A 144,179-nucleotide genomic window follows, 5' to 3' on the forward strand; every position below is an offset into this window, starting at 1 on the left:
GCCAATTCTGTATATGCACATTTACACACACACTAAAATTATTTGTAACCCTCAACATCAAACTCACTGCACTTTCGTGGTCATGGGAGGCGTGTGTAGAGTGGAGAAAATAAGTCATCCAATGGCTGAGCACATTCCCTGCTGAGACTGAGCTCTGCTTTCTTGTTTCAGCTCATACTGAGAACAAGTGTCCTTTTTGTGGTCTAGGTGGTGTCATGGTTTCCGCAATTTTGTTTTTTTGTTGGTGATTCACTGATTCAAATGGCCCCCGAGTGCAGTTCTGAAGTGCTGTCTAGTGCTCCTTGATCTCAGTAGGCTTTTCTTGATCTATCAAATAACCGTCCAAGTACAAGCAGTCAGGGTAGTGAGTTTCGTGATGCCTGGAGCTCAGGCTCCTCCAGGATTGCCCCTTTAATCTGTGCCCTCTTCTCCACTCCCATGGCCACTGCCTTAGTTCAGGACTTCATCTTCTCTTGTTTGGCTATCGTTATGGCTTTCATTCTGGTGTCATTGCTTCTCCCCTCATCCATTTTTAATGAAGTAATTTTCAGATCTTAAACTTTCATGTGTTTTCTTTCCTAAAATTGTTTTTCTTATGAATATGCCTGGTTTGCTCCTTTTTCTTTCCCACCTATCCTTTCACTGCTTTCTCCTACTTCACAAAAACCCCCACTAATCTCTAACCCTCCTTAAACTTTTACTGTGGTGCAATAGGCACAACTTGAGAGCGCACAGCTCCGGAGGGAAAGTGCTATGCAGTCAATGCAGCGCTGATGAGCAATATGAAAGGGCTGGCGGCATATTTTACCCAATGTTGCTTCAAGTGTGATCATCCATGGATGGGTAACATCAGCATTTCCTGGGAGCTTGTTAAGCAAGCAAATTTTCAGTTCCACCCCAGATCCGCTAGTCAGAATCTCTGCAGGGTGGGATCAAGAAATCTGTATTAACAAGCTTCCAAGACACCCTTTAAAAAAATTTTTTTATTGCTTTTAGAGAGAGAGGGGAAGAGAAACATCAATTCCTTATTCTACTTATTCATGCATCACTGGTGGATTCTTGTATGTGCCCTGACTGGGGATCAAACCTGCAACCATGGTGTATTAGGACCAACTGGGCTACCCGGTCAGGGCCAAGTGACTCTTAATTGTTCTAAATTCTTAAAATTTAAAAGCATCAACTGGTAAAGAAACTCTAAGCAAGGTTCCATATCATGTGTATATCTTAGAATTAAGGGGTAAGATGGGCCATAGCTGGTTTGGCTCAGCAGTCAGAGCCTTGGCCCTTGGACTGAAGGGTCTCGGGTTCAATTCTGGCCAAGGGCACATAACTCCATTACAGGTTGGTCTTGCTCAGTCGGGGCATGTGTGGGAGGCAGCCAATCGATGTCTCTCTCACATCGATGTTTCTCTCCCTCTCTTCCACTTTCTCTGAAAAGCAATGGAAAAAATATCGAGTGAGGATAAAAAAAAAAAAAAAAAGTAAAATGGTTGGCACAGGCACATATATTAACATTTTTATTTGAAATAAAAAAGACTTTTTCTGACAGAAAGGAAGTTTGACTGAAGCTTACTGGTTTGTCCATGAACAATGGCCTTGTCATTTCATTTATATTCCCGCAAATTGAATGAGCTATATCTATATTCAAAGGTTTTATACACACACACACACAGAGTCTACAAGAGCTTTGCGTGTGGTTATGCAGTTTAAAGGCCACGTGGAGGCTGAAACTTAGTTGTGCAGTTTCTTGGGGTAAATAGGGGCTGAAATACAGCTACATGCTGTCCACTCGTCAGGCCTGCTCCTCAGCCACGAGGGGCACCTTTTTCTTTGCACAAGGGTACTGTGGGGAAGCAGGGTTTGCCATCCCCAAATATACCTTTTTGGGTTATTATTTTAAGCTGGGGGTTATTTATTTTTTTAATCCTCACCTGAGGACATTTTTTCCATTGCTTTTCAGAAAGAGAGAGAGAGGGAGAGAGAGAAACATCAATGTGAGAGAGACACATTGATTGGTTGCCCCTAGCAGGGCCAGGGATTGAGCCTGCAATCGCGGTACATGCCCTTGGCCAGAATCGAACCCAGGACCCTTCAGTCCAAGGGCTCATGCTCTAACCAGGAAGCCAAACTGGCTGGGGCTAAGCTAGTTATTATTATTTAAAAAATATATATCTTTATTGATTTCAGAGAGAGGAAAGGAGGGGGAGAGAGAGAGAAACATCAATGATGAGAGAGTCATTGATAGGCTGCCTCCTACATGACCCCTACTGGGGATCGAGCCCGCAGCCCATGCATGTGCCCTGACCAGGAATCGAACCCCGATCGCCTGGATCCTAGGTCAATGCTCAACCGCTGAGCCACGCCCGGCCGGGCTAAGCTAGTTATCTTTAAGAAACAAAAGCCTCAGAAAAAAAATCCCCTGACCTTCTCCTCTTAACTGCCTAAAATAATTTTTTAATTTAATTTTATTTTTCTATAAGAATTTAGAGAGTCTCCTCCTTTCTCTGTGGTTCTTTCTTTGGGCCTTCACTTATGTATCCCATTATACCCCTATTCTGAGACAGCTTTCCTTTCACCTTCTTCCTCATTTCTTGCCTAAATGTCCTCAAGCTTATTCTCTTCTCTTGAAGGTTTTACCACTTCACTGCTGGGACAATGACAACACTTTCTGGCCTAACTAAATACACCAACTCACACCTCACTTGCCTAACTTCAGAGCAAGCTATGGAAGTCTTATTTCCATCCCCCACAAACCCAGAGTACTAGGAAGGATGCCTCAAAGATAGGCACTGCCACCTGGTGGCCTACTGCTAAAGAGACCTGGCAACACCATCCTGTTCTTAGCAGCTGGCCTGAAGGTGGACTCACAAAAGCACTAGACTGTGGGTGAAACCCACAGGGTTAGCTTCCTCTTCTTTGGTAATAGCATTTTCTCTGGCCAAAAATATATCTCTGTATCTACTACTCTCAAAATTCTTTTCATCTTTCAGATTCCAGCATAATGTCACTTTTTCCATGATCCCTTTTCTGATTTTCCAAGTTAGAGTATCTAACTTTTCTAAAATATTAGTGTCAGTTCAGGAGTTTTTCATTGCCTATTCCAAACTATTTCTCAGCTCCTTTGAAGTACATGCCATTAGAATATAATCATCTGATTTCCTGAGTTACTTTTCCTCATTCCCGGGAAATTTTTAAAACCTGACTCATTTTCTTAGTTATACCACTCATACTGTTATAATTTTTGGTGACTTTGTCATCCATGGAAACAATTCGTCCTATATGCTGGCCTCTCAGTTTCTGTCCACTCATTTCCAACCATCTTGTTTTCCAGTCCACCTCAGTAATTATTCCCATGGTGACACCCTCACCCTGGTCATTAATAATAAATGCACTCCTTCTAAAACCTCTACTTCTTGCATCTCACACTCATCATCACCTCATTTCCAACAATTTGATAGAAGTAGGATCTCTAAGCTATTAATGTTATAAATTTTTCACTATCACCCTTCTTCAGTTTTTACTTTCCATACCGCCCCACTTAAACTCTAAGCACTCATTTGCATCAACTTGCAACTCCCTGGCATTTCTTCCACTCTTGTATTCCTTGGTAAAACCCACCTCTACTTACTCTATACTCACTAACTATATAACTAAATAAACATAGCTGGAGAAAAACCCACAAATGTGCTAATCGGTCACATTAAATTTAGAAGATAATCTCAAGTGGGCTCTCAGTACTGTTCTGCAAAGCTCTATTTTCCCAAACCTGTCCATCCCCTATTTCTAAGAAAACAATTTCACACCTTTTCCTCTCTTAAAATTTCCAAGATCTCTCTCCCTTTTCACTCTTAGCTGACAATCTCATTTCTTACTATATTGAAAACCTAGAGAGAGAAATTTCTCATCTTTCCTACTTCTAATTTGACTATGAGTATCTACAAACTCATGTTCCCTCCTGATGAAATGGATAACTTGTCTCCTGCTCCCAACTCAAAGCCAGCCCCCTCCACTAGAGAGCTCGATCTCTTTCCCTTTCACCTTTCTCAAGAATTTTGTCCTACAAATTACTGCAAGAGTATATGTCATAAGCAAAATACATAGAAGTTCATGGCCCAGCAAAGAAAGAAAAGGAGCAGAATGAGTTTGAAGAAAGAAGTTCTAGGTGATTGGGGGGAAGGGGAAAAAATTCGTTAGAAATTTGTTTAGGGTCCAGTTGATTTATGTATTTTTGTTGTCACTTAATTTGTAATTTTTGTTTCAGAAGCAAATATTCATGTTGTATAAATTTCTGATTATGCTTGATGTAGAGACTGATGGGGAAAGTATGATGGGTTTTGATTTTTATATCAAATGATCAAGCATGGAGAAATATCTTTTAGAAGTGCTAAAATAAATGTTCCTACTGTATATTTAAAATACCAAAAAAAAAAAGAAAAAGAATTTTGTCCTAAAGTATCTCCTTTATATCATTAAAATGTCTCTTTCTGTCAAATCCATACCATAATGTCTTTACAAGACTTCTCCTTAAAGACAAATTCAGAAAAGTGGATAGTTGCATGGCAAGACTCTAGAAAAGTATCTTACAACACTTATAAGATTCTATTTCTTAAGCAGAGTGGAAGGTATGAAGCTGTTCATTTTAAGAATTTTAAGAATTCTTGCCTTAGATCTAGAGACACAGAAGCATGGAACAGACTGATGAATCTCAGAGCGAAGGTGGGGTGGGTTGTGAGAGTTTAACCTAAGAACTTATATGCATAACTCATGGACACAGACAATAGTGTGGTGAAGGCCTAGGGGGAGGGGACCAATGGGGTTAAAAAGGGACACTGTAATACTTTCAACAATAAAGATAAATTTAAAAAAAAGATACAACCTGGAAGACCAAAAAAAAGAAAAAGAATTCTTGCCTTTTTCACAAAAATGGTGCTGAAAGCAAAGAAGGAAGCCCGTTGCCTTTCCTAAAGTTGAAGCCAAAGCAAAGGCTTTGAAGGTTAAGCAAGCAGTGCTGAAAGGCGTCCACATGCTGAGGCTCCCAAGGCAGGCCACAATCCTCGAATGAACGTCCCCATGAGAAACAAGCTTGACTACTATGCCATCATCAAATTTGCCCTGAGCACCAAGTCAGCCATGAAGAAGACAGAAGGCAACACACTTGTACTCATTGTGGATATCTAGACCAACCACCACCACCTCAAAAAGGCTGCGAAGCTCTATGACAGCCCTGGCCTGTGCACTGTCCCGTCCACCGAGAGGCCACAGGTTCTATTTCCAGTCAGGGCACATACCCAGGTTGTGGGCTCGAACCCTGGTTGTGTGAGTATGGGAGACAACGTTTCTCTCTCTCCCTCCCTTTTCCCTTCCTCTTTCTTAGAGTTGGTGGAAGCATATCCTTGGGTGAGAATTTAAAAACAAAATCCCAGCTGGGCGTGGCTCAGCAGTTGAGCATTGACCTAGGATCCAGGAGATCACGGTTCAATTCCTGGTCAGGGCACACGCCCGGGTTGCAGGCTCGATACCCAGTCAGGGGTGTGCAGAAGGCAGCCGATCAATGACGACTCTCTCATCACTGATGTTTCTATATCTCCCTCTCTCCTTTCTTCTCTCTGAAATCAATAAAGATGTATTTAAAAATAAATAAAAACAACAAAATAAAAACCTGTGAAGTTGATGTGCTAATGTCAACATCCTGATCAAGCGTGATGGAGGGAAGGAGGCATATGTTCATCTGGCTCCTGACTATAATGCTTTGGATGTTGCCAACAAAATTGGGATAATCTAAACTGAGTCCAGCTGGCTAATTTTAAATGTAAATTTTTCACCATAAAAATTCTTATGATACATATATTCCTTCATAAAAATGAAAAAAAAAAAATTCTTCTCTTGGTCTTATTTAAGTCCCTCTAAAGATGAGCACCCCATATCTGTGCTCTCTAAAGTAAAATTCCTGCCCGGCCAGGCGTGGCACAGTGGTTGAGCATAGACCTAGGATCCAGGAGATCCGGGTTTGATTCCTGGTCAAGGCACATGCCCAGGTTGTGGGCTTGATCCCCAGTTGGGGGCATGTAGGAGGCAGCTGATCAATGACTCTCTCATCATTGATGTCTCTACCTCTCTCCTGCTCCCTTTCTCTCTCTGAAATCAATAAAGATATATTTAAAAAAAATAAAAATAAAAAAATAAAGTAAAATTCCTTGGTGCACTCTCCTTCTTGGGAGCACCCCAGTACCTTTCCCTTCCCCCTCTTCTCCCCTTCCAGGTGGTATCTTTGCCCTTCTCTCTCCTAAGTTCCAAGGGCCCCTCTTTTGCCTCTGTAACTTGTTTCCTTAGCCCATTTCTTCTACGGCTCACTTTTACTATCTCTGTAACTTTCTAAATAAACTTTCTCTTATAATTTGAAAAAAAGAAGAAAAAGTAAAATTCCTCCAATTCCTTAAACCATTCTCTATTAAACTTTCTCCAGTTAAGCTTTTGTACCACCTGGTCTATCTGAACTACTCCTGTCAAGGTCATCAACAAACTTCATCTTTCCAAATGCAATGATCAATTCTCTATTCCTTTTTTATTCCACCACTCAAAAACATATGATAAAACTGATCACTCCCTCCTTGTGCAAATAAATTTCTTCCCTTGGTTTTTGATATACGAATCTGTTTATCTCACTGCATTTTCTCAGCATGTCTAAATGCTGAGTGTCCCCAAGGATCAATCCTTAAAACTCTTTTCTATATATACTCACTCCCTGGGCTCTTCTCCAGGCTCATGGCTTTAAATACCATCTCGGTCTCCAATTTGGACCTGGTCTCTAAACTGCAGACTTGGATGTCTCCACACTGAGATTAATAGGAATCTCAGACTCAGGAGCACTCTAGGCTCCTGGTCCACTCCTCCATAATTTGTTTTTCCTCCTCAACTGCATAAGCCCAAAACAGAGAAACTAGTATCAATTTCTGTATTAACTTCAAGTCCCATGCCCGATTCATTAGCAAGTCCTGCCTGCTGAATCTGACTGCTTCTCCTAACCTTGTTACTACCACCTTTGCCCAAGTCACCATTATCTCTACCAATACAATAGCTAGTAACTGCTCTCTCTGCGTCTACCTTTATCCCCACACAGTTTCTTCAACCAACAGGAACGGTGTTCTCCTAAATATATAAATCTGCTCTTATTTCTTCTCTGGTTAAAACCCTTTCAGTGGCCTTCCATCATATATAGAAAACAATGCAAACATCTCATCATGGAATACTAGGCCTTACATGACCCTGCTCTGGGCTGCCCTCCCAACCTCATTTCCTACCACTCTTTTTTTTTTTTAAGTATATCTTTATTGATTTCAGAGAGAGGAAAGAGAGGGAGAGAGAGAGAAACATCAGTGATGAGTCATTGATCAGCTGCCTCCTGCAACCCGGCCCTGACCAGGAATCGAACCCCGATCGCCTGGATCCTAGCTCGACGCTCAACGGCTGAGCCACGCCCAGCCGGGCCCTACAACTCTTCTTAATGCACCACACTCCTTCCTTGCTGTTGTTGGAACAGTCTGTCAGCAAAACACAGCCTACCATTTGTTTTATATTGTTGTGTGTTTGTTTTAACTTTTTGAGATAATTACAGATTCACATGTAGTTATAAGAAATAATGTAGCCTGGCTGGGCGTGGCTCAGGGTTGAGTGTTGACGTAGGATCCAGGAGATCGGGATTCGATTCCTGGCCAGGGCACATGCCCGGGTTGCGGGCTCAATCAATGACTCTCTCATCATTGATGTTTCTATCTCTCTCTCTCTCCCCCCTCCCTTCCTCTCTCTGAAATCAATAAAGATATATTAAAAAGAAAGAAAAAGAAATAATGCAGAAATATTACATATGCATATAAATAATATAGAGATTCCCACATACTCTTCACCTAGCTTTCCACTATGTTGCACAACATAGCACAATATCACAAGAAAATTGATCAATAAATCTGCTCATCTTATTTTAATTTTACCAGTTTTATATGCACTCATTTGTATGTTTAGTTTTATGCAATTTTATCCTATGTGTAGATTTATTCATATGACCACCATCACAGTCAAGATATGAAACAGTTCTATCAGAAGGATCCTTCCCCAAAAACCCAAAAAACCTGGATCCCTTGCATATCCCTTTTATAGCCAGTCATGTCTCCCGTAATCCCAACCAGTGGCAATCATTAATCTTTTCTCTATCTCTATAACTTTGTCATTAAAAAAAGTTATATAGCCCTGGCCGGTGTGGCTCAGTCGGGTGAGCATAGTCCCATGCACCAAAAGGTCACTGATTCAATTCCCAGTGGGTCAGGGCACACTCCTGGTTTGGGGTCCATCCCCAGTGGGGAGGGGGGGTGCAGGAGGCAGCTGATGGCTGTTTCTCTCTCTCTCCCTCTCTCTCTTTTTTAAAATATATCTTTATTGATTTCAGAGATAGGAAAGGAGAGGGGGAGAGAGAGACAGAAACATCAATGATGAGAGAGTCATTGATCGAGCCCGCAACCCGGGCATGTGCCCTGACCCGGAATCGAACCCCGATCTCCTGGATCCTAGGTCGACACTCAACCGCTGAGCCACGCCTGGCCAGGGCTCCCTCTCTCTTTCCCTCTCTCTAAAATCAGTAAAAAAACTATTAGAAAAAAGTGTTATGTAAATGGGATCTATCTTAGCTTGGGCTACTGCAACAGAATGCCACAGACTGCGTGACTTAAACAGTTAGTTCTCACAGTTCTGAGGGCTGGAAGCCCAAGGTCAAGGTGCCAGCGTGGCTGGGTTTGGTGAAGGCCCTCCTCCTGGTTTACAGCCAGCCATTTTCTTATTGTATCTTTACAAGGTGGAGAGAGAGCAACCTAGTGCTCTGGCTTCTTCTTATAGAGGCACTAATCTCATTCATTAGGGTCCCACCCTCATGACTTAATTACTCCCCAAAGGTCCCACCTCCAAATGCTATAACATGGGTGATTAGATTTAGATATATGAATTTGGGGGGACACAAACACTTAGTCCATAACAAGAATATATAATACATAACCTTCTGAGATTGTCTTTTTTCACTCAGCTTAATTCCCTTGAGATCCATCCAAGTTGTATGTATTGATAGTTTGTTCCTTTTTATTGCTAATATTCGATGGTGTGAATGTACTATAGTTTGTTTTACCATTCATCCATTAAAGGACAACTGGGTTGTTTCTAGTTAGTTCTTTGCTATGACAAAGCTGCTGTGGCCCTGGCCCAGTAGCTCAGTTGGTTAGAGCATTGTCCCAATATACCAAGGTTGTAGGTTTGCTCCCTGGTCAGGGCACATACAAGAATCAACTAATGAGTGCATAAATAAGTGGAACAACAAATCAATATTTCTCTCTTCCCCACAAAATCAATCTATATATATATATATTTAAAGCTGCTATGAACCCTCAAGTATGGGGTTTTGTATGATTATGTTTTTATTTTCCTGGGAGTACAATTGCTGAACCATACGGTAAGTACATGATTTATAAGAAACTGTCATATTCTTTACCAGAGTGACCGTACCATTTTACATTTCACCATTAATGTATGAATGATTCAGTTTCTCTGCATCTTTGCCAGCAAATGGTGTTATCATTATTTTTCATTTTAGGCATTCTGGTAGGTATGTAGTTATATCTTATTGTGGCTTCATTTTGCATTTCCCTGGTAGCTAATGATATTAAGAATCTTCTCATGTGCTTACTTGTCATCTGTGTATCTTCCCCTGTGAAATGTCTGCTCATGTTTTTGCCCATTTTTTAACTACTGAGATTATAATAACAGTTTTATTGAGATATAACTCACATACTATACAATTCACCATTTAAAGTGTGCAATTTAGAGGTTTTTCTTTTAGTATATTCACAGAGTTGTGCAATCACCACCTCAATCAATTGTGGAACAATTTTATACCGTACCCATTAGCAGTCACTCTCCAATTTCTCCCAAACTCCCAGCCTTAGGCAACCAATAATATTTTTTATCTCATCTGAGGATTTGTTCTTACTGATTTCAGAGAGAGAGGAAGGGGGGAGGGGGGGAAAAGAGAGAGAGATACCATATGGACCACAAAGCCAAAAATATTTATTATGTGGATCTTCACAGAAGAGTTTGTTGACTACCTGCTCTAATCTGATAAGCCTCAGGGCCTCTGTGTTGTTCCCCTTGTCTGAAACACTCTTGCCTCAGATCTTCTCATGGCTGGGTTCTTATTCTGGTTTCTGCTCATACTCACCTGAGAGAGGCCTTCTCTGACTACATTATTTAGAACATTCAACCCTCCTCCAAATTCTACCATTTGTGTGCTTACCTTGCTTTATTTTTCTTCATAGAATTTATCACTTCTTTTGCTAGATTCTAAGATCCATGAGGGTACTCCCTGGTGCCAATAGAGCCTGTCTTATAATAGCACTCAAGAAATATTTGAATGAATAAATGTGTCATAGAGAATTAGTATATCTTTCCAGATAAAATAATCCTATTTATTACCCCATAAGTTATTATATTAGAGCAACAATACTTGAATAAAAGAATATGTCTGCCTGGCTGGCATGGCTCAGTGGTTGAGCATCAACCTAGGACCCAGGAGATTGTGGTTCAATTCCTGGTCAGGGCACATGCCCGGGTTGTGGGCTCAATCCCCAGTAAGGAGTATGCAGGAGGCAGCTGATTAGTGACTCTCTCTCATCACTGATGTTTCTATTCCTCTTTCTCCCTCTCCCTTCCTCTCTCTGAAATCAATAAAAATATATTTTTAAAAAACACACCACAATATATCTGATTCCCATCATGATTTATATAAGTGATATTTATGTGTCATTTACCTCAATGGTATTCCCTAACATATCAAACTGAAGAGTTTTATAGGGCTAGAGAGCAAGAATGATTGAAAGAATTTAGATTTAGCCCTAGTCAGTTTGTTTCAGTGGTTAGAGCATTGACCTGAGGATTGAAGGGTCCTGGGTTTGATTCTGGCCACAGGCACATACCTTGGCTGTAGGCTCAATCCCTGGCCCCAGTTGGGGCAAGTGGGGGAGGCAACCAATGGATATATCCCTCTCACATTGATGTTTCTCTCTCTCTCCCCCACTCTCTGGAAAGCAATGGAAAAAATATCCTCCGGTGAGGATTAAAAAAATAAAAAATAATTTTTTTTAAAGTATTTAAATTTATTTTTCTAGCTCTGTATTCATTTCTGCTCTCTTGAACCTGACCTGAAATTCAATGGGTGGATCATAACATAGTTTATCTATTTCACACTATAATTGACTGCTCCTGATCCCTTGAGTTCTGAACCTCTTGATCTGTTTACTAGGGGAACAATGTAGAACAGAGGAAAGAGAACTTTGTTCATATGTCAGCTCTAGCACTCACTAGTAGTGTGACCTTAAAAATATCTCAAAATCTTAAACCCTGATTTCAAATATCTGCCTCACAATGTATGTAAATAATAATAAATTCCCAATTATTTAACATCTTCTATATGCCAATGAGATGATAAAAATTAGATATATTGGTCTCTGCACCAATTTCCTGGTCAGAGCTCCTAAAACCCTTATAGTTTCCTAAGTGATAAGAACACTAGGAGCATCTATTGTTCTAACATTTGTCTTTGACCCCATTCCTGAGTTAAGGGTTCCTAAAACCCTTGTTAATTCCTAAGTGATGAGAGCACTAGGACCATTTTTTGTTCTAATAAGCTGTCTCTGGGTGGGCTCCTGGATGGGGGCTGGTCACCAGAAAGACCAAGCCATGATTATCAGAAACTTGGAATTTTCAGCCCTGCCACCCATTCTCCAGAGAAGAAAGAGGAGTTGGATACAAAGTTAATAACTGATCATGCCTACATGAGGAAGCATCCATAAAATCACAATAGTATAGGGTTCAGAGAACTTCCAGTCTGACAAACAAATGACAGGGTGACGTATCTCAACTCCATGGGGACAGAAGCTCCTTCCAGACTTCACCCTGTGTATCTCTTCACCTGGCTGTTCATCTGTACCCTTTATCATATCCTTTAATAAACTGGTACACAAAAGTAAGTGTTTCCCAGAGTTCTGTGAGCCTCTCCAGCAAATTAAGAGAACCCAAGGAGGGGGTCATTGGAACCTCCAATCTTTAGCTGGTGGGTCAGAAAGAAGCAAAGGTGGTAACATGGACTTGTGACTGGCATCTGAAGCATGCACACATGGCAGGGGATGGGGTTTAGGGGGTGGAGGGGAAGCAGTCTTGTGGGACTGAGCCCTTGACCTATGAGATCTCACACTACCTCTGAGTGGATAGTGTCAGAATTGAATTCCATTGTAGAACACTCAGCTGGTGTCACACAGAATTGCTTGGTGTGGGGAAAAACCTCCACACTTTTGGTGACGAGAAGTAAAGTGTTTTGTGTTAGTAAAGGAGGCTCAGAGGAAAGAAACACAATGGGGAAGCACTGGGTTTTTCCCTACACAGGAAAGAAAAAATTGAGTTTTTCCCTTTACATCAAATACTTTGCTAAGCGCTGAGAATATAGAGGTAGGCAAAAGTAGGTTTACAGTGGTTTGTATGGAAAATACTACAATAATTAATAAAAGAATAATCTGTTTCATGTACTCACAACTAAACCTACTTTTGCCCACCCCCCGTATATTATCTAATTTAATTGTTACAATAATTGGCAAAGATAGATGTCATCCAAAAAGCTAACTATAGTGTCTGGTTAATAGGCATGAAATGGGACAAATTTTCATAGCCATTTGTATGTGGCTATGTCAAAATAGCCCATCAAAAGTAAATTCACTGTTTTTGATGCCAGTAACGACAGCAACAACCATCGTAAACTTTACTTATCCTTAATTCCCACCAAAAGTCAGGGTACTCTGTCCTTTAACTTCTGTATTATTGGGATGTTTCACAGGCTTTTAAAATAAAAACAATGTTGCCTTAGCCGGTTTGGCTCAGTGGTTAGAGCATCGGCCCTTGGACTGAAGGGTTCCAGGTTTGATTCCAGCCAAGGGCACGTACTTTGGTTGCAGGCTCAATTCTTTGGCCCTGGTTGCGGTGTGAGCGGGAGGCAGTCAATCAATGTCTCTCTCTCACATCGCTGTTTCTCTCTCTCTCTCTCCCTTCCACTCTCTCTGAAAAGTAATGGAAAAAATATCCTCAGGTGAGGATTAAAAATAAACAAACAAACTAACAAACAAACATGCTATATGATATCTTAATAATGACAAGGTTGTCATGATTAGGGAGCTCACAAATAACAGAAGTAGACTATCCTGCGATTTTTGAAGTGAAAAACAAAATAACTCCTAGTCTTAATAGTCAAATCTAATTGTTAAATAAAAATGCACCGGGGGAGCTTGGTGGCAAGCTAGGGTAGGTAGAGAGCACAGTGGCTTTGCTTGATTGGTACAGGAGTGAACACATTTTAAAAAAGATCACTCTGACTAATTTGTTTCCTATCTTGCTCTTTCTGTGCTTCCTCTGTCTCTCCACATAGTCTTCACAATTATCATGTAAAGGTAACATCTTTAAAAATGGGTTGACCTTTTAGATTTTCCAAAAGATGCATCTTTTGCATTTTGGAAAATGTGCTAAGGAAGAGCAATTTTACCCCCTGCTCTTCCCCCAGCTCTGCTTCCCTTAGCATGGACCATTAAAAAGTTTAGGAAAAAATCTGGCAGTCTGAGATGCCAGCCATTGACGACACCAGTGAATTCTCAAAGAACAAGCTTATTAAAGTTTTTCTCGATGTGATCATGGTGGTAAACGTTTGACTTCAGGCAATACGTGATTTAGTTAGCAGATGATGCCTGCCCTACCCCTATCTCATTCCAAAAGTTCATATATTACTTAAAAATACCTTTCTGTGGATCACAGTGTTTTGCGAGTTATGTGACTCATACCCTAGACTCTGCTCTATGAGAACAGTTGTTGTGCACATTCATGTATCACTTGATCGTACTCTTCACACTTATATGCTATGGCTCTTTTCAAGGAGATTCTCTCAAGACCCCTTGTGTATAATTTAACTGAGGCCTACCTGTAGTTACAATGCTGAAAATGGTTATTTTGTCATTCTCATCATTCTTGATAATATAACAGCACTAACTGCCACAAATGGCAAATACTAATTGAATGAGAATAGAAGTGTGGGAAAGTACACAGTCTTGGCTGCAGTAGTCTCTCCCACCACCATTTACGTCACACATTATCAAGACAACAAAAGTTTAGGGAGATGATAGGTATTGTGATTATTAATATAACCATGACAAAACAATTTAATTTCAATCTGACAGATTCTTAATACTCACATCCTGTTTGCTGCTCTCCATCTTTCTGATATACTAAGAATTGCCTCTCCCTCCAATTCCTCTTCAATGCACTGCTGCCTGTAAATTGCAATTAGCTAGTTATTTATTTGCTCTACTTAAGCTCCTTAAGAGGCTGTGACTTAGCCCCCTAACCAATGGGCACACCAATAAATACTTGTGGAAGAAGGTAAAACCTCATATAATTCTAATGTCTTGGATTAACTCAATTCTGGGGTCTTCAGCTAAGCTCTCTCCACTTGTTCAGCAGCCAGTGCAAATAATTTCATCAAGTTAAGGGTTGAGAGAAAAGAAGAGCGAGCTGAGTATGTTGAAAACAGAACTTCTACATTGAGTCATTGCTCTGTCATCAACCAGCACAGTCTCCCCTTCAGCAAAATGCGCAGGGACTGGATTAGGTGATCCTGCCGTCATAAAATTCTGTGCCTTAATGTGGCTTATTTTGCCATCTAAAATTTAAAACGTTTGCAATAAGCCACCCCCGCATAGCTTCACCTGCGCCTACACCGCTTCAGCGGACGGCAGCGGAGGGGGACTCACGACCCCGCTTGGCCAGCTGTCGCGCCCGAGCCTGCGTCCTCCGCTGCCGGCAGCCGGGTGGGCTGCACCTGTCCCCTTTCCTCTGTCTGCACTTCTTGTCCTTAAGATCCTCCTCGTTTGGGAAAAAACAAACTTCAAACTTCAGAAATAAAGAACCGAATGAGTTCAGCGCTGAATGAAGGAATGATTCCTAACTTCCTAAGAAAGCTCCAGTGTTCACCTGGCAAAAGCCTAAAGGCCAGTCCCACGGTCACCTCGCTGAGGCTCCCGGAGGACGCCCGTCGGGGCGGCACAGCTCCCCCGGGGCCGGCACAGCTCCCCCGGGGCCGGCTCAGCTCCCCGAGGGCCGGCTCAGCTCCCCCGGGGCCGGCACAGCTCCCCCGGGGCCGGCACAGCTCCCGCGGCTCCCTCCCCTCCTCCGCGCCCACTTCGCGGCCGCACCCCTTCCCCTCCCCCCCTTGAACACGCCGTCTCCTCCCCATTCCGGATTCCGCCGTTAGACTCATCACCGTCTGGCATTTTATTACATATCTATGCATTTTCTCGCCTGCCCCTTCCCTAGGAAGCTCCAGGAAGGTGGGGCCGTTGTCCTCCCGTGGGACCCCCGGCACCCGGAGCGGGGCCTGGACGCAGTGGGTGCCCGGGGACAGATGCTCCCTCTGACGCCCGAGGCTACGCGCTGGCTCCGGAGCCGCAGGGCCCCGCGGCCTCCGCCAGGCGCGGCGCCCAGTCACCGCCCACCTCCACCCGAGCTCGGCCCGCGGGCCCGGGCAGCCGCGGGGGGCCCCGCCGCCCCCGCCGCGCGTCCCGGGGCCACCCACACCTCTGCGCCGGCTCCGGCCGCCCCGGCGGGGAGACAGCGACGGCGCCACCGCGCTTCGGCCGGCCCGCTGAGCAGCCGTTAAGCCCGCGCTGCGCCGAAAAGCCGAGGATTCCGTTTCCAACGATCCGTTGACCTGGCAGGAAAACGTGACTCGGTTTATCCGGCGCCCTCGGCCCGCAGCACGCACGCGCCCGCGCGGTGGGAGCGAGGGTGCGCTCGCGAGTCCCGCCCCCGCCCCGCGCGGCCCCGCGTCGCGCTCCCAACCGACCGCGGGGCCCCCCTCCCAGCCGGGCCGCCCTGGCCGTCCTCGGGCGGAAAGAGCGGGGAACCTTTCCTGGGGAAACCGTCCTGAGCCCCCCCGCCGTCCCTGACGTTAAGGGGGTGTTGGCTCTGCCTTAGCAGATGCCGCGCCTCCGCACAGCCCCCCGCGTTAGTGCTCCAGGTGTCGCTGCGGGGGGCGCCGGGGTCGGGCGGGGAGCCCCGGGCATCCCTGGCGTCCTTTAGCCCCGGTAGCTCCTGCCTGGTGAAAACCCCGGCCTTGCCCTCCCCGCCCCGGAGAGGACTCTAGTTTGGGGGTGGGGGTAATAAAGGTGGCCCGGTGCCGCCCGCCGGCGCCGTCCAGGGGCGAGGGGGCCCCGGCCGGCGGAACACAGAGGTGTTTTGATGAGATTGTTCTCTGAGCCTAACGGTTTGGGGCCCGCCGTGAGAGCCTGGCCTTTGGTAAAGGGTTGAGTCAGCAGTGACGAGGTTTTTTTACAAAGTCTACGCTGCGCTTCTCAAAAGAACATCCCGGTGAACAACACACACGGAGAGGTGTGTAACCGAGACGGTCGTCAGCAAGCTCCGAATGAAAACCACGTGAGATTCCACTGGACCCACCAGAAGGGATAAAATGAAGGAGGAAAGAGAGATGCCAAACTCGGGAGGAGGCGTGGAGCATCCTGAGGTCTCATGTGCTGTTAAAGGGAGTGTAAACTGATAAATTGGTGCAATCGCTTTGGAAAACTATTTAGCAATATTTATTAGAACATATGCCTACCCTATGACCCAACAATTCCACTCCTAGGTACATACTCGATTGAAATGCATACACATATACCTCAAAAAATAGGTACTGGGAGGTTCCTCTCAGCGGTATTCGTAATAGCTCCAGACTGGAAACAATCCAAATGTTCATTAAGAGAAGACTGGGTAAGTGTGTATATTCACACAATGGGATGCAATACAACGAGAGGGAACGTAGCACCGCGACATGCAGCTATATGGATGGATTTCACAAAACTGAAAGAAACCAGGTGCAAAAAACATATGGGGCGCTTTCCATCCGGGGAGCACACCTTCGACTTTCCCGTCCCCCCTTCCCCCGCCCCCAGGTGTGTTACCTTTGCCTTTCCCTCTCTCAAGCTCCAAAGGCCCTTCTTTAGCTTCTGTAACTTGTGTCCTGAGCCTATGCTGGCTCACTTCTACTACCTCTACAACCTTCTAAAAAAACTTTCTTTTATTATCTAAAAAAGAAGAGGACATATTGAATGATTCCATTTCTATAAAGGTCAAAAACAGGCAAACAATCTATGGTGTCATAAGCCTAGGTTGTGGTTACCCTTTGGGGTGTTGTGACTGGGAAGGGACATTAGGGCTTCTGGGGCATGTCTTGTGAGTTGATCTGGGTGCTGTTAGCTTTGTAAAAACAATCATCCAATTGAACATTTTTCTATATATCTTTCACTTTAAGAAGTTAAAAAAAAAAAAAAAAAAGCCTGAAGTTTTAATTTGTCTGAATTCCCCACTATTCAACATACATTCACTTTATAATCATGATATGTAAGGCCCTGGTAGGCATTATGGAGTCCTCAAAAGATGTTTTTTGCTTTCAAGAGTTTGCAATTGAGGATGTGGCACAAAGTTATTGCTTGGGCATAGTCTTTGATACTATGCTAATTGTTAGGGAAGTCCAAAATAATTACTTTGGAAAAAAGTTGGGGAAAAGTATATGCATCTAGGGAGAATTTCTGAGTTAGAAGGGATCTTACTTATTTTTAGAAGGGATCTTAAGATCCTCATACTTACTTATGGGCAAGGGCCAGGGTGATCAACTCTCTCAGTTTCCCAGAACTGAGGGGTTTCCCGGGACAGGTGACTTTTAGTGCTAAATCTAAGATAATACTGGGAAACCTGGGATGGGGGGTCACTCTAGCAGGGGCTGATCCTGACACAGCTTTGAGCTTGTCCAAGTATCTAACATAATGTCTTACATATAGAAGATGCTCAGTAAGCTCAATGAATATTTGTTGAAATGAAATAGGGGAAAATAATAACAGAAGTAAGGGCACCTATTCAAGGGATTTCACTTGCATTAGGGGTGGGCAGAGATCTGTGGGAAATGTGGGTTAGGACCAAGTTGAGGAGGACCGTGAATGCCAGGCTGAATAGTTTGGGTTATATTTTACTGACAATTGGTAGCCATGGAATGCTTTTGAATAAAAGGTGTGACATGAAATTTAAAAAGTGCTTTATTAAATCTGGGGAACAAGTTGGTATAAGTAGAGTATACAAGCTGAAGTCCAGCTAAAAGTCCAGAAAAAAAGTTAAATAATAGACTTTTAGAATTGTAAGGGAACTAAGAGGTTCATTAATCTAATGCTTTTCTTATTATATGTTCCTTTTAGAAACTGTTTCTTCCAGGTTTCTTCTCCTTTCTTAAATGTTAATATTTATTTGTAATACTAATTTTAGTTAGCAGAAAACGAAGGCCCGGTGGTAACGTCACTTGTTCAAGGTTACTCAGCAGGACTGGGCAAGGAGCTAAGTTTCTTCCCTGTAAGGGCAGTGACCTTGTACTTCTTCAGTGGTTTCATAGCCCTGCCACACTGGAACAGAGCGTTCACTAAGAAAGGAAAGGACAAGGTAGTATTTTTCTTGAAGTTAAATTTACCCAGTTTTTATTTATTTACTTATTTTGTTAATCCTCACCCAAGGATATTTTTAGAGAGAGTTGGAAGGGAGGGAGAGGGAGAGAGAGACACACATCCATTGGTTGCTTCCTGCACACACTCTGACCAGGGCCAGGGATCAAACCTGCAACCCAGGTGGGTGCCCTTGGCTGGGAATCGAACCCAATACCCTTCGGTGCATGGGCAGACTCTCTAACCATGGAGCCACACCAGCCAGTTTTTAAATTCTGAGAGTATAACCTTCCCACCTTTTTAGGTGTTACAAATGTTAATTCTTTTATGAAATGATGGTTATGGTAGACAGTAGCTGGTAATGTCCTTAATGTGACAATATAAAAAGTTCTCTGTTCCCTCTTATGCCCCTATTGGTTTATAAAATGAAAATGTCTGAAACAGACTTTTGCTTCATTCTTGTGTTGCTTCTGGCTTAGAATCCTTTTTTCCTACTTATTACCATGGAAATTTAAAAAAATCTAGATACAGAAACACTTGTGATGGATATGGCCAACAAACATTCTATCTCCTTTTTATATACCTTCCTATACTGCAAAGACTGGAATCCCCAAAACTGTATTTTTCAGATTTCCTTGCAGCTAGTATTCTAGTTGTAAATTTTGATTTATCAGTAATTTGCACACTGAAGGGACTTGAAAAGTAGAAGTGAGGCAGGGGCCATCTCCTGGAGGCTTTGGCTGTTGCTGGCCAGCATGATCATGGGATGCTGAGTTTTTCTGCAACAGTGTTCCAGCATCCCTTCAGATGGCCACTGAAGGCTGTGGAGGCAGCATTAGCAACAGCAGCTTCCTGATTCCTGGATCACAACTAGGTCACTATGTTTTGTGTGTGTGTGGTGTGTGCTTTTGGTTTTGTTTTGTTTTTTTAAAGGTCTCAAATGCCTCAAATTTTATTAAGATGCTCATACACACATTTTCTACTAAAAATTGAAATATTGCATCAAAAAATTTGTTACAGCTCAAATTTTCCTTAAGTTATCTATGCTGGTGCATAATGACCTTAAAATTACTAGCAAGAAAAAAAAAGTACAATAATGTTTACAGCTAAATCAACTCCATGCCATAATTCTCTAGGATATCAGCAAGATCTCCATGAAATAGGCCATAATGACAGCTAATTCTAAATCTTCTGGCTCTTTCTTCAAACTCACATTTCCTCTCCTCTGGGCCTTTTTTAAGCAGAGACTGGGTGCAGTATCTAACAAGTTGTAAGGTCCTTAGCAGCCTCTCTTTCCAGACAGATGCCACTGTCTTCACTCCATGTCGCCTCCTGTAGAGCAGGCCTTGACCCAGCCCCAGTCCAAGCCCCTGTGACTTTTTTTCCTCATCCTGCAGTTGGGGTGAAGGTTTTGGTGGAAGGGAACGGAATTTGGGACTAGGGTTCAGAGTCAAGTTGCTAAGGTTGTTTGCTAGTACTTCTGAGACAGCTTGAGTGCCAGCTGAATTTTCTTCACAGGGCTGTTTTATTTTTTTCAAATATGTTTTTATTGATTTTTAGAGCGACAAGAAGGGAGAGCGAGAAGAGAGGTAGAAACATGGATCGGCCCAGCTCACGTGGCTCAGTGGCTGACCAAGTGGTCACGGTTGGATTCCAGGTCAGGGCACATGCCTGGGTTGCGGGTTTGATCCCCAGTAGGGGTCGTGAAGGAGGCAGCTGATCAATGACTTTCTCTCATCATTAATGTTTCTATCTCTCTCTCTCTCCCTTCCTCTCTGAAATCAATAAAAAAATAAAAGAAAAATATATTTAAAAAAAAAGAAACATGATCAGCTGCCTCCTGCACACCCCCTACTGGAAACAGAGCCCAAAACCCAGGCGTGTTCCCTGACTGGGAATCAAACCAGCAACCTCTTGGTGCATGGGTCATGCTAAAACATTGAGCTACACCAGCTGGGCTAAAGATATGTTTATTGCTATTAGGGGGAGGGGAGGGAGAGACATTGATATGAGAGAGAAATGTATACCAGCTGCCTTCCATGCACACCCCAACCAGGGGTCAAACCCACAACCTAGGTATGTGCCCTGACCGGGGATTGAACCCATAACCTTTTGGTGTAGGGGACAATGCTCCAACCAACTAAGCCACACCGGCCGGGGCTAGGGCACTGTGTTCTTAAACTCAACAGTTTCAGCAACACAGTCTTCCTTCCTCCCCTTTCTCAAGCTTTCGTGGTAAGAGTTTAGTAGTCATTCTCGGAGTCATTTCTGAGATACAGCAGAGAACCTGCTCCTCCAGCCCTTCAAAGGATTTTTTTTAAGGATCTATGTCTCCATATTAAGGCATTTTCTGCTTAAAATAAAGTGGTTTGTTTACTTCAACAAACCCTGACAGAGGGAATACCTGACTGGGCAATACTAAGTACATTGTCCATCCTACACCTCTACCAGTCCTACTATACCTCTACCTTGTACCCTTTTCCTCTTCTTTTCAGAAATGCCAAACGCAGTATAACCTGGTGGTTTCATCCTTGGTCTTTTGAGGCCTTGTAGCTGTTCCTGGGGTCTCTAGAAAGAAACTTAAAAAAATATATATTGATATTATTGATTTTAGAGAGTAAGAGGGAGAGAGAAAGAAAGAAAGATTGGTTCATTGTTCCACTTATTTATGCATTCATTGGTTGATTCTTGTATGTGCCCTGACCCAGGATCGAACCTGCAACCTTGGCATATTGGGACGACAGTCTAACCGACTGAGTTACCCCACCAGGTCAGAAACTTTTCTTTAAACATTTTTTACTATTATTTATTTTTAAAATAAGTTTTTATTGACTTTTAGAGAGAGAGTAAGAGGGAGAGAGAAACAGCCATCGGCTGCCTCCCGCATGCCCCACTTTACTAGGAATAGAGCCCGAAACCTGGGTATGGGCCCTGACAGGGAAATGAACCCATGACCTCTCCATACATGGCATGATGCTCAACCAACTGAGCCACACTGGCCAGGGCAGGGTCAGAAACTTTTGATTACAGGTTCCACTAGGGTGTGGAGGGTAGGGGAAGGAAGGAGCAGCTAGGCTCCAGGAGAGTGAGGATTTTTTCTGAGGTCCAAGATTCTACCTACTATCTGTGTTTCATGTTCTCACCAATGAAGATGCCACTGGTTTATTATGCCATGTAAGAAAGGTCCAAACCTGTAAAGAATTTTTATAAGAGTTTATTTGAGCCAAACTAGCTACATATGCTGGGGAGCAAAATCAAAAAACAGAACCAAGAATGACAGTTGTGCAACTTCCTTTACATATCTGAAATTAAGGAGGGAACATAGAGGTGGGAAAAACAAGGCAGGGATTGGATTACAGGAAATTAATGAGATTATGTGCTCTCTTTTGGATGGTTATGGTTTATTTCAAAGGTGTATTAACCTAGATGCACAGATACAATGGACAGGGCTTGCTTAAGGCAAAGGTAAACCTTTTTGAAAAAGTTATATGCCTGGGCATGACTACCCACCATGACCTGGCCAGTTAGGAATTTATGATCAGATCACCCAGTGAGGTTACTTTCCATAGAGCCCCTTTTTACATCCACAATTTTTACATGCTGGAGGGCTTGGATATGTGGTTAGGAACAATGACAGTTGTGGGTTTTTTTGTCTCCCTTAGACTTGGTGCTGGGCTCTAAGTTCCCTCAGAGACAATTTCTGCTTTGGCTTATGGGGCATCATCTAAGGGAAAGTGACAGTGCTGTCAGTGCATGAGTTGTTAACCTAAAGATCATTTTGTATGTTTCTACATAAGTCATATAACATTAGGAATGTGGGTGAATGGGGTTCTATGGAAAGTAACCTCACCAGGTGATCTAATCATAAATACCTAACTGGACAGGTAATGGTGGATAGTCACGCCCAGGCATATAACTTCTTTAGTAAAAGGCTTATCTTTGTCTTAAGCAAGCCCTGTGCATCTAAGTTAACACACCTTTGAAATGCCTCTTTGCATATCTTTTCTTCTAAAGCATGACCTCCCTTGAGAACACATAATCTGAACTATGCCGTAATCAGATTTCTCTGTGACCACCCTTAAGAAAGCACATAATCTTAACCTGTAATCCAATGCCTTGCTTTCTCCCACCTCTGTAATCTTCCTTATAGTTCCCTCTTTAACCTCAAATGCATAAAAGAAATGTATCCTCCAGAGCACTTGAGATCTTGCTCCACAGTATATGTTGTCAATTTGGCTCAGATAAACTCTTGTAAAAATTCTCTACAGGTTTGGACATTTCTTATATTGACAGTAACAAAATGCACTTTTCTCTCATGAACACAATTGAAAAAAAAATTTTTTTTTTTTAATCCTCCCTCGAGGATATGTCTTTTACTGGTTTGAGAGAGAGGGAAAGGGAAGGAGAGAGAGAGAGAAACAGCAATCGTTGCCTCCCCTATGTGCCTACACCAGGGAAGGAAACCGAAACCTAGGTATGTGCCCTGACCAGGAATCAAACCAGCAAACTTTTGGTGCATGGGACAACCCTCCAACCAACGGAGCCACACTAGCCAGGACTGAAAATTTTCTTAACACCTCCCCTCTCCCTTTGGCATAAGCAACATATACCTTATTTTGCTAGAATTATTTATAGCCTCATACTAATTTTCCTATGGTACCTTCATTACTGCTAAGATAGCTGCCTCCCGTTCCTCCTCTTATTTCTAAACTATTGTCATAATGATACTGAAGAGCCAGTATGATACACTCACTTGTAAATTATTTGGCCTAGAAAATCCAAGAAAATCATAAAAAGATGAGAGAGCTTCTGATAAACAGATGGTATCTGTTACTAAATCTTGACAAATAGCCCTTGCAGGTTCCTGCAGTAGGGATAGTTATACTAGTGGGAAGTCCTTGCACTGTTCCCTCAGTTTCAGAGCACAGTTTTTACACCATGTCAAAGCATTGCTGAAATCGAGCTATAAGAAAAAAAGGTGTCCTGGCAGGTAGGTCAGTTTTAGAGCATCATCCCGTTACGCCAAGGTTTCAGGTTCCATCCCTGGTCAGGGCAGGTATAAGAATCAACCAACGAATTTGTAAATAAGTGGAACAACAAAACAATGTTTCTCTCTGTCTCTCCCTCTCACTGTAAGGTCAATAAATAAAACAACAATACAACAAAGAAAAAATCTGGACTCAGAAAAAAGTGTATGTTTGTGCTGGGGAGCAAGTGATTCCATAATTTATAGAATAGATGGTATCTGTCAACACTCAACTATGAAGTCCTTCCTACCCTTAAATCTCAGATTGTAGGTTAAAGACTTTGTTTTCCATTCACTATTTGTGGAGGACATCATTTCACCTAATCCCATCTGTCTTTCCAATCTTTCTACGGAGGCAGGTTGGCGGGGAACCTGCTTTGCACTCGAGAAGCTTCAGGTGGTAGGTGAAAATGGTAGCATTTGCACAGGCAGCTGGGCGGCTTCGCAGGTGGGCCGGGCAGCTCATCTCCATCTCAATTTACAGCTGGACGAACTCCGGCGGTGAGTGTAAAACATTGTTCCAGGATCCTAAAACTGGCGCAGGAAAGGTCTGACACGTTTAGAATCTGTTCAGCCTGCTTTATAAAAGGCTTCTCGTTCTGGCGTGGCTCCAGTCGCCTTCTATGCATGGGACGCTGCCAGGCACCAGAAATACGCCGAATAAGACACACTCTCCACTCAAGGCATGCGTGTGACTAATGCCTTTCCTTCAGACAAACCTTCACAGCTGGCTCCACCTCCACCCACCCTCCCCGCATGGCTTCGTGAGGATGCGGCGGTCCAGGGTCGCGCCTCGCTTCCCACCCGCGGGCCTCGGCCTCCCCGCCACTCCCCAGCGGCAGGGTCAAGCCCCCGCCCTTCCCCTTCCCCCGCCATTCACTCTTTTAGGTAACGTGAGTGAGTGGGAAGTCGGGGCCCAAAGGCTCCTAAGAATTTAGTTTTCACGCACATTCCGGAGAGCCAGGGCACACGCAGCCTTGGCCGAGGAAACAGGAAAGCATCGATCCCGTGCAGGAAATGACCTTCTCTGAGGGCAACCGAGGGGCCGCGGGTTTTCCTTTCTCCCGCTTTCTCTCCGCAGCTCACTTCCGGAGTCCAGGCCAGTCGGTCCTTCGCCGCAATAACAGAGCCGGGCGGCCTCTTCCCAGCCCCACCCTGGACGCCGCCGCCAGACAGCCAATAGGCCCTGCTCCTCAGTGGACATTTTCTAGGCTCGTTTCGCAGCGGGGCAGATCTCAACCAATCAGTAGTTGGGGTAGGAGGTACCAAAATAATCCCCACTTCCTCCCCAAGTAGCCGCCCCCCGCGTCGCGTCACCCTGATGGATTACTTAGGTAGCCAATCAACAAGCAACCTTGGGCCCAGCCTACCTTAAACCCAATCAATTAAAATAAAGAAGGGGAATCGGGGCGGAGAATGGAAAACTTGCCCTTCTTTTGGAAACGGTTCGAAGAGGTGCGTCCGGACCTCGCGAACTGACAATTTTTTCACGAGCGATCACTGCGTACTGTGTATCTCAAACGCCCCGTTCCGTCCCCCTTCGACCCCACCCTAAGATGAGCCCCACCCCTCACATATCCTCTCCTCCGCAATTTAGTGGAACACATCCCCACCCTGATCCTCCGGGAGAGAACGAAACCCCAGTGCCCGGTGCTTTCCACGCTCCTCCGGGCGCGGGTGCAGTGGGGAAGGAGAGACCCTGCAGCCCCGGGCGCCAGTCTTTCCATTCAGTGCGTCTCTCCTCCCTTCCCCACGTTCCCGGGTCGGGGCAGACACGGGAGTGGGCGGAGCCGACTGCCTGCTCCGCCGCGGGAGCCGCCAAAGCTTCTTAAGGTGGAACGGAACTGTTAGACGGCTGGGCCTCAAAACAGCTGGGCTGTGACGTCCTCCTGCTTCTCAGCCTCGCTTCCCATAGTTTCTCATCTCAGCCCCTAGTCTTAGTTTTCTTTTTAGCAAGAATTAACAGGTTAGGTAGACAATATAAAGTTAAGTTAATAAAACTTAAAATAATACACAATTATGTAAAGAAAATACAAACGGTGGAGAGAACTTTCCCCTTAATCCCTTCTGCTGTGTTCTATTCTGAGATTGCCTTTTAAAGTAGCAGGTAGGATTTTTCTGATGTGCAAATGTGAGCTCGAATCTTGTCTGGCAGCTTTCTAAATAAATCATGCTGTAGGTTCCGTTTATTCTCTCCTTACTAGATCTAACTGCAGCCATGAAGGAAGCAAGGATCTTGTACCAGTGGCTGAGGGGACCTCCTATCCTTTTATCACAGGGCCCCTCTAGCTGGCAGAGTGGAGGTGGTATGTTTCCTGGGCTTGCAGTCTTGTCTCTGGTTCAGTCTTCTCATTTGTAAAGTGGGCATAATAATACCTACCTTCTAGGTTTAGTGTGACTAAGCAGAAGACATAAATGAAAACACGTTGTAATCTGAAAGGTGCAAACAAAAGACGTATTTATAGATAATATTATAAATAGCACATAATAATAGTAAAGATTTACATCATCCATACTATATTCCAGCACTTTTAAAAACTATTTATTTTGTAAAACTTCAGACACATACAAAAGAAGAGAGAACAGTATTAAAAAATAACAACCATGCTGTAATAAGCAACAATGGGGCAATCTTTTATCATCTATATCTCCCCCCCCATCACTTTATTGTTTTGAAGCTAATTTCAGGCATTTCATGATTAAATACTTCCATATACATTTTTAAAAGATGAAGATTCTTAAATAATAACACAATTCATTAGCACATTTAAAATATAACTGTAATTCCTTGATACCACCACAGTCAGGATTGAAATTTCACCAACTGCTTCATAGTATCTGTTGCAGCTGCTTTATTCAAATCAGGATTTGCCCCAAATGTCCACATACTGTATTTGATGGATATGTTTCTTGACCTATACATATTGCATTTGGTTAATATAGGTTTCAAGCCTCTTTCAGTCTCTAGGTTCCCCTTTCCTCGTGTACTTATTTAAATGCATTACATGCATGAAGTCACATGGTCTTTCCACAACACTATGAAATAGGTACTGTTATTATTCCCATTTTACTGATTAGATACTGAGTAACAGAGCAGTTTAATGATTTAAGTTCTCAGTTACTGCGTGCTAAAGCTGAGATTTAAATACAGGAATCTTATCCACTATACTATGTTTCATATAATACACAGGTCTTTAATGCTTCCAAATGTGTATTGTGCCATGTTAGCCACCAATATTATGAAGAAGCACTTTGCTCAAGGTCAACTAATAAGAAGAATTACATATGTTCTATTATGCAGAAGGGTGGATCCTTACCTTTTTATTCTTTAAAAAAAATTTTTTAGTGATTTGAGAGAGAGATTTGTTGTTCCACTTACTTATGTATTCATTGGTTGATTCTTGTATGTGCCCTGACTGGGGATGGAACCTGCAACCTTGGCACATCGGGATGTGGGCTCTAACCAATTGAGCTACTGTGTCAGGGCCTGTTTCTATTTTTTACAGTTACAAATAATGCTGCAACAAATACCTTGTATATATCAAATAATTTCTTGAGATTTTACTTTTTCTAAATTTCCAGAAAAAAATAGTCTAATCCTTCCCTAGTTTTTCCATTTTTAGTACTTTTACTTCTTTACCCCTGCCCCCCAAATTCCATATACACAAATAAAATGTCAAAAAAGTTTGAAAAAAGAAACATAATACAGTATCTAACACATAGCAAGAAACATTTGATGCCAAATTATCTGTATGTAGGGGAATGAGTTAATGTTTCAAAGTGGGGTATCTGGATATTGGAAGGGTGGGGAGAAAGAAAAGGCTCCACAGGCCTTCTCTTCCTTTAAGTTTAAGGATGACTTTTAATTCTGACAGCTCTGGAGAATGGAATAGCAATTAAGAGCTGGGTCTTTAGAGTCCTTTGGATTTGTTAAGTCCTGACTTTGCAACTTACTAATCATGTGAACTTAGAGTCAATATCTCTTAGTCATAGTTTTCTCACCTATAAAACAGGTATAATAATAGTGCCTTATGGGACTTCTAGAAGAATTAAATGTGGTAACACATGCAGAGTGCTAAGCTCAATGCCTGGCACATTGTAAATATAAGGTAATTTTATACATGTATAATTTATTTATTTATTTTTTATAATATATCTTTATTGATTTCAGAGAGAGGAAAGGAGAGGGAGAGAGAAAGATAGAAACATCAATGATGAGAGAACCATTGATCGAGCCCGCAACCCAGGCATGTGCCCTGACCAGGAACCAAACCCCGATCACCTGGATCCCAGGTCCACGCTCAACCGCTGAGCCACGCCCGGCCGGGCTATACATGTATAATTTAAATAAAATACAGTGTCATATATTTAGTCAGAGGACAAAAGACTAATATCTAAATGTGAAATGAAGTTATCAAGCTATAATCTTGAGTATGCAGTCTTTTTTTAGAGCGATTCAAATATTTCATGGATATTTTTGCTTTCATATTATTACATTTAAAATTTATCTTTATTGTTGAAATTATTACAAATGTCCCCACCCCCATTGACTCCTTCCACCCAGCTCCTGTTACGTGATAGAAAGTAGAGTAGATTTAGAAAACTTTAATAGTCCAGAGCATGAAATATATAAGAATCTGCATGTAAATAATATAACTCCAGGAGGAAAAGTGGAGGTAGATTCCCTGGTATGGCATTTTCTATCGTTGGGTGGGCATTATTCTGTAAGGGGCAGAGAATAAGAACACTCTGCACTCTGTGACCAGGATAAGATATGTTATAGGATTTTCAAGCAAACTGAACAGTCATATTTTGTATTCTGTACAACTTAAAAAGCAACGCTTATTGGGTAGGCAAGGTGAGATGAGGATCAGCGTCCTCTCTTTGGTGACCAAGATTCCAGAGAACAAGGACTTTGCACAAATTTATAAAGCTAGACTTTTTTATGTTTAGCTCAGAGTTTTCTCAGTTACAGGCTCATTTATCCCTTTATACACTCACTCATTCAACTATTCAACAAGCACTCACTGAGCCCCAGGATGAGATCAGGGTAACATGTTAACTTCACCCTAATCCCCTAACCGTTTATAAACTACCTGGGGGGAAAGAGAAGCCCATCGAAGGCATTCCTGAGACAAGCGGAGCTGCGCGTCTGCACAGGGAACGCGGCAGAATGAGAAAAGGCCCGCGAACCAGAGTTAGTGTCCGCCTGGGACTGACACGCGCGAGGGGCGAACGAGGGAGTCTCGGGGCGTCGCCTCGGGTGCACGGCGAGGGGCTGCGCGGAGCGAGGTGTCCAGGGGGCGGCTGGAGGAGCGCGGGGGGCGCTCGTCTCCGGGGCTGTGGGCGGCGGCGCCCCCCGGGGCCGGGGCGCAGCGGCGCCGCGCTCCCCCGCAGCGCCCCCGGGCGGCGCCGCCCGCTCCTCCTTAACGCGCGCGGGAGGCGGCGGCGGCGGCGGCCCGGCGGGCGGGGGAGGGGGAGGGGCCGGGAGCGCGGCGCGGAGCCGGGGAGGAGCCGGGGCCTGCAGCGGAGCCGAGCCGAGCCCGAGCCCGAGCCGAGCCCTGGCACTGTCCGTCCGCCTTCTGGCTCCCCGAGAGCCCCGACTGGCCGGAGCCCGAGAGGTGGCAGCGCGGGGAGCCCCACGCGCGAAGTGAGCGGCCCGGACCGGACGGGGCTGGAGGAGGCGCTGCCGCCACAGTAGCCAGTGACGGGGGTGCGGAGCCGCGGCCTCCCGGACCCTGCTGCCCAGGCCCGCCCGGGGAGAGCGGGGAGTGCGAAACCCCACCCTCCGGGGCACCCCAGGAGCGGAGGCGGGACGGGCACGGCGCGCCGCTCTCCCCGTGGAAGCGAAGACCCTCACGATCCGCGCGGGGGAAGGAAGGAGCCCTCCCAGGGCACGAGCCGCTCCTCCTGGAGGCGAGGAAAGCCCGGCCCGGCCCGGCAGAGGCTCCAGAAGGAGAAGGGGCGATCCCCGCGGAGGAAGCGGAGCGGACCGCCCCGCGCGCCTCGCCCCTCCAGCCACACTCTCAGCACTTCGGGACTTTCGAGGCAAAGAGAAAGGGGGCAAACCTATGGCATAGGCACCCTCCATCCTCGCCGGTACTCACAGAAGCAGAGGACCCTCCAGGGAAAGAAGAGGAATCGGCTTTCAGCCTTTCGGGAGAGGGGAAGGACTCCCCCCAACTTCCCCGCACCTAGACAGTGGAACAGGGCAGAGCCCCTCAGCCCCGGTCTCTAGCCGACCCGAGGAGCCCTCCACTCCTGAAAGATCCAGTTGGGGGGGGAGGGGAACTCCCCCAAGGGGGAGGAGACAACTCCTGGCTGGGAGAGGCTCCTCCCCTCCTCCCCAGCGTGACAGGCAGGGTGTGGGGGGTGTGCCACCTTCCCCAGGTAGGACCTCCTTCTCCTCCCCCGCCCCCTCCCTCCGCTCCTCATCCTCAGGGGACCCAGGTCTCCCCCCCAGCTTGGGAGGCTCAGCCAAGCCCAGGAAGAGCCACTGAGGATGAGACGGTTCATCTGCCTTTGAAGAGGGGGATCCCTCCAACCCCAAACTCCAGTACCAGGTGGTTCCTTCCCTTTGCTGGGGGAACCTTGGAGACAGGTTAGTGCGCTCTTTCATCTTCTCTCCGTCATCTTTAGGCACTAGCGGGTGTAGGGGTCTGAGATGGTGGCTCTTGGGTTTCATTACTAGGGAAGGTAGAGTGATAACTCAGAGAAATGTGTTCTGAAGCAACTCCTGGATTCGAACCCACACCTTGATGCAGAGGCTCTGAGAAGTGGGTTTCTTAGTATTTGGGCTCTAAAGGGATGGGATTCCTCTGAGGTCCCTAAGGAAGTGTATTTTTCCATGCTGACAGCAAAGGACTGTCAGAAAACACCTGCATTTTCCAAATCCATCCATACGGTGTAACAATGATGGACACATCCCAACCAAACTCCCATACCACCCTTCATCCTTGGGGCCATCTTGCCTGGACAGTGGACCCTCTCACCTGGAGAGGGGGCCCTCACTAAAGTCAAGGTGGCATTTTGTGGCCTGGCCTTGCTTAGGCCTTCCACTGGTATTACATTTTCTTATCTGTAACCCTAGGTCAGCTTTATGTCTGCCAGAACCCTCTCCCACCACTGTGATTACTGCCCCCTTGACCAAAAAAACAATCTGTCCCCACTCACTGTACCTCAGATACCAAGAAGCCTCCTGTCCTGATATTCCCATTCCTGGCTGGAAGCATGCCTCTGTCAATAAAATCCAAAGGGAAAATGGGAACTCCACATGCCCTGAGACGAGAAGAAAGGGCACAGGGGGATGCCAACTCCTGGACTGAAGTTGTTCCCTAATGCTGACCCTGTATCACTGCCCCAGTTCCCTATCCAATTCCTTTGGATAGTTCCTCAGGAAAAATCAGATCCTACACAAGAAGAGAACAGTGTTCTGCCCAGCCTCCTTCTAGTCTTCCATCTAAATAAGTTTGCCACCAGGGAGATGTGACCTCTGAGGAGCTGAGTTCCCTTTCCTAAAAGCACCTAAGAGTCTCATCTTCTCCCTTCTTACTTCTTGTTCAGTTCTGGGTCTCTGGAACCTTGTATTTAAGTTTTCCTTTGTAAAATAGGAGTAGGAATCATCAAAGTCCAGAATCTTTAGAAAATGCAGGGAAAAGGTGCCAGGAAATCCTTCTAGCTAAGCCCAGGCTGGTGGTGTTTAGTAGAGCTCTGCCTTTCAACCTGGGATCACTAATTGGGTGCCTGCCTTCCTGCCTTGCCATTAGGAAATATCTTCTGTAAAGGATATTATACCCTACAGCAAGGCCAGGTTTGATCTGTTTGAGTTTTTATGTTTCTTCTTTCTCTCTTTGTCTGGGCCATGGATGAGCTGTCCTATGTCCCTAAGTACATCCACTTGGTCCTGGAATCTACCTGTTAGTAGTGGTATAGGAGTATAGGAGACAGAGCTGCTATCCAGGTTTTTGTGGCTGTGCTTTAAAATGATGTGCATATGTTTCTTAATCTCTGTCTTTGTTTCAAGTGGATATGTTTCTGGAGACAGGTACATGTGTGCTTTTCAGACCAAGCCTCCAATGACCTAGAATTGTATGTTTCCGGTAGGCCTCTAAAAGCAGGTGCCCCTGTGCAAGGACCTGGGGAGGGTCCTGGTAAGGATGCCCAGCCCGGAGGAAGGGCTTTGCCTCTTCTGGCCAGCGGGAGCCCTCCTGAATGGCTGCATGAAAGTCATCCCAGGCAGCAGGATGCCCCAGTCTCAGGCTGGGACCACTTCTCATAGAACTAATAAGAGAGCTTTGTTTCTTGTATCTCCGGTCTCCAAAGCATGAGGATCTTTGGCTCTTAACCCTAGAACTACTTTCCTGACTTCTGAAAAGAGACAACTCTGGTGTAACAGCAGTTTATTTCTTACAAAGTACTTTACCAGATGCTGGAATGCAACTTGTTGAATGGCTCAGAGTGAATAGCATCCCAACACCTCCAGGTGTACCACCACCACACAGCTTTGCTGGCCCTTCTTGCTCTGTTTCCCAGTTCTCCTTGACTCTGGAATCAGTCAGAAGCAATGGCTCTGGGGCTGAATTAACTGTGATTTAGAGAGTGCTATTTTCCAGATCATATCTTATGAGCAGACCAAGTTCCCCTTGAAAAATAAGAGATGGTATTCCCCCATTCCTTCATCCTTGGAGTCTCCTCAGACCTGGTATTGGTCAGTACTGGCATGATACTATCCCCAAAGGAAAAGCTCTTGTTTCTGACATCCTGAAAACGATTGCAAACTCAGTGCAGGCTTTGCAGTGTAAGCCATCACAGGCTTTCTGCCTCCAGTCTCACCTCTCTGATCTGTCAGTTTTCTAATTTTTAATTTCTAATATTCTCTTTTCCCCTATTCAAAAATAATAATAGCTATACTTACTAAATGCTTTAAGAATATTAAGATAACCCTCTCAACAGCCCTATGTAGGTACAGTTATCATCTTTTATTTATAGGTGAAGAAACTACAACACACAGAGGTTAAGTAATTTGCTTGAGGTTGCAGTAGGTAGTGGAGCCAGGACTGAAACCCAGGCAGCGCGACTGGTAATTGGTAATGTGGTTAACCTAGCCATTGCTCTATTAGTTTTGGCATTATGTACAAAGCAGGAAATTATCACTCCTTAATACCTGACCTTGGCGCCATACAAAGAACAATTATTGGCCCTGCAGATAAAATGGGAAGAAAATTGTGCCTATAATTTTGGATCGTACATGTCTCATCCAGGATCAGCCTTCCACTCCAAAAGAATGTCTTTCTGTTTTGCTCTGCCTTTCTCCCAGTACTGTAGTCTTCATTAGGCGTCCTGTGGATGTGATGGAGCCTGCCCTTTGGCTGCCTTTCCTAGTTTCTATGGGTATTTCCTTTCAGTCTTCCAGCATGCAGAGAAGAATGTGGCCTGACTCAGGTTCTGCCCAAGCCCAGTGGCACGAGGCCCACCTGCAGAGAGAGGTCTGGGTAACTAGGTTGGCTGGACTGAGAAATGGAAGTACCTCTTGTTTGCCTTTCTAATAATAGCCCTGAACATTAGCCTCATGCCATTATTTTGGGGAGCGTGGAATGTGTGGCAGCCACGAGCTCATTAAGCTTCATTCACTTCCCTCCAGGAACGAAGCTTTGGCAGTGTTTATGATTTCATCCCTTTTATTAACAGGGGAAACTGAGGCATCAAGACTTCAGGAAGCAAGGGGTGGTTAGGGCAGGGAGCAAGGGGTGGTTAGGGACATTTACTGAGTCAATGTCAAGGTTGGGAATGGAACATAGGAACCTCAACCTCTGAGCTTTTTCACACTGGGCTGCCCTTCAAGAATGGGGAAGTGACAGGAGTGGGGAAGTGGGATGGATTGAAGGAGAATGGTGCTGAAAGATCAGAAGGACCTTTTGCTGCAAGCTTCTTGTAGCTGGGAAGACTGGAATATATTTTGAGTGCTGGGGCATATCTGGAGGGCTGACTGGGCAGGTTCTGGAGAAAGGTTAAATTTAACCTCCGTGTCCTAACCTGGTGCTGGGGTAAGGATAGAGAAGGGCAGAGAACAACTAGCAAAAGGCTGAGAGTGCCTCCCTTTTCGGAAGTCACAGTGATCGGCATGTGCCAAATGGGTTCTGTAAGCCCTCTTAGCACTTTAAGTCTACTCTCATGCTCCTATCCAATGTTGGGTGAGTTTCAAATGAAATATCCACTAACGGCTTCTGTGCTCTTAAGATGAGATTTCCTAGGAATCTTTAGCAGGAGATCATAGGGAGTAGGGTAAAACTTCTTTACAGACCTACCCTTCTGGTCATTGAGAAACTGCCCATTGTCATATTATTGTCCAGCTGGGATAACCCGGCTATGGGACCAGGTTACAGCCTCTACTCCAGAGGCTGGGGTGCTTTGACTTAATATAGTGCTAGGAGGTCTGAGATGGCCTGGAATGATTTGACATTCCTGTTAGCTCCTAAGTTTCCATGGTGGCGGGATGCAAAGGAGGGTGGGTGGTGGGAGAGAAGATAGGATGGATAAAAGGAAAACCCTTTTATGAAGCTATTTATAAATCTGACCCCCCCTTTTTCCTATCAAGCAATTCTTGGGCTGCAATTGGGTCTCTGGCTCCCCAGGCCCCTGAGGGACTAAGGTGTTTCCTTCATCCTGTGGAGTGGGTGTGTTGCTGGTGACGAGCTCAGGGCAGGGTACTGGTGTGTATGTGCAAAGATTTCGTAGGTGGAGACCTTGGGGGAGACGGAGATGAGCATGAATGTTGACCCTTAGGAGAAAGGGGTAAGTGTCAAGGGGAGAAGAGTGACTGACCAGAAGAGTGACTGATAGCCTGAAAGATGTGTTGGAGTCGGGAAAGGGGGAGGCGGCCATAGCTGGGACTGATTGTGTGGATTTGTGTATAGTTGTGTGCATATGCTTGTGCACAGTATCTGTGCGTGGATTTAGAAATTACATGCATAATATGTTTCTGTCCAGGATTCTGAAATCTGAGATGTGCTAGAGAAATTCCCTGGTGAGACTGTCCGCAGGGATAGGAGGAAGAAATACTAGTTGGACTCTGGAAGCTGTGCAGGCACAAACCTGTTAGGCAGCAAGTGCTTAGGGGTTGCTGGCATCAGCTCTAGGGGAGTGCCAAATGGCTACCAAGCGGTTCCTGCCAGCCTTTCTAGACCCCGCATTACAGATGTCACCCATCGTTCTTCTCCTTCCCCCACCAAGACGTCACTCTAGCTGCACCTCTCCACCAGTAAGAGCGCCCAGGCTGTGTGGGTGGCGGCAGGGCGTGCAAACATCAGGCGTGGGCGGTTTGGCAGCGCCAGGAGTTTGCATGGAGGTGCAGCGAGAGTGCGTGCCTGGCTGGGAAGGAAGGGGAGAGGAGGAGGAGGGCGGGAGAAGGGGAGCCAGCTCTTAGCCCCAGAGCGGCTATTTTTAGCCAGGCTATCTGATTGTTACGGGTGCGCACTCAGCTGGGTGTCTCCCTGGCTCAGTGAAGCCCAGCAGGCTGAGAGGTGGGAGGTCCTTGTTGATGACTTCTTCCTGGTGGAGGTGTCTGTGGGCAGGAGCTTGCAAAGGGGTAGCTTTCTAGGTGTGAGGGCAGCTGTGCTCCGGATCTGTTACCTCTCTGTGTGTGACTTTGTGCTCTGTTGGTAATGTATGCTGTATAGCTAATTGTGATCTCTGTTTATGTGTCTGTCTCCCATCTGTTCTTTTCTGGTAGTTATGTGTAATTTATGCTTGGTATATATCTAATATGCCTCACATGCACATGTATGTGGGCTAAAGAGGGCGAGTGCTCAAAATATCTAATGTGAAACATCTTTAAAGTGTTGGTGTGTGCTTCGTTAGTGTATGTTTCTGTTTAGACTGTTTTTCTTCACTTGCTCACTGTGCTCTCTGTAGATGTATGTAAATTGTAACAAGTGTCACAAAACTGAAGAATAGACTTTGGCAGATGTTTCCTGCTAAGTGTATTTTAAAAAATTATTTCTACATGCTTTTAAAATATGTTGTAGGGCTTTCAATAAGGAGAATAGACGGAATAGCTCAGTTGGGTGGGTGGTTTGATCTCACTTTTAGTTCTGCGTAAAGGCAGAGACCTCTTGGCCATGTTCCACATTAAGATGTAGAATAAGCACCAGTCTGTCGTCTGGTAGATGATTGGTGGCAGATCCATTTGGGGGCTCTAGGGCCATGTGGAGGGCTGTCTCATAGACAAGCCTACTAAGGGAATTATAGAAGAAAGCACTAGGATATCCTTAAAGCACTAGGATTCACGTATTACTTACCACCAGTAACCAGAGGTAACACTCATTTTTCTGTGTTCCTATTCCCTTTGTCCACTTCTCTGCAGAACCCAGAAGAACCATGGCTTCTGACCTAGAGAGTAGCCTCACCTCCATAGACTGGCTCCCTCAGCTGACCCTCCGAGCTACCATTGAGAAGCTTGGGAGTGCCTCCCAGGCTGGGACTCCAGGGGGCAGCCGCAAGTGTCCACCAGGCTCACCCACAGATCCCAATGCCACCCTGAGCAAAGATGAGGCAGCAGTCCACCAGGATGGCAAACCACGATATAGCTACGCCACCCTCATCACCTACGCCATCAACTCCTCTCCAGCCAAGAAGATGACCCTCAGTGAGATTTACCGCTGGATCTGTGATAACTTCCCCTATTACAAGAATGCTGGCATTGGTTGGAAGGTGGGAAGGGTTCTATAACCAGGGATTATTTTCAGCCTTTGACCACTTTTTTCTCTACTTTTATTTCTGCGTGTAATCTTGTCCAGTTGACTGATCTGTCTCAGACATGTGATATATACTTCCATCAGGTAGATGGAGACCCCAGCAATACCCAGATTCTAAGAATAGTTACGGGGATAGCAGGGTGTTGTTGGTCATCATACCCTCTTCTGATTCCTCAAAAAGAAGATCCATTCATTTCACAAATATTTATTGCCACTCTACTATGTTCAAGTCACTATGCAAGGCATGGCATTGCCCCTTCCTACCTATGGTAGGAATCTTGTTGCATTTCCAAAGCTTCATTGCACATAGTCATCATCTTTTTAAAAATTGTATACCAAGGAAAAAAAGAATATAATTAGGTCCTTCACCAGCAGCTCATACCGAGCAAGTCATAAGGATGAGTCGTTTGGCTGGAGATAAAAAAAAAAAGAAGGGGACTCCTATTCCACGCTAAGAAGGAAGATTGATGTTCTCAGTCTTTTGGAGTAACAATTCATTTGCCAACTGCAGGACAGAATTGGGATTTAATGTCGTTCTCTCACTGTATGAATCACCAGTTGATATACAAACCAGATGATGAGCTGAAGACTGTTGAAAGTGTTCAGTTTTTTCCTTTATACATATGTCCCTGCTAGCTACCAAAACCCCCAACACATTTACGCGACAATATTTCTTTCCTTCAAATGTGTCCCTTCTATGGGGCTGTTGAGAAAACAAAGGTGAACCCGTGCCTTTGTTTTACTCATAATTTATATATGTTATCATTAATATAAACAGGTTTAAAACATTTTTTTTTAACTACAGATAAAATGGTATAGAAATTGGGCAGATGTGATTTCGAGGCATTTATATACCTATTATCAGCTGGGTGGAAAGATTGAAAAACTACATAAACAGCTTTCCAGAAGCACCTAGTAGCCAAATTTATAGCCATCGCCACTCATCAATGTAATTTCTGCATTTTTCTTAGCTCATTGCTCTTGCTAAATGATAGGTAAGCTCCTCCATTAGTAGAGTTGAGTGGTGCTAAGTTTACCCTGATACTTGAATTTTGTTTTGTGTTATGTCCTTTTGTGTCCCTTTGTGTCCTATTGGAAAATGTTCTGCTTTGCACAATGCTCAAATCTAACTTGCTTCTGTGCTTCCCCAGAATTCAATTCGGCACAACCTTTCTCTCAACAAGTGTTTCCGGAAGGTGCCCAGACCTCGGGATGACCCTGGGAAGGTGAGAAACTGCTTGCTGTAAGCACTGAAGGGAGGAACAGGAAGGAGAGAAAAGTAGTTGACAGCCCAGACTCTTGTGGTTGTTTTAATTACCCAGAAGAGGAAATCATGTTAATTAGAGAAGCAGCTTTATTTTTTCTCAATGGAAGAACTTGGTAATCAAGCTTGTTGGGGCCCTCACTGAAAGGAGTGACTAAGGAAGATTGTGAAATCTTTTTAAAAAAATAGAAATATTTATTTTAAGGTTGACTTTGCTGCCCTGTTTTCTGTGTGTAGTACTCTTTCTAGATGTAAAAGGTGGTCTTAATAACCTCTGTAGGAACTTTTCTTTACACAAATCCTATGATTTTTATCTTTAAAAAGAAAAAGGGATAGGTCATTCTCTTCATTTGACAGATATGGACACTAAAGTCCAAGAGAATCTTGCCTCAGATCACATGGAAGGGCAGGGTTGTACCTGGCACTTCCAGCTGTTTGAACCAGATACCATTATTCCATCTCTCCAGAACAATAGAGGTCTGTGTTTGCACCACAGGGGGTATCTTTTATATACTAGCTTTTAGGACAGATTTACTCAAAACTAACCAGTATCTTCAGGCTTCCTTGTGAATTTCCAGTCATTTTTCTTTTTTGTCCCAGTCATTTTGCTTAACTATAACTGTTATTTTATGAGAAAATCCTCCCAAATAGCTACTTTTCCAAAGGTGAGAATTTTCACTGAAGGTGATTTTGTTCTCTGTGGTACTGGTTCTCCTTCTAGGGCTCTTACTGGACTATCGACACTTGTCCTGACATCTCCCGAAAGAGAAGACACCCTCCAGATGATGATGTAAGTCCCCACCTTATGGAGAGATGTCATTTCTGAGCCAGCTGCTCCTTCCACATTCTTTCCTGAGTTTTCCTTTTGTATGTCTGGGTCAAAGGGCAAATACCAGCAGAGGTGAAACCATGGGTCTTAGGAGGAAGTTTAGCATCTGCTTATGGATTTCTATTCTTTCACAACCGACAGCTGTCCCAGGACTCACCAGAACAGGAGGCAAGCAAGAGCCCCCGGGGAGGTGTTCCAGGGAGTGGAGAAGCCTCACTGCCTCCTGAGGGGAATCCTCAGATGTCATTGCAGAGCCCCACATCTATCACCAGCTATAGCCAGGTAGGAAGGAGAGGTGGCAGGGGGCTTAGGGGCAGATAAATGGATGGATGAATGAGTTAGTGGCTGGGTGAATGGATGGATGGGTGGCTGGGTGGTTGAATACAGTCATATATTTGATGGTTCAAGATGATTTATTGAGGCCTTGGCTGGTGTGGCTCAATTAGTTGGGCGTCGTCCTTTGCACCAAAAGGTTGCCAGTTTGATTCCGGGTCACAGCACATGCCCACTTGCCCAGGTTGCAGGCTGGGTTCCCAGTAGAAGGTGTGCAAGAGGCAGCTGATCGATGTTCTGCCCTCACATTGATGTTTCTCTCTCCCCCCTCCCTTCCTCTCTCTCTAAAAATCAATAAACTATAAAAGAAATTATGTATTGAGTTTCTGTGATACAGTAGGCAGACAAATTGGTAGAGAAGGGAAAAGCAAAAGAGGGAAGCTGAGAGAGAGAGAAGGGGTGGGGGAGAAAGAATGAGAACAGAACTTTGAGAAAGATTAGAGAAAAAAAGGGATGAGAAGAAGGGGGGCACCTAGCCGGCTTGGCTCAGCAGTTGAGCATCGACCTAGGATCCAGAAGATGGCGATTCGATTCCCGGTCAGGGCACATGCCCAGGTTGTGGGCTCGATCCCCGGTGCGGGGCGTGCAGGAGGCAGCCGGTCAGTGACTCTCATCATTGATGTTTCTATCTCTCTCTCCCCCTCTCCTTTCCTCTCTCTGAAATCAATAAAGACATATTTTAAAAAAAGGGGGGTGCAAAAAAGTTTATAAGATAAATAAGCTCATGGATGTAGCATAGGGAAAGGGCAAGAGGCTGCATCAAAGTGTGGATGTGTGCTCAATATCTGCAAAGTTGGTAGAGGACAGAGACAGGCAGGGAAGCTGGGGGGCCGTTAAAGGGCGGCATGGTCCCCCATTTGGGGCGTGGATCAAGTCTTCCTTACCTCTGTTTGCAGGGCACAGGATCTGTGGATGGTGGAGCAGTGGCTGCAGGGGCTCCAGGCCGAGAGAGTGCTGAAGGTCCCCCTCCCTTGTATAACACCAACCACGACTTCAAATTCTCCTACTCAGAGATCAATTTTCAGGATCTGAGCTGGTCCTTCCGCAACCTCTACAAATCCATGCTGGAGAAGTCCTCTTCCTCCTCTCAGCATGGTGAGTCCGGAGTTGGGATGGGGGCATGGTTGTCCTTATGTTTTTGAACAGGTGGTGACATTCTCTTTTCTCCTTTCTTATTTTTAACACAAGAAGAGGTTGATCACTGGTCAGGCGGAACATCTCATGAGTCAATACTGTTTGGAGTTGAGCTCTTCTGGCTTAGTTTTGAAGGACAAGTGTTTCAATATGTGGTCTGGGTTATTAGCTTCAGAAAGTGAGCTGGAAGGGTCCCCCTTCCAGAACGAAGGGCAGTGATTTTATTGCTGCAAGCAGGTCATTTAGAGAATGACCACTAGGGGACAGCAGTTCTCTTTCTTTAAGGGTCAGTAACAACCCCCCCAAAAGAGTCAGTCCCTGCCTTTCTTTGTGAGAATAATTTAATTTTTTAGCATACTTATTTATTTATTTATTTATTTATTTATTTATTTATTTAAAAAAATATGTCTTTATTGGTTTCAGAGAGAGGACGGGAGAGGGAGAGAGAGAGAAACATCAATGATAAGAGGTTCATTGATCAGCTGCCTCCTGCACACTCCCTACTGGGGATCAAGACCAAAACCTGGGCATTGTGCCTTGACCAGGAATTGAACCTTGATCTCCTGGATCCTAGGTTGATACTCAACTGCTGAGCCACACCGGCAGGGCAACGTAGTTATTTTTATTAGTAAAAATTTCAAACAGATGCAAAAGTAGAGAAAATGGTATTATAAACCCTCATGTTTCTATCTCCCAACCTAAACAGTTACCAATATTTTGTTAGGTTTGTTTCATTTACCACTCAGCTTTTTTTTTTTCTTTCCCATCACCACTTATCCCCCCCACCCCCATCCCCTCTTCCACCTTTACCCACCCTTTTTTTTTATTGGAGTATTTTCATGCAATTCCCAGATATGTCATCTACCTGTATATTATTTCAACATGCATCTTTAGCAAAAAACATTTTTTTGGTTATTTATTTCTATCACCATTCCTAACACAACTTGGTATCAGTTTATATCTTGTCCATACTCAATTTCCTAAATGGTCAATTGAGAATGATTTAAAGTCCTTATTGGGAGGCTCCTTGAGAGAGGATCTGGTTCAGTCCCCTGCAATTTCTTTTTGTTTTGTTTTGTTTTGTTTTGTTTTGTTTTGTTTTTAGAGAAATTAAATGTGGGTATAAAGTCAAGACTTTAGGTGAGCGGGTGGGTGGAGGTGGAAGAGGGTAATGGGGGATAAGTGGTGATGGAAAATAAATAAATAAAATGTAAAAAAACCCCACAAACTTTGGGGTGAGTCATCAGATTTGCTTGTTCTATACTGTGGCCCTGTGTAGACAGCAGGAGACGAATGGAAAGATTAAAAGTAGTTAGGACTCACTCTTTGGAAAATTTATATTGTCATGAATTTCTTTTTTTATATCCCAGGGGATTCATATCTAGAGTGGTGTTTCATGAGAAATGAGTCCAATCTGGTGATTGGTTGATTGGAAGGGACGGACATGGAGGAGCTCTCAGAGACAAAGGAAAAAATTAGATTGCTGAGGATAGCAAAGTGGTCACTGAAGTCTAATGGTGGCTGAAAGCCCCTAGCCTCAATCTCTAGTTCTTTTCTGCCCAGTCTGTATGAGAAATTCATCCATCCCTTATGCATTCCTCACTGAAGCTCCATTTGTTGGTAGTGAATACAATAGAAGGGTGTTGAGACAATGAGGCAGAGGAGAGAATAGATGCCAAATGGCTTTGTTTTATTTATGACTTGCCCTTTGCTTTTTAAACTTTACCTGATGACTGGTGTCTTTTGAAACTGTGATTACAGGCCTACACCCAGATCCCTGTGCAATAGCATAGAAAAGTACATGCTGACCTTTGGAAAAAGTTTCAGTGGTCACCACACTGTTAAGGCCCTCCCTCTATCTGTTTTACCTACCGGGGGGCCAATGGGATCCCTGCTGTCCCAGGACACCCTTACCTTTGAAGTCTGTGGTTTCTGTCTGAGGCCAACCACCTCACCCCACTGGAAATTCTGTTGAGTGAAAAATGCATTGCCCAAGTGACTTTCCTCCCATACTGCAGGCTTTTCGTCTCTCCTGGGGGACATGCCGCCCTCTAACAACTACTACATGTACCAGCAACAGCCACCGCCACCTCAACAGCAGCAACAGCAGCAGCCGCCACAGCCACAGCCCCAACAAGCACAGCCACAGCAGCAGCAGGCACCAGCCCAGGGCCCCTCAACTGTAGGGGGTCCTCCTCCACTGCACACCCCAAGCCCAGATGGTTGTACCCCACCAGGGGGGAAGCAGGCTGGGGCGGAAGGCTATGGGCCTCCCTCTGTGATGGCCATGCATCCACCCCCACTGCAGCATGGAGGTTACCACCCTCATCAGCACCATCCCCACTCCCACCCTGCCCAGCAGCCTCCACCACCACAGCCACAGGCACAAGGCCAGGCTCCTATCAACAGTACTGGTTTTGGTGAGTAAGAAGAATGCAGGGAGATGCTAGAGGAGAGTGAATGACCTCCTTATTCTGACTCTGGCATGGAGAGGAAGTAAATACCAAGTCTAGCCTCTCCTCCATGAGAGCCGATCTGAGCTAACAGAAGTTGCCGCTTCAAGCTCTGTGTTATAGAAATTGTGGATAAATTGGGATTGTTTTGCATACTCCTGCCTGTGACCTGGGTTGTCAATACCTCAAGTATAGATAGCTTTACTCGTCCTAAATCTCTAGGGAGGGAGATTCTAAAACTATCTTGGTAATATAATCGATAACCTGTGTAGATGTAAGAATATTACATGTAGTTAGTCTGCTATGAGTTGGCTTCCATCTTACACTCGACTCTCTCTTATGCCCCACGTTGCCCTCCTCTTTACAGCCTTTCCTCCTGACTGGTGCTCCAATATCGACTCCTTAAAGGAAAGCTTTAAGATGGTGAATCGGCTCAATTGGTCCAGCATTGAGCAGTCACAGTTCTCAGGTTAGTGATGACTAGAGAGAGGAGGGATCCATTGTAAGTGGACAAACCCAATAGAAACCAGAGCCAGAAGGGAATGGTTAGCTGAAGTTTGAGGATTGAGGATTTCATTATTTTCCCTCCATATTTCACAAGGTAGATGATATTAATATGAATTGCAAATTAAGTGTCATATATTAAGCCTTATCAAACCATGACAGTGATTTATCCTAGTCAGTTCTGTCTGCGGGAGAGGGAAGGCTCTTAGGAATTCAGAAACCCTGGACAAGGAGTTTGTATTTTTGTCACCATTTGCTGACAGTGTGACCATGGCTAATTTCCTCAGCTACTTTGAAATTTCATTTTATTCACCAGTAAAATCGAAATTATAATACGAATTTAGTGACAAACGAGTACAGGGTTTGAAAATGGAGAGCTCTAACGGATGCCAGTAATAATGGGTAATGCGTTTAATCGGTAGTGCTGATTTATGATATGGTTGGAACAGTGAGATGGGACAGATCTGGGGCCTCTGCAAGATTAGTGTTTCTTGCTTCTCTGTAGAACTGATGGAGAGTCTACGGCAGGCAGAACAGAAGAACTGGAGCCTGGACCAGCATCACATTGCCAATCTGTGTGACTCCCTCAACCACTTCCTTACTCAGACTGGTCACATGCCCCCCCAAGGGGGCTCCCACCGGCCACCAGCCCCTGCCCGTATTGCTGACTCCTGTGCCCTCACCAGTGGCAAACAAGAGCCAGCCCTGAACCAAGGTACGAACAAAGCAAGTGGCCAAGGAGGTGGGGACTCTGAGGAAAAGGGAGGGGGAGGAGAAGGGCAGGAGAGAATGGAGAGAAATCATCTAATGGGCAGTGATGCAAACTGAGCAGCAGGCCCGGCCAGGCGTGGCTCAGCGGTTGAGCGTCGACCTAGGATCCGGTCGCGGGCACATGCCCGGGTTGCGGGCTCAATCAGTGACTCTCTCATCATTGATGTTTCTATCTCTCTCCCTCCCTCGCCTTTCCTCTCTCTGAAATCAATAAAGATATATATTTTTTAAAAAAACAAAAAGCTAACTGAGCAGCGGGACAAGTTTGTTCACCACATTGAATGAGCTTTTATCTGTAAAGTCCAGTACTGAAGATTGCCAAAGAAATAGACCATGTGATTTGTGGGTGTGGAAATTGAGATTACATAAGAAAAGGGAGGAGAATGTCTCCATTCCAAATTGTGTCTCAGTAACCCATACCTGAATCGTATCAAGTGAAGTTTTGATTCTCTGCCATTGTATGAGCATCAAACCAGTGCCATGAGATTCAGTGATCCTGTTTCTATAGTTGTTATCCTTCTAATAGCTATGTTCTTCCACAGTTCTAGTATCTGGGCCCTGTTTACCCTGAGTGGTTAGGACTGATAGCTTCCGCAGAAGGCCTTCATTCCCCTGGAGGCCACAGAACAAAGCAGGGAAGGGAGAAGAAGTGAAGGGGAGGAAGAAGACTGCTTTTCCCCTCTCTATTGGACCCAACTTCACTGAGTAGAATGATCCCACTCAAGTAACTCTCTTCTTGTTTGGCAGTGAATTCTTATGGGCACCCACAAGCCCCCCACCTCTACCCTGGCCCATCACCAATGTACCCAATCCCCACCCAGGACTCAGCAGGATACAACCGCCCAGGTAAGAGCCAGGAAGCTTGTTTCACCACCAACCAAGTACTTATTTCCCTGACCAGGTGTTTCACTTTCTTCTCTCTCTGAGCCTGCATTCCCTGCACCTCCTGACAGGAATGAACCTTCATGATTCTAAAGGCCAGAGTGTGGGCCACCTGCTAGTGAGGTGTATGTCATAGGAGACTAAAGAAGACAGATTTACTTTAAAATTATCTGGTACCTTTGATAATGAAAGGCAGTAAAAGCATGAATGTATACAGAAGATAGGTAGAACACTTAAGTCTAGCATTAGAAGCTGGATAAGAGATATATTCAGGCAAATAAAATGAACATGGTATGTAAACATAAAACATAGCTGCTCTGTCTCCATGTCTGTTTTCCTGTCGCCTGACCTCTAGTATCAGGGGTCTGGGATTGAACTATCTCCAATGGTAGGAGTGCCAGGAGAGACCCAAAATTACCATAAATAGTACAAATTGAGCTATTTTACCTTTAAATCCATTTTAGAAAAATTACTAATATCCTTCCAAAGCCCAAGTGTTTTCAGTTTTGGGGGTGATATTGGAATCTTTATCCATGTATCCCTTATTCATATAATACATATGCAAATTTCTGAACTGTGATTTCAAATAATTGTACATCTGCCTGTTGTTTGTCATTATTACATGGTCTTCATAAGTATAAGTGTAATGGCTGCAAACTATTATATTGGCGTGGAAGCTGGCCTACTCTAGTTTATTTCCTGGCGCCTCGTTGAAGTAGTGGCCGGCAACAAAGTTAACTCAGGGCTGTTAAGAACAATAGCTTCACCAGATGCTCCTCATGGCATTTTGGGGGCTGAGCACTGCCCATCTAACTGATAGAGTAGTTTCCCATCTACTTTTCTTTTAATCTCTTTCTCTCTTCCTGACAGCACACCATATGGTCCCTCGGCCACCGGTTCCACCTCCTGGTGCCAATGAGGAGATCCCTGATGACTTCGACTGGGACTTAATCACTTAGTGCATCACGGAGTGTGACTGTCAGCCCAGGGCTGGGTGGTGAAGCCTGGCAGTGGGGAAAGAGAAGCCCCAGCCCATCCCTTCTCCCCTTGCCTGTATATAGATATATATCCTCTTGTTTTGTTCTTTCTCTGTCAGAGAAGCCACCGCAAGATGCTGCCGAAGATAACCCCTCTTTCCTGCCTCATTCTTCCTCTTTCTTCTTGTTTTTCCCCTTAATTCTTTTATTATTCTTCTTATTATGTTATTATTATGATTATTGGTTATATGTGGTCCCCTGTCTCCTGTCCCTATACCATCAACCATGTGCACCCCTTACTAATTTAAAATCATCTGGCTGGAAGGTGAGGCTGTGATAGCTACAGAGAAAGGTTTCAAACTTGGGTTTACCTTTCTCTCTCTCTTTTTTTTTTTTGGATTTACCTTTCTCTCTGAGATATTCAATGCTAATCACACCTTTCAGCCTTAAATTGTTTTCTGTTCTTATCAATTCAGTCCAGGACTGGGGAGGCCACATTATCAAGTAGAAGGATCTCAAACACTGCTTGGCAGGTGTGACTTTGCAGGTTTTACTCAATGGTGCTAATTTTGTCCTCTGAGCTCTTCCCTGTCCTTTCATATTTCCAGTCCTTACTTCTGGCGATCCTCATTCCCCATCAAGGGTAGGAGTGATGGTGGTGGTGCCGGAAGGTGACGGCAGAACCCTAGTGGAATGAGGCCCGGGTCGGGTGGAGTAGAATACTGCAGCGGGGTGATGGAGTGTAAGACACTCAGTAACTGGTATATAATACTGTGTCAAATCAACGTCCATCGGCTCGTTCCTAGGCCATTCTCTAAGGGAGATGGGGCAGGTCAAGCCTGAGCTTTGCAGCTGTGGGAGGGATGAAGACAACTATTCAGCATAGGGTCAGCTTTTTGGAGGTGTTTTCAGTTAAACCATTTTGGCTTTTTAAACGTAATTTTCTCTGAAAATTAACTGTGGCTCTTTTCTGCAATTACAGACTATTCTTCAATCCCTTTCCCATTCAGCAAATATTATGCTGTCCTCCTTTGGTTGTTTGCTCAACTCTTCTACTCACTTCCCTCATTTCCTCTCATTTTCTGGCGTTCTCACAGTATGAAAGTAACCCACTATCACTCTTAGTTTCATCATGTCCTAGGACGGGATGGGATCATGTCCCACCGATCATAGCAGAACCAGCCCAAATTGGTGGTAGGAGGGTGGGGAAGTGAAAATGGAGCTGGCATAGGCATAGGAAGGAATATTTCAGTTATTTAACTATGTAGGAAAATGCTTTGTGTTGGATTCCAGACCATTGGGGATGAAACGTTTGCAGTAGTCTTTTGAGGGGGTGAAGGAATTTGGTAGTGCGGAGTAAATAATCCAGAGGGAAGTGTTCCATGAGGGAGACCCCCAGAAAAAGATATAGGGATAACTTATCTCCTTTAACAAGGAGTGGCCATGATTTATTGCTGCAGAGTATTTAGTGTATATTTAATGTTAATTGTTGAATTTTAGTTGTGGGTGGGAAGAACAGTTTTACTTTTATTTCTCTGAATGTTTAGTTCCTGAAAGCTACAGGACAAAGTGTATGGAATGGACAGGGCCACTCTCTCTGATTTCTGCTTTTTGTTCATATTCTTTAATTTACTGATGATTTCCAAGAAATTTAACTTTTCACTCTCCTGCTTTCCCCCCTCTTCCACCCCTTCCTTTCTTTGTAAGGGGGTTATATATGAGAGTTTGTTGAAGATGTCCAGTGAGGCTGACGTAAAGGGGCAGGAAAGGGCAGTTGACTAAAGAGCACTTTATTTCTTTGAAGTTCTTTGTAAGAGGTGGGGGTGGGAGTGGCTTGAATCCCCCCACTGTGTTGGAGGGCAGTTAGTGGGGTTGAAGTATGACACAATATTTCCTACTGGGGAAAGGAGAATTTCCCTTAGAGGGTGGCACAATGCCTTTGCCATGTTCCTATTTTGGGCATCTCTTCCTTTTCCTTCCAATCAAGGTGCCTCCTTCATACAACTTCCCATCTGTTCTCCCTAAGATATCCCCTTTACATATTATCACTCCTCTTTTGTAAACCCCTTTTCTACTCAGATCCAGACAGGGTTTGCAAGGGTAGACTAAATCATACATGTTAATGTCCCTTGTTTATAATTCATCTGTGTCTTAAAGAAAACTAGTCTCATTAAGAACTCTGGTGGGCTGCCAGACTAACTGAAGTTTGGGGCTAGGGCTGGAGATTGTCCATCAAGGCCTCCTTGGACTTAAGGTCCTCTCCACTAAACTCAGCCTTGCTCAGTGGCACAGGACAAATCTGACCCTCTTTGGGCCTTAGTTCCCCATTCCCCACCCTGAAATGGAAGAATACTACTTTTTCTTGTTGGTTCAGCACTGCTGGACTGGAAGTATAGTCGTTGTTGTATTGGGTGATGTGTGCAAAACTGCAGGAGCTCACTGCCTGCTAGAGGAAACAAGGGGGAAAGTGGAGCAGAGGGACAGAAGGAGCAATTACTTGGTGTAGATCCACCCATCCCTGCCTTCCTCTCTTCAACCCCTATGTTTCTGGTTTGGTGAGTCCTTCCTACCACTCATAATGCTTTGCATTGGTGCAGGCTGGGAAGGGGGGGTATGGTCTCACAATTGTTGTTGTTTTTTTGCATGCTTTCTTAATAAAAACAAAGAAGAATGTTTATGGTTTTATCTTATTGGTGCTGGTCTCAAGTTTCTTTTATGCCAGAGTAGGAAGGGAGAAATGTGAAGCATTTTTTTTAATTGGTCTTTCGCCCCTCCCTCACCTCATACCATAGGGTTTGATTAGTTGACTGTTTTGGGGGGAAGATTGATGAGAGAAAAGAATGTAAAGCATGCCTTAACATTCCCTTTTTCAAATGCTATTAAAAATAGTGAAATATTCTTGGGAGGGACAGTCACCCTTTGCAACTTGGTGTGTGGTCAAGGCCATCTTGCTTTCATTCTAGGATATTTTAAAGATTAAAGATACTACAATTTGGGGAGGAACTGGGCCATAATTGCAGGTACTCCCCAGAGTTTTGCATCAGCAATGAGGGAATTCCAATTGTAGGAATATTTGAGATTACATTTCCAAGGTAAATTGTACTCTAGAAGGAGTCCAGCAATGCCAACTATTGAATCTTTGTAAGTATGCTGAGTTTATTCATCCTAATACCCTGTACAATAATCAAGGAGCTTGGGACTTAAACACAGGGTCTTGTGAGATGTGTTGGGATTTCCAGAAGCCTAGCCAATTGCTATTACAGCAAGTCTACAGCTACTCACAATAAGATTTATTTACTGCATATCTAGAAATTATGATATATTCTGAGTATCACACAATTAAAAGAATGCATGAATCTCTGAGCCTTGTAAGGAATCACAAGAAAGAAAGCATTTATTCCCATCAAATATATAAGCAGAGTAAAATAAAAGGTAACATTGTGAATGCACATCATATCAGACATCTCACAAGTGAAAGAATTCCTAGTTATTTGAAATTTTCTGTATAACACTTTTTAACAAATTTGTAGTTCAGACCATCACCTCAACCACTGCAAGTCTAAAACTTCTCATTTTCTATCTTTAGATTAAATAATTGTATTCATCTTAGACGAAACTATGTTGAAGTAGTAACAAACCTGACATTTTAGAGGTTTAACACATATAGACTAGTATACAGAGAAAATGAGGTGATAGGGAATTGAACAATGCTTTTATAAAGTGAAAGAAGGATAGAATGAAAGCCATATATACGACTGGAATGGGGAAAGTGGAAGAAAATGTGTGGTCATGAATGAATTAAAGTATGGTTAATGAATATTGGGACTCTGGATAACCAAAAAAATATGAATATGCTTGGATAAAATTCTTCATCTCACAAAATCAGAAGTCATTTTATCATTGTCTACAAAAGTAATCAGCATAAGTGCATGACTGAGAAATATCATGGCAAATATCAGAAGAAACATCTAAAATTGTTCAAGGGTTATCTCAGAAATGGGAGTGGGAGGAGGGAGTTGGCCAGAGTGTGGCAGAAATTTCTCATATTTCATTATCAATCTTGAATCTCTTTAAACTATGTGTATGTATTACTTTGATAAAGTTGAATTTAAAAACCTAAAAATACATCTAGTAATTATAACATGAAAGATACACAACTATAGTCATGTTTTAATAAGTTTGATGGTATTCCTGGAGGGTACGCAGTCATTTTTCAGTGATTTTAAACTTTTGAAATTAGAGGTTAGTAGAGGTACAAAGTCTAATGTGGAAGAAGACTTAGAGGCAGAAGAGGAATAAGGGAATTATGGAATTTAAGACAAGGAGCAGAAGGTAGGTGGCTCTATCAATAGGCAGATAGAGAAAACAAAAAGACAAGAGAACTCTTCAAAGGGCAGCTTACATTACAGATTGTAAGTAGTTAGATGCCTTAATAGCCTATGTTTACACAAGAGATGCTTATTTAGGTGCAATAATGGAAACTTGGAATTGTGTCTTGTATCCATGAGTATTCCAAATAGGAAGTGTCTGGCATTGTATTCTTTGCCAGGTTCAGTCTCATAAATCCTTGTTTTCAAAGACGGTTTCTTTTTTAAAAATTTTATTTCATTAAATTTATTGGGGTGACATTGCTTAATAAGGTCATACAGTTTTCAAGTGTACATTTCTATGATACATGATCTGTAAATTGCATTGTGTGCCCACCACCCAAACCCAAATCATCTTCTGTCACCATATTTGGCCTCTTTACCCATTACTACCTCCCCCCACCCGCACCTTCTCTTTATTTAAAACCATCCTCACCACCACCAATGGTACAACAATAAAGCCAAAGAATAAATGATCATCTCTCACTCAGAGCCAGAAGAATTGGTATTAAAATGAATCTGGAAGGGAATTTAGGTATACTAAATAGAAAATTTAAGAATGGAAAGAAACATTATTTTACAAAAAACTAGATTCTCATTTATCTAAGGTGGCTTAGTTTGAGATAGAAATAGACTAATTTGTGCACTCTCTCTCAAATATAACATTCATCAGAAACAAGAGAGCTTGTTTTCAAGTCTGGTTGGACTGGACAGTTTCCAAGTGATGCTGATGTCACTAGTCTGGGACCATACTTTGAAGCCCTCTAGATCAAGTCTTTGATATTTTCTGAAATCCCTGCTCACCATGTCCCTTGTTCTTTTAGAAACATGTCACACTTGGCGGATAGCTAAGAAGCTCCGCTTGGCTCAAGCGTTTGGGTCAAATGCTCTATATTCTCACACAGCTCTACTGCTACTGCTTCTTTCCGAAAGCCTTTGCTTTGGGTACAACTGGTAGAATGTGTGTGCTCCTCACTGAAAGCTGCCTCCAGAATGCCCTGCATGGACCGCCTTGCTTTCTTCCTAAAATCTTTCCCCATGAGGGCATAGAGGAAGGGATTGAAGCAACTATTGGCAGATGCTAGAGCAATGGACACATGATCCCAGGATAGCAGAGTTGCCCCAAAGGGAGTGTTTGTGTCAATAAACAAAAAGAGGACTCCAAAAATGTGGTATGGGGCCCAGCAGACAAGGAAGACAACTACCACCACTATGGTCACTTGGAAGGTTTTGCCCCGAGATTTGGTGAAGCGGCTCCGTCTCATTCGGAAGATAATGAGGCTATAACAGGTCATCATGATAACAACGGGCAGCAGGAAACCCATCACTAGCCTAGTGATGGTTATTATCACCAGAGGTGTTGGAACTTGATTGTCAAATTCAAAGAAGCCTTCAGCATAGTCCTGGAAATCTTGTGATGGCTCAGTCATGTATAAGGTGTTGCTAGAGGCACTAGAGGAACGCTCTAAATCAGTAAAGAGGAAAGCATCAGAGTCATCCGGTGGGTTAAATCTGTGATCTTCAATGGGAATGTCAATGGGGATTGTAGGTGAGGCCTCATCATCAGGTCTAAGGAAATTATAATATGGCTGTTGATTAGATAATCTAATTGAATCCACAGGGAGGGAATCTCCAGGAGGTCTTTGAAATGTTTCAGAATGGAGGAGATTGGTAGCTGTCCAAGGATGATCATTTGTTTGTAAAGAGAAGGCATCTACCCTGTCATCCATTTCTCTAGGCAACTGAACAATGGGGCTGTCAAGAGACTCATTTTCCAGTCGATCAAAGAGGAAGTCTGAAAAATCTAATGAGCTATCGACACCATAATAGTAGCGACAGGTATTATAGTCTGCTACAGAGAACACTTTCCGGTACATGAACACAGGCGTACACATTACAAAAGCCACCACCCAGATACATCCACAGACAGCGGAGGCTGTCCTCACACTGCGGCGATTCTGGCACCAGATGGGCTTGAGTACCAAAAGACAACGGTCCAGGCTAATGGCAGTCAGCAGGAAGACGCTGGCAAACATGTTGAGGATGATGATGGCGGGAAGGAGCTTGCAGAGGAGCCAACCATAGGGCCAGTGTCCTCCGAGAGCCAAGTGGACCAGGGAGAAGGGTAAGGAGAGGCAGCAGAGAAAGTCTGCCAGCGTGAGATGGAGAAACCAAACTGTGTTCACTGTCCTCTTCATCTTTAGGCCAGCCACCCACAGCACCAGCCCATTGCCTGGCAATCCCAATAAGAAAGTAAGGCTGAGAATGACCATGGACAGGATTATTTGGGGTTCATTCCAGGGCTGTGAGTGTATGTCAGTTGAATTGGTCTCATCAGGGAAAGACTCCATTGCTAAACTTCTGCAAAAAGAAGAACAAACATTTTTTAAAGTAACATTATCTTGCCAGGCTGGGCATGGATCAGCAGCTGAGTAACGACCTAGGATCCAGGAGATCGCAGTTCGATTCCCAGTCAGGGCACAGGCCCGGGTTGCGGGCTCGATCCCCAGTCAAGGGCATTTAGGGGGGCAGCCGATCAATGACGACTCTCATCATTGATGTTTCTCTCTCTCTCTCTCCCTCTCCCTTCCTCTCTCTGAAGTCAATAAAGATACATTTAAAGTAACATTATCTTTCTAAAAAATGCGTGTCTTAGACATCTAACCTTCCCACATAACGATGTAGAACTGCACAGGCCCTCACACTGTTTTAGTTTGTACTCCTTGACTTCTTATTGAATCACACAAAACATTCTGTGATAGACCAAAACCTACTGTACCAATTTAAGTGTGTATCAAAATAATATCCTCATTTGGAAACTTACATCATTGTCATTTCCTCCCTTTTCTTGCACTTTTGATTTCTCATTCTCTACTAATTTCTCTCCTTACCTAATATTCCCTATTAAAAACAAACAAATGAATCTAATGGACAAACACACAACTTTTATACCAGGAGTTCCCAACTCTAAATCCATGAAAGGGCTTTGAGAAGCTCCATCACCACCTCAAATCATATGGAAAATTTTAACTTTATTTTCATTTCCTTGAGGGTGGAAGGTCCATCCATTCCCTGTACCAGATTTCAAAGGACTCACCACCACAGAAAAAGGTCCTAGACTCAATTATGTCTTTTAGATACAACCTCAGCTTTTCCTTTTGCTGTTTGGTTTTTCAAGAGCTGTGTACACTGTTGGCATTGATTTTTCTCACCACCCATCGTTTCTTTCTTGTTTATTTGTTGTTTATTGAATATAACAGAAACAATAGCTTTATTATTACAGAAGCAGAAAATATGCACGAAAAAATTTGGAAAATACAGACAACTAGGAATAAGAATATTAAAATGTCGTATTTTACCAGCCATTGATTACTACTTTAGCACCTTAATTTACATTCTTTGCATCTTTTCTATGTTATATATGTGTGTGTATGTATACGCACTTATATATATATGTGTGTGTATATTTTTGTTATGCAGAATTTAACAAAATTAGATCAAATGTGCATATTGGTCCTTAAATTGTTTTTCCTTATGTTATATGTATTTTACCACAATTAAAGAGAATTCTAGTCAAACAAGAGCAGAGGGTGCACTGGTGTGACATAGAAAGATAACCAGTGTGCTTTGCAGAAGGGTGAACATAGAACCCCATTTCTGTAAAAAGAAAACTGAACTATACGCTTAACCATGTGAGTGTGTGCGAGCATGTGCGTGTATGCATGTGTGGACATGTGTAGGCACAGAAAAATCTCTAGAAAGCTACATGCCCACTAACAGTGGTTTCCCTGGGTTAAAAATTTTTAATTGTAGCAAAATACATGTAACATAAAATTTGCCATCTTAACCATTTTTAAGTGAATAGTTCAGTAGTGATAAATATATTCACACTGCCCAGCCGGGCATGGCTCAGTGGTTGAGCATCGACCTAGGGTCCAGGTGATCGTGCCCAGTTTGATTCCCGGTCAGGGCACATGCCCAGGTCGCAGGCTCCATCCCTAGTCGGGGGCGTGCAGGAAGCAGCAGATCAATGACGACTCTCATCATTGATGTTTCTATTTCTCTCTCTCACTCTCCCTTTCTCTCGCTGAAATCAATAAAGATATATTTTTTAAAAATTTGTTTTTAAAAAAATATATATATATGCACTCCCATTATTGTGCAAAATCCAGGACTTTTTCACGTTGCAAAACTGAAACTCTATACCTATTCAACAACTCCCGCCCAGCCGGGTGTGGCTCAGCGGTTGAGCATCGACCTAGGATCCAGGCGATCAGGGTTCGATTCCCGGTCAGGGCACATGCCCGGGTTGTGGGCTTGATCCCCAGTCAGGGGGCCTGCAGGAGGCAGCTGATCAGTGACTCTCTCATCATTGATGTTTCTATCTCTCTCTCTCCCTCTCCTTTCCTCTCTCTGAAATCAATAATAATAATAAAAAGATTAAAAACCCCAAAACTCCTTTCCCCCTACTTCCTTCCCCTCCAACCTCTGGCAATCTCCATCCTATTTTCTGTTTCTATGCAATTGACTCTGGTACAGGTGAATCATACAGCATTCATCTTTTTGTGTGTCTAGCTTATTTCACTTAGTATAATATGAAATAAGCTAGATTCGTCCATGTTGTAGCATGTGTCAAAATTTCCTTCATTACTAAGGCTGAATAATATTTCATTGTATGTACAGGCCACGTTTTGTTTATCCATTCACCTGCCAGTGGACATTTGAGTGGCTTTCACCTTTTAGCTGCTGTGAATAACACTGCTATGAATGTGAGTGTAAATGCATATTGCTTTATAAACTGCTTTCTCTTTTTCAGTTGTCAGTCTCCACATTATACAATATGCTTGTTCCCTAAGGCATAGTCGATCTCGATCTTTATTCAGTTCTTCCAACTGTTCCCCAAATACCTTTTATAGCATATTTGCCCACAATTACATCCAATCTAGGATCACACTTGCCTCTGGAGGTTGTTTCTTAAGTGTCTTAATGTAGCCTAGTTTCTCTTTTTCAAAGATACTGGCTTGTTTGGGGGTCTGTCGCCCTTACCACTCACTTCTCAACCCTGTGTAATTTGCCTTCTGCCCCTGTCACTTCACTAAAATTACCTCTAAATAAAAAACCCAAGCATCTTTTCTCTGTCTCAGTCCTTCAGAACAGACTAGGAGTCATTTGATACATTAACCCCTTAACGCTCTCTTCCCTTGGCCCCGTGACATTACTCTCCCCTAGTTCTGCACATTCCTAAAATGTACCCTACTTTATAGTTCTCCTGAACAGCTCACTATTCCAAGTTAATGCTATTTTCTGTACTTTGGGTTGTGCAGTTTACTGCTATCTGCAGTTATGTCCTTCACCTAACCTCCCTTTCCTCCATCTTTAATCTCTACCTGTTGAAATCCTAGCTATTCTTCAAGATCAGTTCAAATATTATATTTTCCTTGAAACTTACTCTGATAACCTCAGTCAGAAATTAGTTCTTCAGCCTCTTAAATTTTTGTGTGTGTGACGTTTGAACCTCTTTTCACATGAGCGTTGTTCCTAAAAGCTTGTTCCACAGAATAAGCACAAAGCCTTATATGACATAAAGATGAAATATCACTTGAATGGATAGATGTTCATTTGGAGGGTTTACTTTTTTCTTTTTTAACTAAGTTTAAAATTCTTATTTTTATCTGTTTAATCCAGTAAAAATGCTCTCTTCTTACTTCCTCTTTGTTTTCCAGTTCCCAGTTCTTAGTGGCTATAACAGCATTTTACGTCTCCCTCTATAGAGGCCCAATGTACTTTTGTGACTAGGAAATAGTTCTGCTGAGTTAACCAAATGTTGTATTAGGGCTTTAAATAATTAGCAGAAGTTAAAATAACTGAGTCAACAAAATAATAACTTCAAAAAAGTTATTCTCATTTCCTTTCCTATATTCAAATATTCAAGTCCTGCCAGTGTCCTTTCCTTCCTTGTTGTGCATGGCAGCGACCCTGATCCCCTTCCTACTCCAACACACGTATTCATGGTTAGATACATAAAATACTGAGAGAAAGATAGAGTCACAGAAAATAAACTTAGCAATCATCTCTCATCTCTATTTTTATTGTGCAGTTTGTGACACTGATACTCAGCAAATTAGTTGACTTTTACATATGCAACTAGGAGGGTTCGCAGATCCTAAGTCGAATGGCTCTCAAACTGATACTCTTTTTTTTTTTTTAACATTTAGTACATAATTTTATTTATTTTATTTTATTTTATTTTATTTTATTTTATTTTATTTTATTTTATTTTATATATTTTTAAAATATATCTTTATTGATTTCAGAGAGAGGAAAGGAGAGGGAGAGAGAGAGATAGAAACATCAATGATGAGAGAGTCATTGATCGAGCCCACAACCTGGGCATGTGCCCTGACCGGGAATCGAACCCTGATCGCCTGGATCCCAGGTCGACGCTCAACCACTGAGCCACACCTGGCTGGGCTTATTTTATTTTTTAAATTTATCTCTATTGTTGAAAGTATTACAGATGTCCCCTTCCTCCCCCCCACTAACCCCCTCCCCACCCCAGAGTAGCCCCCCAACCCCCACCTCCCTGAGCTATTTTAAATACCATATATTATCTGTCTTGAAATGAAAGTTTATATAAATCAGAGTTTTAAAGTCTTTCAGAACAAGATCACTTTTGTATGATTTTCCAAGTGTTTTCACTAAAAAATACCCCTACATTTAAGGTAGATAATTTTTTATTTTATTTTTAATATTGAATTGACTGACAGTAACTAAAAAGATAAGTAAAATTTGAAACTAAAATTCAACTATGATAGGAAAAGTAGATTCCAGAATCAGATACTAATAACAGGATGACAAGGAGCAAGGAGTAAGTAAAAGGCTGAATAAACAGTGCATGGGCTTTTTTTGAAGATGGTGCTGAAAGCGAAGAAGGAAGACCCTGCCCCTCCCAAAGCGGAACAGAAGCCAAAGCAAAGGCTTTGAAGGCCAAGAAAGCAGTGCTGAAAGGGGTCCACAGCCAGAAAAAGAAGACCCACACATCACCCATCTCCCGAAGACACTGAGGCTCCGAAGGCAGCCTAACTAGCTTCAAAAGAGTGCACCCAGGAGAAACAAGCTTGACCACTATGCCATCAAGTTCCCCCTGACTATAGTCAGCCATGAAGAAGACAGAAGACAGCAATACACTGTGTTCACTGTGCATGTCCAGGCCAACAAGCACTAGATCCAACAGGCTATGAAGAAGCTCTGACATTGACATGGGCAAGGTCAACACCCTGATCAGGCCTGATGGACAGAAGAAGGCATATGTTCGACTGGCTCCTGACTGTGATGCTTTGGATGTTGCCAACAAAATTGGGATCATCTAAACTGAGTCCAGCTGGCTAATTCCAAATATAAAAATTTTACACTGTAAAAAATAAAAAAAAATATTTTAAAGTACATGGAATAAAGAATATATATACACATTTATATATGGATATAAATGTATATATATAAAATAGGCAATCAGTGATTTGAAAAAACTATTGGGGAAAACTGAAATTAAAGGACAGAAAGAGAATCAAAGCCAGTTTAAGAGGGGAAAATGATGTAAAAATTCACTATTAGTTCTGAATGCATATATTAAGAGCAAAGATAAATAGACTGTGGAATATTTAGAAATGTCAAGAAAGGTGCACATGGGGAGAAAACAAAAGATATATAAGTTGGGAAGGAATAAGGGGAAATAGAAGATAATGACCCTCCAACCATCATGTACAATAAGCAAAACAAAGTAGGCACAAGTCATCAGCTGAATCTAGTTTCTTACCGGAAACCTGAGACGTAGCTCAAGGTGTCAGCACTGATCAGGAGGCCTCCACGAGTCCGGTCTGGTCCTCACTCTTAAGCACAATCAAGTCATAAAGTGTGTTTAGGAAACTGGCTGAGCTCTTCCTCTTTCCTCTCTTTACGCTGATAAATTCAACCCTACAGTTTTGACTACTATTTGACTGCACAGGAAGTGTTTCAAAGTGAGTCATTTCTAAAAGTATCAGATAAGAAAAGTAGAAAACAGAAGTGGGAGTGCATAATTCTTGAAAATTTTCTGTAGGACAGTGCATCTTTAAGAAAGAAAATACTTCTGTGCATGAGCTACTGATCTTCTAAGTGTTTGCTTTTGTTTTGTTTTAGAAATGCACCAAAATGACTCTCTGGTATGTGTGGGTGGGGATTGGGAATGGTTAGGAGGAATGACCTGGACAACCCCATGTAATGAATCTCAAATAACATCTTTTAAATGTTTAATATGTGTAAAGAAATGTGCCATGCCAGAATCAGAGAAATGGGAGTGGGTGGAGAGAGATTAACCAAAGAATTTATATGCATATATGCATAACCCATGGACATGGACAATAGTGTGGGGAAAGCCTGGGGTGGGGGCAGGGGGCCGGGGGCCAGGGGCAGAGGTTGAGGAGCTTGGTAGAAGGGATCAATGGGGGAAAAAGGGGGTATATGTAATACTTTCAACAATAAAGATAAATTTAAAAAAAAACAACTGTGTTCTTATTTCTTTTTTTTTAATATACCTTTATTGATTTCAGAAAGAGGAAGGGAGAGGGAGAGAGAGATAGAAACATCAATGATGAAAGAGTCGTCATTGCCCAGCAGATGTGGCTCAGTGGCTGAGCATCCACCCAGGAACCAGGAGGTCATGGTTCAATTCCCGGTCAAGGCAAATGCTTGGGTTGCAGACTTGACCTCCAGTAGAGGGTGTGCAGGAGGCAGCCGGTCGATGATGCTTCTCTCTCATCGATGTTTTTCTCTCTCTATCCTTCTCCATTCCTCTCTCTCTAAAAATCAATGAAACATTAAAAGAAAAAAGAAAAAAAAAGAAAGAGTTGTCATTGACCGGCTGCCTCCTCCATGCCCCAACTGGGGATCAAGCCCACAGCCCAGGCATGTGCCCTGACCGGGAGTCAAACCGTGATCTCCTTGATCCTAGGTCGATGCTCAACCATTGAGCCACGCCCAGCTGGACTGTTCTTCTTTCTTTCTTTTTTTTTTTGCAGTTTTTATTTTATTTTATTTTTATTTTTGTTTAAAATATTACAGATGTCCCTTTTTCTCCCCAATGACCGATTCCACCCCATCCCTTCCCCTCCCAAGTCCCTCTCCCCACCATTGTCCGTGTCCTTGGGTTGTGCATATATGCATATAAATTCTTTGGTTACTCTCTCCCCCTCCACCCATTTGCCCCCCTCCATCCCTCTGACATTTGTCAGCCTCATCTATGCTTCCATATCATTGAATCTATTCTGTTCATCAGTTTATTAAGTTCGTTAGATTCCACGTATAAGCGAGATCATGTGATATTTGTCTTTTGCTGCCTGGCTTATTTCACTTAGCATAATATTCTCCAAGTCCATCCATACTGTCCCAAAGGGTACGAGATTCTTCTTCTTTACAGCTGTGTAGTATTCCATGGTGTAAATGTCCCACAGCTTTTTTATCCACTCATCTGTTCTTATTTCTTGAAGTTCTCAATCTAGTAGAACTATGTACCCATACACAAAAAACTGTAATACAACTCAGACTATAATAGTATAAACATAGAAGTAAAATAGAGTATAATAGGCAACGGTACATTTAGCCTGGGACAATCTAGGAAAGTCTTAAGGTAGAAATAAGATAAAGTAGAAATAAGGTTTTAAAAAACTATAGGACTTCTATAGGCAGAAAAGGATGACAAGTATTTAGAGTGTTTAAGTGGAGCCTAGTCAGAAGCAGGTGGGTGGGAGAGTGCTTTAGGCATTGGGGAACAGACAGGAGTCTGGGGAATTTGATTGTGTTTCATCAGGAGAGCGCAGAAGATTGAAGCAGGACCTTGAGCAATGATTCCTTCTTAAAGTATACATTGTAAGGAATTCTCACCCACATTATTCTTTTATATATATGCATATAAAATAAAGTTTATTTGGTCAAATGTATTTGAACAGTCTTGCCCGGCCAGCGTGGCTCAGGAGTTGAGCATTGACTTGCGGTCCAGGAGATCTCGGTTAGATTCCCAGTCAGGGCACATGCCTGGTCAATCCCCAGTCGGGGCTGTTTAGGAGCCAGCCGATCAATGACTCTCTCATCATTGATGTTTCTCTCTCTCTCCCTCTCCTTTCTTCTCTCTGAAATCAATAAAGATATATTAAAAATAAAAAATAAAAAAATAAAAATAAAACATGCAGTACCTGGCTATGTAAAAAATATATATAAAAAATATATATAAATATATATATAAATTATATATATATATATAATTTGTTGATATAAAACAATAAAATAAAATAAAATATATAAAATTTATATATTTATTATATAAATATATAATATATTATATAAATATATTATAAATATATTATATTATAAATATATTTATATAATATATATTATAAATATATTTATATAATATAAATATTATATAAATATATAATATTATATTATAAATATATTTATATAATATATTATAAATATATTTTATATTAATATTAAATATTATATAAATATATAATATTATATTATAAATATATTTATAAATATTATATAAATATATAAATATATTTACAAATATTATATAAATATATAATATTATATTATAAATATATTTATATAATATATTATAAATATATTTATATCATATAAATATTATATAAATATATAATATATAAATTTATATATTTATTATATATTTATTATATATTTATTATATATTTATTTATTTATATATAAATTTTATATATATAAAATTTATTGATACTCAAGCCCATTCCCATCTTTCCATACTGTCTCTGTATTGGAAGCCTGGGTGCTACATTTCCTAGACCTTCTCTCTAGTGAGATTTTGAAAAGCTCTGCCAGAGGGGCATAGTCATGTGTTGGAAAGTGAAAAGAGAATCATTGCATTTGATTCTGGAACTTAGTTTGTGCAGAGAGATTACAAATCTATTTTAAAAGTAAAAGAACAAAAACTATAAAACAGAATAAATATTTCAACTATTAAAATAAAACACAGAGAGAGAGATATTAAAAGGGAAATCATTTAGTTTTTGGTTTATTCGGAGGCAGAAAATTGTGGGAGGCTCCTACAGTGGAAATGCCAGGTGTGGCCGTGGCAGGTGCTGCCAACTGTGGGCTCTAACAGGATTAGTAGTTTCAGCAGCAGCCACAGGCCTGTGAGTTCCTAAATTTCTGCTAAGCAAAGCAAGAGCTCCAGTCTCAAAGACAAGTACACACTTGCCCATTCTGGGTAACTTCCTTTTTCACTTTTTCCTTCTAATTTTATGGAAGCAGCCTCTTGTAGTTATATTATTTTCTCCTCATTTATGCTTCTAGTCCTTCCAATACTTTTATATCCAAATCAATACCCTGAATTCAATACCCTGTTTGAAATACCTACAATGGTTTCTATATTCCTGGCTGAGGAATGACTAAATCAAATATTCATTGTACCTACTCTATAGAATTTTTAATGTAAAGAAATCAATACATGCAAAGCACTTAAAACAGTGCCTTCATTCAATAAATGTTAGCAATTATTATGTCAAAAAACTAATGTTTCCAGTTACCTATTAGATCAAAACTAGCCTTCCATTGCCATGGCCAGTGTGGGTCAGTTGGTTGAGTGTCACCCAGTGCACCAAAAGGTCACTGGCTCAATTCCCAGTCAGGGCACATACCCAGGTTGCTGGTTCAATCCCCAGTAGGGGTGCATACAGGAGGCAAGCAATCATTGTTTCTCTCTCACATGGATGTTTCTCTCTTTCTCTCCCTCTCCCTTCCTCTTTCTCTAAATAAAAAAAAAATCAATAAAAACATTAAAAAACACACAAAAAACTAGCCTCCCATCTTGGACATGTAGCAAATAATCTATAGGATATTCCCTTCCTAGTGTTAAGTCACACCCTTTCTGTCTAATCAAATTCTAACACATGGCCCTCAAAGATGTAGATTAAATGTACTCTGTGCTCCCTACAGCAGAGCTGCCTAATTATGCACATAGTTACAGTAAAACCAAGTAGGAACACAAGTTGAACAAAGTTGCCCAGAAACTAAGGTAATTTAGTTGAGAAGTAAATAAATAAAAACAAAACAAAAATAGTATGTATAATAACATACTATCCAATGAACTTATAACAACAAATATCCAACGCACTTAGGCTTAGATCTTAAAGAAAGCAGCCGTGTTTGGTATGAAGAAATCACTCAAGTCTGAGTGGTTAAAAGAAAATTTAAACAACTTTCCTTCTCCTATTAATTTGTTGGTTATTGATTTTCTATTATAGTATGTATCTAGGGCAGCCAAGGAAGAAAGATTAGAAGGAAAGTAAATTGAGCTTAATGAACACATTTTTGTGACTTTAGTTACATAAAAATGAAAGTGGACAGGGCATGAAGCTTCAGTTTGTGTTTATCTAATCTAGATAGAAACCATAGGAACTTTTCTGGGGGACAGGGTTCAGAACTATTGAGGGGTGGATGGCTCTCATAAATTTTATAGATCTAGATAAATTTTTGAGTAAATTTTGATTGATATTTCAAGTTAGCTATCCTACTGGTGAATTATTAAAATGTCTTCTTTATTTTTTCTCTCCTTGTCCTTTCCTTCCCCATTTCATGTTCCGTAGTACGCACGAAAAAGAATGTGGTGTTACACAAGCATACTGGCTTAGAAAACCACCCATCTTCTCCCTCTGTGTAGGGAAATACTCAGTTCTTCATCTCCAGTGTGTCTCCTTTACTTTCACAAGTTGACATAACTTCTTACACTGCTAATCAAATGGATTTGATTATTTGCTAGAGTGGATCACAGAACCCAAGGAAACACATTTACCAGATTATTAAGGGATATGATAAAGGATATAGGTGAACAGCCAGATGAAGAGATACATAGGGTGAGGTCTGGGAGGGTTCTGCACCAGAGCTTCTGTCCATGTGGAGTTGAGGTTGCCTCACTTTCCCAGTGTGGATGTGTTCACCCACCTGGAAGCTTTCCAAATCCTGTATTTTTGAGATTTTTATGGAGACTTTATCAAATAGATATGATAAATTATTAACTCAATATTTAGCCCTTTTTCCTTCTAAAGAGAATTGGGGGGGGGTGGTACTAAAAGTTTTAAGCTTCTAATCATAGCTTGGACTGTTTACTGATTGACCAGCCCTTATCCAGGAGCCATCCATTAGCCCACGAGAGTTGCCTCATTAGAACAAAAGACACTTCTATCATTCAGGAAATTATAGGGCTTTCAGGAGCTGTGTCATGAACCAGGGTCAAAAGCCAAATATTAGAACAAAAGATGCTCCTGGTGATCTTATTAGTTAGGAATTTATAAGGCTTTTGGAGCCCTGAGTCAAGACCCAGGGGCAGAGACCAAAATGTCAATTTCTTATTATAAATCACAATATTACGCATACCCATTTCAGGTGAAATAAATGCTCTTTCTATATCTCTTCAAGCCATTTTACATTGCGCACATTTGTCAGCCATTTAAGGGAAAATAGTGTTGAAATGGTAACTCCATTTTAGTTGTCTTCTCTGTTGTATAGCTCCTGAAATACTAATAATGAATGTGTCAATGTTTATATTTACCTAAACAAGCATAATTCTTACTTCAAATGTAAATTAGTATTAATAACAGTAATAACTTTCACATTGAGGGCTTATCTACCAGACACTGTGCTAAGTGCTTCATCGACTGTACCTTATTTAACTCTCACAACACTCCAATCAAGAGATAGGTACTAATACTAGTATCTCATTGTCGAAAAGTACACGATGATGCAAAGAGACTAATAAGTTATCTAAGTTCACACACCATGTAAACGACAGAATTAGAACCAGACAGTTGGCCTCCAGAACCTATGCTTACAATATGAGAACTGAAACAGGAAGGCAGAGCACCACCTTGTTTGACCTCAGCTGTGTAAATGCATGTCCAGCAACTCAAGTTTTATTGTTATCCTGTACATGTCCAGGAAAAACTGTGAAAGTTCAGTGGATGTTATTTTGTGGCTACAAATAAATTTTAGTGAATAGGCAAATTCACAAATAAGGAATCCATGAATAATGAGGATCTACTGTAATTACCAAAACTCTTGGTTGCAAAATAGCTGACAAGAGGAGGTAGTCCACAGAAAGCCTCAGATCAACAAACCACCCAAGGACACCAGAGCCAAACCTAGACAGCTCCTCACATTGCCTGATACACAAGTGCCTCCCAGGAGAACAGAAATCAGCATATAAAACAGAGAGCTGCAGACAACATAAGCTGCCCAGAAGAAACTCCCCTGACTGACTTTCTTCCCCAACCCCCCTCCCGCCCCTGCCACTTAGGAAAAAGAAAAGAAAAAAAATTTTTTTTTCTTTTTAAATTTTATAAGTTTTTTTAATTTTTAAAAAATTTTAATTAATTTTCTTTAAAGAATTTTGTTTTGCTTAGCTTGTTTTCTGTTTTGTTTTGTTTATTTGCTTTGTTTTGTTTTATCTTTGCTTCTACTACCAAGATTTTCTTGATATTTCTTCTTAATAACTGGGACTTTATCATTATAATCAATAAGTTTACTGCTTTTCTCTCTAGTTTCCACCATATCTCTTATTGGACTCCCTCCCTGCCAGGGTTTTTTCTCTCTCTCTCTCTCCTCTTGATCCATGAGCATAACTTTTTTCCTTCTTCTTCTTCTTTTCTTTCTTTCTTTTGTTTTTCTCCCTTCTATCTTCTTGTCTTTTTGTTTGGTTGTTAGTTTCTATTATTCTCTTTATTGTATTTTTATTTTTTCATTTTCAACTATTATCTTATTCTTATTCTCTCTCTTAATTTTTTGCTTGCCCTTCTTTCAGGATCTTTTCTCTACCATTTACCTTTCATTAGCTTTTCAATTTTTTACATTTTAGTTTAGCTTATTATTATTATTTTCTAAATTTTCATCACTATTAACAACAATATACTTTTCTTTCTCTAGCTTTACTTTTCTTTTTCTCTTATTTTTACCTTTTTTTTTTTTTTCTTTAGAGTTTGTGTTCTCCCTTCACTCTCCCAGTACTATTTTTACTTGAGTTGTTTTCATTGTGATTGTCAAGAGATTTTGTAAGATCCCCCTTGTTTCCTGGGAGTTCAGTTGGGTATTGTCCTGCCTTGCCAGCACCGGTACAACAGCTTACATAACGTGGTTGGCGCTGAGACACACAGTTAGCCACCCTGAGAGGAGAGTCTTCCCAAGGACTGGTCAACAACAATCTAGACCCAATTACAACAGGAGAGCCCAAAGAACCCACAAAAGGGACACCCACAAAAGGGACATGCCTAGAGCAAAGAGCTCAGAAGTATAAGGAAAACACACCTCTGGGCTCCACTGGATTCACAATACAAAATCCCTCCCCATAAGACTAGGAGACAGCAAATATATCTAATATATAGATACGAACACTAAGAGCCACCAAAATAGGGACACAAGAAACAACCCCCAAACTAAAGAAAAGAAAAAATCACCAGAAAATGACTTTGATGAGATGGAGTTAAGCAAGTTATCAGAAACAGAGTTCAGAGTAATGGTTATAAAGGTGCTCAAGGAAATTAATGAGAACAAGGCAGTTGATGGTAAGGTCGAGGAACTTAGTGAAAACATGAAAAAAGATTCATATCTTAAACAAGAATCAGGCAGAAATAAAGAATACTATATCTTATATCAAGAATACACTGAGTCTGGCTGGGCATGGCTCAATGGTTGAGCATTGACCTAGGTAGGGCCCAGGTGATAGGGGTTCTATTCCTGGTCAGGGCACATGCCTGGGTTGTGAGCTCAATCCCCAGTCAGGGCATGCAGGAAGCTGTCGATCAATGACTCTCTAATCATTGATGTTTCTATCTCTCTCTCTCTCTCCTTTCCTCTCTCTGAAATCAATAAAGATATATATATATTTTTTTTAAAAAAAGAATGCACTGGAAGGAATTAAAAGGAGGCTCAATGAAGCAGAAGATAGAATAAGTGACTTAGAAGATAAGGTAGAAAAAAATCACTCAGTCAGAGCAGCAAAAAGAAAAAACACTTAAAAAGCATGAAGACAGTTTAAGGGAGCTTTGGGACAACATGAGCACAATAACATTCGCATTATAGGAATGCCAGAGGGGGAGGAAAGAGAGCAATGGATAGAGAACTTGGTGGAGGAAATAATGAAAGAAAACTTCCCTAGGCTGGCGAGGGAGAAAGCCACACAAGTTCAGGAAGCACCGAGGGTTCCAAACAAGAGGGACCCAAAGAGACCCACTCCAAGACACATCATAATTAAAATGGCAAATGTCGAGGACAAAGAGAAAATATTAAGGGCTGCAAGAGAGAGACAAGCAGTGACCTACAAGGGAACCCCCATAAAGCTGACATCGGATTTCTCAACAGAAACTCTTCAGGCCAGAAGGGAGTGGCATGAAGTTCTCAAAGTAATGAAAAGCAAGAACATGCAACCAAGATTGCTTTATCCATCAAGGCTATCATTTAAAATTGAAGGTGAAATAAAAAGCTTCCCAGACAAAAAAAGGCTAAACGAGTTCAGTGCCACCAAACCAGCATTGCAAAAAATGCTAAAAGGACTGCTTTAAGAAAAAGAAGGAATAGTGAGAGAAAGGTACATCAGCGTAAAGGGGGAAAATGGCATTAAATAAGCTTATATCAATAGTAACCTTAAATGTAAGCAGAATAAATGGTACATTCAAGAGACATAGGTAGCTGAATGGATAAGAAAACAGGACCCAAATATATGCTGTCTACAAGAGACCCACCTGAGAGAAAAAGACTCACACAGGCTAAAAGTGAAGGGATGGAGTAAAATATTCCATGCAAATGGAAAGGAAAAGAAAGCTGGAGTAGCAATTCTTATTTCTGACAAAAATGACTTCAAAATAAAGACCATAACAAGAGACAAAGAAAGGGATCAACCCAACAGGAGGAAATAACCCTTGTAAACATTTATGCACCCAATATAGGAGCATCTAAATATATAAAAAATTTCTTGGTGGACTTTAAGGGGGAGACTGACAGCAACACAATCATAGTGGGGGACTTTAACACCCCACTGTCAGCACTGGACAGATCATCAAGACAAAAAAATCAACAGAGAAGCACAAAACTTAAATGACTCACTAGATCTAATGGATTTAATTGACATTTACAGAACATTTCATTCCAAATCAGCAGAATACGCATTCTTCTCAAGTGGACATGGAGCATTCTCAAAAATAGACCACATGTTAGGACACAAGGCAAGTCTCTACAAATTCAAGAAGATTGAAATCATATCTTCTTGGATCACAGTGCTATGAAACTGGAAATCAGCCACTATAAAAAAACTCAAAAATATTCAAACACATGGAAGCTAAATAGCATGTTATTAAACAATTAATGGATTACCAATGAGATCAAGGAAGAAATCAAATACTTCATGGAAAAAAAATGAAAATGAACAGACAGCAACCCCAAATCTATGGGACACAGCGAAAGAAGTCCTGAGAGGAAAGTTCATAACATTACAGGCCTATCTCAAGAAACAAGAAAAAGTTGTAATGAACCATCTAACACAACAACTAAAAGAACTAGAACGAGAACAGCAAGGAAAGCCCCAAGGAAGTAAAAGGAAGGAAGTAATAAAGATCAGAGCAGAAATTAATGACATAGAGACTCAAGAAACAATACAAAAAATCAATGAAACCAAGAGCTGGTTCTTTGAAAAGATAAATAACAGTGATGCACCTTTAGCCAGACTCACTAAGCAACAAAGAGAGAGGACCCAAATAAATATAATCAGAAATGAAAGAGGTGATATAACAACCAACCCAACAGAAATACAAAGAATTGTAAGAAAATACTGTGAACAAATATATGCCAACAAACTTGACAACCTGGGTGAAATGGACAAATTCCTAGAAGCATACAACCTTCCAAAGCTGAATCAAGAAGAGGCAGAAAACCTGAATAGGCTGATAACAACTAATGAATTTGAAGCAATAATGAAAAAACTCCCAGCAAACAAAAGTCCTGGACCAGAAGGATTTACAGGCAAGTTTTACCAAACATTCAAAGAATAATTAACACCTAATCTACTGAAACTATTCCAGAAAATTCAAGAGGAAGGAAAACTTCCAAACTCTTTTTATGAGGCCAGCATCATCCTAATCCGCAAACCAGATAAAGACACTACAAAGAAAGAAAATTACAGGCCAATATCTCTGATGAACATAGTTGCTAAAATCCTCAACAAAATACTAGCAAACTGGATCCAGCAGTACATTAAAAAGATCATACACCATGACCAAGTGGGATTTATTCTGGGGATGCAAGGCTGGTACAACATCTGCAAATCAATAAACGTGATACATCACATAAATAAAATGAAGGACAAAAATCATATGATTATATCAATAGATGCAGAAAAAAACATTCGACAAAACCCAGCACCCATTTCTCATAAAAATTCTCAGCAAAGTGGGAATAGAGGGATCATACCTCAACATCAAAAGGCCATATATGACAAACCTACAGCCAACATCACATTCAATGGTCAAAAACTAAAATTATTTCCCTTAAAAACAGGAACAAGACAGGGATGTCTGCTTTCACCATTCTTATTCAACATAGTACTGGAAGTCCTTCCCATAGCCATCAGACAGGAACAAAACATAAAAGGTATCCAAATTGGAAAGGAGGAAGTAAAACTGTCATTATTTGCAGATGACATGATATTGTACATAGAAAGCCCTAAAGACTCCATCAAAGTACTACTAGATTTGATAAATGAATTTGGCAAGGTAGCTGAATACAAAAGCAACATCCAGAAATCAATGGCATTCTTATACACCAACAATGAACTTTCAGAAAGAGAAATTAAAAAAACAATACCATTTACCATTGCAACTGAAAAAAATAAGATACTTGCCCAGCTGGCATGAATCAGCAGTTGAGCATCGACCTATGACCCAGGAGATCGAGATTCAATTCCCAGTTGGGGCACATACCTGGGTTTTGGGCTTGATCCCTAGTGGGGGGCATGCAGGAGGCAGCTGATGGATGACTCTCTCATCACTGATGTTTCTCTCTCTAAAATCAATAAAGACATATTTAAAAAATAAATACATAAATAAGATACATAGGAATAAACTTAACCAAGGATGTAAAAGACCTGTTCTCAGAAAACTACAGGACACTGAAAAAGAAATAGCGGAAGATATAAACAAGTGGAAGAATATTCCATGTTCATGGATTGTAAGAATTAATATCATTAAAATGTCCACACTACCCAAAGCTATTTATAGATTCAATGCAATTCCAATTAAAATACCAACAGCATATTTAACAGATCTAGGACAAACATTTCAAAAATTTATCTGGAACCAAAAAAGACCCTGAATAACTGCACCCATCTTGAGAAAAAAGGACAGAGTGGGAGGGATCACTTTACTGGATATCAAACTGTACTACAAAGCCACTGTAATCAAAACAGCCTAGTATTGGTACAACCCCAGGCATATAGACCAATGGAACAGAATAGAGACCCCAGAAACAGACCCAAGCCATTATGATCCGTTAATATCTGACTAAGGAGGCAAGGGCATACAATGGAGAAAAGACAGCCTCTTCAATAAATGGTGCTGGGAAAATTGGACAGGTACATGCAAAAAAGTCAAGCTAGACCTCCACCTTTCACCATACACTGACTATAGCCAGTACTTCATATCCGTGGTTTCTGTCTCTGTGGATGCAATCAATTGTGGATTGAAAATATTCCAAAAAATGTTATGTTGTTATTGATATGTACTATGTAGTTAGGCTTATGATGGTTGCGTCTGTACTGAATATATCCAGACTTTTTTTCTTGTCATTATTGCCTAAACAAAACAGTATAACAACTATTTGCATAGCAGTTACATTGTGTTAGATATTATAAATAATCTAGAGATAATTTAAAGTATATGGAGGCCAGAGGCCGCTACTATCCCTAGAAGCAGCTAGCATGCCAGCAAGTATCAGAAGTGGCAGCCACTGTCACTGAGAGGCAGCCAGTTGGTGAGAGGCAGACACTATTGGGAGAGGCCACTGCTATGGTGACAGGCAGCTCCCGTCCAGGTACTACTGGGAGAGGCAGCTAATATGGCAAGAGGCAGCTACAGGGGCCGGCTATGTCAGAACAATAATAAAGGGGAAAATACAACATGGTCTGAAATGGAAAGAGCCTAATGGTTTGTGTTTTTTTTAAATAGAAAAAATAATTAAAGCATTAAATTGTACAAATTACAAATCTGTTTCAAAATATACTTACATTAAGTAAAATACGTATTTCAGTAAGAGGGGGGAAAAAAGTATATGGGAGGGTGTGTGTGGATTGTATGCAAATACTATACTATTTTATATCAGGGTCTTCAGAGTCCGAGGATTTTGGAATCCTCAGGGGGTCCTGGAACCAATACTCCGTGGATACCATACACCCAGCCGGTGGGTGGACCTTGGGTATATTTGCAGAAGTTGCTCTTCTTCTTTTTTAATCCTCACCAGAGGATATTTTTCCATTGCTTTTTCAGAGAGTGGGAGGGAGGGAAAGAGAGAGAAAGAGAGAAACACCAACCTGAGGGAGACACATTGATTGGTTGCCTCCCACATGCACCCGGACTGGGGCTGGGGATCGAGCCTGCAACTGAGGTACATGCCCTTGGCTAGAATCAAACCCTGGACCCTTCAATCCGAGGGCCGACACTCTACTCACTGAGCCAAACTGGCTAGGGCTGTTCTTCTTTTAAAAAAAAATTTTATTGATTTTTAGAGCAAGAGGAAGAGAGAGGGAGAGAGAGAAATATCCAGGTGAGAGTGCAACATCGACGGGCTGCTTCCTGCAGGCCACCTACCGGGGATGGAGACCGCAGCCCGGGGAATGTGTCCTGACCCGAACCGAACAACCACCAAGCTTTCTGTGCATAGGACAACACCCTGCAACTGAGGCACACTGGCCAGGGCACAGTAGTTGTTCTTAATGTCTGTGATAAAGCACAAGCGTGTTCAACTTTACTAGGTACTGCTATCTCCCGCCAGTTTCCCTTGTTCTATATTCTTGTCAACACTGGGTATTGAGAGATTAAAAAAATGTTCTTTTTGACAACCGGAGGTGATAAATGCCCTCTAAGACTCTTGGTTGAATAAGGTGATTACTCTGGAAATCAAGCATTTCCTTAGAAAATCATCTGCAGGCTCTAGTAGCCGTAGCAGGGAGTAGAAGGTCTTTCTGTTGGACTTGTGTTTGGCGGTGCAGGGGGGTGGCAGAGGTGGAAGGAAAGGCAGGCATCGCCCACTCTGCCGTCTGATCCGCCTCTTAATTACACCCGGCACTTGCTTCATGTCCTTGGGATGGAGTGGAGACTTTCAAAGGATGAGTTACGGCTGCAAACCGCCCTGGGTCCAAATCATTACCCATGTTCTGCAGCTGTTGGGACGAGAACGCCCAGGAGGAAATAGGTGTTTTCCTTAAATAGGAAAAAGAACCCTAACTTAAGAGTTCTAATCTGGATCCGGAATTTCAAGTGAGTTTTCTTCAAGTGTGACATACCCTTTACTTTTCAGGGTTGTAGGACCTGACTGAATTTTCTTCACAAACGCTAAGACGGCTTGGATCCTAAGGTCTGTCATTCTAGAATCTCTTTTTTTTTCCCTTTTCTCGAGGTCATTGTCATTTAAATTACAGATATTGATGAAAACCTGCTTTGTGCCAGGCACCGTTTTAGTTGCTGGGGATATAGCGGTAAATCAACTGAGCAAAACTGAAATTCATTATGCCTCAGATTTAGAGATTGTCAAATTCGCAAGCCGAGGCAGTTTAACCTGACCCGGGAGCTGCAGGGCGGCACTGAGGAACGGGAGGCAGGGCTGCTAGATTTAGGTCAGTGGCTGACTTTATTCACTGTTTGGTTAAAACATCATCAAATCATTAAGGCCAGTGTAGTATCTGTCACTTTTTAAAATGTTTATCTACTTTTTTACCATATGATTTCACTCATATGTGGAATCTAATGAACAAAACTAACTAATAAATGAAATAGAAACAGACAACAGAGGGGATGGGGGTCATGGCACGGCTGGGTGAAAAAGGTGAGGGGAGTAAGCAGAAAAACCCACACACACAAAACTCAGGCACGGCCAAGAGCATGGCGTTCCCCAGAGGCAGGGGCGAGGGGAGGCACGGGGCAGGCGGGGATGGGAGGAGGCCTGCCTTGGCGCGGTGAGCGCCCAGTACAGTACACAGATGAGGTGTTGTAGATTTGTACACCTGAAGCCTAGATAATTTCATTAAATAATGCCGCCCCAATAAGTAAATATAAAAAGTTTGTTTTTTGAATTACAAAACATACTCATGATAAATCAAATGTGGACGTGTATAAAGTAAAAAAGTTAAAATTTATTCTCTCCTCCTCTCCCCAAGGCCATTTCGCAGGAAGTGGCTGTTATGAGATGTAGGTGTGTATCCTTTTCAAAAATTTGCTGTGTACATGTAAGTACATGGGTGTGTTTTGTGCTTTTGGTCATTCCATACACTAATTTTAAACATACACATAATTCTGCAACTCATATCACTCAGTAACTTATCAGATCATTTCTTCAGTATTTAATTTTTACCTCTTGGAATCCCACTCTCCATTTTATTATTACAAATATTTAAAACAGACAAATAAGTATATAAAAATATTATCAAGTTTTAACTAATTAGCTTTATTAGGTTTTAATATTTTGCTATATTTAGTTCAGGTATTTTTTAAAGATATATACGCCTGGCGGAGGAGCAGGGGTATGACTAATAATACCTGCTCATAATTCACCTGGGGCCACTTGCCTGCTGTGAAATAGTAAATGACAAATGGACAGCAGAGCGGTGGTGCCACTTTACACACTGAATACATTCTTTGTGAAGATTCTCACCTCTAAGGTACAGGCTGTCTTTAAATAGAGAGAGGGGATTGGTATTGCCTCAAGCAGATAAGTTACCACAACAGCATTAATAACTCAAGTAGGAAGGAGGACAATATATATGAGGAGAGATCTCGGGGTTAAAAGGCTGGACTTTACTTTTTCTTTTTAACTAGGTCCTCAGGTACAGCAAATGACAAATGCATTAATAAATTTGACATGTGTTGCACTTGAAAAAATATATATATATACTCCTTCCCCCAATTTTTTATCTCCCTCTTTTTCCAGAGATAATCACTTTTCTATACTTTTACTACATATATATGACTCCATAAGCAATACATAGTTTTTTTCATGTTTTGAAATTTTATATAAGTAGTTCTTGATTTACTCTTACAAGTTATTACTATTATTATTTTTATTATTTTAGAGAGGGGGAGAGAGAGAGAGGTGGAGAGAGAGAGAGAGCAACATTGGTGTGAGAGAGAAACATCAGTTGGTTGACTCCTGCTCTCACCCTGACTGGGGATTGAACCCACCACCTATTGGTGTAAGGGATGACGCTCTAACCAACTGAGCCATACCAGCCAGGGCAGTTATCACTATTATTATAAGAGTAACATAAAGGAGGGTATAAGATAAAAAAGTTTCCTTTCCTTTTCTTTTTCCCAGAACTAACAGCCCCTGTTAAGAGTCTTGGCTATAGCCCTGGCTGGGTAGCTCAGTTGGTTAGAGCATTGTCCTGATACACCAAGGCTGTGGGTTTGATCCCCGGTTAGAGCACATACAAGAAGCAACCAAGTAATGCATAAATAAGTGGAACAACAAATAGGTGCCACTCTCTCTCAGAGTGTCTCTCTGTCTCTCCCTTCCTCTCTCCCTAAAATCAATAAATAAAAATTTAAAAAAAGAAAAAGTCTTTGCCATAGTTCCATAACTACTTTATGCCTATCACATTTAAATATTGTATATTCATTTTTATACAAATGACCTAATACTATACTTCTTCTGTACCTTGCAGTTTTCACTTATCAATTTACCTTTTCATAGCAGAACATATAGATCAATCTTAATTTTTAACAGGCACATAATACTGTATTGATAGATGTACCATTTATTTATGGAATTGATCAATTCCAGATTGATGGGTATTTGTTTCCATTTTTTATTACAAAACTACTGCGATAAATATTTCATATATCTTAACATAGATGTGCATATAAAACCATACATATCTGCTAATTTTGAACCAGTGTTTTGGGTGCTCCCTGTGTTAGTGTGGTGTGAAGAGTGTTAGTTTGTAAGTCATAAGTCCAATTCAGACTGCATCATCAACTGTCTTTGGACAAATGATTTAATAAGTCCGGGATTCAAACCTGTCATGCAAAATATGAGATGTCAACTACAAGGGCAGTAAGGTCCATTCTAAGTAAGAAAGCTATGTAAACTATGATTCGATCTCATTACGATTTTTGACACTGCATTGTAGCAACCCCAGTATTCAGAGAAATTATACTTTAACAAGTACGATTTTATGATGGATAGCAGTACTCTGAGCGAAGGTAAATCAGAATTTAAAAATCTGTGACAAATAACTTTTTGTGTGTGGGAAAAGAAGGAAGAGCTGGGAAATATGTTACTATTTCATCTTACTACTATTTCACCTACGTACTACACATGACTTGTGTGTGGAGATAAGTCAAGAAAACCATGACTTACCATGTTTAAATTATATCTAGAGGTAATTGAGATTTGAATGGATGAGGCCTCCATCGTTTTCAACAAAGGTGCTTAACTTGGTTAAGTCACATACACTTAGAAAGTCACATGTGAGAAAATTAGCTTTATCTCTAGGGCAGTTAATCTATTCTCCAGCCCAGAATTTTTGCATTATGTAGCTACTACCCCCTAGTGGTAGGTTGAGGTAAATTCTTGCCAATGTATTTTAAATTTTCTTGGCTGGGAAAGAACAAATTATCCCTTAGTATTTTCTGTGTATGTAATGATGTCACCCACGAGTCAAGGCAGTTTTATTTCTTCATTTCCAAATGGTACACTTTTAATTTCTTTTTATTTCCCTATTGTATTGCCTAAGACTTCTAGGACAATTTGTTCTTGATCTTAGCAGAAAAGCATACAATCTTTAACCATTAAGCATGATGTTATTTGTAGGTTTTTCATAGATGTCCTTTATCAGACTAAGAAATTCCTCTTCTATTCCTAGTTTGCTGAGAGTTTTTATTATCATAAGTATTGAATCGGGGGGAAGGATGATGACATACGTTTCCTTTATACTGTTAATTTCAGTATACTTACTCGTTTTTTTGTTTTGTTTTGTTTTTCTATTTAGCAGATATAGGCTTCATTCTTTTTTGTTTGTTTATTTAAAATATTACAGATGTCCCTTTTTCTCCCCAAAGATCCGTTCCACCCCATCCAATCCTCCTCCCCAGTCCCTCTCCACACCATTGTCCTTGTCTTTGGGTTGTGCATATATGCATATAAATTCTTTGGTTAATCTCTTCCCCCCCACCCACCCGCCCTCCTCCATCCCTCTGACATTCATCAGTCTGATCCATGCTTCCATGTCATTGAATCTATTCTGTTCATCAGTTTATTAAGTTTTTTAGATTCCACATATAAGTGAGATCATGTGATGTTTGTCTTTCTCTGCCTGGCTTATTTCGCTTAGCATAATATTCTCCAGGTCCATCCATACTGTCCCAAAGGGTATGAGATCCTTCTTCTTTACAGCTGCATAGTATTCCATGGTGTAAATATCCCACAGCTTTTTTATCCACTCATCTACTGACGGGCACTTGGGCTGTTTCCAGATATTAGCTATTCTTATTCGTTTTTGAATGTTAAACTAACCTTAAATTCTTAGGGAGTAAACCCCAATTAGTCGTAGTGTATTGTCCTTTTTACACATTGTTGGATGTATGATTTGTTGGTATTTTGTTAAGAATTTTTGCTCATGTGGAAATATTGGTCTGCAGTTTTCCTGTAATATCTTTGTCTGGTTTTGGTATCAAGGTAATGATTATCTCATAAAATTTAGTTGAAAGGTGTTTTTTCTTCTTCTATTAGAGAGTTTGTACAGGGTTTATATTATTTCTTTTTAAAACATTTGATCAACAATGAAAAGGTTGGCTGAACCAGTTGGGAAGATTTTCAGTTATGAATTCAATGTCTTTAATAGATATGGAGCTATTCAGATTTTCTGTCTTCTTGAATTATTTTAGGCAAGTTGTGTACATCAATGACCATTTCATTTAAGTTATTGATTTGTTGGCATTAAGATGTTAATAATATAGAGACGTGGACCTTCACTTTTCTTTGATACCCTTCTACATTCTTTGACTTTTTTTAATTTTTTTATTAATCCTCACTCAAGGATATTTTTTCCATTGCTTTTCAGAGAGAGTGGAAGGGAGAGAGAGAGAAACATCAATGTGTCTCACACCGATTGGTTGCCTGCTGCACATGCCCTAACTGGGGCAGGGGACTGAGCCTGCAACCGAGGTATGTGCCCTTGGCCAGAATTAAACCCAGGGCCTTTCAGTCCACCGGCTGGCACTCTAACCACTGCCTCAAACTGTCAAGGGCCTCTTTGATTTTTTTTGCGAAGTGTATATAGGGTTCTGAAATTGGGGAATTTGGGGAAATGGGCAAATTGACTAATTAGATTTAAATAAAAATTTTGTATTATTGAACAATTATTACCTACTATGTGAAGGGCATTGGCTGGGTGCTGAAAAAGCAAAGTTCTTGCCTTTAAGGAGCTTATAGTTTAGTAGGAGATACTTGAAGTATTAGGTACAACAAAAAGGCATAGCACAAGCAAGTGGAAGCATTAGAGAAAATTCACCTACAGGTCCCAGGAAAGTCAGAGAGCAGGTATTATTTTAGCTGATACGTGAATGTATCAGTTCCTCAAATTGACAGGCTGGGGAGAGTGTTTAAGGTAGAAAGTTTGATGCACGGAAGGAAAGGTATGAAGAACCGGCAATTTAGGGAAACAGTTGAGGATTACTGAAATTTTAAGTGAAAGGGTTTTGTTGTTTTGCTTTAAATCTTGAATCTCTTTCTATGGCCTTAACATATACATTGCAAAGAAAACCATGGTAATGAATATGCCATTAACCAAGTTCAATTGATAGACACTCATGTTGTTTCCATTTTTTCACTATTATAAACAACGTTGTAATAAACATTGTACATACATTTTTTTGTTTTGTTTTTAAATGTATCTTTACTATTGAAAATATTACTTGAGTTCTATCTTGGTTTTGCCATTTGCTATGTGTGCTTAATTGTTTTAATTGTAACTGTTGTGGCAAGTTTACATTTGGAGCGCATGGGAACATTATTTATAGAGCTCAGTAGGTTGTTATCATTATAACAGAACTGGGGACAAATAGGAGCCATGAAATAGTTTATTATGCTTCCTGTATTTGTTAAGGGTTGATCCCCCTTAAAAGTTTAACAGGATCAAATTTTCCAAAAAGATAACCAGAATACACAACTGAAAGTGCAGCACAGTATTTCAACAGGTGCTGTTGTGGAAAATAGTAGAAACAATGGCGCTATGCGGTAATTAATCAGGCTGGGCATTTTTAACGTTTAGGCTCCGATGGGTTAAAATCCACCGCGTCCAGGACTGGATCATACAGTTCCTCTAGGTTGGGAATTACCGACAGGCCAATTTCTGCCAGGAAACTGATCAAGAAGTGACTCTCGGCAGAAAAACCCGCCAGATTTCAAGGTAGTCCTCGTCCTTCAGAGCATCGCGGGTCCCTGACGGAAGCAAGATGGCGCTGCCCCCGTTACCTCTCGGGAACGGAGATTGCCTAAATGTGAGTCACGCACTAGGATGGCATCTCTGCCATTACCTAAGATGGGAGCCGCGCAGCTTCATCGTTTCCAGGTTTTAATATGGCTTCCCAACCCGCTCCGGAATCAAGTTAAACGGAAGTAACGTAAGCGGAAGTTGTCACGTCCCGACACTCCCCGCCCCCATACCGCCCCCGTTTCTACGCCCCGCCCCCAGTGGCACGGCGAGCAGAGCCAAGATGGCGGCGGAGGTGGAGTATGAGTCTGTGTTGTGTGTGAAGCCCGATATCAGCGTCTACCGGATTCCGCCCCGGGCCTCCAACCGCGGTTACAGGTACTAACTCCGAGGCACTGCAGCACACGCGTACCCGGTCGGGGATGACAGTTTCCTTCCCAGGTAGCACGCCGCTCGTCAAGGCCACTGCCCCATCTCTGGGTTGTCACCTTGCTAGCCTCCCCACCTGGGATGTTACCGCCCTGTCCTGTTCTTCCCCAACTCCTGACTGCCATCATCCTTGTTTACACCGCTTTAAAAAAATTACCATCCTGCTCCCTCCAGTCCTTCCTCCCCCGGACCCTTCAGGGACATCCGCCCGCGTCCCATCACCCACATCCAGTTCTGCCTGCTCCGTCTCCAGTCACCTTTCGTTCCTTCTTCCCTGCGCCCTTGAATTTGTCACCCTCATCCCCCTCTGCCCCCGCCATTTCTAATACTACGTGCACGTTTGTGGATAATCATTGTTTTCTTGCCCACTCTCTGTATGATCCATTTTATCTTTTGTGCAGTTGTCAGTCTTGCCACCAAATGTCATCATCCACCAATTGGTTTTCTTTTCACATCTTTTGCCTGTGGGCAAAGGTTATGATCCTAGGTTTTCCAGTGGTTGTCCATTTTGTTTCTTTTCATATTTTCTTGATGTTTATACAGTATTTTCAATCTTCTTAACTCCCTCTCCACTTATCCTCTCCTATAGCCTTTCCCTTCAGAGTTAACACAGCATTTACTCTGTAGGACTAACCAACCACCTGGCTATAAAATGACTGCCAAGGTCTGAGGATGCTGTAGGAAGTTATGAAATCAGTAGTGGAAAGAGTTAACATGTAACTCAGTGGGTACATGTTAGAAAAGTATGACTATGAGCCCTGGCAATTTAACTGCTGTATGATTTTTGGACAAAGCTCTTAACCTCTCCAAGCCTCAGTTTTCTCATCTGTAAAACAGAAAAAAAAACCAATGATAATAAAACCTGCTGTAATTATGTACTTCACAGAAGTTTTTGGAGAGTTAAATGAAATCATATAATACATGTGAAAGAATTTAGGAAACAGTAAAGCAGTATATAAATATATGATACTGTTTTTATTCCTCTCTCTGATCCATATCATCTTTATGATTTTCCTCTTGGCATTTATTATTTCCTTGGCTGAAAAGTTATCCTCTCCCTATGTCCATTATTTTGCCTTTGTAGCAGAGGTTTGTTCCTCATAAATCAATATCTTTGTGCTTGCTGACCTATGCACTAAACGCTGTAAATTGTGCCCTTTTGGCAAAGAGACAGCCCTAATTTCAAGCTTTCAGTCAGACCCCAGATTGAGCATGAATAGGAATCTACATGCTTTTTGATGGTAGTACTGTATGTGTGACTCATCTGAGACGCCTTCTTTGGAAGCCCCCCTGGACCCTTCCATTCTGGCTTAGGTGTGCTCTCTGTGCTTCCCTAGCACCTATGCTTGTCTCTCTCATAGTGCCTTTCCTTCTGTATTGTAATTGATTATTTGGTCTCCTGTATCTCCAGACAAGACTATGAACACTTGATCTTGTTTGACACATAGTGGGCACTCTGTAAATGTTGACTGTAAGAAGAAATTGGAAGATTATACTTAATCACACAAATTAGCATTGACCGAAAGTGTTAAATAAGGGAAATAGCTCAAGCCTTTCAACTTTAGGTGTTAAGATTTCCTGAAGGATGTGATACACATTGTAGTGGGGTTCAATTCCTTTTCTTCTACTTCAGGCTTTTTAAAAGACCTACCTTCTCTCCCTATCTGCATTCTCTATCTCATTTCGTAGATTATCCACAGCCTTTATCCTTATGTCAGTTAACTGCATTGAGCCATCAAAGCAATTTCTTAATTTTCCTTTTTTAGTGTAGTGAGTGAGTGGAGCAGAACTAAGTTTGAATCGTGATTCTTATTTATTTGCTGGGTTACCCTTGGCAAGTCACTTAACTCTTTAGAGCTTTAGTTTCCTCATCTATAAAAATGGATATAATACTAATTACCTTGCAAGATCCTCTCACTTAATTTTCATAAGAGTGGGCATGATGACTGACACGTAATAAATGCTTGATAAATATTACTTTTCTGTCTTGTCTGCATAATCTTTTTTTTGTTGTATATCAGAATCCACTTTACATTATGAGCATGATTTATTCTCTAAGCTACCATTAAAGGAAAAACTGTTTTTTTTTAGGGAGCAGGAGAAATCCTTTCTTTTAGTGATTAATAATATCAGAGGGAATAAATGACTTGGATTCACCTAATGTAAGCTGTTGCTTTCCAGACTTTCACTGTCCAGACAAATGGAAGGAAAATTTAGGTTGATGAGAAACTTTATAAATAGCTAGAAAATGGTTTCCCAAGCTATAAATTCATTACTGCCTTTCTCCCCAGTGAAATTAATATTAAATTCTAGTGTGTTTTAGTGTAATGAAAAGAATGCTGGACTTTGAACTTAGACATTATTAGTTACTGTATAATTATTCTTCCCTTCATTTAGAGAGAGAGAGAAAGTGATAATAGGGTTTTCATGCCTATTCCATGTGACTGCTGTAAGGATTTATTGCTAAGGTAAATGAAAATTTGTGAGGTCAGTTTAGAATATTGTCAGAAAACCAGCAAAACCAAGAATTCTTCAGGCTAGGCCTTGGGAGTGGGAGAGGAACTAAAGCTAAAGGCTAAAGACTGAGGGAAACTGCTGCCATGAATATCCACTCACTTATTCAGAATTTGTTAAGTATGGACCACTAGACACACACGATAAATACGAGAAGGAACCTGGCCAAAGAAACACATCTAGTAGGCTGGTTTCTAATATTTTCAATAGCCATTTCACTATCTCTAGCTCTTGTGGTATGGTTGAATAAGTAACAACTCAATTAAAAATTAATAGTTGGGACCTCTACAGCACTCTAATCTGGATCAGATTCAGGTACTTAAGGGTCTTTGAGAGCAGGGCATCAAGAGAAGGGCATGACAAGGATTTACCTTAAAAATCCTGTAAAACCTGTGCTAATTTTAATTTTCACTTTTCTCCTTTCCACCTTTTGCTTATTGTTAAACTCATTCTTGTTCATATATACCCTGTTGTTACCTTTCTAACCTGGACGTATTAGTCCTCAGGTCCCAAAGGGATAAGTTATTAATAACTTTTACTTTGCCCTCCTTTTTCCACACTCCTGGCAAAAGAGAATCACAAATGCATTGTTTTGTAAAATTGGTCATATTTGAATGTTTAGATTGCATTCAAATTCATTTATGATACAGATGATAAATATTCAGTGTTTTCTAGTGTTTCATGAACATTTGTATCTCTAGTCCACATGTCTTTTATGAACTCTAGACTCATATATTCAGCTGTCTACTCTATATCTTCTCTTGAAAATCTACTGGACATCTCAAATTCAGCATATCCGAAACTCCTGATCATTCTTCCCAGACATGCGCTACCAATATAGTCTTCCTCATCTCGGTTATTGGCAACTTCTTTGCTAAGGCTATAAACCTTGGAGTCATCCTTGACTTCTCTCTTTCTCTTCAGTCTGTTAGGCAGTCTTGCTGCCATTACCTTAAATATATCCAGAATCTAGCCACTTCTGCTGCTATTTCTTCCTGGTCACCATCATGACTCTTCTAGATTGCTGCAGTAGTCTCCTAACTAATCCCCCTGCTTCAGCACTTATATCCTTACACTGCTTCTACAAACAGCAGAAAGGAATTCTTTTAAAATAAAAGGGAGATCATGTCACACCTCTGCTTAAAACCTGTAAAGGCTCCTCTTTCACTCAGTAAAAGTCAGAGTTTTTTGTTGTTGTTTTAAAAATATGTTTATATTGATTTTTTTAGAGAGAGAGGAAGGGAAAGGGAGAAGAAAAACATCTATTTGCTGCCTCTTGCATGCCCCTAACTGGGGCTCAAACCCATAACCCGCACATGTGCCCTGACTGGGAATCTAATCAGTGACCTTTTGGTGTATGGAATGACGGTCAACCAGCTGAGCCACACAGGCTAGGGCAGAGCCAGAGTTCTTGCAGTGGCCTATAAGGTCCTTCATGAATAGGCCCTCTCTTAGCTCCCCCACCTCATCTCTTTCTTTATTCCTTGCTTGAGGGCAAACATTCCAGGCAGGCTCCTACCTTAGCATCTTTGCTCTCACTTCCTTCACGTTTTTACACACATTTCACCTTGTTAATAAGGCCTACTCTGACCACCCTCTTGATTGCTGCAGCATGTTTTTACTCTCCTACTACCCTCCCAATCTCCCTTTTTTGCCTCAGCTTTTCCTTTTTACATTAGTACTTATCACCTCCTGAGTTACTAGTTATTTTACTTAGTATGTTTCTTTTTTATTGTCCTTTTTTTTTTTTAGTTTTATTTATTTATTTATTTTTAAATATATCTGTATTGATTTCAGAGAGAGGAAGGGAGAGGGAGAGAGAGAGAAAGAAACATCAATGAGAGAGAGTCATTGATCGGCTGCCTCCTGCACGTCCCCTGCTGGGGATTGAGCCCGCAACCCAGGCATGTGCCTGACCGGGCATCCAACTGCAATCTCCTGGATCATAGGTCGATGCTCAACCACTGAGCCACGCTGGCCGGGTGCCTATTTTTTATTAGAATGTAAGCCTCACAAGGACAGGGGTCTTTGTTTTATTTGCTGTTGTATCCTAAACACCTAGAACAATAACTGTAAATATTGGTTGAATTCAATGAAAGGTAATATTATTGGACTCCAGAGTCCTCTAATAGTGACATTGTCTTTATTTGTTTTGGACTGTATGTAACAGGAGACATTTTAAAGAGGGGATCATGAGCTATTTTTGTTGATTATTTAATAGGTGGAAAGAATAAGTAATCCAGGACAGGAAAATAGAAATATGGCAAACAATTCTGTGTAGTTTGTCAGTATATTAAGGACATGGACCCGAGGCCTGAGGCTTCCCATTTTCCTGTCGTAGGGCATCTGACTGGAAATTAGACCAGCCTGATTGGACTGGTCGCCTCCGAATCACTTCAAAAGGGAAGATTGCTTATATCAAACTCGAGGATAAAGTTTCAGGTAATCTATGCTGGTGGCTCTTAACATACTAAGGATATTGTTTTGGTATGCTTTTGTAAGTACCTTCAAGTTGGGGACTGAAATGGAAATACTTGTTAAGTGGAGTTTCAGATTTTTGCTTCCTTTGCTCAAAGAAGTCTTTTTCTTACCTGTCAGGGGAACTCTTTGCTCAGGCACCAGTAGAACAGTACCCTGGTATTGCTGTGGAGACAGTGACAGATTCCAGCCGCTACTTTGTAATCCGGATCCAGGATGGTACTGGTAAGGGATGTGAGATTTGGAATGGGGTGAGATTAGGAAAATAGTTGATGCACTTCAATGAAAAGGTGTCCCGATTGCATTTATCTCGCTTCAGTTTACTAAATTTTTCCTCCTCTTTCTCCACAGTTAACTATAGCTGCTAAAGGAGGATTAACATATTATTTGTAATAGATATAAATACAAATTCAAGACGTAATTAGTAGGTAGATGTAAATAAATCAAAATGTATAACAAAAGGATTTACACGTATTGCCCATTTGTTGTTTGTGGTGGGTTGTGGTGGGACTATCTTAAGTCACCCATATCTGGGGCAACCATTATCTTTTCTCCATAGTCAATATCAGAGGTTGGCAAACTTTTTCTATAAAGAGACAGGTAGTAAATATTTGAGGTTGCTCTTTTATTGCAGCTACTCAATTCTGCTGTTGTAGTGTAAAAGCAGCCATATGTAAACAAATTGGTGTGTCTGTGTTCCAGTAAAACTTTACTTACAAAAGCAAGCTACGGCAGCATTTGAACAAGGGCTCTATCTATGTATTTTGTGGACCTCTGGTCTGGGGGAAAATGATTCACATTCCTAGACTTCAGGTAGAATAACTTATGTTTTCATTGGGTAGAATTTGCCATAAGGACACTTCTAAGTATTCCTATCTTTTTCCCAGGACGCAGCGCTTTCATTGGCATTGGTTTCACAGATCGGGGTGATGCCTTTGACTTTAATGTCTCCTTGCAAGATCACTTCAAGTGAGTGAAGCTCATCCTTAGTTACCAGGTTGAATGGTTTTGGGAAAGCTGTTTCTTAGTTGAATGGGCACTATCTCTTTTACCTCCTGGCTGCTTTATTTGGTAAACTAGTTTATTATGAATATAAATTTTCCCATTCACTCTGTTTCCTTACATGATATTCACATCTATTTTATTCTTATAGCCCGGAATATGTTTTAGATTCCTTGTACAATGGTTTGAGATGATGCTTTTGTTTATGCCTCTGGGGAATTTGCCATTGTTTTTGGTGACTGAGGGAGGCATACAGTAACAGCATGGCTGCATGTAAGATATGTGGGGAGTTAAGTGCCAGTTTTGTTACTTCATGTAACTGACATGTTTTGTGCCTATTGCACCATTTCTTCAGCCCACCTGACTTTGGCATAGCTGTAGTGGAAAGTACCATGCACACTGTCTGCTTCCTACTTCAAGGGCAGGCATACCTCTCTCTACTTTTCTGCCTCAGGACTCTCTGAAGTTGGGAAGGCCACTCAGCACAGGGGTGTAGCCTGGAAGAACTGAGGAGTTAACACCCCTCAGGAGCAGCCCTCAACTTTGGGGGGTGGGAATTGGTGGCTAAATGCCCTCTGGATGGACAAGTTTAATACACATTCTGTTTGGTTTTTCAGTGGTATTGAGCCCTAGTTGCCTTCTTTCTTGGCTTTTCTTTCTCAGCTCTTCATGTTCTCTCACTTTGCTTTCTGGAATCCTATTTTACATAAATTAGCTACGCTCATATTTGTGTGTAAAACTCTGTTTTCAGGGAATCCCAAATTAAGATAACTTACTCTTTTGCTGAAGGTGGGTAAAGCAGGAATCTGAGATTTCCAAAGAATCTCAGGAGATGGACACCCGTCCCAAGTTGGATCTGGGCTTCAAGGAAGGGCAGACCATCAAGTTGAGTATTGGGGTGAGTGTGTTTTCCCCCTCTCCCTTTCTGTATTTTTCAGAGGCCTGTGATTCCTCTTTTTCTCTCTCACTCTCCCTCCTTTTACTTTTATAGAACATTACAACCAAGAAAGGAGGCACTTCAAAGCCCAAGACTGCAGGGACTGGAGGCCTAAGCTTACTCCCTCCCCCACCTGGAGGCAAAGTTACTGTTCCTCCACCATCCTCCTCAGTTGCCATCAGCAATCATGTCACTCCACCACCCATTCCGAAATCTAACCATGGAGGTAGTGATGCAGGTAAATCTCTCTAATACTTTTAACTTTCAGAAATCATATCTGAGGTTATAACTGGATAACACCTGTTTGCCAAGGAGAATGTTGATGGTTTTTGTTTTTAAATATGTCTTTATTGATTTCAGAGAGAGGAAGGGAGAGGGAGAGAGAGAGAGAGAGACAGAAACAGAAACATCAGTGATGAGAAAGTCATTGATCAGCTGCCTCCTGCACGACCCCTACTGGGGATCAAGCCCGCAAACCAGGCATGTGCCCTGACCAGGAATTGAACCACGATCTCCTGCATCATAGATAGATGCTCAACCGCTGAGCCATGCCAGCTGGGCTTGATGTTTTTTCTATTAAATGCCACTTGGTACTGAAAAGATGATTCATGTAGCCTCTAGCAAGGGACCAAAGCTTTTCTGGTGAACTGAGAATAATGGCATCTGGTAGGTTCTTTGCAGAAAATGGGTAGATATTAAAAAGACGATTTCCTTCATTATGCCTTGGTTAGATGCTAGTAGGCCTGAGAGTCAGATGGACCAAGTTTTAGACATGGCTCTGCTACTCTATATCTGAATGTACTTGGTGACATTACTTAAGTTCTTTGAGTTTCAGTCTCCTTATCTGCAAAATAGAGAAGTAAAACTATCCCAGGATTATGGAGATTAAATGATGAACTGCACTGAGCACAGTACTAGAAGCCTAGTAGCCATTCAGTAAATGTTAATTCTTAATCCTTCCCATTTCTTCAAGAAGGCAATTGAGAGGAAATGAGACATCTGGGTTTGTGAATGCATTTTTGTTCTTCCTTACTATCGAGTGGGAAAAAGAACACATATAGTTATTTACATTTAAAGAATGAGAATATTAGAACTCAGAAAGGAATTTTCCTAAGACTAGGAAACCAGATATTATAATCTGTGAGTTATAAAAGTATCACTGGAAGGCTAGGGATAATATATAAGATTTATTAAAAAAATTTTTTTTAATTAAACTTTTCCTTTAATCCTCACCCAAGAATATGTTTTTATTGATTTTAGAGAGAGAGAGGAAGGAAGAGGGAAAGAGAGAGCGACATCGATCAGTTGCCTTCCATATGCACCCTGACCAGGGATCAAACCCACAACCTGGGTATGTGCCCTGACCGGGAATCAAACCTGTGACTTTTGGTGTATGGGTTGACACTCCAACCAACTGAGCCACACCAGGCCCAGGGCTTAAATGAAACTTTTTATTTTGAGATAATTGTAGATTTACATGCAGTTGTAAAAATAATGCAAAGAAAACCCTGTACCCATTACTCAGTTTCCCTTAATGGTAACATTTTGCAAAACTATGTCTAATATCACAACTAGGAAACTGACATTCTTTCTTTGATTTCATCAGTTTTATGTGTTCTCTTTTGTGCGTATGTGTGTATTTAGTTCTGTGCAGTTTTATTATATGTAGGTTCCTGGATCCACCATCATGGTCAGCATACAGAATAGTTCTATCACTACAAGGATCCCTTGTGTCATTCTTTCATAACCACACCTTCCTCCTAGCTTCTTCTCCTCTCCCTCATCCCCATCCTCTCCCCAGTCTCTAACTCTTGGCAATTACTAATCTGTTCTCCATCTCTGTAATTTTGTCACTTTGGGAATGTTATGTAAATGGAATCATAGCATAGAACATTTGGGCTTGGCTTTTTTTCACGCAGCATCATTCCCTTGGGATTTGTCCAAGTTGTGTATATCAATAGTTTCTTCCTAGTTATTGCTGAGTAGTAATGTGCCACAGTGTGTTTAACCATCACCCATGTCAAGACATCTAGGTTGTTTTCAGTTTTTGGCTATTACAAAGAAAGCTGCTGTATATAGATTCTGTGAACATACGCTTTCATTTTTAATATTTTTTATTTTGTTTCTCCTCTTTTTTTTCTTCTTCTCTTGCCTTATATTCAGATATCCTTTTAGATTTGGAATCTCCTGCTCCTGTTCCCACACCAGCACCAGCTCCAGTTTCTGCAAGCAATGATTTGTGGGGAGACTTTAGCACTGCATCCAGGTACAAGCATAGTGAAACCAACATAGTCTCAGTCAGGGTATGAATGGTATGTACAGTCAGATGAAATCTTTGATCTGGGAAAACAGCATTTGTAGGTTATACAGAGTTTTTGGCAGGAATTCTAAGGAAGTATAGAAGTGCTGGGGATGGTGAGATAAAACTGTAGAATGAAGTCTGAGTGGGATATTTTAGTCCTTGGTAAGTAGGATTGCTGGGAAATAGTTTCAGAAATTCTGAGCAGTGATTTCTTTGAAACTGTTGAGTAAAGAATGGAGTAGCTATCCTAATATCATGCCTTTGGCTTTCTCTCTATTTTGTCTTGCAGCTCTGTTTCAAACCAGGCACCACAGCCATCCAACTGGGTCCAGTTCTGAATAGCATTGGCAGGACATTAAGGACAGAATTGAAAAAATGACCTTGAGGGCACCAATCTGTGAGGGAAGTTAGGGATCCCTACTCTCCTCAGAACCAAAATTACTGGACAATCTTTTTTATAGCTTCTCCATTGCGTTCTGGCTGATTTATGTCACTCCCCTGTGTTGTTACTTGTACAGCCAAGAAAGTATCTCTTCTCTCCTCACTATCAAGGCAGGGGAATAGTGGGTCTTATCATACACATGGCTGACTATGCAGTGCTCCAAAGGCCAGGGTCTCTGTGAGGGGAAAATGACACCTAACATCTGCAGAATTTTTCTCCATTTTTAAAATTCTTTAACATATTTCAGAATCATCTCATGACCCTTGTGTGCCTCTTTGTGAAGCCCTATTTAGCAATTTCAGGGGAGACAAAAGCCTTGATACTTCCTTTTCCACTCACCCAAGATTCTGAAAATAGACTGACCTCAGTGTTTACAAATACAGAATTTTGACAGGGATAGGAATGAAGAAAAACCTGTGTCGCGGGTCTCTGCCATATGTCCTCCTCCAGGTTAATCCTATTCAGTGACTATCCAGTGCTGAGTGCAGTTCCGTCACCCTCATGTGTTTACATGTCTCTTCCTATGATAAGAGGGTTGTATTGGTGGCATCTCCACTATTCTTGTTTGTTGAATAGTGTAACGTCTTTGATCAGTGGGTGTCTCTTGGATGAAGGAGGTTCAAGTGTTTTCCAAGTTATATTCTAGAGAAGTGTTTACAGTAAGTTCTCAATTAAGGATGTCAATAGGTTCTGTGACTTTAAGCTAAACCGCTCATTAAAAAAACCAGTTTTATCATAGGCTAATTGATATAAACAAGAGTTAAGTTCCTACAGCATCTCATCAGCATAACAAAATTACATTATTAAAGGACCTGCTGTACTTCCTTGTAGCTCCATTTAATTGCTGTACTTTGACCTAAAGTTGAAGGGTTAGAGTTTTTAACCTGATTTGCAGAGCAGAGGTTGAAAGCATTTAACTCTTGTTCAGTACCCACTTTGCCTTGCTGCCTGGGTATCTGGCCCCTTTCCGTAAACATTTTTCAATCCATCTAGCTCTTCAATAGAAAAGCTGCTATTACATGAATCATCACTTATGAAGGAAGCTGGAGAGTCACTGCTTTAGCTATGACAGGTTTTGCTCAAATGACGGCTTTAATACCCATCACCCAGGGTATCTCAAAGCAAGTTGCTCTCCCAACACTTTCCTTTCCCTCTGCCCATCATTCCTTCTACAATGCTGTGAAGAGAGTTCCCTTTCTTAGATGATTGGGCACTATCTGTTTGTTCATGAACAGTTTTGAGGATAAAATGAAAAGATACAATTTCTTCCCTTAGTACCTATTTAGATGTGTACATTTTGACGGAAGGGAGTCCTTATGTTTATTTTCAAAATATATTCTCTCTCCTGGATTTACTTCTTGACTCCTTTTAACTTTGGGTCCATTTCTTTTCATTGCTTCGCCTTCCAGGCAGCTCTATTCTTAGAGAGCCATGGCAGGACATTTTAAAATTCCATAGAAAACACTAAAAGGAAAGTCTGTAGAATCACTAGTGACTATTGGGAACCTATTTTCTCAATCTTCCTTCACGTTGTGTTCTTTGTATTCTCAAGATGATAATATATTATGTATTTGAATTGCTGAAAAGTTGATACTGAAGTTTAAGATTATATGTATATAAAGCATATGCTGTATTGGTGCAATAATGGTAATTAAAAATGTGAAAAAAGGTAGTGTCTCTTTTATCTTTTAATTTTCCTATTTCATTACCCTTTTTAAATTTAATATGAATGGGCCAGTAGGTAATAAAATGACATAGTTATTCTTTTTCAAGAAATAGGGGCTCTTAAGGAATTGAGGCTACATCTCTGCTCATGTTCTAGACCCATAGAGCACTCCTAATAGAGATCATTTATATTCATTATTTATCTGCTAGTCCTGTTAATTTCATTTGCCTCAAATTATCTTCATGATCTAGGCCACCTCTTACATCCCAAACTATAATCAGCATAAATGAAAGGAATCAGTGTAAGAGATAGAACTAAAGTGAGTCATAGACTTTGGAAGCTAGAGGACCTTGGAGTTCTCACTCAGTGATTATTACAGGAGATGAATCACAATGATTTGGGTGCTTGCCTTTTTTTTAAAATTTTTTTGTAAAGTAACATATTGCTCTCTCTAGAGATTTTGCTATCCCTCCCCATTTGATCTCTAACGGTAGGGGTTAGATGGTTTCCCAACTGTGGCCTTTCTTTACTGAGTTGTGAGGCACTGTCACTGATAGAACTGTAACCTAATCCTCAGGTTTTGTTTGGGAAAAAATGTAGACAATCATTTTTTAGCCCAACTCCCCCAGTTACACATTGACACCTGCCTTCATGGTTGAAATGTGAACTTTGATTACTCCTCACTTCCTCCATTCTGGTAACCTTCTAGGTAGTCACTTGCCTGTAGCTTTCTTAGCTTCAATTCAGTTTACATGTTGCCACCAGAATAATCTTCCTAAACCAAGCCCTGCTCATGTTCTTTCCTCCCTGCTCATTGCCTTAAATGATTTCCCTTTGCTTACAAAATAAAGTTCAAATACCATTTTATCTTCCGTTCTGAGTTTTCCCTTTCACTCAGTACGCTCTAGCAAACCAGGGTACTAGTCATTCTTCAAATGCCATCAGCACCGTGAGCACTGAATGCTTGCAAAAAATTCCCTCTGTCTAAAATACCTTTCCCTCTATGCCTGCCTATTGAAATCCTTCTCATCTTGTAAAGCTAGCTTAAATACTACTTCATGAAATGTTACGTGCTCTGGAAGGTGATGCCCCTTTAATTTGGGTTGCTGTGGAAGTTCCATCCCCTTTTGAAAGCTATCAAGATATAGGGCCAAGCTGCCGTGGCTCAGTCGTTGAGTATCGACCCAGGATCCAGGAGATCGTGGTTCCATTCCTGGTCAGGACACATGCCTGGGTTGCAGGCTCGATCCCCAGTTGGGGGCATGCAGGAGGCAGCCGATCAATAACTCTCTCATCATTGATGTTTCTACTTCTCTCCCTCCTCATTCCTCTCTCTAAAGTCAATAAAGACAAAAAAAAAAAAAAGATATAGGGATGGTATCCTTTTTTAAAAAGCTCTGGCATACTTGAATTGCCTACATCTTAGGCAGGAGTAAGATAATTGTTGTGATCAAATGTTTTGTCCTTTCAATCTAAGGATAGTGTTATCCCCTCAAACACAATAATGCATTAAGATCTAGTGTGGATTTTAAAAAGTTTGCTTTTTAACATTATGTGTGCTCTGCCACTAAACCTGTAGTAGGAAAGCAATGTCATTGAAGCACTCTGTGACTGTTTTATCTGGCTGCATATCAGTCGGGGGCCACCAGAGGGCGTGCTCCTCGTAGCAACTAGCACAACTAGGAACTACTGCTCATTCTTCCTACAAACAGGAAGCATTTAGAAAGAAACATAAATGAAGATTGCCAAGGCACATTTTGTCTATGGAGTTTAAACATGCATCCAATCCAAAGTTTGTTGGGAATGTGGAAAAACAGGTGTTAGCTAACACTTCTATCACATCACATAATTATTTGTTTTTTGCGGTGGGAAGAGTTAAGATCTAGTCTCTTGCCCAGCTGGGCGTGGCTCAGCAGTTGAGCATCCACCTAGGATCCAGGAGATTGCAGTTCGATTCCCGGTCGGATTGCGGGCTTGATCCTCGGTTGGAGGCATGCAGGAGGCAGCCAATCAATGACTTTCTCATCATTGATGTTTCTATCTCTCCCCCTCTCCCTTCCTCTCTCTGAAGTCAATAAAGATATATTTTTAAAAAAAAGACCTAGTCTCTTAGCAACTTTGAAGTTTATAATGCAGTATTGTCTCTAAAGACTATGCTGTTTGTTCATCATATCTCCAGGAATTATGTATCTACTGGTTGCAAGTTTGTACCCTTAAATCACATTGCCCCAATTCTCTCAGGCCCCAGCCCCTGGTAACCACCAATCTACTCTGTTCCTATGAATTTGGCTTTTTTAGATTTTACATATAAGTGAGATTATATAGTATTTGTCTTTCTTTCTTTGAATTATCTCACTTAACAACGCCCAGAGGTTCATCCATGTTATGGCAAATGGCAGGATTTCCTTTTTTCTCATGGTTGAATGAATTGTAGACATATACTGTACCTTTATCCATTCATTGTAAACAGGCACTTAGCTTGTTTCCCTATCTTGACTATTGTGAAGAATGCTGAAGTAAACATGGGAGTGTATATACCTCTTTTATATCCTGTTTTTATTTCCTTTGGATATATATCCAGAAGTGGAATTTCCGATTATATTATAGTTTTATTTATAATTTTTGGAGAACCTCCATATTGGGTTTTTTTTAATCCTCACCTGAGGAGATTTTTTTCCATTGGTTTTCAGAAAGTGGGGGAGAGAATGAGAGAGAGTGCATCAGAAACGAGGTGAGAAAGACACATCGATTGGTTGCCTCCCAAATGGGGCCAGGGATCAAGCCTGCAACTGAGATACATGCCCTTGGCTGGATTCAAACCCAGGTCCCTTCAGTCCATGGGCCAATACTCTAACCACTGAGCCAAACAGGCTAGGGCCATATTCTTTTTCTTTTTTTTAAAGTTTACCTTTATTGTTGAAAGTATTGCAGGTGTCCCATTTTTTTTGCCCCAATTGACCCCTTTCACCTCCCTCCCACCCCCTCCTCAGGCCTTCACCACATTGTCTGTGTCCATAGGTTATGCACACATGCATATAACTTCTTTGGTTAATCTCTTCCCACCCTCCACCCCCCTTCCCTTTTTCCTCTGAAATATGATTGTCCGTTGCATGCTTCAGTGTCTCTGGATCTATTTAGTCTGTCAGATTCTTTTGTTCATTAGCTTCTTAAAGAAGATCCTTCAACATTTCACATAGTACTGGTCTGGTGGTGATGAACTCCTTTAGCTTTTCCTTGCCTGAGAAGCTCTTTATCTGACCTTCAATTCTAAATGATAGCTTTGCTGGGTAGAGCAATCTTGGTTGTAGTTCCATGTTTTTCATCACTTTCAATATTTCTTGCCACTCCCTTCTGGCCTGCAAGGTTTCTGTTGAGAAATCAGCTGGAAGTCGTATGGGTGCTCCCTTGTATGTAACTAACTGTTTATCTCTTGCTGCTTTTAAGATTCTCTCTTGTCTTTAACCTTCGGCATTTTAATTATGATGTGTCTTGGTGTGGGCCTCTTTGGGTTCCTCTTGTTTGGGATCCTCTGTGCTTCCTGGACTTGGAAGTCTATTTCTTTCCCCAGGTAGGGGAAGTTTTCTGTAATTATTTTTTCAAATAAGTTTTCAATTTCTTGCTCTCTTTCTTCTCCTGGCACCCCAATAATACAAATCTCGGGCCATCTGAAGTTGTCCCAGAGGCTCCTTATACTATCTTCATATTTGTGGATTCTTTTTTCTTTTTGCTCTTCTGGTTGGGTGTTTTTTGTTTCCTCATGTTCCAAATTGCTGATTTGATTCTCAGCGTCCTCTACTCTACTGTTGATTCCATGTAAATTATTCTTCATTTCAGTTCCTGTAGCGTTCATTTTAAATTGGTACTTTATTATGTCATCGATGGTCTCACTTGTTTTCTTAATAGTCTTACTAATATCCTTGAGCATCCTTAACCATAATTCTGAACTCTATCTAGTAGCTTGTATGGCTCTATTTCATTTAGTTCCTTTTCTGGAGATTTTTCCTGTTCTTTCCTTTGTGACATGTTTCTTTGCCTCCACATTTTGGCTGCTTCTCGGTGTTTGTTTCTATGTATTAGGTAGAGCTGCTATGTCTTCTGGAATTTGTAGAGTGGCTTTGTGTAATAGGTGTTCTGTAGGGTCCAGTGGCTCAGCCTCCCCAGTCACCTGAGCTGGGCCTTCTTGGTGCTCCCCTGTGTGGGCTGTGTGCACTGTCCTGTTGTAGTTGAGCCTTGGTTGCTATTGATGTCATTGCGAGGAGCTGACTCCCAGGCCAATCAGCTGTGAGGACCAGCTGAAACTACATTCAAAGAGCTGCTGTGCTGGAGACACTCCTGTGGAGCAGGATTTACTTCAGTGGAGCTTTGGTGTTTTCCAAGTCCGCCCCTTGAGTGTGTCACTCGTGGATGTGGTAGGGTTGTAATCCAGTGTGGTCGAGTGTGACCACCAGGTGCACTGTTTCTGGGCCCTCCCTGAAGGTGCAAAGTCAGCCTGTGCCAGTGCCTTTCCCAGGGCCACCCAGCATGAACTACACAGCAAACCGTAGTTGGCTGCTACTTGTGCTGAGCTTGGAGACATCCAGGAGAGGCCAAGCTATGAACCAATGCAGGCTGGCACTAGTTCCAGGCCAGCTGCCACTTATCAAGCCATGTGGGGCACACTGCTGCTTGTTTGAGAGGTTTTAGGCAAGTCCTAAGCATAAGGCGCGAGAGGCCACTTGCATAGAAAAGCCACTGAAAATGGTTTGGATGAGCCTGCAGGTGGGGAGGGGCTGGGCCTCCAGGAATCAAGGGGTGGGGCCAAAGGTGTGAGTCAGGTGCTGGAGATTCAAATATGGTGCCTGTGTGCCCGCTTTGTGTGGGGAGGACTCGCCAAAGGAGCCATGGCCTCTGCCAGCTCTTCTGCCTGGGAGGAAGCTGCCCCTCCATCTCTCACCCCAATTTCAGGCAGGTTAGTTCCTCCCCGAGTGTCCCAGGTCCTTTCAGGCTGCTGCCTGGCTCTGGGGCTCAGAGGGAGCGCGTCCGAGTGAGTCCGTGCTCAGGCCCTTTAAGAGGAGCTGCCTGGGACTCCCGCACCCTCTGTGTCCCTCAGTGATAGTCCCCGCTGGTTTTCACAGCCCAAGTTGTGGAGACTTCTCTTCCCGGCCCTGGAGCCCTGGGCAGGGGGCCTGATGTGGGGCTGGGACCCCTCACTTCTCCGGGAAACCTCCACCACCGAGATGTCCCTCCCAGGTTTAACCTGTGGCACCAGGTGTGGGCCTGCGGCCACGTCTCCACCCCTCCTACTGGTCTTGGTGCTTCTTCAGTTCCCTGGTTGTAGGACTTCTGTTCAGCTAGATTTCAGGAGGTTCTGAGTGATGGTGGTTCTGTATTTTAGTTGTGATTTTGATGTGGTTCTGGGAGGCGGCTGGTACAGCGGTTACCTACACCACCATCTTGTTCAATAAAGGGCCATACTGTTTTTCATAGTGGCTGTACCAGCTTGCATGCCCACTAACAGTGTACAAGTGTTCCCTTTTTCCACATCCTTGCCAACAATTATCTCCTGTCTTCTTCATGATAGCCATTCAAACAGGTGTGAGGTGATGTCTTGTGGTTTTTATTTGAAGTTTGCTATTGATTACTGCTTTTGAGCATCTTTTCATGTGGATGGGCCCAAAGCACCACTCCTGCCATTCTGGGCCCCAACTCTAGGACTCAGAATGGAGTTCCTTTCTCCCTCTCTTCTTCTGGGACTCTAATGATGCATAGATTATTTGTCTTAATAGTTTCCCGTAAGTCCTGTAGGGTTTTTCCCTCCCTTTTCATTCTTTTATCTTTTTGCTCTCCTGATTGGATCATTTCAATGGATCTGTGTTATAGATCACTGATTCTGTCTTCTGCTTAGTTAAATCTGTTCTGGAAGCTCTCTATTGAACTCTTCAGTTCAGTCATTGTATGCTTCAGCTCCAGAATTTGTTTGGTTCTTTTTTATGTTCTATGTCTTTGTTGAAGTTCTGTGTTGTTCCCTTGTATTGTTTTTCTGATATCATTAAATTGTTTGCCTGTGTTTTCTTATATATCTCTGAGCATCTTTAGAACAATTATTTTGACTTTTTGTCAGTTAATTCCTGATCTCCATTTCTTTGAGGTCAGTTACTGGAGGTTTGCTGTATTCCTTTAAATGTTTCCTTTATTCTTTATTATCCCTGTAGTTAGTGCATAGTTGTCTGAGCATTTGAAGAAACAGTCACCTCTTCCAGACTTATGACTGACTTTGGTAAAGGAATGCTTCCATCTGTAGGTGGGGGCATGCTGAAGCACACATGACACCAAGTAGTGATGTAGGGCTCCAAGCACTGGGGTGTGTAATTGTACTGGGTAGGGGTGGGGTGGGGGCAGAATGTGTCCAGCTCAGGTTGTTGAGGTCCACATCATTGGCAATTGTGATCCTTGGTGAGAACTACCAGGGGTCTACAGAGGCTGTAAGGGCTTTTGGAGTCCTCAGCAATGCCTCCAGATCCAGGGCTAGGGACCACAGCAGATAGTGGTGGTGGCTAGAGCTGGTGGTGTGTGCACATTTTGCTATGGGGACCAGCTGCAGGTGACTATGAAGTGGCTAGGGCCTGTTGCAGACACACATGTAGCAGTGGAGTCCAGGGAAGGCAGCAAGGGCTGGAGCTAACTCTGAGTTCACTGGCAGCTATGCGGTCCCTGGCTATTGGTGTGTTCTCTAGTGGTTGCAGAATTCTACCCCTCTGATGTGTGCCCTGCAGTGGTGGCTAGTGATAGCATGCAAGATAGCTAGGGAGGCTAGCCTCAAGTGTCACATGGTGTTTGGGGTCAGCTGCTGGAATCTGTGCTGGCATCTCATCGAGGCCTGGGCTAGCTGCTATTGTGGTTCAAGGACTCTGGTGAGGGTTGAAGTGGGGGTGTTGGAGGGAGTGGAGAGAGACTTGGGTAGATGACATCAGCAAATATGAAAACCTGTAGAGTGAAATTTGCAGCTGTTAGTTTTGCAGCTGTTAGTTTTGCACTGTTGAAATCTGCTGGGTTTGTCTGCAGAGCAGGTCACTGAACAGGCTGATGTTGGTAGCCCCAGCTTTTCTTCCTTGTTCCTAGCCATCTCTATTGTCTCAGCTTTGCCAGTATGGATGGGGTGAAACTGAAGCAGAACCTTCTTTAAGTCCTCCAAAATGCTAAGGAAGCTGATCACTCATCCCACTCTTCCTTTCCCAATAAGGGAGACTCTTTCTAGCTGGATAGTTCCCTCTTGGTTCTGAGCATGCTGGCCTGGGAGTGGGATGGTGCAGGCTAAATGAAGCTGTCTTCTTCTTCTTTTTTTTTTTATCACCTTTTCTTTATTTATCACCTTAATAAACATCTATTAGTATATGTGCTTTCAGACAATTTTTTGAATGTGTTGTAGAAGTACCATCACTTTCATTCTGGAGGGGATATTTAAATGCCCTAGATATTCATCAGAATCACCTGGAGGGCTTGTTTAACCACAGATTTCTGGGTCCCACCCTCCAAATTTCTGATTCAGTTGGTCTAGGGTGGGGCCCAAGAATTTGCATTTCTAACAACTTTCCAGGTGATGCTGATGCTGCTAATTCCACATAAAAAAATCAACACCTTGACCACTCTTACCAAGGCATCTAAGGTACCAAATTGCCCTCCCCTTCTCATGGTATCTCTATGATACTATCAAGGGAATGGACCAGCATGATATCCTGTGGAATGGTGAGTTGTTTCAGTTCTCTGGACTATATATGGCAAGATGGTGAAGGTACTGTTTCTGATAGGAGAAAAAGCAAATTAATACTGATTTTTCTTGATTACCTATTAAATGGTCATATGTAGGGCTGTTGATGCTGTGTCATCTGTTTGCCTGCCATACTTCATGTGCTTCCACTTCTAAGAGTGCTCATTATATGCATTGTGTCCTGTGTGTGTGCTATCCTTGCCCCTGCTCCAAGTTATGATGGCCCCTCAGATAGAGCTCTCTAGTCTTCATTCAGTGATTGTATCTCACTCTTTTTTTGGTATGTTTCTTTGTACTTAGATGTCTCTCACCTCAAGACACAGGATACCAGTGTGGGCTCACTCTGGAGCATGCCCATGCCTTTTCTGGGGCATGAACTTTTTACTTTCTTTCTCCTAAACTCTAAGGATCCCCACAATACTTGCAACTAGGGGAGCAGTGGGCAGTGGCAGCTCATCCTGGGCTTACTACCCCTGAGCCTGTCTCCAAGACCCTCATTTGTTCAGACTTTCCAGTGAGCTAAAAGCAGCCCCACCTTGGCTTACTTCTGTCACTGTGACTTTTACTTCTCAGTGAGCTAACAGCAGCCCCACCTTGGCTCACTTCTTTCTTAAAATGTTTCTAGGGAACCAAAGCAGACGACCACATAGGCTCTCGCCTATTGCTTCTTCTGCTCTAAGCCCTTCCTTGTTTCACTGTACCAAGCTTTAATAAATGACTCTCACAATCACCTGGATTTGTGTTGTGAAATCTTTCCTGCATGAAGTCAAGAACCCACACACTACTGGCTGGCCTGAGACAGACCCACTCTAGGTCCGGCCCCTGTCTGGTAACATATGGAGCCTCATTCACATCAAGGGAGTACCAGAAGGAGAAGAGAGAGAGCATGGAATTGAAACCTATGTGAAAAAATGCCAGAAAACTTCCCTAACCTGGTGAAGGAAATAGACATACAAATCCAAAAAGCACAGAGTCTCAAACAAGATGAACCCAAAAAGGCCCACACCAAGGCATATCATAATTTAAATGGAAAAGGTTAAAGAGAGAATCTTAAAAGCAGCAAGAGAAAAGTGATTAGTTACCTACAAGGGAGCTCCCATAAGACTGTCAGCTGATTTCTGAACAGAAACTTTGCAGCCAGAAGGGATTGGCAAGAAATAGTCAAAGTGATGAAAAGCAAGAACCTACAACTAAGGTTACTCTACCCAGCAAAGCCATCACTTAGATTCAGAGGACATATAAAGAGCTTCCCAGAGAAGAAAAAGCTAATGGAGTTCATCACCATCAAACCAGTATTACATGAAAAGTTAAGGGTCTTGAAGAAGAAAGAAGAAGAAGAAGGAGAAGGAGGAGGAGGAGGGGGGGGGAGGAGGGGGAGGAGGAGGAGAAGACGAAGGAGAGAAGAAGATTGAAAATATGAATAATAAAATGGCAATAAATACACATCTATCAACAATTGAACCTATAAAACAAAATAAACAAGCAGAACAGAAACAGACTCAAATATACAGGGAATATTTTGATGGTTGCCAGATGGTTATGGGAATGGGTGGAAAAGGTGATGAGATTAAGAAGTACAAATTGGTAGTTACAGAATTATTATGGCATTGTAAAGTACAGCATATGGAATATAGTCAATAATATTATAATAACTATATATGGTGTTAGATGGGTAACTAGATTTATTGGGATGATCACTTAGTAAGTTATATAATGTCTAATGTATGGGTTGTACACCTGAAACTAATATATAATATTGTATGTCAACTGTAATTGAAAAATAAAAAATTGTTTAAAGTAAAAAAAGAATTAAAAAAATGGCCAAAGCTGAAATCTGAGCAACATAATAAATGGAGTAGTATTAGATTATAACCCAAATTATAACCCCCCTAAATATCCATGAATTCAGACTTATATAAATAATGGAGTAAATGAATGGGGAATAGACAAATTCCCTGTGCATTAGAGTTCCAAATAATTTATTTAGATGCTTTCTCCTGAAGGAGGTGAAGCTCCCTTCCTCAGTCTTTACTGTGTGGTATATTAGGTGACTTGCTTCCAAAGAGTACAGTATGGAAAGGGAGGCAGAAAGAATACAGGGTGGGGCAAAAGTAAGTTTACAATTGTGAGTACTCGAAACACAAGAGTTTATTCTTGTATTATTATTTATTATTGTATTATTTTCCATAAGAACAACTGTAAACCTACTTTTGCCCCACCCTGTATAATGGAGAAACCTGGTAAGCACTACATTGACAGGGTGATCAACGTTAACAACATCAATGATAAGTCATGTTTTTTTGTTTTGTTTTTTAAAATATACCTTTATTGATTTCAGAGAGAGGAAAGGAGAGGGAGAGAGAGAGAGAGAGAGAAACATCAATGATGAGAGAGTCATTGATCGAGCCCGCAACCTGGGCATGTGCCCCAAACGGGAATCGAACCCCCCCGATCGCCCGGATCCTAGGTCGACGCTCAACCGCTGAGCCACACCCAGCCGGGCGATAAGTCATGTTTATGTCATATGCATTTGATTTGTTACTTCACCTCTGTGGTCTTCCTTCCATAAACCATAAACCCTACCCAAACTATGAGGGAGAGACACATAGGGTGAGGTCTAGGAGGGTCCCAATTGGGAAGCTTTCATTGTCCCCAGGGATGTGTCACCTTCTTGGCACATTAATGTGTGATGATACATAGAGTATTGCCAACCAGGGAGCTCACCTGAGCTTTGGTGCCCAGAATTTTTATTGAGGTTTATTAATTAGTGTGGGGAAAAAGAAACTTCTCTACCCTTTAGGTTCTTCTGGCTGGTCTAATAATTAAATCTCCATGAGCTAGTTTAACAAGAGAAAATAACCAAATTTAATTGCCTACGTGCATATGAGAAGCCCACATATACAAAGTGTTTGAAGACAAAATTAAAATGAAGTATATATGGAATTCTGAGCTGAGGATGAGGTAAAGCACTTTGGGGCTTTAGAGGGGAGAAAGGTCATTCACAGGACAATAAGGGCAGATGTTCAGTAATTAGATAAGTCATAAAATGTTATGTCTTATTACGGGCAAGGCCCCCTACTGAAATTTTTAAAGGGAGAAATAAGTTTCTCATGAGTCAACATGAGAACTTCAGCTCAAAGTAATTCGCATGCCAAAATGTCACATCTTGGGGAGATCTGTTTTGAACCTTTTCAATAGGCATACTTGATTGAATCATTTGATGCAAGGTCGAACTCTATCTCCAGCTCCCCTCTCCTTTCCAGACTGATATCTCACAGCTCAAAGCCCCAACACTCTAATCCCATGCTTGGTCTTTCTGGCTTGGCCAGTCCCCATCTTGAATCATCTTGTTAGCATAAACTATCTCCGGGCCTACTATGAGTGACTTCATTAATATAAAGTGTCAAGGCTCACCATGAATAACAAAGACACTCTTATTACTCAGGAAATACAAGGATTTAGAGGCTACCTTCCAGGAACTAGAGTTGTGGAACCTCTGCTCTTTTTCCTCATGATAGATCCCCTACCACACATTACATGCAACCTATACTCAATCCATATATTAGTAAGGCTTATTTTCCTTAACAGTTTAAATACATATAAATGGAAGTTCTAGTATTTTATTTCTGTGCCCTAGAAGTTCCTCTTTTATACTACCTGGGGCACTTGTATGTTCCATTTTTGAGATTACTGCCCTAGAGATCCCTTGGCTAAATAATTTAAAGAATGCTATGGACTGGATGTTTGTGTCTCGTAAAATTTATATGTTGAAATTATAACCCCAATGTGATAGTATCAGTAGGAGGGGCCTTTAGGAGCTGATTAGGTCATGAGGGTGGAGTTCTCACAAATGGGATTACTGTCCTTAGAAAAGACTCCAGAGAACTCCTTGACTCTTTCTGTCCTGTGAGGATGCAGTGAGAAGATGGCAATCTATGATCTGGGAAGCGGGAAGGAGTCTCACATCTGGCACCTTGATCTTGGACTTCCCAGTCAACAGAACTCTGCAAAAGAAATGTTTGTTGTTTAAGCCACGCTGTCTATATTATTTTTATCTTGGCAGCTCAAATGACTAAAACAAAGGGATTTGGGTAGATTATATTATTGTTCTCAAGTGTTTCTTTCTGTGATAGTATTACACTTTGCTGCCCTTGACAGGTCTTCCTGTCAGTAGAGTGTATTTCCCTGCCCCATTCACAGGTTTGCTCAGGTGACTTGCACAGGCCAGTGTAATCAGAGTGGATAGAATGTACATATTATCTGAACTGAGGATTTGAATGTTACTACATGTTTCAGCTTACAAGTATCTTCTCTATGATCCTAAGTTCCAGAATGAGAAAACACTTAATGAAGCGCCAAGCAGAGTTACAGTCAACCTTAAGCAGACCCTAAGCCCACATGTAATGTGAGGGAGAAGTAAATGTTTGTTGTTGTGAGACACTCAGATTTATGGGTTGCTTGTAATACAATGGAATCCAGTTAGATTGTGACTTACTCCATGGAAAGAGAGATTCCTTTAAGAATATATTTTGCTTTCTCCTTACAAGCTTAGATCATTAAGCCTCTGATAATCAATGATTATTATTGGGAGGAGAATGCATACCTGTTCACATGCAAGTGCTTGTTAGGTGCTGTAGTGATTTTCTAGAAAATTTATAAGAATTAGAGCTTCCCTTTCCCTTACTGGTGTGGGTTTTAGAGGCTGAGCAGGATAAGAAGGCTGTCCATGGGGCGGGGCAGCCCATTGTGAAGAGGCAGAGCCCAGGCAGGGTGAGGAGAGCTTACACACATGAGGTCATTGTGTAGGATGTTAGAGCCTAAATGGGGTAACGATGCATTCAAAATGGGGGTTAGGGGCCAGTATCCAGAATCAGTCCAGCAAGAGTAAGGAGTGATTTCGTACTGGTGGCCTAGTGTAGGGTGTCAGACCTGAGCAAGGTGAGGAGGATGTCCATGGGGGCTGGTTGGCCTTGTGCAAGAACACCCAAGCAGAATCAAGAGGACATCAACAACAGTGGGGGCCTGGACTGGGGAGTCAGAGCCTATTCAGGGACAGAAGGGCATCTTAGTGAGGGAGGGAGTGGCAGCAAGAATAGAAGATTGGTTATATCCAGAGGATTGATCAAATAAGGAAGAAGTTCAAGGTAATGAAAGCAAATTTCTTACTGTCATAGAAGGGAGTTGTTGAAAGGGAGAAAACTGGAATGAACTCTTTGGTGTTGGATTAGAATTAGAGGTATTAGTGTGAGCTCATATTTTCAATATGCTTAGATATAGAAATAAATATAGAAGTGTGTGTGTGATAGGAGAGGGATGAGTTAAGTGGGGGGATTAAAAGGAGGATTATTTGGGGATAGCTGTGTCAGGTGTGAGCTGGGAGGTGGTCTATGAAAAGATTTCACACAGAGGATTTAATGTTTGGAGTGTTTTTCTCTTGGCCTTTGGAAAAAAATCATATAATCATATTTAACACTCAGTTTATCTCCTTCTAAACTGCAATTTCATTAGATTATCCTAACTGTTAAAAAAATAGTTATATATACATGCATAGTCTTTTGTTGTGCTGTTGTGGGGATTAAAAGGGATGGAGAAGGGTGGAATAGAGAAGGGTGGCCTACTCCTCTAACACCCAACAGAGAGTCACTTTCAGAAGTTGCTGGAGGTGACTGTAGCAAAATAAATGGAGATTCATGATGGAGTTAGTTAAGAACAACAGGGAAGATCAGACAGCACTGAGAAGATTCAGAAGGCATACCATCTAAAGTTTCACTTCCCCAATATATTAGAGGATGCTGACTGTTAAAAGTAGGAAGCTGACATAAGTTTTTTTCAATGATCCTCTTAGAATGTGGTGTCCTTGATCAGCAACAGATGGTGAGGAGAATGCAGCCTAAGTGAGTATATGCCAAGATTGGTCTGTCTGCAAATAATTGTTTGCATATAGATGCATACAAATACTTAAATTTTATTCTTGCTGGTGAGTTCAAATAACACAGTTCTCATGAAAGACTTCTCTAGTTGCTTAATTCCTCTTTTATGTTACTTCTTATTTCTTTCCTCTACCCTTTGAGTTCCTAGTTTTTTTTACTTTTGCTAGCATATGTTTAAAGGCTATAACTTCCACCATGCTGGTCCTGGAGAATGGGCCTCTGTCTTGAGGTTTAAGCTCTCATGAGGTTCCTCTCAGGGCTACTTACAATCTGTGGCATCTGTTCTCATTTGGCTGCATAATAGGAAGTATGACAAGTCACCATCCTGTCTGTTTTTCATTTTAGGATGTTTTAAGGAAGAGATAAAGAGGATTTTTTTGAAGAGAGCAGAGGGTCACTTCTCAATATGACTTCAGAGATCACTTATGCTGAAGTGAGGTTCACAAATGAATCCAAGTCCTTAGGCACCAAATCAGAGCCTCCTGCAGGTAAGAAACATTTTCTGGTTATCAGAATTAATGATATTAATGATGAGATGAAGAATGAAGAGAGAATACTATAAACAAAACATAGGTGATATTAGATACTGGTTTTCTGACTGGCCACAGTTTGGAAATATAGGATTCTCATACGATTAAACTGCCTGAAGAGAAGTATTAGAGTTTGTACAGTTGTACTAGAAAAAACTGAGATGAGCTAAGGAGGGTGGTAATTATGGGGGAAAGTGGTCCCCCTGAGTTTTCTGAGGCTCAGTGAGACTGCAGTCAGCAATAACAAAGCCCACTAAATTATCCATAGCTCCTGCAGAGTAATGAACTAGTGGGCTTTGTTTCTTGACCAATTAAAGAAACAAGAGTTTGGGTGGAGAGTGCCCTGGGTGTATTTGTTAATGCTGGACTAAAGTGGAACAAAAGATCATTGCAGATAAAAGACTAGAAAGTCTTATAAAGTCCCTTATACCTCCAGGGAAATTGTTCTGTAATGAGATAACCCATTGCATAGTGCATCTCTGAGATGGATTCAACTAAGTTTTGGAGTAGATAAAATGTAATTTCAGTAGCATCTCTGACATCTCAGATATAGAGCAAAACAGAGAGAAAAAAGCATGTAGAGTCTAAGAAGCCATGATAGGGTGGTCATGATGCTCATGTTTTCCAAAATTCCTCTGCTGAGATGTGGAGAATACTCAGGAAAACTGTATTTTCCCCCTTAAAAATATATAAAACTTCTTTATTATATGTTAAAATGTTCATTGTAGAAAAAATTAAAAGCTAGAGGTACATAAAATTGAAATTTTGTTCTACCATCTAGAGATAAATATAACTTACATTCTAGTGTATATCCTTCCAGACATAAATATACATAAATGTATATATGTATTTTTTTCTAAAAATTAGATAATATACTTAGTAATGTGACATTACTTTGAGAAAATAATTTTTAACCATCAAATAGTGACTAAAAAGATCTGACCTTATCCTATGGATGTGATCAGGGATGATTATATTTATCTGCTCTGGCTTTATTTATTTATTTATTTATTTATTTATTCATTATTTTTAAAATTTATCTTTATTGTTGAAAGTGTTACAGTGTTGCATTCACCCCCCCCCCCCATTGACCCCCTCCACCTCTCTCCCACTCTCTCCCCAGGTCTTCACCCCATTGTTGTCTGTGTCCATGGGTTATGCATTTATGCATATATGCATATAATTTCTTTGGTTAATTTCTTCCCATCCCCACCCCCCTACCCTCTTCCCTCTGAAATATGACAGTCTGTTGCATACATACATCAATGTCTCTGGGTCTATCTGGTTTGTCAAATTCTTTTGTTCATTAGCTTTTTCTTATAGAAGACCCTTCAACATTTCATGTGATACTGGTCTGGTGGTGATGAACTCCTTTAGCCCTTTCTTATCTGTAAACTCTTTGTCTGACCTTCAGTTCTAAATTACAGCTTTGCTGGGTAGAGTAATCTTAGTTGTAGGTCCTTGCTTTTCATCACTTTGAGTATTTCTTGCCACTCCCTTCTGGCCTGCAAGGTTTCTGTGGAGTTATCAGCGGACAGTCCTATGGGTGCTCCCTTGTAGGTAACTAATTGCTTTTCTCTTGCTGCTTTTAAGATTCTCTCTTTGTCTTTAACCTTTGATTATGATGTGTCTTGCTGTGGGCCTCTTTGAGTTCCTCTTGTTTGGAACTCTCTGTGCTTCCTAGACTTCTAAGTCTATTTCTTTAACCAGGCAGGGAAAGTTTTTGTCATTATTTTTTATAATAGGTTTTCAATTTCTTGCTGTCTTCTCCTTCTGGCATCCCAATAATGTGAATGTTGGGCCTCTTGAAGTTGTCCCAGAGGCTCCTTATACTATCTTCATACTTCTGGATTCTTTTTTTCTTTTTGGTCTTTTGATTGGATGTTTTTTGCTTCCTTATATTCCAAACTGATGATTTGATTCTTAGTGTCCTCTACTCTATTGTTGATTCCCTGTAAATTATTCTTCATTTCAGTTCATGTTGCCTTCATTTCTGATTGGTACTTTATTATGTCATTGATGATCTCACTAATTTCCTTAATAGTCTTACTAAGATCCTTGAGCATCCTTATAACCATTGTTTTGAACTCTATATCTAGTAGCTTTCTTGGCTCCATTTCATTTAGTTCTTTTTCTGGAGGTTTCGTCTGTTCTTTCCTTTGTGACATGTTTTTTTGCGTCCACATTTTGGCTGCTTCCTGGTGTTTGTTTCTATGTGTTAGGTAGAGGTGCTATGTCTCCTGCAATTGGTAGCATTGAGTTTGTGTAGTAGATGTCCTGTAGGGTCCAGTGGCTCAGCCTCCCCAATCACTTGAGCTGGGCCTTCTAGGTGCTCCCCTGTGTGGGCTGTGTGCACTGTCCACTGTCCTGTTGTAGTTGAGCCTTGGTTGCTATTGGTGTCACTGGGAGAAGTCGACCCCCAGGCCAATCAGCTGTGAGGACCAGCTGAAACTACATTCAAAGAGCTGCTGTGCTGGAGACACTCCTGTGGAGCAGGATTTACTTCAGTGGAGCTTTGGTGTTCACCAAGTGCACCCTTTGGGTGTATCACTAATGGATGTTGTAGGGTTGTAATCCAGCATGGTCGAGTCTGACCACCAGGTGCACTGTTTCTGAGGCCTCCCAGGAGGTGCAAAGTCAGCCTCTGCTTATGTCTTGCCCAGAGTCACCCAGCATAAGTTACACAGAAATCCGTAGATGGCTGCTATATGTGCTTGGCTTGGAAGTGTCCAGGAGAGGCCAAGCTCTGAACCAATGCAGGCTGCTGCTAGTGCCAGGTCTGGGGCCACTTATGGAGAAGTATGGGGCATGCTGAGGCCACCTGCTGCTTGTTTGAGAGATTTTAGGAAAGTCCTAAGCATGAGGCTAGAGAGGCCACTTGCATAGAAAAGCCACTGGAAATGGCTTGGATGAGCTTGCAAGTAGGGAGGAGTGAGGTTTCTGGGAATCACCAGGGTGGGGCAAAAAATCTCCAATTTCTTTGGACATTAAGGGAAAGTTTTTAAATATTTTGAGGCACAAATTGCATGTGTCTGTGTATACTGGGATTTAGGCATGTATCCAACCCTGCTAACAAGAAAGTTTTTAAGACACATCATATATTATAGAAATCTACACTTGAAACCTATATAACCTTATTAACTAATGTCACCCCAATAAATGTATTATAGGATTGTATGCTTGAAATCTATATAATTTTAATAACCAATGCAACCTCAATAAATTCAATGAAAAATGGAAACAGTCTAGAAGAGTAATTAAATATATAATGAAATAGTCTCCAACCACAATAAAGAGTGTGGTAGAATAAATTATGATATAAAAATGTCATTATACAGCATATAAAAAATAATAGGTCAGAAACTAGTATATATGGTGTGTCAATCATGTGGGAAAATGTGCATGTATATATAAATACCCTAAAAAATTGCTGGAAGGACATATACCAAAATATTAACAGTTGTCCTCAACAGTAGGGTTTATGCTTTTCCATATTTTCCAAAGCTTCTACAATGAACATATTTCCTTCCTTTGTTTATGTTATTTCCAGTGTCATATTGTTAGTAATAGTATGCCACCTAAGAAAAGGGAGAAGAGGGAGAGAAGGAGAAAGAGTAAGTAATGGTCAGGATTTACAACTGATAAAACTAATTTGATTTCTTCTTTAGCTCCCAAAGAGAAGACAAGCCTTCACAAAAGTAACCCTGGTTTTCCCAAGGTACTCTTACCCTTATTGCTGATGCTTCTGCTGTTATTGGCAATCTCATTTTTTATCGCTTTTATCAGTAAGTATCCAAATGAAACTATAAAGAATGTCCACCTTACACCAACAGAGGGTCTCCATTAGATTCTGGTACTTTACAAGGGATTTATCCAGAAATTTAGGGAAAAAAGTCTTCTCTGGGGACAGGTGATATAATTAGTGGGAATCCATTAGAAACTTTGTTTTTTATTTGAATTTAGTTACTTTTCTATAAAAATAATGGAATACACTCTATAGAAATTGAAGAGTATATGTGTGTCCAGGAGTTTGTGTTGTAGAGTGAAATATATAGGGCACCATTTTTACATTAGACAGTTGTGAGAGGACAAATTCATATTTCCTTAGTGTTTATAAGACCAGGTCTTTTTGAGTGCACACATACATATTTTGGGATGAGCAAGTGAACAAGGATATGGGAAGAAATATCCAGGAAAAGTTTCCCATTGAGTTTTTACTTTAATTATTTCTGTATTGCCCAAGACATGATATTCTAAAAGGCAACTTGGCAAATAAGTAGATTTCTGCATATCTTTGGCTTTAAGAATTTGTCAAATTGTTAAAAAGAAAAAAAAAAGGAATAAAAACTAGTATATATTTGGGTAGATATTTTATTCATCCATTTGGTCATTCAATAAGCAATGATGGCCATCTACCTTATGTCAGACACTGTGCCAGACAGAGTACAAGCCATAGTTATTGGTCTCAAGAAGTTCAGAAAATGGTAGTAACTGGTCACATGAACCAGTGGTTACAACATTGTATGGTAGTGTTGTACAGATAAGAAGCATAGGAGGCTGAGATAGACTTCCTGAAGGAGGTGGCATAGAGAAGAGAGAGAACATGGGAAAATGTGAGGAAACCTGTGAATAAATGACTGGAACATATGGTGCTAAGTCAACTGTGAGAAATGAAGCTGTAGGTGGGAGAAAGTAGTGGGGCTCAGATCATGAAGAGTGTTGTGTACCATTCTAAAGAGGGTGAATTTTTCCCCTGAAGATTATTCTATCAATTATCTCCTGCTGCTTAATAAACTAACCTAAAACTTAGTGGATGAAAACAGCAGCTATATATTTAGCTCATGATTTTGTGATTTGGTAGTCTGGACTGGGCTCAGTGGTCCTGGCTGAAGCCAAGAGTTAAGTGGGGAGAGAACTGGAGTCAAGTATTGCAGGAGGTCAAAGAGGAAGAAAAGAAGGAAACCTGGGATATTAGCCATGACCAATGCAAGGATGGCTTTCCCAGAGTGGTGGAAGCAGGATCCATTTTTTTCACCATTCCTCCTCCTTCAAAGGTTAGCCTTTGTGTGCATCGTACATTTAGTATTAAAGGAGAATATGAATAAATCCTTTTGACACATAATAATGAAACTGTCACATGTCTTTCAACTACTGATCTTGTAGCTATTCCTGGAGAAATCTCTGGTTTTAAAATCAGTAGGATTTGGGTTACATTGAATATGGGGTGATAGGAAATCTTTCCCATAGTCAGGATCTTTCTACTCAAGTAATTGGGCATTTGCAGGTTTTGTTTCTATAAAGAATTCAAGAAAGTAACAATAGAAAGCAAAGTCATAACACTACCAGGAAAATGAATGGTCTTATTCTCTTTTTCAGTTTTCTTTCAAAAATATTCTCAGCTTCTTAAAGAAAAAAAGACTATAAAAGAATTTACTCACACAGCATTGGAATGTATGAAAGAAAATTTGACCATGGAAGGTAAAAATTAATGTGTCTATAATTTAGTTGTTGACTATACTGTGTAAAGATCCCCCAATCAATATTTCTGAAAAGATTCACAAGTAGATCACACTAAGAAGCTGAGTATCATGATCATTTCAAGCTTTAGGTCTATAGATATATAGGGTATAACATTCATATACGAATATCTCTACTATGTCTGCGCAAGAAAATAGTCTTTTAAAATTTAAAAAAATTTTTTTCAAGTATAGTTTACATTCAATATTATTCTGTATTAGTTTCAGGTGTACAGCATAGTGTTTAGACAATCATGTACTTTACAGAGTGATCCCCCTGATATTTCAAGTGCTCCCCTGGCCCCATATTTCTACCAACAGCCCATTCAAGGCAATCTAGGCTTTTTCTAGCATGCACCTCAAAACTCTTCCAGCCTCTACCCATCACCCAGTTTTAAAGCCACTTTCATATTTTAGCTTTGCAAAATAGCATGTTAAGGTCTCCAAATTATTATTCTGCTCTCCCACCTTGTCTGCTAGCCCAGAACATAACAGAGTAGTGGACACCTACATGACTTTCTTTAGCTTTTCTTCTAACTTTCTAGCTCAAGCTTCAGCCTCTAGTTGGGCATTGGTTGCTGAACTGCCCACAGTAGCCACCAGTCCAGTGTGGCAGCCATTTGTTTCTCTTATTTGCCACAGTTGCGCTCTGCACAGTCAATCAAACAAGCACACCAAACCAGTGTCCTCAAACTCATGTGTCTGTCCATAAGCATCTGATAAAGTCTGACTTCTCCCCACATAGAGGTCAATGTCAGACTTGGGATTTCTCCCATGGATGTCTCTTTCCTAAGGCTCAGTTCTTCAGTCTTCTGGTTCACTTACCAATTTTTGGTTTGTAAACTAGTCCCCATGCATGGAGGGCAAGGAAAGTTCTAAGAAAAACACAGACCACTCCAGATTGGTAGGCGGTACATTTAATGAGCAAAGGAACTTATTTATGAGGCTTATCTTGAGTGGCACCAATACCAGTATGTCACCCCACCCAGCAAAATTTTAAGTTTATAAAGAGCAGGGCTGGGGAACATCTAGCCCAAGGGCCATATACGGCCTGCAAAATCATTTGGTCTGGCCCTGCCAAGGCAACCACAGGCAGGACTAGAAATTCAATAAATCTAGGAGCTTTTTTCATAGCTAATTTTTAAGTTGATAATTTTGTATGGCCCTCAAATAATGTTATAAATATCCAAATGGCCCTTGGCAGAAAAAAGTTCCCCACTCCTGATATAGAGGTTTTAACTGGGTCCAGTATACCATCCAGGTGGATCTCAACACCACATTATTATCTCAACACTATGTCCTTGGGGCAGTTTCTAGCAAGGAAAGGGCAAGTGGAACATATATTCCAAAGACAGGGGAGGAGGAGAGGAGCCCCTGATTGACTGGGTCCAGCTCACAGGTCAACTGGCAGTTATATCCCCCTGATGACCTCCTCCAACAAAGCCTCTTATATGCTCGACTGGAAACTGGAAGCCTATTTATGTTGGGGTTATTTTCCAGTTTATTTTGTCTCTGTGTTCAGTTGGGTAATTTCTGTTATTCTGTTTTCAATTCACTGATTTCTTTGGCCTCTCCATTCTGCTGTTTGCCCACCCACTGAGCTTTTTATTTTCGTTATTATATTTTTCATTTATAAATTTCCATCTGTTTCTGTTTTACACTTTAATTTCTTTGCTGAGATTTTCTATTTCTTTGCTGAGGCTTTTTATTTTATCCCTTGGTTCATACATGTTTGAACTTTTTTGTTGTAGCATCTTTGTCATGGTTTCTTTAAAATCTTGGTCAGATAATTCTAATATTTCTGTTTGCTTGGTACTGGCATGTATTTATTTTCTTTTCTGAAATTAATTTTGAGAACTTTGTGGTTCTTAGATTTTCTATTGAAATCTGGATATTTTTGTATTATGTCCTGAGCATCTGAATCTTATTTAAACCTTCTGGTTTAGCTGGCTTTTCCTGATACCACTCTGGCAAGAATAAAGAGGCCCTGCTTTGTTACTGCCTGATGTAGATAGACTTGACCTTGACATCTAATGGGTGTGGCTCCTTGTTACCTCTGGGTGAAGATGGCGGTTCTAGTTTCCATGTGGTCCCCCTTCTTTCTTAATTTTCCCCCCAGAGTTACTGAGATATTGTTGATTAAGGACTACAGTGTGATGAGGTGATACATGTACATTTCAGTAATAACCACAATAAAGTTAGTTACCTTAATCCCCTCACATAATTACCTTTTATGTGTGATGGTAGCATTTAAAATATACTCTACTAACAACTATCAATTATGTAATACAGTATTATTCATTAAAGTGACCATGCTGTATATTAGATTCCCAGAACTTACTCATCTTAGAGCTGAAAGTTTGTACCCTTTAATCAACATCTCCCCATTTCCCTTACCACCAGCCCCTGGCAATTGCTATTGTACTCCCTGTTTCTGTGAGTTTGGCTTTACTTATTTTTACTTTTTTAATTTAAAGAGAATTTTATTTTTCAATTGCAGTTTACATTCAATATTATTTTATATTAGTTTCAGGTGTACAGCACTTACTTTATAAAGTGCTCTCCCCAATATTTCAAGTACTCACCTGGCACTATACATAGTTATTACAATATTATTGACTGTATTCCCTATGCTTTACTTGACATCCACGAGACTATTTTGTAACTTCCCATTTGTACTTCTTAATCCCTTTGTCTTTTTCACTAGGCCCCCAACCCTGTCAGGAGCAGGTGACGTGTCTGGACATGGTCCACGCCACCTGAGGGGCTGGAGTCAAGGACTCGACCCTCCCCACAATTACCCTTGATGTTGGGAGCCCGCTAAGTGTTTGGACATGGTCCATGTAGCCTGAGGGCTTGGAGCCAAGGACTCAACCCTCCCCACAAGTTCCTGTGAGGAGCCGAGATAAAGATAATTACCAAGGTCTGGGCTCATGCAGAAGGCAGGATGTTTACTCTGAAAGAGTGTTTATGCAGCTTTGGAGGAACTAGTTTTTATCACCCTCACCCCATTATCACGTGTTTGTTACTTTCTATATAATAAAGGCATTGAAGCCATTTGGTGCTGTTTCTTTACTCCTTGAATAGTTCCTTGCAGTACTGCGGCTAATGTCAACCCTTGTATATGTGATGGTCCAATATCGGCACAGAGACGTACATAATCCGATAGTGAACCCTTCTTTTCCCAAGGTCTAATAGCGGATTGACATGCTGAATTTGCATTCTCATAAGCCAGCTGTGTGACTGGCAACATTCCTGCCTCTCCGTCAGGCACTAAGCGATTAACTGCCTGAAGCAATCTGGAAACAAAATCTTGGTGAGGCTTCTCAGGTCCCTGCCTTATTTTGGCTATTTCTTCTGATTTTTTGCCAGGTGTAGGCCAGGCCTTAGAGGCTAGTGCATTAACTGTATGATAAGCCTCCGGAAGGTAGATTACTTGTGCATCATTGGTTAAGTGAGGCCCTTCTCCTACTAACATCTCATAAATTATAGGAATATTGTTTGCCCTGTTTCTGTTTGCAGCCTCATGACAATGATTATAAAAGTCTGATGTCCGCAATAAATATTTTCCTCCTGTTAAACATGCTTTAGCTATAGATTTCCAATCATTAGGAGTTAAAGCGTCAGTAGCAATGTTTCCTAGGATGGTCAAAGTATACGGAGCAGTGGGCCCATATTGAGCCTGTTTTAGCTCCTTTAACATTTTGAATGACAAAGGAGTGTAATATCTTTGCACCAGATTAGGATTATTAGGGTTTGGCTGCTCAGAGACTGGCAAAACGGCAAACCCAGAATTCCACACCTCCTCTCCACTCTCTTGCGCTTTCAAGAGCGTTCTTCGCAGTGGAGACAGGGTATCCTTGATCTGTTTTTCCATACGTGGATAATTTACATTATTTTCCCTGTTACAATTATTCAATTTAGAATTTTCCTGATAATCTCTTTTCCATGGAGAGGCAGGTGAAGCAGAAGGGAAAGCTGGCTTTTGTTCAGAAGTTTGTAAATATTGCACCAACTGCGTCAACTGCCTGACAATCTCTGGAGTTACCTCCTTAGTTGTATTAGTCACAGCTGGATAGAGGTTATTATATTGTCACGAGCAGCCGCGTCACCTAGTTCAGCCTGCTCTTCTGGTGGGAGCTCCTCGGCATCCCATTCGGGAGCCCTACCCCACCCCTCTGTACATTCTCTCCTCCTTCTAACTTTTCCTCTAATATAGGAGCCTCCTCTTTTTGCTCTATACTCCCTGTTTCACGTTCAAACTCATGACTGGGATCAAGGGAATCACGGACTAGGCTCCAGCGAGAGAATGTATCCATGGGCACCTTTTCTGGCCCATGTGCATGATACCAGTCTCGTAATTTTCCCCCTACCTTTTCCCATGTTTTTATATTAACTGTACCTTCTTCAGGAAACCAAGGACAGACTGTCTCTATGAATTTTAAAAACTTTAAAATATGTTCTTCAGAAACCTTTGCTCCTCTTGTTCTTAACATAGAACGTCACATTTGAACAAAAAGCCTGTGTGTTGAACTAGATTGCCCCATCTTATTTTCCTCCTGACTATAAAACAAAAATGCTCCCCTTCCCCCAATTCTTTTTCTGGCGCGCTGCCCACATACAGAGGGGTCCTCACCTTACCTTAAGCTGCGTCGCGAGGACTCAGGTCCCTGTTCGGGTGCCACTTGTCAGGAGCCAGCCTGAGAAACGAACAAACCTGAGTTCGAGCGGTGGGAATTAAAGAGACAACAAAGTTATGGGATCAGGAGGGCTGCCCTCCAATGAGGAGCACCCCAAATGGCTTCAACGCCTTTATTATATAATAAGTAACAAACAAATGATAATGGGGTGAGGGTGATACAAACTAGTTCTTTCAAAGTAAACATCCTGCCTTCTGCATGAGCCCAGGCCTTGGTAATTATCCTTATCTCGGCTCCTCACAGGAACTTGTGGACCATGTCCAGACACTAAGGGGCTCTCAATATCAAGGGTAATTGTGGGGAGGGTCGAGTCCTTGACTCCAGACCCCCTCATGTGGCGTGGACCATGTCCAGACCCGTCACCGGCTCCCAACACAACCCCTTTCCCCTCTGGCAACCACCAGTCTGTTCTCTGTATCTATGAGTATGTTTTTATTTTTTTAAATATGTTTTTATTAATTTCAGAGAGAGGAAGGGAGAGGGAGAGAGAGAGAGAAACATCAATGATGAGACAGTCATTGATCAACTGTCTCCTGCACGCTCCCTACTGGGGCTCGAGCCCCAAACCTGGGAATGTGCCCTGACTGGGAATTGTTCCGTGACCTCTTAGTTCATAGGTCGATGCTCAACCACTGAGCCATGCCGGCCAGGCTCTATTTTTTTTTTGTACTTTAGATTCCACATGTAAGTAAAATTATGTGGTATTGTCTTTTGCTGTCTGACTTGGTTTTCATGAGCTTCCCCTTGGTCCTTAATTGTGATACACACTTTGCAAATTACTTTTCTTATATTGCATCTACATGGTCTTCTGTCAATACAGAGAACGTCTGGAGCTGCTGCCCAAAGAATTGGAAGTCATTTAATTTCCATTGCTACTTTTTTTCTACTAAAGCCAGAAATTGGATGGATAGTAAAAAGAACTGCTCGGAAATGAAGGCTCACCTGCTGGTGATCAATACCAAGGAAGAGCAGGTATGCTCTGATAGATAATGGAGCCAAAAATCCTGTGTGGGTTTTGCATGCCTCTCTTGGCTAAGGAGGATGTTTTCATTGTTTTGGGATATTGGTGCTGTGCCGAACGGCTTTCAATGAAATTTCACATCTTCTTCCTGCTTCCATAAAACTAAATTCCCCTAAAATAAATGGAGACACTTAAAATATAATATGTGGGGGTTGAGTGGAAAGATGAAAATATTTAAGCCTGAAATATCGGCATATTATTTCAACGTGTAAATGTTTTCTAAATTATTAACTGAGGAGCAGTATTAAGTCAAATAGGGGAATAAAATATGTAAAAGAATCTCTTAGGTTATGAAAGAAACAGATTTAATGTGCAAAAGTTTACTCATGCATAACTTTGAAGAAAACCCTCTCTTACTGAAGAAAAAAGTAGGAATGAGTTTGAGATGAGAATTCATTACGATTATGGATAGAAATCACTTCCATATGTATTGAACACTGCTCTCTTCTGAATGTGTGTGTCCCCTCTACATTTATATGTTGAAATGCTAATTTCCAAAAGTGGTGATACTAGGAATTGGGGTCTTTGGGAGATGCTTAGGCCATTAGGGTGGGGCCCTTATAAATCAGATTCGTGTTCTTTTAAAAAAGACCACAAACAGCTCCTTTGCCTTCCACCATTTGAGGACAACCAGAAGGTGCCAGCTATGACCCAGGAAGAGGGATTTACCCAACCATGCTTGTATCCTGATTGGGAATTCCAGCCTCTAGAACTGTGAGAAATAAGTCTGTTGTTTATAAGCTCCTCTGTCTGTGGAATTTGTTGTAGCAGCCCGAATAAATTAAGAGGAGCATCAGGCTCACAGGTGATGTCAGTGATCCTGTACTGCACAGCCAGAGAAGACCCAGACTCCTGGGCAGAGCCCCCATGTGGCTATTCCTGGATCTTCTCCTCTTCTTCCTAAGACCATAAATAACTCAATTCAACTTGAATACTCAAAAGACCATAACTCCTTTCTTTTCTTCCCTCAGGATTTTATCACTCAGAACCTGGATAAAACACATGCTTATTATTTGGGGCTGTCAGACCCAGAGGGGAAACGAGCCTGGCAATGGGTTGATCAGACACCATACAATAAAAGTGCCACGTGAGTATAGAAGTAGATAAAGAAATCCTGAGTCCTGAATCATCAGGCATTTTAGGGTGTCCATACTATCAGGCATTAAAATAAAATAGCTCACTCTTCTTACAACTCTTGTCACAAAGTTAAATAATTTTATTTATTATCTCATTCAGTCATCACAAGAACTCTGTGAAGCACATGCTATTGTTTTTCTCACTGTACAGCTGAGGAAACTGAGTTTAGAGAGTTTAGATAACACAGTGCATGTTATCCGGCAGTGATGACAATGGCCCTTAAAACCCAGGTCTATTTAACATCAAAGTCTGGGTTTTTAACCACACATCTATATTGCTAAACAAACACATAGTCATATTAATTAAGATCATAATCAATTGTTAATATTTATTATCTCATAAAACAAATGAACTAAATTCTGATAGTTTTATAATATCCCACATTTGTGTAGGTCTTTTAAAACTCTTAAGTACATTACCATTTTTAATCCTTGTATCAACTGTGTGAAATATATAGGGATATTACTCTATTCTTTATTTTTTAGAATTGTAAATAAAGGAAATTAAAGAACTTGTCCAAGATAACAGGCATAATAGAAGATTTATAGATTTTTAATACATATATATATGTTTTTATTAATTTCGGAGAGAGGGAGAGGGAAAGAGAGATAGAAACATCAATGATGAGAGGCATTGATCAGCTGCCTCCTGCACCACCCCCCCCCCCCCAACTGGGGATTGAGCCCAATCCCCAAAACCTGGGTATGTGCCCCAACCCAGAATCTAACCTTGATTCCCAGGTTCATAAGTTGGTGCTCAACCACTGAGCCACATCAGCTGGGCTGGATTTATAGATTTTAACTACTTCTTTAGACTCCAAAAGCAGTACATTAAAAAAAAAAAGGAACAAATTGTGCTAAGTGAAATAAGCCAGTTAGAGAAAGACAAGTATCACATGATCTCACTTATATGTGGAATCTAATGAACAAAATAAACTAATGAACAAAATAGATTCATTGAACAGGATCATAGAAGCATGGAACAGACTGACAAATCTCAGAGAGAAGGAGGGGTGGGGGGGTGTCAGGAGAGATTAACCTGGGAATTTATATGCATATATGCATAACCCATGGACACAGACAATAGTGTAATGAAGGCCTGGGACAGTGGGTTGTGGGGTGGAGGGTGTCAATGGGGGGAAAAAGGGGAAATTTGTAATACTTTCAACAATAAATAAATAAATATATATTTTTAAAAGTTATAAACTGCTCTCTCTATGCCTAGAGTATGCAGAAAGTATAAAAGGATGAACTAATTAGAAGAACCAATAAAATTTGAAGACCAGATAGAGTTTGTGAAGCCAAATAAATAATCTGATGCCTTTAAAAAAAAAAAAAAAAGGAACAAACTACATTAAGACTCAGGACCAGGGTAAACCTTGCCATCATTTAAGGGAGCCTATGGATTGACAGTCCCCTAGAACAGGGCATGGACAAATAGAAGGGAGCCTCTGGGATATCTGCTGGGAAAGTGTTTAATGCAGTAAGATGACATGACTCTGGGAGATGTGTAGGAACAGTTTTCATGGGAAATGCCAGAGACACAGATGGAGAAAAAAACTGCATGATAAATGGAAAAGAAATGAGCATATCTGCTTTGACTTTTGCACAGTTCAACTCCTGCCCCCTCCCTCACTGTTCCTAACCCTTCTCAAGATCTGAAAACACATCCTGATTTTTTTCCCCCTTTCAGATTCTGGCATCCAGGTGAACCCAATAATCCTGCTGAGCGTTGTGTTATACTGAATGCTCCTTTCCAAGTCTTGTGGGGCTGGAATGATATTCCTTGTATTAACTCTCACATGTCAATTTGCAAGATGATGAAGATCTACTTATGAATGGGAAATTCTCCATGAACATGTGGTTGAATTGGTATCCACCATTAAAGAGATGAATATTTGCCTTTTAGAATTTTGTGTAAGCTTGCATAAGTGAACTCCAGAGAATTTTCCAGTAGGCTGTCATCTATTCAACTTACATAAAATAAGTATACACCTTAATTCATAAATTCATTCACACAATGAACATCTATTGAGCATTTTATTGTATACTGTATACTGGAGAGCCTGTCTGCAGACAAATGGAGGGAGCATGAGCCTCCTCTCCTAATTTTTGTCTAATTGCTAAGGGGTTAGATACTGATATAACAATATGATGTGGTTCCTCCATTTATCTGGATTTATCTCTTTACAGGCTGGTCAAAAGCAAAATAATACCAACTATTACATTCCATTTTTCTCAGACAGATTCATTGTTTTCATTGACAGCATATTACGCATCAGTTGGAATATAATACACATCAATAAGCTGAAACTTATCTTCCATTGATGTGTATGATACAAACGGAAGATAAGTAGGCTCTTGTGCTCCCTAACATTCTCTGTTTGGACTTGAACTGTCATTTAATATCAGAGTACAGGCACAGGATAATCAGAGATTGAGCATTAGATATTTAGAATTAGAGAATTAGAAGCCATTACTGGTGTAAAAATAATATAAACAGAGCCACTGCATTGCATGTCTTACTTCTCATACCTTTTGGATGTTAAAACTTGGCAAAATAACCTTTGAACTGGGCCTAAAGCAACATTGTATCCCAAATAACTCTTTGCAAAGATAACAAAAAAAGCTAATAAAAATGTCTCCCAACTGAAAATTAAAGTCATTCTTTAGAATTAGCATCACTATGTTAATCTGTCTGCGCCTATAGAAATCCCTTCCTCCTGTCTGTATATTTGTTCCCATTACCGTTCTCAAATACCCCTTGCCATCAACTCCTACTTAGAACATTAAGTTTCTGCCCAAATCCGTGCTTCCAGAATAGCTTTTGGATCCCAAATAAATGCTTGTTGCTTCTCACTTTGGCCTTTTACTTTTAGGTTAACACTGGTGAGTTGACAGATTTATATTCATAAGGTATTCTGATACATTTTTATCTTTAAGTTTTATAATTTCTATGTATAGATTGCCACTCAAAATGGTTCCTGACATCTTCGTAACCCCCTTTTCACTTAAGTTCTTACACATCATTTTCTTTCTACAACATTATAAAATATATGATATTTACAATAAAGCCTGCAATTCATGCTTTAGTATAGTAGTTATAATTAATCATGATAAAGCTGATTCTTGCCAGGACTATCCCAATATGGCCTAAAATTGTACTCTGATTTTCTTGATTTAACAGAGTAATTAATTATATTTACCACTCACTTCTTGACTATATCATAAGTTGAGTTATTTTTATAAGGGTCTGATTTTATACATTATATGTAGAATTTACCAGTTTACTTCCCAGAAAGCAACTTATATCACAATTCTGGGAAATTTCTGGGGAAACTTTATTTACAATGAGCTTTTCCCATTAGTATTTCAATAATATGGGGATGGGATGTAGGGAGGGCAAAAAGGACCTCTTTTCTAAATGCCTTTGATTGTCAGAGTGGAAAGTGTGCTTGACCTGGAGTGAGATGGAGGGCGATAATATTATCAGTGCTGCAACTTTTCTCCTTCCTCCCCCTTCCATTGTATGAATGTGGTTCAGAGTCCATTTTCTTTCATTTTCCCTAGAACACTATTAAATCAAGATTGTATGTAGCAGCTTTTATGTAAGATTTGTGTTTAAGAGTGACATTTAAGTGAAAAAGCATCTAGCTTTGTCCCAATCAATGGATAGAATTGTGAAAAATAACAAACTAGTTTATAGCCACTAAGTTTTGGGGTGGTTTATTATTTAGCAATATATAACTGAGACATCTTCAAATTATTTTGCAGTTTTGAACTGAGATCCTGAAAATAATGAAATACATTCAATCACACTGCTGCCTCTAAAAAGATTAGTAACAATTTCATAATAAGAGGAGATTAATTGTACTATCAATAAATAAAATGCAATATTAAAATGTTTAATTTTTATATAATTTAATACATATTATTGTATAATGGGTTTGTTATATTATGTTATATTACATGATAGGTTGTGGTTCTTAAATGTATGTACAATATTAAGTATGCATAGAATAATTTTTTTCTATTATTAGGGATGCACAATCAAAAAATTGTTTTGAGATCACTATTCTAGAAAAATGCACATATAAATAAATAAATCTACCAATGCTCCAAGCTCTTTTGGTCAAATTGCCCTTAGTAAATGGAAGAGGGGGCAGAAACTCATTGGAATGTCCAGTACAGGGAAAATACTTTTCCCACTGGGACTGAAATGATCAACCTGGATGATTTCTCTAAATGTGGGAATCTCCTGACACCCGACAACTCTTCAGGGCTGGTATGATATTAATTTTCATTACATGATCTCAATACCAAAACATTAATAGTTCTGTTTTTGCCAATACGGAAATCATTGGTGGTGCACACTTTACCAAGATAAATTTAATGACTCCAGGATGGAAGAAATAATGTGACCATGCAACTGTTAAACCAAATGTTCAGTATAAGGATTTGATTAATCATAATCTGTCCACAAAATGAAATGCTCTACAAGTTAAAATTGTTGCAAGTGGGATTTTATAATTAGGACTTTGGCATATATTGTCGGTCTATTTATCCCTTCTTCCTTGCAAGCAAAACTTCAGTGTTGTTTAAAGAGTCACTTTCCTCAAGCATCCCAGGTGCTTTGGGATGCTAACCTCAGATTCAGCTCCCTGGGAGAATACTGACTAATCAATCCAAGGTGATCAAAATAACCACCGATTGGTGGTTTAGCCATAGGCACAAATTGCAAAAGTTATTCCCATCAACTACCTCCCCCTTTTTCTCAGAGAAATTATGGAGTTTATCTCCCTCTCCCAAAGAGTATGAACAGAGAAGTATGTAGCTCTATTTGCTACTGATAGTCATGCTATGATCATGATGGGAACTAGCCTTAGGTTGACAGGAACACCATGGATACCAGAGTAGAACAATGGAAAGAACCTGGTTCCTTAAGGGTGTTGTTGAGCAAAGGAATCAACTATTCCTGAAACACATTCTACTCTGAATTCCATTAACATATATCTGTTTGCCAGCTCTAAAATTTCATACAAATGAAATAATAAAGTATGCACTTTTGTTTCTACCTTCTTTTGCTCAGTATGTTTGTGACATTTGTACAAGTTTTTGTATTTTTTCAGCAATAAATTCAATTTTATTGTTGACTTGTATTCTATTGTACAAATAGATCACAATGTACTATTCATTCTCCTGTGGTAACCTTTATGTTCTTCCTAGGTTTTAGTTATGAATAAATCTGCTATAAATATTCTTTCATATGTATTTTGTGGATGTATATTTTTATTTCTTTGGATATATTCCTAGGATGAAATGTATCCACCATTATAGTATCATAAAGAATAGTTTTACTGCCCTAAAAATCCCTGTGCCCCACCTATTCACACCTTCCCCCCTTCCCCATGACCCCTGGCAACCCCTGACCTTTTACAGTTTCTAAATTGTTGTCTTTTTCCAGATTGTAATGTATGTAGAATCATACAGTTAGTAGCATTTTCAGACTGGCTTTTTTTTTTTTTTTTTTAAGATATCTTTATTGATTTTAGAGAGAGGAAAGGAGAGGGAGAGAGAGAAAGAGAAACATCAATGATGAGAGAGTCATCATTGATCAGCTGCCTCCTGCAAGCCCCTGACTGGGAATCGAACCCCGATCGCCTGGATCCTAGGTAGATGCTCAACCGCTGAGCCATGCCCGGCTGGGCTCAGACTGGCTTTTTTCACTTAGCAATATGCATTTAAGGTCCCCTCCATGTCTATTTGTGGCTTGAGAACTCATTTCTTTTTATTGCAGAAAATATCTCAGTGTATGAGTGTATTACAGTTTATTGATTCAACGATTATAGGACACCCTGGTTGTTTCCAGTTTGGGGAAATTATGACTAAAGCTGTTATAAGAATTATGTGCAAATTTTTGTGTACATGTTTTTAGTTTATTTGGGTAAATATCTTGGATTGTATAGTAAGTTTAAGTTTAGCTTTGTAAAAAACTGTCAAACTGTCTTTTAAAGTGGCTGTATTATTTTTCATACAGTAAGATTCATTCCCACCAGCAATGAATGAGACTTACTATTTCTCCACATCTTCACCAGCATTTGATATTGTCTGTGTTTTTGGATTTTAGCCATTTTAATACGGACTTAGGGTGTTATCTTGTTGTTTTGATTTATAATTTTGTAATTATAAATTAATTTTTTTCTTAGAAAATAGTCTGTTCAGATCTTTTGCTCATTTTTAAATTGGGTTGTTTTCTTATTGTTGCATTTTAAAAGCTTTTTGGATATTTTGGATACAACTTTATCAGATATTTTAAGATTTCTTCTTTGGCCCAGCCGCGCGTGGCTCAGGGGTTGAGCGTTGACCTAGGATCCAGGTGATCGGTGTTCGATTCCCTGTCGGGGCACATGCCCGGGTTGCCGGCAGCAGCCGATCGATGACTCTCATCATTGATGTTTCTGTCTGTCTCCCTCTCCTTTCCTCTCTCTGAAATCAATAAAGATTAAAAAAAAAAGAAAAAAGATTTCTTCTTTGATTCGTGTTATTTAGAAGTGTGCTATTTAATCTCACCGTTTATTTTGGGATTTTCCAGCTATCTTTCTGTTATTGATTTCTAGTTTAACACCACTGTGGGCTGAACACAGACATTGTATGATTTCTATTCTTTTAAAATTTGTGTTTTATGGCCCAGAATATGGCCTATCCTGATGAATGTTACATTTGAGTTTGAGAAGAATGTGTACTCAGTTGTTTCTGGATGAAATTAATGGCAACTAGATTCAGTTGACTAATGGTGCTGTTCAGTTTAATTAAATTCTTACTTATTTCAGTCCAATGGATCTGTCAAAACTGAGAAAGGGGTGCTGATAGATCCAACTGAATAATGGATTTGTCTATTTCTCCTTGCATTTTTATCAGTTCTTGCTTCATGTACTTCTTTGTTCTGTTGTCAGGTGCATTCACATTAAATAAAGTTTGTTATGGTTTCTTGGAATATTCACTCCTTTATCATTAGGTAATGCCTGTCATTATCCCCGATAATTTTTCTTGCCCTGAAATCTGCTTTGTGTGACATTATTATAGCTACAGATTTATATGCAAATATAATATATATAGCTAATTATTATAGATTTTTTTTTTTAAGACTGTTTTTAGAGCATTTTAGGTTTACAACAAAATCAAGAGCGAGGTACAGAAAGTTCCCATACATCTCTTGCTCCAGACATGCGTAGCCCCTCCTTTATCAACATCACTCACCAGAATGGTATATTTTTTCACCATAGATGAATCTACATGGACATATCATAATAACCCAAGTCCATAGTTTACATTAGGGGTTCACGCTTGATGTTGTACATTCAGTGAGTTTGGACAAATGTTCAATGACATATATCCAACATTATAATCTCATACAGAGTATTTGCACTGCACTAAAAATCCCCTGTGGTCTGCCAGTTCATCTCTCCCCACCTCACACTGCAACCATTGATCTCTTTCTTGCCTTTTCCAGAATGTTATATAATTCTAATGACACACTATGCAGCCTTTTCAGATTGGCTTCTCCCACTTTGTAATATGCATTTGAAGTTCCTCCGTGTCTCTTTGTGGCTAAATGGCTCAGTTCTTTTTAGCCTGAATAACAGTCCATTGTCTGGATGTGCTATGGTATATTTACTCATTTACCTACTGGTAGACATTTTGGCAATTATGAAGAAAGCTGTTATAAACATGTATGTGCAGGCTTTTATGTGGACAAAAATTCTCAACTCATTTGGGTAAATACCAAAATGTGTGATTATGGATTGCACGGTAAGAGTATTTTAATTTTGTAAGAAACCATCAAACTGGATTCCAAAGTGCCAGTTCTGTTCCATTTTTCTGTGTCAGTTTTTCTGCAGATACTATATTGTTTTGATTATTGTAGCTTTTGTAGTATAATTTGAAGGCAGGGAGTGTGGTAGCTCCAGCTTTGTTCTTTTTTTCTCAGGATTGCTTTAGCTATTTAGGTTTATTTGTGGTTCCATAGAAGTTTGATGGTTTTTCTGTCCTATTTCTTTGAGAAGTGCCAATGGGATTTTGATAGGAATTGCATTAAATCTGTGTACTGAGTTGGATAATATGGCCATTTTAACTATATTAATTCTTACAATCCACAAACATGAAATATCTTTTCATTCCTTTGTGTCTTCTTCAATTTCTTTCAATAATGTTTTGTAGTTTTCAGTGAATAGGTCCTTCACATCTTTTGTTAAGTTTATTCATAGGTGGTTTATTTTTTTGTTGCTATTGCAAATAGAATTATTGGTCCCCCCCCCCCGAAATTTCATTGCTAGTATGTAAGAACACAATGGATTTTTATACACTGATTTTGTATCTTGTAATATTATGGCATTTGTTTATTGTTGCTAATAGCTATTTGGTGGAGTCTTAAGTATTTTCTATATAAAGACTCATATTATCTTCAAAAAGTGACAATTTTACTTCTTCATTCCCAATTTAGATGCATTTTTTTTCTTGCCTGTTTGATCTGGCTAGGACTTCTAGTACTATGTGGAAAAACAGTGGTAAGAGTGGGCATCCTTTCTTGTTCCTGGCCTTAGAAAAAAAGCTTCAGCCTTTTAGCATTCAGTATGATATTAACTGAGGGTTTGTCATATATAGCCTCCATATATGAGCATAGAGGCACTTTCCTCTATGCCCATTCTACTGAGTGTTTTAATTATAAAATGATGTTGTATCTTGTCAAATATTTTTTCTGCATCTATTGATATGATCATATGACTTTTATCCTTTATATTTTTAATGTGGTGTATCACATTGATTGATTTGTGCATGTTGAACCACCCTTGTGCCCCTGGAATGAACCTCATGGATGTATTATCTTTTTAATTTAGTGTTTTATTCAATTTGCTGGTATTGTGTTTAGCATTTTTTGCATCTATATTTATTAGAGATATTGCTCAAAAATAGTCTTTTTGTGTGTGTTGTCTTTGCCAGGTTTTGATACCAGGGTAATGTTGACCTCATAAAATGAATTAGGATGATTTGCCTCCTTTTAAATTTTTTGGAAGAATTTGAGGATAGGCATTAAATCTTCCTTGATTGGTAGAATTCACTAGTGAAGCTATCTGGTCCTGGATTTTTACTTTTTGGAAGATGTTTGGTGACTGTTTCAATTTCCTTACTGTTGATTAGTCTATTTAGATTTTCCAGTTCTTCATGATCCAGTCAAAGAAAGTTATATATTTCTAGGAACTTGTCCATTTCTTCTAGGTAATTGAATTTGGTGGTGTATAGTCTTCCATACTATTCTCCTATAGTCCTTTGCATTTCTGTAGTGTCCACTGTAACTTTTCTTTCATTTCTGATTTTGTTTGAGTCTCTTCTCTTTTTTCCCTTAATGAGTCCAGCCAGAGCTTTGTAAATTTTACTAACCTTTTCAAAGAACCAATGTTTTGTAGCATTAAATTTTTCTATTGTCTTTTTGTTCTCTATTTGAATTAATTCTGCTCTAATTTTTCTTATTCCCTTCCTTCTACTAACTTTTGCCTTGGTTTGTTCTTTTTTTCTGATGGCTGTGGCTAGGGCTTTCAGTACTATGTTGAATTAGAGTGGTGAAAGTGAACATTCTGTCTTGTCCCTGATCCTAAGGGAAACGTGTTTTGTTTTCCCCCATGGACTATGATGTTATCTGTGTGTTTGTCATATATGGCCTTCATTATATTGGGTCTGTTCTTTCTATTCCCACCTTGCTGAGAGTTATCATAAATGGGTGCTGAATTTTGTCAAATGTTTTTTTTTTCTGCAATGGGATTAAATACACACACACACACACACACACACACACACACACACACACGGATATTTTTTCCCCATTGCTTTTTCAGAGAGAGTGGAAGGGAGAGGGGAGAGAGAAAAACATCGATGTGAGAGAGATACATCAATTGGCTGCCTTCTGCACATGCCCTGACCAGGGCCAGGGATCCAGCTTGCAACCGAGGTACCGAGGTATGTGCCCTTGGCCAGAATTGTACTTGGGACCCTTCAGTCTGTGGGCCAATGCTCTAACCACTGAGCAAAACCACCCATGGCTGCAATGGGATTTTTATCCTTTATTTGTTTATGTGGTGTATCACGTTAATTGATTTGCAGATATTGTACCAACTTTGCATCCCAATAATAAATCCCACTGTTCGTGGTATATAATCTTTCTGTATTGTTGAATTTAGTTTATTAATATTTTTTAAAAAAAATATATCTTTATTGATTTCAGAGAGAGGAAGGGAGAGGGAGAGAGAGAGAGAAACATCAATGATGAGAGTCATTGATCGGCTGCAGCCCGCAACCCAGGCATGTGTCCTGACCAGGAATTGAACCCTGATCACCTGGATCCTAGGTCGACACTCAACTGCTGAGCCATGCCCAGCTGGTCTATTAATATTTTTTTGAGGATTTTTGCACCTATGTTCATCAGGGATATTGAACTATAATTTTCTATCTTTGTAGTAGTGTCTCTATCTGGTTTTGGAATTAGGATAATGCTGGTTTTGTAAAATGAGCTTGGGAATCAGCTCTCCTCTTGAATGTTTTAGAATAGTTTGAGAAGGATAGGTGTTAGTTTGTCTTTGTTTGATAAAATTCACCTGTGAAACCTCCAGTGCAGGACTTTTTGCTGGGAGTTTTTTGATTGATGCTTCAATTTTCTTGGTTGTAATTTTTCTGTTCAGATTTTCTGTTGTTTCTTTTTCTCCCCACCTTTTTAAAAAAATTTTATTTTTGTTTAAAATATTACAGATGTCCCTTTTTCTCCCCAATGACCCATTCCACCCCATCCCCTTCCCCTCCCCAGTCCCTCTCCCCATCATTGTTCCTGTTTTTGGGTTGTGCATATATGCATATAAATTTTTTGGTTACTCTCTCCCCCTCCACCCACCCTCCTCCATCCCTCTGACATTCATCAGTCTGGTCTGTGCTTCCATGTCATTGAATCTATTCTGTTCATAAGTTTATTAAGCTCTTTAGGTTCCACATATAAGCGAGATCATGTGATGTTTGTCTTTCGCTGCCTGGCTTATTTCACTTAGCATAAGTCCATCCATACTGTCCCAAAGGGTACAAGATCCTTCTTCTTTATAGCTGCATAGTATTCCATGGTGTAAATGTCCCACAGCTTTTTTATCCACTTATCTACTGATGGGCACTTGGGCTGTTTCCAGATCTTAGCTATTGTAAACTATGCAGCTATGAACGTAGGGGTGCATATATTCTTTCTGATTAGTGTTTCAGGATTCTTAGGATATATTCCTAGGAGTGGAATCACTGGGTCAAAAGGCAGCTCCATTTTTAATTTTTGGAGGAACCTCCATACTGTTTTCCACAGTGGCTGCACCAGTCTGCATTCCCACCAGCAGTGCACTAGGGCTCCCCTTTCTCCACACCCTCGCCAGCACATGTCATTTGCTGATTTGTTGATGGTAGCCATTCTCACAGGTTTGAAGTGGTACCTCACTGTGGCTTTAATTTGCTTCTCTCTGATGATTAGTGACATTGAGCATTTCCTCTTGTGTCTCTTGACCATCTGTATGTCCTCTTTGGAGAAGTGTCTATTCAGGTCCTTTGCCCATTTCTTAATTGGGTTGTTTGTCTTCCTCTTGCTGAGTAATGTGAGTTCTTTGTACACTTTGGAGATTAGCCCCTTATCAGATACATCCTTGGCAAATGTTTTCCCAGACCATGGAGTTCCTTTGTATTTTGAGGCTGTTTTCTTTTGCTGTGCAGATTTTTAGTTTGATGTAGTCCCATATGTTTATTTTTCCTTTTGTTTCTCTTGCCCTAGGAGATGTATCAGTGAAAAGTCCACTACATGGGATGTCTGTGACTTTACTGCCTATGTTTTCTTCCATGACTTATGGTTTCGTGACTTACATTTAAGTCTTTTATCCATTTTGAGTTTATTTTTGTGTATGGTAAAAGTTGGTGGTCTAGTTTCATTCTTTTGCATGTATCTGTCCAATTTTCCCAGCACCACTTATTGAAGAGACTGTCCTTACTCCACTGGATACTCTTGCCTCCTTTGTCAAATATTAACTGACCATAATGGCGTGGGTCTGTTTCTGGGGTCTCTGTTCTGTTCCATTGATCTATAAGCCTGTTGTTGTACGAATACCAGGCCGTTTTGATTACAGTGGCTTTGTAATACAGTTTGAAGTCTGGTAATGTGATCCCTCCCACTGTTTTTTCCTCAAGATGGCTGCAGCTATTAGGGGCCTTTTTTAGTTCCATATAAATTTTCGAAATGTTTGTTCTAGGTCTGTGAAATATGCTGTTGGTATTTTAATAGGAATTGCATTGAATGTATAAGTTCCTTTGGGTAGTATGAACATTTTAATGATATTAATTCTTCCAATCCATGAGCATGATATATTCTTCCACTTGTTTAAATCTTCCTCTATTTCTTTTTTCAGTGTCACATAGTTTTCAGAGTACAGGTCTTTTACATCCTTGGTTAAGTTTATTCCTAGTTATCTTAGTTTTTTAGTTACAATGGTAAATGGTATTGCTTTATTTGTTTCTCTCTCTGAAAGTTCATTGTTGGTGTATAAGAATGCCATTGACTTCCAGATGTTGTTTTTGTATCCAGCTACCTTGCCAAATTCATTTATCAAATCTAGTGGTACTTTGATGGGGTCTTTAGGGTTTTCTATGTACAATATCATGTTATCTGCAAATAATGACAGTTTTACTTCCTCCTTTCCAATTTGGATACCTTTTATGTTTTCTTCTTGTCTGATGGCTATGGGAAGGACTTCCAGTACTATGTTGAATAAGAATGGTGAAAGTGGACATCCCTGTCTTGTTCCTGTTTTTAATGGAAATGGTTTTAGTTTTTGCCCATTGAGTATGATGTTGGCTGTAGGTCTGTCATATATGGCCTTTATTATGTTGAGGTATGATCCCTCTATTCCCACTTTGCTGAGAGTTTTTATCAGAAATGGGTGCTGGATTTTGTCAAATGCTTTTTCTGCTATTGATATGATCATATGATTTTTGTCCTTCATTTTGTTTATGTGATGTATCACATTTATTGATTTGCGGATATTGTACCAGCCTTGCATCCCCAGAATAAATCCCACTTGGTCATGATGTATGATCTTTTTAATGTATTGCTGGATCCGGTTTGCTAGTATTTTAGTGAGGATTTTAGCCTCTATGTTCATCAGGGATATTGGCCTGTAATTTTCTTTCTTTGTAGTATCTTTTTCTTGTTTTGGGATTAGGATGATGCTGGCCTCATAAAAAGAGTTTGGAAGTTTTCCCTCCTCTTGAATTTCCTGGAATAGTTTCAGTAGATTAGGTGTTAATTCTTCTTTGAATATTTGGTAAAACTCGCCTATAAATCCATCTGGTCGAGGGCTTTTGTTTGCTGGGGGTTTTTTGATTACTGCTTCAATTTCATTAGTTGTTATCAGCCTATTCAGGTTTTCTGCCTCTTCTTGATTCAACTTTGGAAGGGTGTGTTCAGCTTAGGAATTTGCCCATTTCCCCCATGTTGTCCAGTGTGTTGCCATATAGTTTGCTCATAATATTTTCTTACAATCCTTTGTATTTCTGTTGGGTCAGTTGTTATATCGCCTCATTCATTTCTAATTTTATTTATTTGTGTCCTCTGTCTTTGTTTCTTAGTGAGTCTGGCTAAAGGTGCATCAATCTTATTTACCTTTTCAAAGAACCAGCTCTTGGTTTCATTGATTTTTTGTATTGTTTTCTTAGTCTCTATGTCATTAATTTCTGCTCTGATTTTTATTATTTCCTTCCTTCTACTTCCTCAGGGCTTTTCTTGCTGTTCTTATTCTAGTTCTTTTAGTTGTGTTAGATGGTTCATTAAATCTTTTCCTTGTTTCTTGAGATAGGCCTGTAATGTTATGAACTTTCCTCTCAGGACTTCTTTCACTGTGTCCCATAGATTTTGGGTTGTTGCCTGTTCATTTTCATTACTTTCCATGAAGTGTTTGATTTCTTCCTTGATCTCATTGGTAACCCATTCATTGTTTAATAACATGCTATTTAGCCTCCATGTGTTTGAATATTTTTGTTTTTTTATACCGGTTGATTTCTAGTTTCATGGCATTGTGATCCGAGAAGATTCTTGATATGACTTCAATCTTCTTATATTTGTGGAGACTTGCCTTGTGGTTGATTTTTGAAAATGTTTCATGTGCAGTTGAGAAGAATGTGTATTCTGCTGCTTTGGGGTGAAATGTTCTGTAAATGTCAATTAAATCCATTAGGTCGAGTGAGTCATTTCAGGTCTGCATTTCCCTGTTGATTTTTTGTCTTGATGATCTGTCCAATGCTGACAGTGGGTTGTTAAAGTCCCCCACTATGATTGTGTTGCTGTCAATCTCCCCTTTAAAGTCCCCCAAGAAATTTTTTATATATTTAGGTGCTCCTATATTGGGTGCATAAATGTTCATAGGGGTTATTTCTTCCTATTGGATTGATCCCTTTAGTATTATGTAGTGACCATCTTTGTCTCTTGTTATGGTTTTTATTTTGAAGTCTGTTTTGTCAGAAATAATTATTGCTACTCCAGCTTTATTTTCCTTTCCATTTGCATGGAATATTTTACTCCATCCCTTCACTTTTAGCCTGTGTGAGTCTTTTGCTCTCAGGTGGGTCTCTTGTAGACAGCATATATTTGGGTCCTGTTTTCTTATCCATTCAGCTACCCTATGTCTTTTGATTGGACCATTTATTCCATTTACATTTAAGGTTACTACTGATATCAACTTATTTAATGCCATTTTCCCCCTTTATGCTGATGTACCTTTCTCTCACTATTCCTTCTTTTTCTTAGAGCAGTCCTTTTAGCATTTCTTGCAATGCTGGTTTGGTGGTACTGAACTCCTTTAGCCTTTTTTTGTCTGGGAAGCTTTTTATTTCACCTTCAATTTTAAATGATAGCCTTGCTGGATAAAGTAATCTTGGTTGCATGTTCTTGCTTTTCATTACTTTGAGAACTTCATGCCACACCCTTCTGGCCTGAAGAGTTTCTGTTGAGAAATCAGCTGTCAGCCTCATGGGGGTTCCCTTGTAGGTCACTGCTTGTCTCTCTCTTGCAGCCCTTAATATTTTCTCTTTGTCCTCGACATTTGCCATTTTAATTATGATGTGTCTTGGAGTGGGTCTCTTTGGGTCCCTCTTGTTTGGAACCCTCGGTGCTTCCTGAACTTGTGTGGCTTTCTCCCTCGCCAGCCTAGGGAAGTTTTCTTTCATTATTTCCTCCACCAAGTTCTCTATCCCTTGCTCTCTTTCCTCCCCCTCTGGCATTCCTATAATGCGAATGTTGTTGTGCTTCATGTTGTCCCAAAGCTCCCTTAGACTGTCCTCATGCTTTTTAAGTGTTTTTTCTTTTTTGCTGCTCTGATTGAGTGATTTCTTTCTACCTTGTCTTCTAAGTCACTTATTCTATCCTCTGCTTCATTGAGCCTGCTTTTAATTCCTTCCAGTGCATTCTTGATATCAGATACAGCATTCTTTATCTCTGTCTGAGTTTTGGTTATGGTATGTATCTCTTTTTTCATGTTTTCACTAAGGTCCTCGATCTTATCATCTAGTGTCTTCTTAAGTTCCTTGAACATCTTCATAATCAATACTCTGAACTCCGTTTCTGATAACTTGCTTAACTTCATCTCATCGAAGTCTTTTTCTGGTGATTTTTCCTTTTCTTTAATTTGGGGGTTGTTTCTTTGTCTCCTCTTTTTGGTAGGTCTTAGTGTTTGTATCTATATATTAGATATATTTGCTGTCTCCCAGTCTTGTGGGATGGGATTTTGTTTTATGGGTCCAGTGGAGCCCAGAGGTGTGTTTTCCTTATACTTCTGAGCTCTTTGTTCTAGATGTGTCCCTCTTGTGGGTGTCCCTTTTGTGGTTTCTTTATGTTCTCCTGTTGTGGTTGGGTCTAGATTGTTATTGATCAGTCCTTGGGAGGACTCTCCTCTCAGGTTGACTAACTGTGTCTCAGCCCCAACCTTGTCATGTAAGCTGTTGTACCGATGGTGGCAAGGCAGGACAATACACAATTAAAATTCCAGGAAACAAGAGGTATCTTACAAAATATCTTGACAGTCACAATGAAAACAACCCTTGTGAAAATATAACTGGGAGAGTGAAGGGAGAACACACACACACACACACAAAAATGCTTAAGAAAGAGAAAGAAAAGTAACGCTTATAGAGAGATGTATATTGTTGTTAATACTGGTGAAAATTTAGAAAATAATAATAAACTAAAATGTAAAAAATAGAGAAGCTACTGGGAGATAACAGAAGCAGAGAAAAGATTCTGAAAGAAGGGCCAGCAAAAAGTTAAGGGAGAGAATAGGAATAGGATAATAGTTGAAAATGAGAAAACAAAAATACAATAAAGAGAATAAGAGAAACTAACAATCAAACAGAAAGACAGGGAGACAGAAGGGAGGATAACAAAAGAATGAAAGAAAAGTAGAAAAAGCAAAAAGAAAAAGAAAAAAAAGTTATGCCAATGGATCGAGAGGAGAGAGAGATATATAGCCCAGGCAGGGAGGGAGTCTGGTAAGAGATTTGGTGGAAATGATAGAGGAATGCAGTAAACTTGGTTATAATGATAAAGTCCCAATCGTTAAGCAGGGAATATCAAGAAAGTCTTGATAGTAGAAGCAAGGATAAAACAAAACAAAGCAAATAACCAAAACAAAACTAAAAACAAGCAAAGCAAAACAAAATTGTTTCATAAAAAAAAGAGAAAAAAGTTTAGTTAAAAAATGTTAAAAAAAAATTATTATAAAATTTAAAAAAGAAGAAAAAACAAATAAAATTTTCCCCCTTTCTCTTCTTCCTAAGGGAAAAAGAGAACAAACAAACACACAAACAAAAAACAAACAAATAAAACAACCACTGAAAACAAATAAACAAACAAAAAAGAAGAAAAAAAGACAATTAATCAGGTGAGTTTCTTCTGGGCAGCTTATGTTGTCTGAGGCTCTGTTTTGTGTGCTGATTTCTGTTCTCCTCAGAGGTACATGAGTATCAGCCAATGTGAGGAGCTATCTAGGTTTGGCTCTGGTGTCCTTAGGTAGATGGTTGATCTGAGGCTCTCTGTGGGCCATCTCCTCTTGTAAGCTATTTTGCAACTTTGTAGTTGCCTGGTCTTGCTCCAGAGTCTTCTGTAGAGTCTTTAGGGTGCAGGGTGCCTAGTGTAGTCCAGGGTATTACTCCCCTTAGAGGTTTCACTGTCAGGCACTCACTGTGCGGGAGTTAGTCTCTGCTCCAAAGCTAGCTCCTCAGTCCCTACCCTGTCCTCTGATTCTAGTTCTCCAGGCTCTGTCCTGCTGCAGCTTCACATTGATTTCAGCCTGTTGCCTTTTCTGTTTGGGCCATTTCAGCAGCCTGGGCTCAGTGGGTTCGATTAAAGAACATTCCAGTGAGCCCTTTGCCTGCCCAGCCCCCAGCAGGGGTTTTCAGCTTTTCCTCCAGTTCCCAAACAATAGTCACGAGAGTCTTATTCTCGTAAAGTCTATGACCTGCTCTTTCTTCCCCCTTAGGACTGTGCCCTACAGGTGCGTCTGGGGCCTCAGTGAGCTGGACCCGCCCCTTTCCTGTTGGGGGTGGTGCTCCCAGGCTGCAGGAGAGGCGGTGGGCTCCGCCCCTCCCTGCCCAGCTCTGGTTGGCTGGACACATCAGGCCGGCCCCAGCCCCCGCTGGTCTGTCCATGAAGCGCACTCTGGGAAGGTGGGAGCCAGTTCCTCGATCAGAATAAAAAAATGCACAAAGCAACACACAGGCAGAGAGTTGCCAAGGCACCCAGCCGGATGGGACCCAAAGTCAGCTTCATGCAGCTCCCCACACCGCTGGTCTCAGCAAAGCTGGGGAGGCTTTATGCGCCACCACGGCGCCCCTCAGGGCTGGTCACAGGTCCCAGCCTTGCCCCAGCAGGAGCTCAGCACCACCAGGGCGCCCTCAGGGCTGGTCACAGGTCCCAGCCTTGCCCCAGCAGGAGCTCAGCACCACCAGGGCGCCCTCAGGGCTGGTCACAGATCCCAGCCTTTCCCCAGCAGGAGCTCAGCACCACCAGGGCGCCCTCAGGGCTGGTTGCAGATCCCAGCCTCTCAGCACCAGGAGCTCAGGGCAGGGAGAGCTCCTCCCCTCCCCTCCACCACGCAGATTCAGCACTTTCTGGGGCTCAACACACTGCCTTACAGGGAGGCAGAGGGTCCCCGTGTGCGCCGCTCAGTGCAGTCCTTTGGCCCCTTAGTACTCGGGTGCCACAGACCTTGGGGCAGCCTTCCCAGTGGTCGGCACCCAGAGCACTAGACGCCGGTCGAAGCCGCCACTAGAAGCTCTGTTTCCTAGGAAGGCGCCGATCCCTCCAGGACTCACCGCTTCCCGGGGTCTCTCTGCCCTGTGCACGGGGCGCTCCTTCCCCTCTCTGCTCCGGGTGTGGGGTCCCCACTTTTGGAGGCCGTCCGCACCCCCGAGAGGAGGGAGCTTTGCAGCCTCCAAGCCTCCGGGCTCAGCGCCCAGCACAGGCTTCAGGGGCCCCCCCCCCGTCTTACTGGACTCCCTGATGTTTCTTCAGTGCTCCCCCCTCGCACTCCGTCCACTCAGGTATGTTTCTCTCTTTTTTCCAAGCTCGCTACGTAGGATTTTAGGAGTAAATTGAGTCTGTTTCTCACAGGGCGGCCATCTTCCCTCTCTGTTGTTTCTTGATACAGTTTTGAAAGACTGTATGGATCGCTTCTCGGCCTTTCGGCTAAGATCAAGTGTGAAAGACTGTACAGTATGTTTCTAGGAATTTATCTATTTCTTCCAGACAATCCAATTTTTTGACATATAGTTGCTTGTACAATTTTCAAAAGGGAAACCCAATACTGCTTACTTGGAAAGGAATTTGTTCAGATTTCTGATTCACCAATCATATCTTTTTAAAAAGAGTTTAAGCCAAAACAGAAGAATATTCATTTTGTCTAAAAGCATATGATTTTATATTCAGTCAATACTAGTTATTATCTCCTCTGTTGCTAGTTTTTGCATTAGTTCCCAGCCAGACTCAAATATTCTAAATTTTTTTGTTCAACTGACCTGAACCTATCCGCAATTCGGCTTTTGCTCCAATTCGCTATTTTCTCTATCAGCTTTTGCTTTACTTTATTTTATATTTTATTTTGGTGTATTGCCCCTCTCTGACTTCACTACTACCATTCAAAGGTTTGCCAATAGCAATCTAGAAATGTATATGGAACAGAGGAATGGGAAAAAGCAGAGAGAATGGAGCACAGGTTTGCCAATGGTCAAGGCCATTCTGTGATTAGGAGAGCCTACACTGGAGATGAGCAAGGAAGCAACGAAGTCTTTAAACTGCATTTTCTGCATATGGCCAAGGAGCATGTTTTCTTTTCCTGGACCAACAAGTAACCCAATCCTTGGGTTATGTTTTTTCATCTCTGATGGGAACTGAAAACAGATGGTGATATTTTATAACCACTTCTTCTCTCTTTATGAGTGATCTGCTGCATCTCAAACCAGCCCTAGGGACAATTAACCAGGTTTTTAATTCTGTCCTCAATGTCTATTTCATGATCAGCTATAATTATCTATTTAAAAATCTTGTTGAGTTTAATATTTATTTATCCATGGTAGTCAAAACTATTTTTCTTATATTCAAGACTCACTTGAGAATGTAATGTTTCTGATGTTAATAGAAAGGTCTTCACTCTGGAGACTTCATTTTAAGAAGGATCCTCAAGCCCTTGAGTAATAACAAGGAACTTGTGAAGCCTGCATCTGATGTTTTGCCCCTTCAAGCTTTCCCTTACCTAATCAGGGAAATTATAAGAGATGACTAACCTCTGCTCAATACTTGATGCGTCAAGAATGTTTAATTACTTTTGCAGATAAATTTCAGAACCTTCCATGTTGCTATCATATTCCTGAACCATGTCCACAGATTTTTAAGTAATTTACTATATTAACATATTTTCTAAGCCATACCTATTCAATCAGACTTTTGCTCACTTCCTAGGACACTGTCCAACACATGTAAAATCCAATGTAAAGATTGGCTAGGGAGCACTTAAATTAATTAAAGCCTACAAATAAATTTCTTTCAGGGTATATAAAAATTTCTATTTTGCATGCTAGAATAAATAGGAATCAGAGAGAGAAATTTTATGTCAGAAACTGAACAAATGATCTGAACATTCTCATCAAAGTTTTCATGAACTGTTTTGGGTATGTTTCTCAGTTTCCTCTTATTTTTCTCAATGTTTTTAAATAGCTGGAAACTATTCTAAACCGCAACTTCTTCTTTGAAGGCACACTTTATATTAGAGGTTTCTTAGCCTCATCAGAGTGTTTAGCTGTTTGTCTCATCTCTGGCCTATTTGAATGAAGCCAAGGCCCTGGGTAACATCTTCAGAGACACACACACACACACACACAAGAGGATCCTGGGATTTCTGAACACAGGGAGTCCATATAATGGTGCAAGAAGGGCAATCTCAAGGTAGAGGTGAGCATTCCTTTTCTTAATTCCAGAGAGAAAGGTAAAAGCATCTGATGAGATGAAGAGTTTTCTGGAGAGAAGAGGTAGACAATGAGCAGACTGAAGGGCTAAAGATTGGACTACCGTAGCAGTCATGAGAAGTTAGAAGAAAGAAACATTCCTCAGAGTGAGAAGTACTCTACAGAATAAGAAACCAAATAATACGGTGGTATGAGAAGTAGGAGACAAAAGTGATGTTTTGAGAAAGATGGGGAATCCATGGGTGAATGTCATATTTAAGAGGAAAGAAAAGGGGAGTAGAAATTACAGTTGATTGAGGATGACTTTTCCCCAGATTGTTTAGGACTTCAGGGCTACTACCTGGTCATTTATTCTGAGGGAGTTTCTTTTTTTAAATTTTATTTATTTGTTTTATTGAATTTATTGGGTATACATTGAATAATAAAATTATGTAGGTTTCAGGTATACAATTCTACAATACATCATCTGTATATTGTATTGGTGTTTACCACCCCAAGTCAAGTCTCCTCCCATCGCCATCTGAGGGAGTTTTTAAGCTCTTTTCTTCTTTTAGGTTTTTAATTAATATGAGATTCTTCATGTAATTTCTTCATGGCTCTAAGCATCTTAGGAACTCTGGCTTCTTGGGCCCCTTGGTAATTGCATTTGTCTTGCATCTCTGACAGAAAAGGCAGTATGGTGGTTCCAAGTGAAGATCTGGTCTGTTGCTGTGATTTCCATAGCACTCCTTAGTGTTTGTTTCATTTTGAGTTGTGTGGGTAAGTTCTTCACTGAGGTGACTGACACTCTATTGATTCCTTTCCCTATTGTGTTCTATAGAGATTTCCTAAGGTGTGTTCTCCCTTATGCCATTCATATGTTAGCTGTTACTTGGAATGCCCTGCTTTTCTTGATTTCTTCTCTTCTTCCTCCATCTTTTAATAATTGATTCTGTTTCCAGGTATATTTCACTTGGTTTTATTAGTATATTCTCAATCATGACATCACATATGGATGGATGTTAATTATAATCATCTCTAAGACATCATTTTCCACTACATGGTTCACTAGTGATGACATGTTCTGTAGTTACAAAAGCCCTCTGTTGAGAATGCAACTAAAATTGCTATTATACTTTAGAATAGCCTCTTTGACTTTCTTGTGTGAGTCTTTTCTAATATAAGGAGAGTAAGTATTCAGATGAAATATTGGAGATGTAAGAGAATAAAATAATTTCTTTTCTGTTCCATTTGCCTCCAAATAAATATTTCAAATACATTTTGTGAGAAATCTTGAACACTTTTTTCTCTCTAATCTATAATTTTGTTCTCTGTTCACTGATAAAGTGATTAAAAATAGTTATTAAGTAGTCTGGAAAGAAGTGAAAGTGACTTCATTTGTCAAATAGGTCATGTTTGAAGTTCCCTTCAGATATAAATTTCTTGGTCTTTACTAAAACACAGCTAATTATCATAAAGTTAGAATCTGCTTCATAAAGTTAGAATATGCTTCTCTGAAAGAGAGAAGAAGGTTTAAGAATAGTTATTTTATTAATCAAGAGGAAGCAGATTTTCAGGACTCCAAAGCCTAGGCTAAGAGAGAGGTAGAAAGGTTTGCCAGCATCGAGCTTCAGTAGTGGAAGTCAAGACAGAAATGAATGAGGAATCAGTTCAGGACCTGAGAGAGAACAAGTCTCGCTCAATGTGCACACCCTCGAATATAAAACTGAATGTTTATTTCAGACATTTAAAATGTCTCTAAATGTTTAAAGGCTTCTCTTTGTTTCTATTTAGCCCATATGTTTATCTGTCACTACCAACAGTCAGAAATTTTAGAAAATATAAAAATAATCTGCATGCTTGCTTCACGATTATGAAAATTAAGGAGAAGTAGACCTCCAGTGGGTCAACAGATATCTATAGATTATTTTTTGACAGTCTCTGTTCTAGGTGTTTGTGATTAATATATGTAGAAAAGAGATAGAATCTCTGTCCTAGAATATAGAGCTTACATTTCAATGGGAAAAGAGGGGAGGAAAAAGTTCAGGTTTATAAACAAATGAGATAAATAAATACAGACAAGCAGTAGTCGAACATGGTCTTTATCGAGTTTGACTAGAGAAAAGACAATGGTAGCAGTTAGAAGGAAGCCTGCTTGGCACAGATTTATAGAGCACAGAGCTTTATAGCAAAAGGATGGATGGATACTAATCCTTCTTCCTCTTCCACAGAGACTTATCATTTTACACATGGCAAAAATGACAAAAGGCTGTCTGAATTACGTACACATCACGCAAGTCTAACTTGCTTCAATGAAGGGACAAGGGTGACAGGTAAGGCGTTGCAATTCTTAACAGACTTTCTGTTTTCTCAGAGAAAGAGAGGTCAGGGCTGAGCTCAAGATTCGTTTATTCTGTTTTTAAAAAATAAAGTCTCTGCTTGGATATCTCTAAACTTACATGTTCACATCAGGCTCTAGATTTGCCCTCCCCTAGACTTCTTGAGATCAAGAAGTGCTATTACCATACACCATGCAATTTACTCAAGCCAACCCTGGAAATTCTTCATAAAAATTTGTATTTCAAAGTATCCTTACCCTCATCATTTGGAGAATATTTCGTTTTGTTATCTAAAGTTCCTAGTTAATAGCACCCATCTCCATTTCAAGTACCCACTTTATTACTGGTCAATTTGGATGTTGAAACATGGCTCAGGAAGAGACTGTCCTCACTTTAAAATATGGTGCGGGTACCTTTATATGTGGACAGTTAGAGTTGAATTCAAAATCGTGGCCTGCCTTGCATCATGTCTAGTGAGAAATGCCAAAGAAAGGCAAAATACATGTTTGTAGTGTCCTTATGGCCGTACGCCTTCTAAGTAAAAAAACCCAAACAAATAGGTGTCAAACTCTTCGTATTCACTCCTCTGCTTTTATGGAAAAAAATCTATGAGAATTAAAGACAGCATGGAAGTTTCTGTTTCTATGACACGCTGGCATTTTTCTTTGTTTTTGTATTAGGTAAGGATACGGTGCATGGGAGTGGTGAGGAATGATTTTCATTACTCTCTCTGACATAGGGTTCTCTTGTCACTTTAAGGTTTGTTGTCATCGTTTTTAATCCTCACCTGAGGATATGTTTTCATTGCTTCTCAGAGAGAGTGGAAAGGAGAGAGAGAGAGAGAGAGAGAGAGAAACATCGATGTGAGAGACACACTGATTGGTTGCCTCCCGCATTCGCCCTGACCGAGGGCCAGGGATCAAGCCTGCACCGAGGTACCTGCCCTTGGCCAGAATCGAACCAGGGACCCGTCAGTCCTTAGTCAGATGCTCTAACCACTGAGACAAACCGGCCAGGGCTGTTGTTTTGTTTTTTATTGTGGAACTGGCACTTCTGGGGAGAAAAACATAATTGCATCAATATTGTCTTCATCTCACCATTTGAAGGCTCTCCTATATCAACAACTGGAGTTTGAAAGACTGCCTCCTGGGAGCAGCAGTGGGTACTTTAGCCTCTGCCTTCAGAATGCTCTGAAATGAATGAGACAAAAATGGATATTAAGTAAATTAAACCCACATCCAGCTGGCACAAGAGACCGTTATAGCCCTTCAAGCTGTTTGATACAAAAAATTCAAGTTATAGATAAGCTTATATTGAGAAAATGATTTTACATAATACCATGTCCGGAAATAAAAGAGCTCAGATTTTAAGAATATCTTTTCAAATTATTATTACAACAAAAAGTTAAAAGTCTAGCTCAGCCAGGCGTGGCTCAGTGGTTGAGCATTGACCTAGGATCCAGGAGATCGGGGTTCAATTCCTGGTCAGGGCACATGCCGGGTTGCGGGCTAGGCAGCCGATCAATGACTCTCTCATCATTGATGTTTCTATCTCTCTCTCTCCCCCTCCTTTCCTCTCTCTGAAGTCAATAAAGATATGTGGGTTTTTTTAAAAAAATCTAAACACAAAATTTCCCTTTTCATTAAAGGTAAAAAATAATTGAAATCCACATGTATCTTTTCCAATTTGTTGCCCACTCAGTCCCAGTCAGTGTTGAGATATTTAGAAATGTGAGCAAAGTCACAATTTCCTCAATAAGCCTGTACTTTGCCTACACCTGTGGTCTTTGAACTCTTTTGCTTGTCAACCCCCAGAAAGATCTTGAAAAACTTCATACCCCTTTACACAATTTAATCTGACATCTAAATTTTTTGGTCATGTAATAGAAGCAAAAGCTTTAATTTCTGGAACATTTTAAATGTTAACATTTAAAAACAAAACTGTTACACGTGTTTTAAAAATGTATCTCGGGTGTCTAGACACCATTACAAATCGTTAACTGCACTCCCATCATGTACATAAAAAAAGAAGAAAAACACACATTATTTAACACTTATGTGTCTTGCAACATTCTTTTCTGCCTTTGGAGGACTGACATTTACACAGCACTTCCCTGTCTGCCAAGATATGTAAATAAGAACGTCTAATATTTTTATTTCCTATGGAACATTAAGCTTTAAGTGTTATAAAATTTCTTCTGGATTGATTTATTACAATTATTATCAGAATATAATATTCCAACATTCCAAGTTTATTATAAATTTTGATAAATTATTACTAATAAAACAAAACTAGTGGAAGCCCTTCTTTTAATGAAACAAATGGACTTTAAAAAATGCAATCAGATGTACTTACTATTGAATAATTTTACTACCAAAATGAGGTAGAAGTCAACATCAATTCTCGTCTTACTTTTCACTTTAGTGACACAATCTGATAAATGTTACTCATCTAAATAAATTGATAGGATAGAAAGTGCTCTATTAGAATGTCACCCAGTTTTTTAGTTTTTTTGCCAAAAATCATATAGTGATCTAGTATCAAAAATTATTTGTAATAATCTGTTCACTGAGAATTTGATTAGGTAATTTTTCAATGTTGTTGAATATAAAGAATAAGAAATAAAATAATTTACAAAAGGTTTGTTTTCTTCTCAGTCAATAGTCACTTTCTCAATTTCTGGGAATTACACCAAAAAGAGGATTATATAAGTCTTATCAAATGACTATTAATTATATTTCTTTTTATACTTGCAAAGCACTTTGATTAGCTCATTATTCTCAGCACAACTGGAAAAATAAAACATCAATAATGTCAGTATAGCCTTTTGACAAATGCTTTCTTTCATCACAGCTTTTAGTGGTGTTGTCAACATTGGAACTAGAGATTTGGCATATTTAACATATGAAAAATGTTTGCCATATATAACTTAACTGACAAAGCCAATCTCCACCATCAATACAGTCTGCCTAATTAGACTTTTAAAATTAAAATATTGTTAATACACACTTTAAGGTGTATTATGGAAAGCAATCTTTAATAATGAACAAATGCATAATTAAGATAAATTTCCAAAAGTGGACAATAGTAAGATGATATAGATATGGTCTATCTATTTTATTCATATTATTATATTATAAAAGGAAGAATAATTCTATAGGTTGTTTCTAATCATTTAATATGTACATTTTAATGCAATAACATTTAAAATGAATAAAATAGAGCTATATGTAACAACATAAATGGATTTTAGCAATGTGGAATAAAAAAATTAAGCCAAGAGGGCCACATATATTATGATACTTTTGAAAGATTTAAAATTCAACAAATCAAAACAACTTACTATTCAGGTATACATAAATATGTGCTAAAATTGTATATAAACATATATATATATACATGTATACTCAAAATAAGTCAGTGGATTGTATATGGTTAGCTAGAGATTTTTTTAATTCTAGGAGAATGGCAAACTGGTGTTTCTAAGGGGAAAGGAGAGAGAATTGATAATTTTTAAAACTCTTACATGCTTGATGCTGTGTAAAAATTAGCAATAGGTAACATTTATGAGCAATTATTCCATGTTAAGCATCTTTTAAAGTGCTCTGCACATATTATGTGATTAAGTTTCCCTTTGGGTTTGGTACTATTGTTATTTCCATTTTAAAAATGAAATAAATAAAGCTCAAGGAGATTATGTAATTTGCCCAAAGGCATACATAATAAATGGTGGAGCCAGAATTCCAATGAGGCATAATTCTAATTCTCATAATCACCCTATGAATAATTCATTTCCATTTTAAAAACCTGAGGCTGTGGCTTGCCCAAGATTATTAAGTACAACTGGTATTTGAGATACACCTTTATTAGGCATTTGTAACTCTGATAGAACTTGGTGCATCTAATGTATAAGAAATACGAAGAACAGGAAAAAATTGATAGTGATATTTTGGCAAAAAAATCCAGAGGAATTCTGAAGGGAAACCTTGGTAAATATTGAGGATTTAATATTAAAGAATGTTTATTTAAAAGCAATTCTGTGGCTCCAAATTATATAATTTAGGAAACAGTAAATACATGAATTAAGAAGTCTATCTCTAGAAAACAACCTGAAATCCTTGGAATTTCACATGTATAGAACTTGCCTCTTTAATCTTATTTGTCTCATTTTGTATTCACTCTTCCCTTTCATGCAACATAGAAAAAGTCTGGGGATGCTGCCCAAGTACTTGGAAACCTTTTGGTTCCAGCTGCTACCTCATTTCTAATGAAGAGAATTCTTGGTCTAAGAGTGAGCAGAACTGTGTTGGGATGGGGGCTCATCTGGTGGTGATCAACACAAAAGTGGAGCAGGTACTTTTGTTTTCTTTATTTTTCATTTTCATTTAAATAAAAGAAATTTAATTAAAAACAAAATTTATTATCTTAACTGTTTTTAAGTGTACAGTTCAGTAGTTAACTATATTCACATTGTTGCAAAAAGATCTCTACAATTTTTTTTATTTTGCAAAACTGACACTTTATACCCATTGAACAACAACTACCCATTTCCCCTTCCCTTCAGTTCTTGGCAACCACCATCTGCATTCTGTTCTAAAATTTGGCTGCTTTAGATACCTTGTATAATAGAATCATACGTCGTTTTTTTTTTAAGTCTTCACCTGAGGATATGTTTTTACTGATTTTTAGAGAGAGAGAAAGGCAGAGAGAGGGGGAGATATCTATGTGAGGGAGAAACACTGACCTGTTGCCTCCCCTACAGGCCCCAACCAGGGATGGAACCTGCACCCAGGGTAGGTATGTGCCCTAACTGGGAATCAAACCCGCAACCTTTGGTGTGTGGGAGGAAGTTCCAACCAACTGAGCCACTCAGCCAGCACCACATGTTTTTTTGTTATATACCACATGTTTATCCATTTAAAACCACTGAGATATATAAAATTCCCGGGAAGATAACAATATTGTTCCTTGGTGAGCAGGGTACTTTTAAAAACAGAAATTAATGTCATGGAAATTTTTGTGTTCTATAATACCCTTGGCTGAGGAGCAGCTTCCCTCCCCCAGAATGGTTGCCTTATGTCAGAGAATCTCAGGACAATGCACAGGAAATTCTTAAGCCTGCACATTCAATCCAAAATTAATTTCACCTTATCTCAATCGGAAAACAATCTAGATAGATTAAAAAGGTAATGCAGAAGGCCCAGATGGAAAAATTAGACTAATAAGTTTTAAAGAAATAACCACTACAATTATCATCTAACAAGCATTCCTTTATGTTTAACTTTTTAAAGTAATTACTTCCTGGAGAATTACTAC

General features: G+C 40.7%; 5 protein-coding genes across 5 annotated transcripts in view; 4 read left to right on the forward strand and 1 right to left on the reverse strand.

Moving 5' to 3' along the window:
- Nucleotides 1–29,458: 29,458 nt before the first annotated feature.
- FOXJ2 (forkhead box J2) lies at nt 29,459–48,206 on the forward strand. Its single transcript, XM_016221859.2, has 11 exons — nt 29,459–30,223; nt 35,984–36,330; nt 37,526–37,600; nt 38,360–38,428; nt 38,609–38,749; nt 39,697–39,895; nt 41,953–42,354; nt 42,755–42,856; nt 43,397–43,606; nt 44,410–44,508; nt 45,415–48,206. Exons 2-11 carry the CDS (start codon nt 35,998–36,000, stop codon nt 45,501–45,503), a joined length of 1,719 nt encoding a protein of 572 aa, XP_016077345.1. The 5' UTR covers nt 29,459–30,223; nt 35,984–35,997; the 3' UTR covers nt 45,504–48,206.
- A 2,319-nt stretch (nt 48,207–50,525) lies between these two features.
- C3AR1 (complement C3a receptor 1) lies at nt 50,526–57,798 on the reverse strand. The gene is made up of 2 exons (XM_016221751.2): nt 57,702–57,798; nt 50,526–52,249 (listed from the first exon to the last, which is right to left on the reverse strand). Exon 2 carries the CDS (start codon nt 52,237–52,239, stop codon nt 50,737–50,739), a length of 1,503 nt encoding a protein of 500 aa, XP_016077237.2. The 5' UTR covers nt 52,240–52,249; nt 57,702–57,798; the 3' UTR covers nt 50,526–50,736.
- A 20,118-nt stretch (nt 57,799–77,916) lies between these two features.
- On the forward strand, nt 77,917–90,365 carry NECAP1 (NECAP endocytosis associated 1). The gene is made up of 8 exons (XM_016221863.2): nt 77,917–78,014; nt 82,921–83,021; nt 83,178–83,282; nt 83,945–84,026; nt 84,849–84,957; nt 85,051–85,234; nt 87,160–87,262; nt 87,588–90,365. Exons 1-8 carry the CDS (start codon nt 77,920–77,922, stop codon nt 87,634–87,636), a joined length of 828 nt encoding a protein of 275 aa, XP_016077349.1. The 5' UTR covers nt 77,917–77,919; the 3' UTR covers nt 87,637–90,365.
- Nucleotides 90,366–103,486: 13,121 nt separating this feature from the next.
- Nucleotides 103,487–119,418, forward strand: LOC107544010 (C-type lectin domain family 4 member A-like). Its single transcript, XM_016221747.2, has 6 exons — nt 103,487–103,568; nt 107,279–107,395; nt 108,987–109,088; nt 114,647–114,798; nt 115,819–115,934; nt 117,677–119,418. The coding sequence occupies exons 1-6, from the start codon at nt 103,487–103,489 to the stop codon at nt 117,819–117,821; spliced, it is 714 nt and encodes a 237-aa protein (XP_016077233.2). The 3' UTR covers nt 117,822–119,418.
- Nucleotides 119,419–136,500: 17,082 nt separating this feature from the next.
- The window catches only part of LOC107544009 (C-type lectin domain family 6 member A-like), a 9,628-nt gene continuing 1,949 nt past the window's right edge, over nt 136,501–144,179 (forward strand). Inside the window, exons 1-4 of the mRNA XM_087813964.1 lie at nt 136,501–136,531; nt 137,212–137,304; nt 138,756–138,857; nt 143,065–143,216. Coding sequence (XP_087670090.1) covers nt 136,501–136,531; nt 137,212–137,304; nt 138,756–138,857; nt 143,065–143,216 — 378 coding nt within the window. The remainder of the gene's footprint in view (nt 136,532–137,211; nt 137,305–138,755; nt 138,858–143,064; nt 143,217–144,179) is intronic.

Source organism: Miniopterus natalensis, chromosome 2 (genome assembly GCF_054644295.1).
Source record: "Miniopterus natalensis isolate mMinNat1 chromosome 2, mMinNat1.hap1, whole genome shotgun sequence".
Lineage (NCBI taxonomy): Eukaryota > Metazoa > Chordata > Mammalia > Chiroptera > Miniopteridae > Miniopterus > Miniopterus natalensis.

Excerpts from the sequence above, each read along its gene's own strand:
- FOXJ2 (XM_016221859.2), top strand. The coding sequence starts at position 35,998 with ATGGCTTCTGACCTAGAGAGTAGCCTCACCTCCATAGACTGGCTCCCT. Across the intron at positions 37,601-38,359 it reads CTCGGGATGACCCTGGGAAG|GGCTCTTACTGGACTATCGA; the intron begins GTGAGAAACTGC and ends TTCTCCTTCTAG. Across the intron at positions 44,509-45,414 it reads AGCAGGATACAACCGCCCAG|CACACCATATGGTCCCTCGG; the intron begins GTAAGAGCCAGG and ends TCTTCCTGACAG.
- C3AR1 (XM_016221751.2), bottom strand. The coding sequence starts at position 52,239 with ATGGAGTCTTTCCCTGATGAGACCAATTCAACTGACATACACTCACAG.
- NECAP1 (XM_016221863.2), top strand. The coding sequence starts at position 77,920 with ATGGCGGCGGAGGTGGAGTATGAGTCTGTGTTGTGTGTGAAGCCCGAT. Across the intron at positions 83,283-83,944 it reads CCGGATCCAGGATGGTACTG|GACGCAGCGCTTTCATTGGC; the intron begins GTAAGGGATGTG and ends TCTTTTTCCCAG. Across the intron at positions 84,027-84,848 it reads TCCTTGCAAGATCACTTCAA|GTGGGTAAAGCAGGAATCTG; the intron begins GTGAGTGAAGCT and ends CTTTTGCTGAAG.
- LOC107544010 (XM_016221747.2), top strand. The coding sequence starts at position 103,487 with ATGACTTCAGAGATCACTTATGCTGAAGTGAGGTTCACAAATGAATCC. Across the intron at positions 109,089-114,646 it reads AGAAAATTTGACCATGGAAG|AGAACGTCTGGAGCTGCTGC; the intron begins GTAAAAATTAAT and ends CTGTCAATACAG. Across the intron at positions 115,935-117,676 it reads CCATACAATAAAAGTGCCAC|ATTCTGGCATCCAGGTGAAC; the intron begins GTGAGTATAGAA and ends TCCCCCTTTCAG.